This window comes from Cupressus sempervirens, chromosome 11, assembly GCF_028749045.1.
Source record: "Cupressus sempervirens isolate cs-2001-9-10 chromosome 11, ASM2874904v1, whole genome shotgun sequence".
Taxonomy (NCBI): domain Eukaryota; kingdom Viridiplantae; phylum Streptophyta; class Pinopsida; order Cupressales; family Cupressaceae; genus Cupressus; species Cupressus sempervirens.
Window position 1 is genome coordinate 308,190,024 of NC_143128.1, and position 144,179 is coordinate 308,334,202.

A 144,179-nucleotide genomic window follows, 5' to 3' on the forward strand; every position below is an offset into this window, starting at 1 on the left:
ATTATAATGTGAACAAATGCTGAAAACTCACCTTGGTTGAGCGACTTGTCCACCCTTTTGATTCCCTCCACTGTTGAAAGAACTAAAATATATCAACAAATTAAGCGTTAGTGAAACTACTTGAACAAATGAAAGGGAAAAGTTAACAAATTTTGTACAATCTAAGGGATTTATTGTGAATTAAGTAGACTTTGAGATCATTTGATTTCTAACATATGATAATAGATCACACTATTGAAACATTGATATAACAAGCATACAATATATTGAAAAATAACAACAAAAAGCATTACATATTGTAAAAACAATAATATGTACCAGAGATGCAAGGGGTGAGGACACCATCTCCTATAACCATACAAGTCCCCACAAGGGCTAGTATTAACAAGCATCTCTTGGCAAAGTTAATTTGTTCAAGAGCTTCCTTTATCCTAATGGCTCTATTGGGTTGTCTACCTACAACTTCAAGTGTATATGAGGAGAGTTTCCTGTATGAACGAGGTCTGCATGTCAAATTCAAATGAAGCCCTAAGATTCATTCAAAGCCCCCACACCAATATCAGCATGGAGGCTTCGAGTGAAGCCCCTTGGGACCTTCATTCAAAGATTTGGCTTCATTTGAAGCCCCTAAAATTTAGCTTCCCCACTTTCCATGATAGAAGCCAGTTGTTTTACAAGAGTCAAAAACAGTTTGTCCTCCATTATAGAAGCCACTTGTAATACACAGTTGTTTCATGCAAATCAAAGTCCACAGAATTTACCATCAATCTCTTTCAATAGCTTAGTCCATCTTATCCACTGCACAATAATTCAGAGGCATGTGCCAAGGCATTCCAAATCTTTGCCAATGTATAGACATGTGTCTTAAAATGGATCCACATATAAGATAAGATTCAATGTATATCTGCACGAAATGAAGCTGAATTCTGAAACCATTTAGCTTTCATTTATTTCAGTATGGCCCATTTAATTTTCTATATAAATGTCAAAATGAAAGATATATTGAATTAAGTATAATAAAGTAGAGAGGAACAACCAATGTCTTTGGTAAATGCAGTGAAATTGAAGTATGTAGCATTTGCTGCACTGCCATTATTACCAACACAAGTATCTCAGTGTGAAAGGAAGAGAAGGCAATCAAGAGGTCAGGTGAGGTATGCATTCAATGTGAGTTCAAGTAAAAGTTTGGAAGTGGAAAGAGAGGAGAGGATTGAGATTGTGGAAGAGATTCTGTCTAGAGAGTGGCCTGAAAGTCTTTCTATACTCAATTTTGAGGATTTTTTAGTTTACTATGAAGCACTTGTCTTCAAAGCTCAGGTAGATTTTGTTATAAATGTTTTTGTTATTATGTATTAAGTTTAAATAGATTCAAATCTAAGATTTCCAAGATGAAAAATTTACAATTTAATTTGATTGTCTCAAATTGCTTTTATCAATTTTTGAAATCACACCCATCATCAGAATTATATAGATCTCAGAAAGTAGAAAAAAATTATGAACTATAATTAATTTTCATGATTCTTAATTTAGATATATAAATCAAAATTGAGGTGTCTGTAAGTGTAAGGAAGCCAAAAATTATGAACAAGAGATTTTTCTATTGAATGTTTATGGCAGAAATGATCAAAGGCCCTGTATTTGACAGTCACTGGTTTTTGACAATTTGTATAAAGTTTTCCCTTTTATCTAATACAAGCTTATGAATTTTGAATAGATTTTAGTAAAAAGAATAGCAATATGGGCATCCACTTTGGCTTCTAATAGAATCCTAGGTGGATCCATTTACCACTCAAATTTATGTTTGCTCACTCCTTAGCTTTTTCCTTGGAGTTGAGATAAATTTTAAAGAAAATATTAATAGATTATATAAATAAATCTTTTAAATTCACATATGTGCTAGTTTTAACATCTGAAAAATTTAGTTAATTTTTTTTACATTTACACTAGCCTATATCTTTTTCATAAGAAATATTTTGGTATTAATTTTTTTTTGTAAAGATTTATTTTTTTCTTATAATATATTACTATAATAAAAATATATTAAAGTAAATATTAATTGACATTGTGGTGATCTATTTAGAGTTGGGTCAAAATAGATAAGTGAGGTTGTCATCAAGGTTCAAATTTTCACTGGTCCATTATACTTATAGATTTGTGTCTATGTTGGGTGGCTATATTGAGGAACTTGAATGACTAAAGTGTTTGGCAGTCTTAAATTGAAAAAACAAATGAGTAGTCTAAAGTCTTAAAATTAAAAATAAACACAATTGAATTTATAAAATTGGCATTGAAAAATGTTACCATAGTGACCTTACTTTCTATTAAGAATTTTGTTTTGTCTTGATTGGCATGCAGTAACAAATTCTGAATAGGTGGTGGAATTAAAGATTTCTCGAGATAAAATGACAAGAATTAGATGGTAGGTTTCAAGGATTAATACAGGCCGCCCACGTTGTAGCCCTATATGATTGCTTTCACAACCTGCCATCTCCGTGCATTTTTTCTATATGTATGTTAATTTGATTTAAGAAACTGTCAGGCTATGTAATTGTATGATTTGATCATGAGCAAAACTTTGTGGAATAATGAAATATGATACAAGAAACAAGGAATATGCACTATGTTTCAATGAATTTTTTAAAATGTCAAGATTGATTTTGCAAGATGAGCATCATAGAACTTTACAAAATTATGAAGACAAGGCAGATTTTGTGTTGCTGAACAAGAAAGCATATTTCTAACTGAAGTATTGACATGAAAAGTTTAGTAACTGTCCTAGAAAGTAATCTTGATGAAAGAGAGCATATTCTTAAAGTAGTGACTTGGTAGAAATCCATTAAAAGTGTCCATTAAAAAACACAATACAGCCTGAATATGTCAGTATATGGCAGAGAGTTTTACATGGCATTCCTGGGATAAATAGAATAGTAGTCAAGCCCTATTCAAGAATGAAAAAGCTTGTTATTTTCCAAGGAGAGGACTTCTATCAAGACGAATCATTAAATGTGGAGTGCACTTTGTAATAGACACAAAAGATTGCATGAAAGTTGTGAAAGGGGTGCAGAAGATGCTCACTTTTTCCTTGCAGAGTAACAAGTAGTTGGTGTTGTTGTTTCTATTAGTGTGAATTATGCAAAGTAGCCAATTGCATTTGATAAGAAACTCAGTGTCAATTCAGACGACATCCATTTCAAAGGAAGAAGACCTGATAAAGATAAGGCTCTTCAAGCCGTAAGGAGATCAAAAGTGTTCAAAATTCTAGAACCCTACACAATTGAGAGAAGACAGAGTGTACAGAGTTTCCCCTAATAGTTGAGATCATGAACATAATCCAAATAGGCAGTTCGTGGAAAGTCGCATAGTATGAGTGAAGAATCTAATGAGATGATACACTGCATATCATAAAAAGGATGCCCCAAAAAAGAGTTACAGACTACAATCCTTATTCCTAACCATGTAATCTGATCTATACCGAAAGCTAATCATGTCACTAAACATCTCTTTCACTCCCTAAAATCTCTACCCTTAGTTTCACCATTTTAAGATCTATGTATTCACCCATGTTTTATACAATTTTTTACATTTTTCTATGCAATTTTCCAATCATTCCCTCAATAGACATACCCGTAGTATACGGTAATAAGTTGAAAGATTGACCACATGATGGCCGTTTTGACTGTGATGTTAAACGATGTCTTGCATGGGCTATATAATTGAGATATTGAATAAGTTTCAGGAAGGTCCATTTTTTATTATGGTGTGTGATGTGGTCTTGTTGAATAAAAGATTTGGAAAAAGATGTGCGGTGTAAATGGCATTCAACTATGAGTGTTGTGGCCTACCACCCAACTCATTTGTTCCCCAATACTATGAGAAGCAATCTCTTCAAAGATTTATGTAATGTTGTTTGGCTTCCTATAAATGCCTATGCAACCATCTAATTCAAGTAAAATATCGAAATTCAAAGATAAAAGTTGTTTCTTTGAAAAGTCGTTGTTCTGAATGACCCGCTGACCATTTTTATCACTATCTGATATCAATGGTTAGTGATAAAAATGGTACTGTGATCGGTTGGAGTTCCTTCACAAATGAGAATACAAATCAAAACATTGAGCCAACTTTAATTTTATACAATAACCAATTAATATGAATGCAAACTATCATAAACCCATCAACTGATGTCAAAGCATAATGCAGTAGACTGTTTGAAAGCAATTTCAAATGGAAATAGAAATGAAATGCACCCAAACAGATATTCCTAATCAGAAATTAGGAATCCATTAACCGCTGCTCCAAACCACAAACATGGTAATATAAATAGAAAACCAAACTAAATGACAACACTCATTAGCCTTTTAGTTATTGAAATACAGGAAATAGTAAGATTGTAGACCAACCAAAACTCATTTCATTCAGCTAAATTCAATAATAATAAATATAATGACTTTTGTCCTTGAGTAAGTAGCATGGTAAAATGAATAGTATAAAAAAATGCACCTGATATAATATATAAGTATATGTGCGATTGAATTTAACCATTTTACGATCATGCGACGGTACCCAATACATTATTTTAAAGGCACATTGCAATGGTTTTCATAAATTAGTTAAAGATCCAACTTTCTCCTAAAACATATTAGTTCCTGCCGTAGGCAGGATACTAATGGAATCACATGGAACTCCTCAAAATTTCAAATGTGCCCTCAAAATTTCTACAATCAAATGCACCAGATCAGACGTGCCCTCGCACCAAGACGTGCCCTCGCGCCAATGTTGATGGAGACCCTCGCTCATGCCAAAGCCAAATGAACCTTGCGCAAAAGCCAAATGAAATGTTTTGCCCTTCTTCTTTTTTTATGCTTCCCTGTGTGTCACAATTTCGACAAAACTAATTGGTCGCAATTGCAACCAACACGGGCTAGTTATTAAAAAAAACAAAAATTTTCCCATTTAAAAAACTTGGTCGCAATTTTTGGTCGCAAAATGACCTCAAATGCTTAAGTGCCAGAGCCAAGTTTGTGTTGACCAACCTTTTCTATTCTCGCTTTTGTAGCCATGGATGTGTCCTACAATCTATGAACAATTTCAAACATCTTAGATTATATATTTACAAATATCAATAATTAGTGCATGATTACAATTTACTTAATACTATAATGACATACCTCTTTTTTCCCTGTGCTGCTTCATTATCTCTATCTTCACATAGCCTTTTCTCCTTTGCATCTTCTATTATTTCATTCCACTCCATTGGTGGAATCATAGGAGGACGGTCGTACCTTGGTTTATCCTTAAGACCCCTTCTATATTGATCCCTCACAGTCTTTATATGCTTTGCTGCTCTTTTCAGAAGTAGGCCAATGTCAAAAATGTTTTTCCCAAATTTCTCCTCAATGGATGCAATCAGCTGATTTTTTAATTCCCTGGCTTGTAAATTCCACCTTTTTAAAAACAAATAGATTGTTAGATCAATAACTTTAATATATTACAATAAATAGAAGAAAATAAAAATTATGTAGCAATGATATGGAACTACGTACCTTTTACGTATGGTGGGTCCAAACAGTCTCAATGTCATATGAAAAAGATGTTCAAAGAAAGCATTATTACCTACAAAAACATAAAGGATTTATCAGTCCAAAATGAGTAATGTAAAAGTAAACTAAATTTACACTTTAAAAAATATCAATTTTAAAGCACCTGGAAGCTTTCGTTCTCTTAATGGAAACATAGTTTTCTTATTCAGCAACAATGTCCCTTCATACAAACCAGTACTAATCACACGAACTGCTCCAGGAAATGGATCAGCTTCAATAGTACTGCTCTTTGTTGCTCTATCAACTGAAACATCATAACAATTAAATAAAAAATTTAGTATTGCTCTTTGTTGGTCTACCTCCCTACTTATGTCCATGTCTCTCTATGTGTGGCTATATATATGTATGTATGTATGTATGTGTGGTGTGTGTATGCATGTGTTTGTGTGTATGCAAGCTTCTGTAGACATCATTTAAGCACTAATGTGCTACTTTGTTGTTGATCAACTTGTAGAAAGACATTACAAAATATAGCAAAACAAGGTTTTACCAGTTCTACTGGGCATAAACGATGATGTTTGCATGGTCCTTGCTGTTGACAATGTAGCAAACAATAGTGGACCACCAACCGAAGGAGGAGTCCACACTTCATCATGAGTTGAAGAATAGAATATTGTTAGCAAAGACATTTGCAATGGATAAAGATCAAATCGGATACTAGCAAGAAATGTTGACAAAAAAAAAGGTAAGTGTTATAATGTTGATCAAAACAAACAAAGTGTTACTTACACAAAGGTACTGTGAAACAACCCTGACCATATTCAGCATGTGATGTCGCAACTGGCACATATGTTTATACAAGAATAGATAAAATTAGAGATCATGATCCATAAGATACTATAAAATATTAATATCTATTGAACTTCTATTACTGCTTTAGTTGAATTACTGCTTACTTTCAAAGATTGCATTCTACGGTCCAATTCTATTCTCAGTGCCTCTTTCTCCTCACTTCGGTCACCCTTGATGATAATTTGAACAAGCTCATCAGTGTATCTTTGTGTAATTTGTTGGGTGATGAATACAGGGTCAGTACTAAGGCCAATGTCATGTAGATATGACACTCGTATTTCAGATTGCATTTGATCAGCGATCATTGTAGCTTTTTCCTATCAGTTGTGACATCAAATATTTGTATACTTTCATCAAAATAACTCCAAATCCATAAAGAAAATAACATAATAATAGGAAATTTGTTTCTATATTAACATTAAAATTTACAATAATTAATTTTTACCTCTACTGAAGGTGTCTGACATGGTGCATCCATATCGCCCTGTGAAAAAAATTAGTAAGTCTTAGAAATCAATAGCGAAATTAAAGTAATAGACTTGCCAAAAAAAATATTAATAATAAAGTAGATTGTATATGTAAATCATTTGTCTTAAGTTAAAAATTTAGCGTAACTAATGTTTATATCTAAAAAAATATTTGGCATGTTCTACTTAATGTTTATATGTGTACATATGGTTTGGAAAGAAATATTTGGTCATACAAGACCCCATCATAGTTGACATTGATCGTACCTAAAGATTTCATTGATCATCATGATCGTCATCCATGTTATCATCATCATTATCATCATCATCATCACCATCATCGTACTCATCACTTTGATCATCGTCGTCACCACCACCATCTTCATCACCATCATCATCCTCTTGATCACTATCATCATCATGATCATCATCGCCATGATCATCACCATCTTTGTCACCATGATCATGATCGTCATTAGCATCATCATCATCATTATCACCATTATCGTTAGCATGACCAAAATCATCACCATCTTCTTCTTCTTCATCATTGGGTAACTGTTGTTCCTGATAATCATTTACTTCCTCTTGTGCTTCTTCAATATCTTCTTCTTCGATCACATTATACTTTACCGGCCTTCCTCTTGGGTCATGTCTAACAAAAAATGGCCAACCTGGTTTTTCTGGAACACCAAAGTAAAACACTTGCTTGCATTGATTTGGAAGAACATAGGGCTCATCTCTGACTGGCTCAAATGACCTTGTATTAATCATAGTAAATCCACTGTCATCTTTAATAACAGTCCTATCGGGATCATTTCGATTCATTCGTAACCTAAACCATTTGACGAAAAATAGAACTATTTTGAATGAATTAAAGTTGCACTCAAGTATATCATCCAAAATACCATAGTATCGATTTTCAGATTGTTGAGGATGTATGTCAGTTCTAGATGAAATATTGGTGATCGCGAAGATAGCACTTATCCCGGAATCACACATTTTCTTTGTTTCATCTAACTTTTTTGTGCAAAATTTATAGCCATGGTAGTACATATCTTTGTGTTGTTTGACCTACAATTATTCAAACATGTCAAGAATCTTCTCATTGATCTGTGAGTTGATATTAAACTTATGTCTCATGATTAGTAATCTTATGCATACCTTTGTATCTCTTAAGCCATATATTAGATCAAGTACCATTGGCGTAACATTGGGATCTCCATTACGATGAGCTTCTCTAACCAACGATGAAACACCATCCCATGTTAATGAGCAACCATTTTCTTGAGACTGTTCAATCCACACTGTCATCCAATCAAGATTGTTTGCAATATACAAGTGTAGTGCATCCCACTCACGACCAACTATAAAGAAGACAATTACACTAGTTAGAAACAACTTATATATATTGATGATGGATAAGAATTGTTAAATTACAAAAAAAAACTTATAATTACCTCTCACCCTCCTCAATCTACATCTCCCCGTCAGGTACTCCCCTTTGAATTTGTCATTACAGTTGGGATCCCAAATGCGATCTAGATGGATACCTACTGCAAACTTTGGAAGATATTCACTGATATACACCATGGTTTGGTATATCATATATCCCTCTATCATAGAACCCTCAAGACGTGCTCTTTGTCGAACCAAGCCCTTCATAAATTTCGAATGCCTCTCAACCATCCACATTGATCTAGCTTGTACAGGTCCACACAATTCAATCTCTTCGACTTGATGTATGAGGTAGTGTTCTTGAGCATTGAAAAACGTTGGAGGTAAACACTTTTGCATTTCACACATAAGCTGTGGAATTTTTCTCTTCCAATATTTTATATCTTTTTTATCAATTTCTTTAGATGATAACCACCTAAATGAGATTCAACATGCAAAAACACATAGAGGAGATTTCAAATCAAATTATACAATAGATTTCAGATAAAAAGCTACAAATCTAAGAAAAAACACTCTTCTAACCTCATGTATTTTCCAAGATCATATATAACTTGTTTAATACTATTGTCAAACTGTTGTGGAAGGGATAGAGGTAGGACGAACTGCAATCATTAAAAAATGATCATTTCAATATATTATTAAATAATGCAACTAGTACTACATTCAATCTTACAAATATACTGTAAATAGAAAACATGACTTACCTTGAGGAAGGTATGCCAATCGTGTGTCTTCAACCTTGCCCCAAAATCACCTTTTTTTGATAAAAGAGTGCTTATATTTGCAGCAAATCCTGTTGGAAATTTTGTTTTTTTTATGACTTCTTTTAATGCATCACTTTGTTGCTCCGTTAATAACCAAGGAAGGGCACTTGTATTTATGTGCTCTCCATTCCTATTTGATTTAATGAAAACTTTTATTGCATGATTAGATTCATGAATGTCAGTACAAATTTTAGCAATTTTTTCTCTATCCAGCATTTTCCATAGTGTCTCTATTACATTCTTTCCAATATGGATAGTATCAAAAAAATGCACGATTGGGAGATCCTTTTATTATAGTAACCTACTAAATTGAGTAGGATAACTTTTCATTCCTCTAGGAAGTTGGTCATTGATGCCTTGATGACCTTCACGAGCATCAGTTACAGCATTAGTAAATATAAGACAATATCAAAATACAAATTGTAAACTTTGGACGACAAATTGGACATTACCTCGATGATTTAGCCGATTGTATTCCAACTTTCATAAATGAGGTGTCATTCTTCATGGCCTTGATGATGTCTCTTCTTTCCCATTGAAAAGATATTTTTCGACAATTCGACACCTATGATTATTGTGGAGAAAGTGTCTAAACTAATCAAACACCTACTTTCCTAAACTTCTCGAATGACGGCATTTCATCTTCGGACCACAAAATGGACATGCAAATTTTTCCTTTGTCTGAAGACCTAAAAGATCATGTATAATTGGATCATGTACAATTATCATGCCCAACTTAAGCATTTGATAGTAATGTGTAAGCACTATAACAGACCAAAAATATGTGATCTTAACAATATAACATACCGCAAAAATGAGTTAGCCCAGGGGCATCATGTATTGTCCATACAAGCATTGCATGGAATTGAAATTATCGATGTCCTAGAGATGTCATACATAGTGATGTCATTCCATAATTTCAACAACTCATCAATCAGGGGCTCAATATACACGTTCATATCTTTAACTTGGTATTTACCTAGCAATTGAATGAACATAAACATTACGTAATTATTATAACCATTTTCATGCACTATTTATAAATTAATTTAGATAACTATAAAAAAAAAATACCTGGCACAAGCATTGACAACATTATGTGCTCCCTCTTTATGGACGTCCAAGGAGGAATGTTATTGTTAATAACAAAAATAGGCCATACTGAGTAAATAGATCTCATATCTCCATATGGATTGAGACCATCCGTCGCCAATGAAAGTTTCAGATTACGAAGTTCTTCTTTAAAGTGTGATCATGTTTCTTCTATCTCTTTAAATGCAGAACCATCGGCAGGCATTCGTATAATGTCATCCTGACTTCTATTGCGTACATGGTAATCCATAAATTGTGCCAAGCTAACGCACTTGAATAACCATTCCAAACGTGAAATAATGGGAATGTATCGAAGAACCTTGTGAGGCACTTTTTTTGTTATTTGATCTTACGGATATCTACTAACATGACAATCAGGACATTCTTTTGCAAATTCATGTTATTTATGATATAGAATGTGATCATTGGGACATGCATGTATTATCTGATACTTCATTCCAATCTGATCCATAATGTTAGATAATTCTCGGTACGAACGAGGCAAAATGTTTGATGGTGGTAACAAAAACTTACTAATGAACCTACAACAACAAATATGCATTGTTGATATAATGAATAGTAATTGTATGCTAACCTTGAAGATGACAAAAATGAGATACCTTAGCATACGTGACATTGCTACATTGGATATGCTATTCATAACCTTTAAGTTCACCAACAACACTATAGCCACAGTAGAGTTGTTTGGGAGCTTGGGTATAAGGACTCATGTGCCTTCTCAAGTAAAGGTATATCAAGACCATCTTCATCATTATTATCAGATTTGCTAGTACCATCATTGTGAGCCTCTTCATCACTTGCCCCAATACCATCTTCTTCAATCATGTCCTCTGGCACATTATCATCTTCTTCCATGGGAGAATTATCCTCAACTTGGATATTCACACCTCCATGTTCCTCCAGTAGGAAATCCACATTCAGCAATGGACAAAAATCGTGGCCCCCTTCAACATGACCATATTGCCTACAATGACTCTGGGCTGTTGTGATTAGAATTCTTCGATTCTTTAAACCCTTACACTTTTTGCAAGGACAATAACATTTATCAGGTTTTCTTTGGAATTGACCCCACAATGCAGCCATTGTCTCATTATTTTTTTCTAGATTCATATTGTTAGGCGTGGTCTTTCTTCATAGGAAAATATACCTACAAATAAATTGGACATGTTGTGATTAATGTTTATATCTGCACATATGGTTTTTGTTAATTAATGTTTTCAAATGTAACTAAAATGATTACAAACGTATCAAAAAGGACCTTCACAGGGTCTTATTACATCAACTGTTCTAACATGGTCATGTTGGTTATCTTGAGACCTATTAGTAACCAATATGAGCATGGTTTTAAAACTTGGAGTTTTTGTTTTTTTGAACCACTTTGAACTAAAGTTCGAAGTAGTTCAAAGTGGTTCGATAAGTCCAAATCATTCATTCTGCATGTTCAGTTCAACAAGTTCAGAATCTCATCATTTAGGTTCAGACTCTGCCAGTTCAGCAGTTTCGAGAAAGTGTAAAGGTACAGGTCAAGATGGAGAACAGTTTAGTAGTTCAGAAAGTTGAAGATAATGGTAATATGATGGAAGTTGACATTAATGATGCTGAGAGAAAAATGGAGCCACACGTTATTTCAAGATGGTTTTTGGTATTTGCAAATAAAGTTCATCATTCAAAGGCACTTCTTGAATGTGCAGAGGAGGCTTTAGATTCCATTGGAGATGTTGGTTCTATTGGTCGATTGGTTGTATCTAAATCATCTTCTGGAGATCCTGAAATCTTACTAGACCTCAAAGGTGTCATTTAAAGATGCCATTTATAAAACAACAATTATTCCATCATATACATTTTGTATTATCAATATTGGGACCTCAGAGGCAAAGATTAAGTCCATTGTGGATGGTTTCATATAGCTTGAACTGCATTCCAATATCCATGAAGCTGAGACTTGGTTGAAGAAACATTGGATGGCTTTATGTTTGATTTTTATGATGAGGGAGACAGAGTGATTGGGATGTTAAGACAACAAGGAGCCCTATGTTAGTTGTATTATTTAAAGATGAAAACCTCTTGAACCTTGTTTTGAACCAATAAACCTGAGACTATAATAGAGCATGGGGAGATTCAGATTTATGTTTGCTCATATCCTTGACTCCACCAAAACAAAGCATTCCTGCTCCGATGATCAATTCAATACCCATTGAATATAGCTCACCGATCCCATATATATGTTGATAAGGCATATTAGACATCCAACTCAAGAAATGCTTATGTCACTCATTGAGTGCCTATGAAAAAAAATGCTTGGGCATCCGTGACAATTGGCATACTATGGTTTCAACAAAGCAAGGTGCTGACTATGAAGAAGTTGATAAAGATATCATAATGGAGGATAATTCATAACACCAAACCTAACCTTCCCTTACATCCATGAAGTCTTTCACACACAATGGTAAACAAATATGTTGCATGAAAGCAAGTGAAACTGCAAGGCTTGCTCGTGTTCAATATGGAAAGTCAAGTGAAGTTTATTGAAATCCGCATGGAAAATGCCATTGTGGTGATTTATGTCTAAAAATTCTCATCCCGCGGACTCTTTAGCAAAAATAAACATTCGCACAGAGGGTATTTTGAGGCACCAAATACTTCAAGGTCAAGTATAGGTGCGGCTTCCTCCAACTCTTCCTCTAATCAACGATATATTTGACGATAACATCGCCACTAATTTAGCAACGGGAAATGGCACGAATTAGACGGAGATCGAGAGCAGATGTATGGGGAACGTTCAAGAATTTAGACAGTTGACATGTCATATAACAATTTGATTTGAAACGTATCCTGCATGCACTTGCCTGAATATATCCAAAACAGATTTCAATCAAAAAAATGCTCAAATTGAGATTGGTGTATAGTATTCGAGCTAACTCAATGCCGTCTCCTGTCGACAAGAAGGTGAAGAAGGTCATAGACCCGCACACTCTCTCTTGCAGCGGTAATTCTTCATCAGAATATCGACTAAGCTTTGAGGAAATTCTTTTCGCAATGAAGATTCCATCTTCTTAGTTTCATGGAGTTTGCCACGCATCACAGTCATTGAACTATTTGCTATTGGATTTAATCTTGATCAGCATACGTGGGCAAGAAGTGAATTTCAATCAATCTTCACTGTTAGAGCACTGACAATATGCATGGGTAATTCAATTAGATGCTGATAATTAAGATGATAAAACACTGAATTTCGCAATGAAAAATAATTAATCAACACAAAATTCGGAATCGATTATGATCTTTATCATAAATCTGAGACCCGTGGAACACAATGCATCATGTGGCAGCCTAAAGCGATCATATTGAGCGTCAGAGAAACTATTGTTTCTACAGAAGCACATAACATTGAGTATTTCACAAACTCTACAATCAATTGGATAAGACAGAATCATGATGCAGATATTGTTCAATGAAGGTGGTGGCGGAAACATTTAAAAATTGATTTTACCAGCAATTAGCAACATCACACTCCCAGACTACAGCATTACTGGGACTAAAGCATATATGAAAGATCTCCATGAAAGACCAAAGAGATGTGAGGTGTATGTCGGTAAATAATGACATGTGGAGGCTCCCTTTTAAAATAAGTGTCACTTCTTATTTCCTAACCGAATGCAAATGTGGAGACAGCTATCCACTCCATATGAAAGAAACCAATACGATGCTAAAAGGAGCTTGTAATAAAGTGTTTTATTACAAATTAAAACATGGTGCACATATAAAAGGGAAGAAAATCTTAATAGATGTTTAATGAAAATTAAACATTAGGAACTTACGTAAGAAAGGGGGAAAACAAAAAGTTGGAGAGCCTTTTCAAGATTCAATTAAAGAAACTGAAAAGGTCACCGGAAAAAGAAGAGGTTAAACAAGCCAGTAGGCAGAGCATCAGGGGTTCCACTTTTTCTTCCGGCAGCTACAGACTGTGTGCTGTTAGCAGAGGGGGTATTTTTCAGTTCTGAGGGAAAAGAATGCAGACTTTGGAGCTGTAGCAGAACAGAGCTTTACTTGCTAGACTTTGCGTTAGTGATTAAAGAGGAATCTGATTTTGAAATGTAATGTAGGAGAGATGGTTTTCATTTTCTGATGCCTGTGTAATAGGACCTGTGTAGTCTTTTACATCTTAAAGAAGGGAGGCTTGAAAGATATCTACAAAATTAGAACTTTGAGTCTACGTAGTTTTCTTTCCACTGATGGTTATGTTGCTGTAACTTTTAGTTTTCTTTAAGTGCATCAAATGTGCTATTTTCTGAACGCATTTGATATCAGGATCTTCTAGAGGCTTTGATTTGTCTTTTCTTAGGAAAATGGAAATTGTTCTTTTGATTTTTGTCCTTTATAATGCAGTGTACGGCAGATTAACTTTGTGTAGTCTATTTTATTCTATTTCCTTTCTTTTTAGTTCTTAGGTTTTGCGTCTATTCTGTGTTTACGGATAGATGCTTGTTATCCTTTTGTGCTTTCTGGTCAAAAGTACCTATAATTAATTCATTATAAATCTTGCACGGGGAGCTATACCTGATAAAATTCAGAGGAAGGTTATTAATCTAATAATAACCTATCCAACTGATGGTGCTAGCTTGTCCTTTCATTTGGGCATTCAGGGTCGGATTTCCACACATTCTCTCGAAGGACAATCTGTTCACTAACAAGACCTTAATGTCTTCTCATGCCTTCAACCTTGACCTTGATGCTCCTGCATCATTCTCCCAAGGATCAAGGAAAGTTGAATCATCATGGAATTGAGTAGGCAGACCTTCTAGGAAGTTGCAATACTTCAACCTTGTAAGTGTCATGTCAATGCAATGGTTACTAAACAAAAAATTTAAGTTGATGAGAAATGGTTGTTATGAATTCAAATTGTAAGCATCACCTCAATGCATTGGGTATTAAACAAACAATTCAAGCTAATGAGTATGGGTTTTTATGAACCACAACTCATGAAATATGCATTAAGTCCATACCTGTTGTTTACAATGAGTATGGGTTTTTTTTCTAAGAACATACCTGTTGTTTACAGTCAGTAAGTTTCTATATCCTCTAACAAATTTGAAGCAATGAGCCAAAGTCACACAGTTTAAGATGATCATTGTCCCCTCAAAGCGCCATCGTTTGATAAATTGTTGCACTGAAATATGATCTAGAAAGGGCCTTTTCACATAGTATGTTGGCACTATTTGGCAATCATCGATCATGTGGTTATTGCAAAGAGGCTAAGGACCAAACATGGAATCATGGAGATAGTGCACGGATGTACAAGGAAAATTTGTTGCTCTTTAGGTACTAATCTTGCTTTGTGATTGTCAATTAAAACATTATTTTTAAACTTGATCTTAATACTTTTTATAATCAATGGCTTTCTTTCCAATGTCTATCTCTCGACTCAACACATTTTTCCATTTTTCTTTCCTTCTTGCTTCATCATAACTACTTAGTTCACAAGCACTTATGGTGTTCTTCTTGCTAAAATTATGAAGTGGACAATGACTTTCAATCTAGATAATCAAATGTTTGGCTCAACTTTTTTGGGTAAGTGTGATGATATGTAGTGCACTATAAATTTTATCTTCAATGAAAGGATTAGCACCTCTAATTTTCAAATGGCGATCAACCAGAACTAGCTGACAATCTAACCTAAAAAATACATGTTATGCCAAATTCAAATCACAGTTAAAGACATTTAGCTATTGGAAAATGGCAAGATTATGTCTTATTTCAGATATGCAATAAAATGGGCAAGAAATGTGGAAGAACGTTAAGTTTTTATCCACCAAAACATGAGTAAAATTGTATAAACTGAATGTATTTTTAAAAATAATGTCAATTCCCTTCAAAAGAAATATTTTGCATGCAACTTGCTGAAGATATTTCAAGTTCAGCAACTCTTTAATCACAAGATCCACAATAGTTGGAAGCTTTGACCTATCTGTCAGCTGTGGCTTGGCCTGCAGCAACAAAAAATCCTTAGTATATGCATCTCAACATTTAAAAAATACATCAAGCAATTCAGGTCAGTTACAGTCTGTAAATTAACTGGCATTTGTTTCTTCTTTAACATATTCGACAATCAAGTACAATTAATAGGAATATAAGAGCAAAACATGGAACTCTACTAATGTCATCAATGTTAATCTTGGGTACTAGTACAAAGCCAGTAAGAAATCTGCAGTTGTACCAACCAAGATATTTACAAGACTTGATCACAAAAGGTTCATTTAGCACAAAACAACTTCAAAAATATTGTATATATACACTCTTTGACGTTGTCAAAGGGAACAATTATTTTAATGATGTTTTACATAAGAATTGCTAGAGGAAATGATAAGCATGAAATATATTCAACTTTTGACACTAAGGAATTGAAACATCTGCACTCAGGAATTGCCTGGAGTATTTAAAGAGTGTGTATCCCACAAATGAAATTGGTATAAATGTTACAACCACCAAATTTGGAGGGCATGGAAATTTAGTCATCACTATCCTATGTAGTACACTTAATTTCATATGTTGGAATCATTTTGTGACTTGTACACATGATAGTCCAATAGTTTTTAATGTCATCTTCATCACAATTTTTCTATGATAGTCTAATAGTTGCAGGTGGCATCTTCGTCACAATTTTTCCATGATATTTTTTTTGGTTTAAATTTTTGCATAATCGAATTCCTTTGTCCAAGGTATAGAAGAATTCAGATTGGGATCCACCTATGGTGAATATGGTTTCTAGCCAAGTCATATTTTGTAGGTCTTTGAAGCAAATTTTTGTCAAAACCCTAGGTCTTGTTTTCTTTTAAATTTTTCGAGCGTGAAACTAAAAATATGCGAAGATTCCCATCCTTTTCAAACTTTTCGCGCCCTGAGTCACATCTTTTCTTTTGTGTTTCTGATCGCCTGATCCCTAAAATATCTACGGCAATCGCTATCGCTATGAAAAGATAAAAGTATTTTACCCTTAGCGACATAGCGACCACCGCTAAGTTGAAAAGCGGTACCGTCAAGTGGAAATACGATGATCGAAGATTGTATTGTTTCAGAGATAATTCATCACGTTTACAATAGACATGTCAGAACCTGAAAAGGAATTACAACATTGAGGTACAAAAGGCGTCAACAGAAATCTTAGCTTTTCTGATTAGTCGCTTTGTTGCTATCAAAGAAATTGGGCACTTCACTGTTAGTGACATGACACCTTCACCAAAAATAATGGTCGGCAGTCACTTTTAAGTTTTTGGATGATCATAAGTTTTTTCAGGCTGCGTGGTACACGTGTTGTTTTATTATGTGTCAAATGCATTAACGAGGGTAGTTATGACTTCACTCACCTTTATCTTTCCAACCCTGAATTTTGATGAGTCACCAGAAATCGCTATGTCACTATCAGAGAATTGGTGTCTCTCGTCGTTAGCGACATAGCACCCAGACAAAAAATAGTACTGCGGCAACTTTTCAGAGTAAGTGGGTCCCAGAAAGTACTCCATCAGATATCAATTATAAAGCTTTGGAACACGTTGGCATCTAATGGGCTACACGTATATGCCGAGAAAATAAAAGACACTGAGATTCGCTATGTCGCTATTGGGAACTTGTTCTTCTCGTCGTTAGCGACATAGCGCCCGGTCAAGAAATAAACAAATATGGGCCCCAAGCAGCAGGTAATATGCCAGGATTTCATCACGTCATCAATGATTGGACCCACACCCTGTTCACAAAATATATGAAAGACTTATTGTCAGATCTATCTCAGATCCATGATCGTCGCTATCTCACTATGGCGAGTTGCACGAAGGTTATGAATAGCGACATGGCGACAAGGGGCCCACCATATTTCTTTTGAGCAATGCATCAAATGTCGTCCGCATGATCAAATCAGGATCAATGACGGGTGCTATCTCGCTATGGCAAGGTGCTCACTCTTTATGTATAGCGAGATAGCGCCTAAGTGACACATGTCCTCAGAGTTCTGTGGGTCCAGTTCAAAGGTGCCAACAATGAAGGAAAGGTACACATGGAAAATTTTCATTGGGTTGACTGCCAGCTTGTCAAGAGGAACAAGTCATCTTTGCTTGCATCCCTGGATCATAGGATTTTTCGTAAATCCACAGAGTAAATTTGAATATAGAAGGTGATGCCACCCTGTGCATTTATGAGAGATAAAAGCTTTGCGTGTGAAGAAAAATAGAGTATAACACAGAAGATTTTCTTAATTCCACCGTACTCGAACAAAGATTTAGAGCATTTCTAAGCAAAAACAGTTGTTGAGAAGACCGTGCTGGATTCGGTAGGATTGTGAAGCAGTTTGTTCGTAGAAAGATTGCAGTAACACTGAGAAGAACTAGAGCAAAATTCAAAGTAAGTACTTGCATTATAATTCTCTTGTTGTTTCAATTCCTTCGAGAGTTAATTAAAATGGCTCCAAAATAGAAAGCATTTTCTGGTCAAGAGAACTATTTGGATAGGAATGTCCACGATGATTTGCTTGAACTGCTCCCTTCTTCCACTTTTAAAACTCTAGAAGTTAAGAGGCTAACTTCATTAAACCTTAGGCTAAAAATAGCAGATGGGTTGTATGACAAAGGAAACTGGGTTAGGGATGCCACAACTTCATAGACTGGTCTTGTTTTATTCAAAAAATGGTTTTCAGAGAGGAACCTTTTTGCCCCACATGCCAACATTTGGAATTTTGGTCTAGGGAAAACGGTGGTTCCCAGTGTTTTCATGGATTATGATCTTTTGGAAGTTGTAGCTAAGAATTACGACCAAGCCCTTAGGGTAGTGAGGAGAACTGATGCAGAAATTTTGATTACAATCAGCGCAGAGGAGATTAGGGAAGTTTTCAGTTTAGGGCCTGTCACTGATTATCATGTGCCCATTGATTTGAAAGGGTTAGAAAATGAGTATATGTCTAAGAGAGATGCAATTAGGCAAGGAGCGCTAAGCGCACACATAGGTAGAATTGGAACACTGCCATCAATAACAGCATCCTCCAAGGAGCCTTTCAAAAAGGCATACTTCTATTCTAGGGTTATAGAAATATATAGGTCCTTGTGTAAATTTTTTGGGAGAGATGAAGAAGAGTTCATGCTTGTGGATTTTATGTATATGATTACTCAGATTTCCTCTTTTGGTGTGGATATAATTTTTGATGTTGCTTCTTACTTAGCTGAGGAGATTCACATTGGATTGATTGGAATTGCTAAGGGTAAGGTGGAAAAAACTTTTGGCCATTATTCTCTATTAATGCACATGTTCTTATTCAAAGGAGTAACATATTTTAGTAAAGAAATGGAATTAGACAAAGAAGAGAGTGGGGAAGCATTACTAGTTCAATTGTGGAGTGCATATATGACTTGGGATGCAGAGAATGCCAGTTTTGTCAGGTTTGATAGGTATTTTGCTTCAAAGCTGAGATGGCTCCTATTAAGGGACAATCCCAGAATCCCCAAAGCATTAATGAATCTCATTAGGCCTATGGACAACCCAAGTGGTTTGAAAGTTTCACATAATGGGGGAGATGTCATTCCATATTCTGTTTCTACTGTATTTAGAATATATGGTTTTAAAGGAAGCCCTCAGGTACTACCCTACCAAGTGCCTTTGAAGGTAGGAGTTGTTGAGATATTGTGGCAACTGGGAGGAGTGGAGGAAGCCCTTCTATTGAAAAGACAAAAGGGGTCAATTTTTCCTACTTGCACAGTGGCTCATAATTTTGTAATCACAAAAGGAGGTTGGCTTTCTCTACACAAGATTTTGAATCCTTATAAGATGGCCACTTCCCATCCTCGTTTTTGTGATTCTGAAGGATTTTATCATTTGGCACTGAGGCAGAGAATTAAGCTTCGTAAAATTGAGCATGAATTTTATTTTCTTGAAGACTTAATAAGGAATGAGTACTCCTTGTAGGAGCAAGAGACTAGGAAAGAAAAGTGGAAAGTCTTTTCTAAAATTTTGGATTTCATTCATTGTTTTGATCTAGATTATAGTCCTTTGGATGATGCAGTTACAAATATAGATAAGATGGGAAAACTTATGAATAATTTTCCTGAAATAATAGAGGCAATGAATGAAAAGAAGCAATTCTTTATTAGGTTCTACACGGATAAGGCTAGGGAAGTAATGGGAAGATTGGGTTTTACTCCCAATAGAAGGGCAGGTCAATTAACTGTCCAAAAAAGGCTGGGATATACTATTGTTCAAAATAAAAAGAATACAGTGGACAAAGGCAAACAAATAATTGAGTCCACTAGTAGGGTTTTGGAAGAGAGGCCTACTGAGCCCTCCCCTAAGAGGAGGAAAATAATAAGAGAGGAGGATTCTCGTGTTAAGGAGTATTCACCTTCACAGACCCCTTTGAGAACCGAGGAGGAGCAGCTCACTATTGAGCAAATTGAACAAATTAGATCACAAGGGGGAGTTTTTGTCACTCAAGTAGAGATCAATGAAGGGAACCCCCAGGAACCTCCTGTGCCAAGCCTCGAGCTGACTGTAGCTGATTTTAAGGGAAGGGAATTGGACCCTATTTTGGAACAAGCCAGCCAACAATTTTTGTCAGATGACAGTTTTGTAAGGTCTAGGGCTTTCCATCAATTTGCTTAGAGGGAAAACATCCACAATTTTGAGGAAAGATGTAAGAACATGAAAACAGAGCATCCAGAAATGGATGAAGCCTCCATCCAAAACCAAATAAAGGAGCAAATGATGCAAGAATTCCAGAACATTACCCCTGAGGAGGGAAGGCAAATGGTAAAAACTTCTAACATACTATTGTTGCCTAATTGGGATATTGCAGATGCATTGATTTTCAACTATTTCTAATAGACTGGAGTTACAAGACCCAAATAAAAAGGAATTTGTAGGGACTGCTTTTAGTGATGATCAAGCTGCTCTCGTTATGTGGTCATTAAGAAGAGGATCTAGGATTGTATCAGCACAGCTTGATGGTTCAGGACTGATAGGGAATATTATTGTGAGGAGAGTTGTTGATACCTCACATGTACAGGCAACCCACATGAATGTGGATTATTCTCAGTTTACCTTGGCTACTGTTAAAAGGGAGGAAAAGGAAATGTTTGAATTACAAAGTAAAAATGAGGCAGTTGTGGATGCCTACAATAAAGAGGTAAAAAGGAGAGTTGAGCTTGAGAACAAGCTACTAGGAAAATCCACCAGGCCTAAAATAACATACCCTCGCCCCCCTGTTGAACCTTTCAAATCTACCCCCCTCATTGAAATACCAGACACACCCCAAGGGCCACAATATTACACTACTGAGGATTTTGAAGAAGAAAAGAGTAAACTGTGGGCCTTACATGTAGAGCTGGAATCTAAATATGAAGATAAACTAAGAACAGCTCTTACATATCTAGGAGACAAGGTTGAATGGCCACTAATCCATGATCAATTGGCCAGGGTGATTAACATCTGGGAGGAGTTAAAAGTAGATGATGAGGCTCTAAAGCCTATTGTGAACAAATGGGTGAGAAGGGAGAAAGCAATAACCTTATTGTATCTATCTGTTATAAATATTTCTCGTGATCAAATTGATAAAACCTTTGACATTGTTTCTAATCTTGCTGATTTTGATAGCAAAAGGATACATTTACAGAAGATAATAATAGGCTACTTAGACAAATATAAGAGCCAAAAATTCAATTTATTTCCTCATGCCCTAGATAAGAAAAATAGTTTGAAAAGCAAAGAGGAATGGGTGAAGGAACTTGATGATTTATTTTGTTTAAGAATGAATCAAGTCATAAATGAAATAGGGCATGCACGGTGGGCCACCACAACAAAAGAAATGGTGAAAGCCAAAATATTCTTTGATTCTTTAAAATAAGAATTTTTTGATATTGATAATGAGGCTGATTATATAATAAAGAAACAGAAGGATATTTTGCAATTCAATTGGCCACATGACACATTATTTGACAGGTGGATGGCAGAAATGCCTTCTAGTGAATAGTTTGATGTAGATGAAACTGACAATGATGAGGTGCAGGGTGAGGAAGTCCAAATCATTGATACCATCACTACTCAAACCCAATCAAAAGAAGAAGACAAGAAAAACCTATCACTTTCAGTTGCAGAACCGAGACCACAAGATGCCAATACAATTAAAGAAAAGGAAAAGGTAGAAGTTGTCCTTACCATGCAAAATGAAGGTGGTGGAAGCCTGCAGGTGGAGGTTAATGTGCCCTCGTCAGAACAAGCTTCATCGTTGGCTAATTTAGCAGTTACATATGAAGATGAATCAGATCAATAGCCAACTCAGCAACATCAGAACATGTAACAGAAGCTGACCCACCGAAAGGAATGATTTGATTTCGATATCTTTTGTTACCCATAGTTTTGTCATTTTGTGATAGGTGTATGTAGATATTCCTTGTAAAAGACACATGTCAGTTTCTCTTAGCCTGAAGCTTGTTGCATTTCACACTATATAAGTGAAATTCCAAGGCAAGAGAAAAGGTCTGAATTCTATTTGCTAAGTGATACACTTAGTCTATTTTTGGTCCACCATTTTTGAGCAAAAATTCATGATGTATTTTCTCTGTCAGATCTTGAGAATACATGAATATAGAATGATCTGTGTTTCTTTTTGAAGGTCATTCTGAGTCTATTGTAAATTGTATACAATTTTCAAGGAAAATGAATACAAATTATGAACTGTCCCCATATCAGTTCTTTCTAAACTTTGTCTCCTTTTAATTACTTGGTTATCTTGATGTTGTATAAGTAAAGGCTTGTGCAATTGAATGCAGTTCAATTAGGATGTATATCTGTCTATCATGGCTGTTAATTCAATGGATTAAGTAAAAGCTTTGATAAATTTGATAAGGTTGCTGCAATAGTAGAAAGGATTTTGAATGACGATTTCTGATAAGAATTGCTGATAAAATTTGTTGTAAGGCAACAAATTAGATCTAGAGATTTGTAGTAGACTCTGAACCCCAATGGATTAGGCATTGATCAAATTTAATCCAGCTGAAAGAGAAATGTGTCACACATGATTGTCAAAATGCAGAATTATAATCAACTTTACTTTTATTTCTTGTAGATCTTCAAAGTTGGCCTCTACTTGTTTGCATGGAATGTTTTAGCTTTAGTTAGCCATTATTGTTGAGAACATCTGCAGACCTATAGAAGATTTTTGGCCATATCTGTTATATGGGATGTGTTTATTAAAGTATCAAGAATTGTACATGTATTGGAGAATTTGAGATGAGAATCAGAATGAAACTAAGATAATTCTCATACAGTTTTCCCAGTCTTGTATCATCCCTGGGTATACCCACCCTGGTTTTGCAGAGCCAAAAGAGTAGAAAACCACCCTTGATTTTGTAGAAGTTTGGCCCAAATGATGTGCACATACAATTGATAATAAGAATTGGCTAGTCTTTAGACTATGTGAGTATTGTCATCTTGGTATTAAGCATTTTGTTGCTTAGTAGTTTTAAAACACCAACAAGTTTGTTATTCATCCAAATGAAAACCCTTGTAGGAAGACCTAATTGCAATGCAACAATTAAATGTAATGTTGAAATATAGGAGACAGATTCTTTTGGTTGAACTAGAAGATAAATCATCTTCTAACAAAATGACAGAGACTTTCGGTGAAGGATCCAAAGTACATCAATTCAATTATAGTCTAGTAAATTTAGGTGCCATCTTCATCATAAGTTTTTGAAGATAGTCCAGTATTTGTAGGTATCATCTTCATCAAAAAATTTCCATGATAGTCTATTAGTTTGAGAAGTCATCTCCATCACAAGTTTTCTATGGCATACTTGTAGTTAGAGGTGCATTGAAGACCTTTTATCACTACATGAGCTAGTAGTAGATGGTGATTATTCATTATCATCATCATCATCTAACATAGAATCACATGAATATCATGTTTTATAGCCCACATGGCCTAGGTATTGAGGGTACAACTCCAAGCACTAAGCACGCCAGATTTCAAATTATTATCCTTATGTGTTGATCTTAAGTTGAATGTTCTAGAGTTGAAGAGAGAAACACACTCAATTTTTTTTTTCTTTTTGTTCTTTTTTTGAATATGAAACTGTTGTCTAAATGATACAATATAATTATGTATTATTAAAACAAAAATACAAGAAAAATATGAAATGTCCCTTTTCTGATTTTGTATGATATTTCCAACCTTTAATCAGATCTTTAAGATCAAACAACTGATATCACAAAGATCCACCAAATTTTTTAAGAAACCCCAAATCGGGTATGTCGAAAATAGTGCCAAAAAGCTTCACAGCTTCACCTGTTATTAATAAATCTGAAAGTAGAAATTTTTACAGAAATTTGAGCAACATAACAGCCTATAAAATGTCATTTCCAGATCTATATAGCCTTCACAAAACAGCTCACAAATGTAGGACAAAAACTATGCTCATCGGGCTCCCGAAATTAACACAAAAATGCCCGGAAACACCACAAAAACACTAATAAACTATCTCAAAAGTTTAATCAGGTCCCAATACATATATTCAGCTCTATTTTAACAGCTTAAAGTCTGAAATACAGCAACAACCAAAACTGATATGAAATGCTCAACTCAAAAACACCAAACTCATGCAAAAAACCACACCCAAAAACCCACAAATCTACACTGTTCAGCACAAAGGCAAACTCTGTATGAGCATGCACATGGAATGGCTTCAAACTCCCGTCCTTAGCCTTCCTGGAAACCTGAAAACTCCCGTTCTTGGGTCTCCCTGGAAACCTGCAAACTCTCGTTCTTGGGTCTCCTTCTCCACAGGTTTGGCAGCCTCTGAAGAATAACAAAGAATGAGCAAAAATCCAATTCTGGAATCAACCCAAAATGCCTCCAAACCCCTTAAAAGAGGGCATAACTGTAACTCACGTCCAAGAGAGGTTAATGAAACATATTTTAATAATAATTTTCATTTATTAGTCCAACAGTTTCCAAAGATTAACCCCCTTTTTCCGAAACTTCACTTTCTTGGGCCTGCCTGCCTTAGCAAAGATTATTATTTTTTAATTATTTGAAAAGGGGACATGACAAAATATGATACCAACACAACTATATTTATAAAACAAAAAATTTGTCATTATTATTTCTTCTAAGCTTTTACAACTACAGCTTATGCATATACATTTCCTTTCTTTTCTTTTATTACTATAACAAAAAGTATAATAGTTGTTACAATAGACAAACATTCCAAATGATAAATCTACATCTACACACTTTCAATAAAATGAAACAACAAGTACATTACATTCTTTTTGCAACTAGACTCTTTTTAACACTTATCATCAAAACATCATTGAGAAAAAACACTTGAGCAGAGACTATCCCATTTATATTACACAACAATGGCTGAACTTTGGCATAAAAAATAATAATGATAGTAATATTATTCACTTCCATCTTCAATATTATCATAAAAACCTACAACTAAAATACACATGTACCTATGGAAATATGCTCGAAGAGAAATCCCTCTCCTCGACCACCGGAGATGCAGGTGTGATTGGAGGTCGTGAATGGAACAGCTTTTGAAGTCGAGCACATCAGGAAGAATGAAAGAAAGACAATATCGAGAGTTTCGAACTACTATTCCGCCCCCCCTATATTGATGCAAATGCAGGGCCCCCTTTCATATTATTCCCAGGGCTAGCAGGCATCATTAATCAAGTGGGTGGAGAAAACCTGAAACGAAACTGGGCTCAGAGAAAACCATGCGAAAATGCAGAGATAACCATGCGAAAATGCTCCAAAAACGTCAAATGAAACCGGGCACGAAAAATGTAATTGGGCAAATGTTTTTTGAACTTTGCAGATGTATAAGCCCTGTGTTGGTCGAAATTTCGACCAACACGGGTCTTATATGTAAAAAAAATGAAATTTTTGCCTTTACATTTCGACCACCCTAAATTTATTTAGTTGATGGTCAAAATTTTTGGTCAAAAAATGATGTTAAATAGAGTAGTGTTTTGTTATGATAATGGTTTGTAGTGAAGAAACATAAAGGTTTGCTATTAAAAAAAAGCTCCAAATTAAATGGTTTAAACTTGTTTCAATTCTAAGACAATCTACTTATGTATTTAAAGACTGTAAGGAAACAAGGACCAAGCAATAAATTGAAACCATTGGGATATAGGTCATGCACCATCATCATGCATATTAAAGATAAAAGCATTTAGGCTCAACTTGTTCCTATTTCTAGGCAATAGCCTAACTTGTTCCTACTTCTAGCTAATAACCTATGTTTAATAAAAGATTAACTGACTAATACTTTCCAACAATCTATGATGCACTAAATGTTCCTAATTATCCCAAGTGTATTGAATTAAAAAACCAACAAATGTTTTTCTCTTGGAAGGTCAAGGCAGGGTAATTTAGGTATTTAAAGCAAGTAGTTCAAGGGAACCAAATTAAGTGGAAGTATTCTTTAGTGAATAAGCAAAGAGATGTGGAGCTCAATTCCTCGATTATAATAAAAGAGCCAAAGACCAAATCAAGTTATCCAAGAAGTTCCATAAAACCAAATCAAATAGATGTCCTATTTAGTACATAAATAAGTGATGTGAAACTCATCTCATCTTACGAAATTGTAAAGCAACAAATCGAATCAAGTCATATTTTAAAAATTTTGATAATCTATTCACTTATTGCCACTTGGGAGAACTATGATATTGTTTATGAAGATAGTAGTAAGACGCCCCAAGGTTTATAGAAGCCTTATAGAAAGAGAATATGTTTATCTTTTATACAAATGCTCATAGATACTGTTGGTATTGCTATAATACTACAAACTATCAAGTGCTTCTTGTACTATTCACCACATTCACAGTGTTTGTCTCTTTGAACTGTTTAGGCAACAATAATGATAGCTTGCAAACAACGTCACTGCTAAATTTGTAAGAAATCACTTCTTCATAGGAGGATGCTAAAAAGAACTCATTGTAGCATATTTATGTTAAATTATGTTCTTGGTGTACAAGGAAGCCTGGGTTGTCCTTGTTGAATGTAATAAATTTTGCATATTTCTTGTGATCATATTTAACTTTTCACATTCAAATCAAATTTTATAGCAATATTTATCATATTTCTATGGTGGACATTCCCTTGTAATTTCACCAGTGCCCATCTTACAAACATACAAGTAGAGTGAAAAATCATAATCTATTTTTTTATTAATTAACATAAGATCGTTATTGAATCCAACACCTGATATTATTCCATATATTTGCAGTAACATACCCAACAATGTTTACCGTGGGACTAATACATCAGTAACCAAGGATCAAGTTGTCCAAAATTTCCATCATGGGGTTATCGTTGCACCACATGCTCATGCACTTAGAGGGATTATCAATCTCTATATAGTCACTATATAGAAACCATAGTTTGGTACTAGCCTTCACCTTTTGTTTTTACAACCTTATCCTTGAAGTTAGACAAAGAAAAGTTAAACATTGGTAAAACCACACAAAGTATGATAAAAAAGCACACTAATTTGACACATTCAAAAATATTGAAGTGTTTGAGGAAACTTACATCTACATAAGATTATATAGTATACTTCAATCTTTGCCCCAAGCTTTCATTGAAGACAAGTATAACCATTAAATTTAAATCAACAAAAACTAGTGTGAATTAGTCAATGATTCCTACTTTCTGATCCTTGGATTGACGAGAACATTGGCTAGGTATTAACGATGTTTTGTAATACGAAACTTTTTTACTCTTATATTTGCTATGTTATTGTATTAAATTATCATCTAGCCAGGGATTGAAGATCTTCTGTAATATGAAACATTTTATCTCTCTTTTTTGTTATATTCTTTTTAATCAAATTTGCATCTCACTTTGAAACCTTACTACTATTCAGGTGATAGGACATTTAATGCCTCGTGTGATGGAATAACTCATTTTCTAAATGATGCTCATTATTTTATAAATCTTGTTTTTAGCATCTACAATGAGAACAAGTAAACATCAAAATATATAGCAGTTGTTGCATGTTTGTGAAACTATATGTTAAACACGTTCTACCATGACATTCCATCCCACATTTTTGTTTTGATTGTCATCACAAATAGAAAACTTTTATTCTCAGTTCATCTTGGAAGGTTGCAAATATAGTTTTTGATCATGAAAACAAGTTTTGAAGGGGCCCTTAAACTCATAAACAAAACGAGTGTAAAACTATACAATACGCAAACCAAACTAAAAGATAAAAAATACACTCATTGAACTGAAACGAGACAGAGACAAAACATAACATAACATAGATAGAGAAGGGGGTGCCAAACAAATCACAACCCCCACCAAAATTAATTGGTGGTTAAAGAGAGGATAGATACTTAATAACCAAACCACCCTACAAGAAGAGATGGAATTAAAATTTAAGATTTCCCCTTAATCCCTGCTTATAGGAATTAGGAGAAGAATGAGACGAAACTTTCATTGAATGCTTTCCTTAACAGTAATGCATGCCTCTTCAACCTTGGTTGCAACTGAGTGCCTGGCCAACAATCAATAGAACCAACACCAAAAAAGACAAGGTCAACAATAGAATCCCCAATAGCACAAAAACCACCCTTCGTAGGGCAATTTTGAGCAGAGCAAGCTACATTAGTCTTATCCACAGAAGCCAAAATACTTCCAATTTGAGCCTTAAAAAACTCAGCAACACCATGTTGATTGGGATTGTAGCATCAAACAGAATGTGATCAACATTAGCCTTAGAAAAAACATCAACTGCAACAATATTAGCACCAATTAGAGGAGGGACCTTAATAGAAACCTACCTAGGACAAAACACAATTATCGAAACATAAGAACGAACAGCATCAACATCCTGATCCAGAAGGGAAGTAGAAGTATCATGTTTGCATCAGGGAAGGCCTCCACATTAAATGTGGGACTTTTCACCACCGTTTAATGTTGCCTCAAAGCCCCCATCCACCATGAGGAGGATCTCCTAGATTTGAACTTTTCAACCTCACACTTAGTTGCAACATGCCTGATATTAAAGCATTTCCTATATCTACATGGAAGACCCTCATAATCTAAAGGCTAGATCTAGAATACAATAGGACAACAAAGTTTAACCTCCGATGGAAGGCCCTTAGAAGTATCCATACTGACAAGTATCCTCGTGTAGGTAGACTGAAATATATTAGAGGATACTAAATCTGCCATTATTAAATTGCCTAAAGCCTCAACATCTTCCTCAAGCACATAATCATGCAAAAGATGAAGAGGGAGATTTGGAAGACAAACCTAGATAGGCATTTAACAAAAAGATTCGGTGGCAAGATTAAAGTCTTTATGCCAAGGTTTAACCATCAAAGGGAAGCGATTTTCCCTAGTCAAGAAATGATCACATAGAATTGCTATCCTATCATCCACATTATCAAATCTGGCAATTAAAAAACCCCTTACCAGAGGAAATATCTTGACAAACTTTGTAAGATATGGATCCCAAAACTTAGAGATCCAAGTGTGGAGCTCCTTAAGAGACGACCAAAAGCCCCTAAAATGAAAAATAAGTGCATCCACCTCAAGGGCTTCAATCGGTTGCTTGATCTTTGATGCAGTATCTTTGTGCAGACTAACTGAAATAGGGCCACAAATAGGAAATGGTTTAGTCATTGTCAGCTTAATGCTAGGCCCCACCCACACCACCACCATAACACACAAAATGGATGCATGAGGGCCCTTTCGAACCCCCCATGACATCCTTCCACACCTCTGCCTCCAACAAGATTGTAGCATTAGCCACTAAATGAGAACCATTAATCCCCTCCCCATGTGAAGAGGGCACCCCAGACCCCAAACCACCTGAGGGACCATTCATAGAAAGAATAGGAGCCAACTTCCTCACCACAGCCTTCGGACGAGGCCCCCAACCCGATAACGCTCAATCGTGCAACAAGACAAGCCATCAAAATGGGGGTCAAAGACCCTGTAGTATAGTGTATGCATGTCCATCCACACCAACGCCATTAGATATAGCAGTCGAATCCATAGCAAAAGAACCTTATAGAAATAGGTTGCAAATATAGTTAAACTAGACCTTAACAAACAATGAAAACAAGGATTTTCTTTATCAGAAATCAGGCTTAATTCTCAAGTGCACATAAATCTATGTGACCAAATATAATAGTAAAAAAGTAATAAATGTCAACTATGTTCATTTAGAAAAGTTGACATGGGTTTTATAAAACTCTATATTTGAGATGTTGTATTATCATGGAAGCTCATATGCTATAGCATATGCTTTGTCCTAGGTCACCATGTTTATATGATGAGGCAATCTTCGTGCTATTTTGTTTTCTTGGTTATTTTCTGAGCTATATTTGTAATCTATATTCCAATATAAAATAAAATAAAAATATTTAGACTTAAATCCAACCTTAAACATGTGGAGTCAAAGGCGTTGTCTACCTGATGAGCTGGAATCTAAAATGGAGGTGGTTAGACTCTTCCAACGCATCATTGAAAGATTTGGTAAATACTAAAATTAAAGATATTATTCTTTTTGTCTGCTAAAAATGCAAACCTCCATTTTTATCGTTGGAAATGTGTACCACAAAGACAAACACAATTAAATTGAACTTTTATATCATTATTAGATTTTAATACAAATATAAACATGAAAATAAACTGCATAGGTCATCAAGTCATTAAATTTTCTTACAGCGAATATGTAGAGCAATGGTATTTTCAATACATAACATAATATCATATTTCTAGGTTGGAAAGTTTGAAGAATATGGCAACATTTTTGTTATAGGGAATCATAAACAATTATGTTGCTCTGATAATCATATTTAGTTTTATGCAAAATACTAGAAGTTTATTTTCATTATTTTAATATTTAAATAATTTTCCTTTAAATCTGTATTTAATTATTTGAATTACTTTAAGTTTATGAAAGACCTACTAGCACAAATTGAAGATCCTAAAAGCTTACATGTTTTTAAACCTTAAAATTACCATCGTACTAACCAGGGAAATGGCAAGTCAGACGATGAGAAGGGCAATAGGTTGATCTAGCCCATTGTTGAGAGGTGGCTAAGCCAAAGGAATGTGGACACAAGATAATATCTAGGAAGAAAGCAAGCTTACAACCCTGATGAATGAAACCTTGCTTGCTTTGTATCTACTTAATCAAATTGGGTGCAATTGGGTTGTTGTCATGACTCGACCCTCTTGACTCCTACTTTTCAGGACTTCGTGTGCTTTTTAGACTAGTCGTCATGTTTACCTAGTCATCAACTTTAGTCAATCATAATTTCGTACTTTTTTACTATGTGATGATGAGTTTATTTATTATTTCCATTTTCCAATGGCATTTTTATGAGATTTGCTTACTATACCATGATTATTATACCTATTCTATGATGATGTTAAGTTTTGAAATCAAATGTTTATTAGTCAAATGTTTATTGAAATAATGTATGCAAAATATTAATTTGTTAAATGTAATGGAAAATATGACATATTTGGAATTCAATTATGATTTTTCGAGTACTAACCTACTGGTGTAAACTCGAGTGGTTGAGTTGATTCACAAGTTAATGGCGAGGGTGTGGCCTAGGTAAAGGAGGCTAGTTCCTCAGTAGCTATTAGTAGGATGGGTCTGGCACACACCACATATACTATGCATTTCATGTTAGATTTAGAAGTTTTGCTTCTCCTCTAATCTTGTGCAATTAAAAATGTTTGATATGATTTTTATTTTTTTTTTAATGATAATATGAATTAGATTGTGTATTTTGTATTTTGATAAGATTTCATGATTGAAAAGTAGTAATTAAAGTCACAGTATTTGATAAAAATAAAAAGGAGCAATGTATTGTAGCACTATTTTTGTGTAATTATATGTGTATTAAAATAACATAGTAGTTATGTTAAAAATGAAAAGAAGAGAAAAGATGAATTTCAAAAATTTGCAAATATACATCACATTCATATGAAAATAAGGATAAAGCATACCATGTAGACATCATAGAGCCTTAACATACAAGTTAACAACATTTCATTCTTTCGAAACTCAATATGCATCCATAATTCGGAAATTAGAAATCATTGTCAATATCATGTATGCATGTGATAACAAAAAATATGTAAATAAGTTTAACAAACAAAACCAAAATGCCCAAAGGCTAAGTGTGGTCATATAGTTTCATGATCAATATAAAAAATGAAAGTACATAAAAACAAAGAGTAGTATTGCTCCTATTCCGATTTAGCCAACCCTGCATAATAATTTGAGTCATCTAAATCGTCACTGTCACAGTCCCTAAATGTACCCCCACCAACCCTCCCCCAACCCTAAACAAAGATTGTTGTATGCACATAGATGTCCCCTACCCTTTTCTAATGCTACTTCCTAATCACCAATGAGGTTTTAACTAGTTAAATTCTACTAGGTGTATCTTTCACTTTAGTGGATACTTTTTTGGCCGGAGAAGGTACTCAATATATCAACTAACTTACAAATATTTTCTATCACAAACTATATTCTTCCTCAAGCTATATTGGATAGTGCCATGGCATCCTCACTATGAAGAAACTCAAAAGTTGATCAGCTTTAGGAGCTTTGATGGCTTGAAGTGGTTGGGAAATGAAGGAAAATAATTGCAACTCATTGAGAAAAATTCAATAAATGTGGTGACTAAATTCAGAATTGTGCTAATCATTTTGCAGAAGATAGACTGTTAATTAATGTAAACACTATTGATAAAAAGATCTGAAATGGTGTAATGCCCCACCTGGCAATCCTTGGAAAAACAAGGATTAAACAAGTCCAACATATTTATTTTTGTTAAAGTAAAGTACGATAACATCAATATGCGACAACATAATCCACCAAATACATAACAAGGTACATAACACATAAAGCATCCCATAGCAATATCTAAATATTGAACTATAAGGTAAATGTCATCCACATATGAAATAATAACATAATGGTGATCACTAGAGTATCTCAAGTATCTCCCAGACCAAAATGGAACACTACAGCAAAATGACATGAGAGGCACTACATCCTCCCCCCTAGCCTAGGCTTACTCATAGAAGCCTACAAAAAGGTAATGGTAGGATTCTCTCAATAGGATTGCATCCTCCCAAGTAGCTGATGTCTCATCATTCAAGTCCCACTGGATCCTTACCTGATCTATCTCACAACCCCTGAGGCTCAATCGCTGCTGTTGTAGAATGTAGACTGGCTCCAAAGTAGGTTGTCTATCCTCAATCTGTAAATCACACCAATCAAGTACATGGGTAACATCAAATATACAAAGTCGTAAGATAGAAACATGGAAAACATCATGTACGCATGAAAGAATTAGTGGCAAGGCCAAACGATAAGCAATACGACCGATCCGCTCCAAGATCTCAAATGGTCCGACAAAATGCGATGCCATCTTAGAGACTTTTCCATAACAGATTGGGCTTTTTCACAGACGAACATGCAAGAAGACTCTATCTCCAACTAAAAACTGCCTATCCACCCTATGTACATCAGCATACTTCTTCTGCCTATCCTATGCAGTAAGAATATTCTCTCAAATTTGAACAACCTATTGCTCCATATCCTGAAGCATCTCTAGACCCAAGGTAATGCAGTCCTCAAGTCGATCACAACTAAGTGGTGTATGACACGGCCTACCGTATAGTGCCTGGAAAGGTGACATACCCAAAGGACTATGATAGTTGTCCTTGTATGCGAACTCAACCAAATACAAGTATTCCTCCCACTTCATCAGTCTATCCATGACATACATCTTAAGCATATCCTAAAGAACCTAGTTGACTCTCTCTGTCTGGCCATCTATCTCAGGATGGTATGTTGAGCTGAATTTCAAAGTAGCGCCCAAAGCATACTGTAGAGATGTCCAAAGTGCAGATGTAAACATCGGATCTCTATCTAAAATGATCCTCCATGGAATCTCATGAAGTCTCGCAATATCTTGCATGTACACCTGTGCTACCGAAGCAGTTGTGTAAGAACCACTCATCGGAGAAAAATGAACTACCTTGGATAACTTGTCTATTGTCACCATAATAGTATCCTGATGCCGAGAAGACATTGGTAAGCCAGTGATGAAATCTAGTGAAATTGTATCCCATTTCCACTCTGGAATACTGTGAGGCTGTAACAAACCTGCTAGATGTTGGTGCTTTGCCTTCACCCTCTAGGACTCAAGGCATCTAGAAACAAAATCAGCAATGTCTCTCTTCATCCCGGCCGAAAAGTACAGTTTTTGAAGATTAGCATGCATCTTCTTAACCCATGGATGAGCGGAATATGGTGCACAATGTGTCTCTATCATAACTATTTAACAAAGATTATGTGCCTCAACAGTCCATCAAACTCCAAGGCATAACCTATGAAACGTCCCACTAGGGCATGTCCAGACTCAATCTCCACTTGTACCTCCTGATACCATGTGTCATTGGGTAAGGCCTCCATGATACAGCCTCGCAAATCTACACCAAGTGCCAACAGTGATATCTTGTGCCTTCACCTACTCAAGGCATTTGTGACTACATTCTCTTTCCCTTTGATGTAATGTACATCAAAGTTGTACTCGCACAAGAACTCCATCCAACGATGTTGTTGTGCATTCAAGTTTGGCTACGAAAAGATATATTGCAAACTCTAATGGTTTGTATGAAGACCAAACCAGTGACCCAATAAGAATTGTCTCTAGCACAAAAGTGCATGCACAACCGCCACAAGTTCCAAATCATGAGTCGAGTAGTTCAACTCATGATCTTTGAGCTTTCATGACTCATAAGGAATCACTCGGCTATCTTGCATTAGAATGGCACCAATACACTCCACTAAAGCATCCTTGCAGACCACAAAATCTCTTGCAGGATTAGGCACTGCTCAGATTGGTGCAATTGTCAAAGGCTCCTTAAGAGCTAGGAACATTGCCTCACGCTGCTCAGACTAAATAATCTTCTTCCCTTTCCGCTGAAGAGAAGTGATAGGATGAGCTATCCTAGAAAAACCTTCCACGAACTGATGGTAGTAACCTGCCAAGCTCATGAAACTATAAACCTCAGAGACATTCGTAGGTGTCAGCCAGACCCAAATTGCTTGAATCTTTGAGAGATCCACAATGATACTATCACCATAAATGATATGTCCCAAGTATTTCGCTTCTGACTGAAAGAAGTCACACTTGCCCAAGTTTCCATAGAGCTGATGCTCACCGCAAGTGAACCTCATGCTCTTCCAGTGTCCTTGAATATATCAAACTATCATCAAGGAAGACAAGTACAAATTGATCAAGTGTGAAATACACCATTCATAAGGCTCATGTATACTGATGGCGCATTGGTTAACCCAAAGGGTACAACCATGAATTCATAATGCCCATAACGTGTACGAAAAGTTGTCTTATGAATGTCAGCCTCCTGAATTCGTAACTGGTGGTACCCCGACTTCAGATCTATCTTTGAAAACACTTATGCACCTTTCATTTGATCAAAAAGATCATCTATCCTTAGCAAAGGATAACGTTTCTTCAACGTCACCTTGTTCAACTACCGATAATCTATGCATAAGCGCAAAGATCCATCCTTCTTCTTCACGAAGATGACTGGTGCACCCCAAGGGGATACACTCGGAAGAATATGGCCTTTAGCCAACAATTCCTCCAATTGCAAATGAAGCTTACTCAACTCCTGAGTAGTCACACAATATGGTGCTCGTGAAATTGGTTCAGCACCAAGTATGAGATTAATATGGAAGTCTATGTCGCACTTCGATGAAATACCCAAAATCTCCTTACGAAACACATCCACATACTCACGAAGGAGTGGGTAATCATCTAGTGACAGCATTGTACTATCTATGTCCTCCAAATTGTTGACTAAGATAGCAAACATCTAACATCCATGTCGCAAGCTTCCCTTCATGTTCTTTGCTGAAATAATCTGCAAAGATACAACTCTCGAAACTCCTACAAGTTCAACCTGCCTACCTGTGTCATCAACACAAGCTACCAGCTTATGTCGGCAATCTATACTATCCTGATGAGAGGCTAACCAATCCATTCCCAAGACTATACCCTAAAAACCCAATGGCAAAAAAGGAAGATCAACAGTGGTGGTGAAGTCTCCTAAGTCCAACACGTGACCACGAACTAAGTTATCCACAAAAACCTTGGACCCCATAGCCAACTTGACCTGCCATCTATCATCCTGACGTAATGCCATTAAGCTACTTCGTTGAACTAAAGAAGGCAATATGAACAAATCAGAAGCACCAGAGTCAAATAAGACTAAAGTAGTAAGTTCATGCAAAATACTTGTAGTCTTGATTATGGTTCCTTGAAAATCATCTTGGTAGTTGTCCACCGCCGCGAACACTCTGTTTGATCCACTTGCATCACCAATAATATGTTTAGACCTGGTTGGAGCTCTATCATAGCCTACAGAAACCTTCCTTGGATAGTAAGGAGATTTGTGGCCCTGCTGCCCACAGTTATAGCAAACACTAGTAAAAGGTTTAGGTGTCTGTGATTGACTACCCTACTGTGTGCCTGACTAGAAAGATCTGCCTCCACTAGACCCCTGTTGTCCACTCTGAGAAGGACAGTTCTACTGATTCAAAGAGTATCTACCACTATTTCATCCCTTGCCAACTGAGGCAATAGAATTCTGATTGTCCTACTGACCCTTTTGAAACCAAGGTTTCCCAAAGCGGTCATTCTTCTTTCAAGAAAAACCAAACTGATTATGTGAAGGTCCTGAAGATGGTGCAAGTGGTAAAGGAGTGCTACTTCCAAAAGGTTGTGAGTTGTGATACTAACCACTTGCCTTCCCACTATACCCCTTAGTCGTGTTAGCCTCCATGATCTTAACCTCTACTGAGGCTTTAGCAAGTATCTGAAGTGACATCAACCGTACAAGACCAACCAAAGATTCATGAAGTCCTCTTACAAAATGTTGGGTAAGAAGGATCTCATCCATGTGATAACCCACATATCTTCACTGACTCACAGTCATAGTGCCATGTTTCAATCCATGAAACTCCACAACCTAAGATTATCTAAACTGTGCTAACAGATATCTCTCGCAGAATCTCTCCTCAAAGAGTTCCCAAGTAAAATTGTCCACCAAGATATTGAGTTTTTCCTGCTCCATATCCCACCATGTCGACGCATGGTTCTACAGCTTTGAAATTGCACTTCAAGCCTTCTCATTGCCAAGTATGGGTGCCTAACAAACCTTCTCTTCATATCTATGAGCCATGTATCTGCTTTCTGTCTAGGCCCATCTCCATCGAAGTATGGAAGTCATCCTTTGAAGGTCTTTGATCATGTCACTTGCACTAAGGCTTTCAAACCTTCTTCTAGGGGGGTGAACGAGATCTCTCCCATTCTTGCTCCTGATGATGTCCACAAATATCATTATGTCCATGGTCCTGATCCTAATTCTCCTCTCCATGTCTTTCCAACATGTCAGAATCTTGTTCATGATCATCTTCCCTATGTTCCCTATTCTGATGATTATCACTGAAGTGTGCATCCATGTTTGCAATCATCCCTTGTAATAGAGGTACTATCAAACCCAATGCAGCTTGATTCTGGTTTTGGGTTCCATTCTAGTCTCCACCATCCCTTTGTTGTTCATCATTTTGATTCTCTTGATTTTCCTCTCCTCTACCGACACCGTGCCAAGTATAAACTTTAGGAGGCATCCTTTAGAAGCAACAACAGAGGATTAGAAACTCATTAAGAAAGAGGAGTTAGAAACCAAAAGACCAAACTTGAAATCTGAAGCATAACAACTAAAAACAACAAAGTGTGGCAAAATAATACTGAGATCCCAATGTTTGAAAATGGGGTCTGATACTAGATGTAATGCCCCACCCGACAATCCTTGGAAAAACAAGGATTAAACAAGTCCAGCATACTTTTTTGTTAAAGTACAATAACATCAATATGGAATAACATAATCCACCAGATACATAACATGAAATAAGGTACATAACACATAAACCATCCTATAACAATATCCAAATATTGAACTATAAGGTAAATGTCATCCACATATGAAATAATAACATAATGGTCATCACTAGAGTGTCTCAAGTATTTCCAAGAACAAAATGGAACATTGTAGCAGAATGACAACATGAGAGGCACTACAAATGGATTGAACTGATATGGATATACTGGCTACTAATTATTAGCAATTATTTGTTGTACGAAAAATATTACACGCCATGTCCATCAATTGATAACAAAGACGATCTCATTAAACTCAAAATTTGAACAAGAACCATATACTAATGATATGACCAAGCCAAAACGAACAGCCTTTTTTTGTTCATAAACTTTGGGAATGGATGGATGTCCCTGGGATGGTCAGGGAGCGGCTGCAACATCCCCAGCCATCCCTGGGACTACCACCCATCCCCAAATTTTTGGGTGATGGTCTCAAGTTTCTAGGATATTCCCACCTGATTTTTGAGCACATGAGACGAGTATGCCCTTGCCATCCCTGAAATGTCCCTAGTAGTAGGACGGGGGAAATTAGGATAGGGATGCGTCCCTGTGTAACACTAAGATAGTATGAATTGAATTTATTGTATTTCTTTGGACAAGTTCAAAGCTAACATCATGATATCATAAGCTTGAAAATTTCTTTACAATGGACTCTTTTAACCAAAGGCTGAATGAGTTCAATTTTTTAGACCAACTATCTATGGAAATCAAAAAGAGTATTTCTTATGCACCTACAAAACCTCATCTAGGGAGAATAGTTTTCGTTAAATTGTGTAAAAGTAAGTTCTAGAAAAGACAAACCTGTAAAGCACCTTATATTTCTCCAAACTTTAGTACCAAATCCTAATGCATAGTTTGCAAGAGGTGGTTATAAGACTTTCAGAAATAAGCAAAATCTTAAGGATTTCTTTAAGAGCTAGACAAATGATAAATCACTTTCAAATCATTCTAAGAGAATCACTTTCTACTAAGGAGCATGTTGACTCCTCAATTTCTCTCTCGCCTCTTTGTAGGGACAGTTCTGTTAGTGTTCTAGTGTTGGGAACAAGTGCACTCCTACAACACAACCTCTAGGATTTTAGAATTTTTCTCTTCATGGTTGGTGTCTGGAGAAAAAGGGGGGAAAGGACCACCTTCAATCAAACCACCTAAACTAAGGGGAGGTGAATTGCCAATTCAAATATTTGTTGGATGGGCTTGGAATTTGCTGAGTGGCATCTACAAGGCTTTGCCTTTTCCAGTAAGAAGTTAGTGTCATCATCCACCTCTGAGAAGATGCACCATGTTCCCTTCATTGTTGGCAAGAGGACGAGAAGCCAAAGTCCTAGACATAGGGCTCAAACACTCATATCTTGTCGTAGAGGCATCTACAAAGGTCTAGATTAAGTGGCATTCTTCCTAAAGTAAGCACAAGTCTCTACAGCCAAGGAACTTGTATTTGACACTATTCTGAGGTTGACAAAAATATTTTGAATAAGGATCATAAGAAAATACCTCACTTCCTAAGACTTATATCCCAAGAGGACAGGTTGTAGGTAATACAATTCATCCTTCATTCTAATCTAAGATAACATCGAATAAATGCACCCACACCAACTGGAACACGCCTATGAGAGTTCAACATGACATTTTCACCAAATAAAAGGAAGATGCACCAAGTACAAAGTCCCCATTAGTTATTAAGAACAAACATGTCAAGGAGAGAGAGAATGCCTCATAAAGAAAATGCTCTCAAAAATGTACAACTCCGCAAATAGTAGAGTATATTTTTTCCCCTACTAGATAGAAGTCCAATATTTCCAACCCCTTTCAAAATACCAATCTTTGGGGCTTTATAGAAAACCCCTCAATCAAGATGGCCTAAGAATGATTACAATTAGTTGCAATCGATCAATGTGCCGACAAATCTGACGTGGATCACTCGATTTCTTGTGTTGCGGGAAAATTCTTGAATCTTAAAGGTCATTGCAACATGACTATCAGTTGGGTTCCAACTATAAAGGCATGACAGCCTAATTATAGTTGCCATGATTACACAAGCAAATCCAAGTGCTTAAAGTGAACACCTATCTAAAAAAGTTGTTGGTCATTAGGCTTTGTGTGGAAGAGAATATCCCTAGAATCCATCGGTGGGCCCTATTAGAACAAGGGTGTATAAACGGACAATTGGAAAATTATTGGAGTTTGAGGGAAGTGCATCCTCCATGGGGTGTTAAAGAACTCTGACAAGTTGACACATGTCAACCAAGGTCGACATTGTTTTAAAGGCGTGATTGCTCCTACACAGACAAGACCATAGGTGGAACTATGGACCATTCTAAAGTGGTGCAGAGGGATCTACAAAACAAATAAGGAAACTTTTATAATTCCTTTTGACCTAGGATGTCCAGTTTGTCCTAACTAGATGTCGGACCAGCCATGGTTTCAAATGATTTGTTAGCCCGAATAGGGCCTATGCCACATAGACCTAGTTTGAACCAAACTATGAGTTGGTCAGACCTGAGCGAAGCACCTCCAAATCTTACGTACTGACATGGAACTTGTTAGAACTAGGGCCTACGGTTGCTGACCAAGTTGTTTTCTTCTTTTGCAAATTTAACAATTTTTTGACATCTACAACCCTAAAAAGTAGATTTGAAAGGTTTGTGTTGACTTCTAACTCTCATTTGTAGTGTGCAAATAAGTTGTTTTATCTTGAGCTAGAGCAAATAGCTGGTTGACCAAGAGTTTGGTAGTGCAAGAAATTGGAAAATTGATTTGTGGATCTTCTTCCTGTTTGTCGTGCCTCATTTTTGCAAGCTTACAATGATGGAAAAAGTAAGTTCTAGTTCCATTTGCTTTGTTTTTGTTTTGAGTTTTTTTTCATTTCTCTTTCATTATCCATAAACTCTACCTTTTTTTTTTGAATTTTTCATTCACTTTCTTTATTATTGAATATGTATACAATTTCCTGTCATTGGAAAAGGAACCACAATGGCATCTACTTCTTCCTCAATAGGCACTAGCAAGCAAAGAATAAAACCCCATTCTAATTCTCCTTTGTGGAAGTATGATTGTATTGTAAGACCCTTTCTAGGAGGTGCATTTTGTAGAATTGGCAAGGTTGTGATGTAGAAAGGAATAGTTCATATTATCGTGTGGTAGGCCATTTGTATGGATCCCTTGAAGAGGAGTCACGAAATGCCTTGGCCAAAAAATGTACCTATACCAAATGCAACAACATTAAATATATTGAACATGAGGCAACAAAAGAGAGGGAACATAGGCAAAATACAACCATTGACAATAAAAGTTTAAAAAATAACACAATAATGCCACAACCCTATAGATATGCGAAAGAAAACCACCCCTTCTATACTACCATAACTGGCCTTGATATTGAAAGTGAAACACCCCTCAGACACAAAAGAAAGGGACCATTGGAAACTACGACTCAAAATGACCATCGAGAAATTGTCAACATTGATGTGGCAAGATGCATATTTGCAAATGGGTTGCCCTCTAGTGTTGTTTTATGTCCATACTAGAAGAAGATGTTGAAAGCGTCAATCAAGCTCCAAGAGGGTATAAGGGCTTCAGTCATGAGAGAGTACGGACCACCCTATTGGATAAAGAAGCCAAAGGAATTAATGATCAATTGAAATTCATAAGGAATTCATGGATTGAGACAGGGGCATCAATTGTTTTAAATCAATGGAAAGTTACAAGGAATCATCCCTCTATCAATGTCATGGCAATATCCCCTAAAAGGGCTTAAAATATGTGGATTGTGAAAAGAAATTAAATGGGCCATGAAGAATGTAACAACCACTTTTCCCAGGTCTTAACTAGTTTGCATCATATCAAAGACATACAATTATTACTTCATATTCATAGGAAGACAGTTATATCAGTTATGTTCATGTGAATGAGATTAACAGTTACAATTACTTAAACAGAGAACTCATAACTAACAATTGAAGATACCATCAATTAATTTACCCAAGAATTTAAAATCTACATACCATGGAATTCGAAACCGAAATCAAGCTAGGGATGCTTCTGCAAAACCCAGGTTAGTCCACAACCACTAAGGGTCAAATGGCGTTTATCATCAATTACCACAATCAATTAGGGCACAAATTACCATTGGACTATTTAGGGCATCACATATTACTATATCAATTAGGGCATCAATTACCATTGGATCATCTAGGGCTTCAAATACCATTGTATCATTTAAGGCATCAAATACTACAACATCATTTAGGGCATCAAATGTCATTGTATCATTTAAGGCTTCAGACACCAATGTATCATTTGGGGCTTCAAATACCACTGTATCATTTAGGGCATCAGATACCATTGTATCATTTAGGGCATCAAATACCATTGTATCTTTCATTTTCTTTCTATTGCTAGCTGTGGCAATAACATAAGATTAGAAGATCGGCTATAATAAATATTTTTATAAATGAAAGATTTAAAAAACAATCGATCAGATAAACCTATCTCTTGCAGATAAATATATTCCAAGTTTAGTTGGAAGACCAACCGCTCTAACTGGTTACCAATTACATTGACGATAAGAGTTGCTTTCATTTAAAGAAATAACTGTAACAATGATACAACTCAATTCATCTTATCTTCTAATTGAATAGACATCGTAAAAGTAAAATACATGTTACCAATAAAGGTTTGAATGCTTAACTTATCTTTGTCTAATGCACATTCTGAGATTTTGTAGAGAGGGGAAACACTGTCAGGGGCTTAACCACCCAACCACAGACCTTATCCCTACACTTTCTCTGACTAGAAAGGCCCTCCCTACCTGGAATTTAGACATGGAACACCTTGCCAACCATTGAACATTCAACTATTTAATCACACCACTCAACTTGAGAATAGAGAATGAGTTGGACATATACTAGCTATTAAATGTTCCTTTTAAAATAATTAATTATTGTTATGCCAAAATTGATTTTGTTTCATGTTATTGCAGATTTCTATCTCACACCTCTTCACCCTTTTCCTTGCCCATACAATTGGGTGAGTCGCAAGTGTTTATAATCTTAGAGTATCCAACTCTTTTGCTAAGCCCCAGCAGAGGTTGGATCATTGCAATTTTCCAGTATATCAAATAATAGAGAATGATTCTAACAACCTTGCAAGGTTATACATTATGTTATACTACAGCAAAATGATGATGTATCAGAGTGTTGGGTTCAACACTAAACCCTGGACCCAACACTGTTTTAGAGAAACTAAGAATGTAATGTTGAAAAAAAATTATTTTATGTAACTGAATGTTTTACAATCAAACTGGAAAAAAAAATCACATCAGGGAATCATCTAGAATAGCTGAGAAGGGCTAAGATGATGATGTGGTCCATATGAAATGGACAAATGTATAAACTGCAAAATCATAAAGATGAATTAGAACTAAAGAAAATGACATGATTGGCAAGTCGAGCATGTTAAAGTAAAGCGTTAATTTAATTTCATTTATTAAATTTTCTTTATTCCCTTAAGATTTTACTTTATACACATTTTTGCATCTCTATTTAATAATTAATTAGTAATTATTATATAGCTTTTCCTTTTTAGGTTACCCTTTCGAGTTTTGATCTCCTTTTATAAGGATTGGTCTTTTGTAATTGTTTTTTATCTATTCCATTTCTGAGAATACATTTGCATAATTTTTAGAGCAAAACCCTTGCCTCCTCTCATCTTTTTCTTCTATTACAGGTTTTTTCCATGCAGGTATTCGAAGGCTTTGTGGATTTGTTTTGATCAAATCCTTCATGAAAGTAGAGCCAGATCTGTTGCAGCTTGTTCATTATTTGGAGAAAAAGGAGAACGAGGGTTTGACAAAACAGATCTGGAGTTTTTCAGGTATTTCCTGAGAAAATTGGGGGGTCACTAATTTTCAGAGCAAGTTGAGGCCAAACAAACGTCACAAATTGATCCAAAAGGCGTCAAAACCCTTGTTTCCATATAAAGTTTGTCCATTTTGGACAATGTTGATCCAAGACGCAAAAACTTTTCGCCCAGAAGGCTGTGCGGCCTTTGCACACATTACGAGATGATTTTTTTTAAAAATCAAAAATAAGAAACACGCAAAAAATAATCTAGCCCGGAGGCCCTTACTAGCACCAAAAAAGTCTTTTTCAGCACTGTCCTAGCCCCAACCTAGCTTCGGCGGTTGCCTTTTCAAAGCCAATGATCGCTTTTACAACTCAGCGTCAGCTTTTTTGTCTATGGTTGTCGCACCACCAAAGCTCCGCCTCCATGCCACCACGTCTCAGCTCTTCCCCGCTCTGCTCCGCCTCGATGCCGCCCCAGCTGAGCTCGGCCCCTCCGCCACCAAAGCGCTGCTAGCCGGCAGTGTTTTGTTTTAATTTTTTTTTAAATAATCTCTTACTTCCAGGGGCCCTGTTGCTTTTTTTGCAATAACTTGAGCATACAGGGGTCTTTTTCTGATCCAAAAGAAGCATCGAAAGTTGGTTCCGACACGGAGATGATGGAGAAGAAATTTTTGGAATTTTCTTCCAAATTGATATATGTTTTGGCGCCCGAAGTATGTTGATGGCTTATATCTTTCGAGGGGCATAAATTTTTTGTTATAGCTCCATTTTCCATTCTGAAAAAAGCATCGGAAAGCTCTTCTCAAGAACTTTCCAGATTCTTAGTCTTTTCAATAATACTTGGTACCAGGTATTTTTTATTCATATCTGAAACTTTTTTGCTCTTCTCTCATTTACGCAGTCAATTTGTAAGTTGGGGTTTGGTTTATTGCATTGTGGGGGGCGTTTTTATCTTTATTTTATGTTATTATATCAGTTTCTCAAAAAACATAACAAACCCTTTCTAAAACAATGGCCAAGACCACTTCTTCTCTAGAACTTTTGACCCCTCACAATTATCACACCTGGAAGACCTCGATGACTTGGCTTCTCCGGTCAAAAGGGTTGTGGTCATCTTTAGATGTCATGCAACCTGTCTTTTAGAGGCCTTTTGAGATCATGCAACATCAAAACAAAATGGATGAGGCAATTAGATTGATTGCATTGTAGGTATCAAATAGTTTACAGTTTCATTTGGACAAGTGTAATACTCCTCTAGACATGTGGACCAAGCTTCATGGCTTGTTTGGTACAGTGAATGAGATCAGAGCACTTTAGATAGAAACAGACCTTACATCACTTGTGTCAAATTCCTTTCTGACTATTGATGACTTCTTGATGAAGTTTACTCAGGAAAGATCCTTGTTGCAGGGTTGTGGAAAGACGACAACTGATACTGAGTGAATCTATTTGATTCACTCTAAGCTTCGAGGGAATTTTTAGATATTTGCTTCCACATTCTATTCCACCAAAGGTGCTTTGGGGAATCGATTTGTTATGCCTTATTTCGAGGTCTTTTGTGATCGCTTGACTAGAGAGCAGTCAAAGCTCACACAATTGGATACTATGAATGGTTCTAAGACAAAGGCATTGGTAGCTCATACATCTACAGGAAATCTAAAGCAGAAACCGAAACATAAGACAGATTCAGCAGGCAGTGAGAGTTCCTCCAAGCCTCCTCCCAAATCGGATGCTCAGAAACCCTCTTAGAAGGGTAATACTTCTAAGTCTGGTGCGTCTTCCTCCAAGAGTAAGAAGTATACAAGTGAACCTTGCAGTTTTTGTGGCAAGGAAGGACATCCAGTTTCCAAGTGTTGGAAATGTCTTGAGGCATTAGAGGATGCCATGCAACATTCTAGTATTGCTTCTCTGAAGCCTCCACCTCCACCTATCGAGAAAGGACATGCTCTTTCTGCATGAGCATTGTCTTCTCCAACTCCTTGGATTCTTGATTCCGAAGCTTCCCATCGTATGACACACTCATTTGATTTGGTTACCTCACTTGCTCAGACTGTTACTACACAAAATGTAGTTGTTGATTCTTCTCATCTTTCAGTCATAGGTTCAGGAACTATCTCTTTAGAAGGTGGTTCACTCCAGGATGCTCTCTTGGTTATAGCCATTTCTATGAACCTCATGTCTGTCTTTCAGATTTTCCATTCAAGCTCCGGAAAGACAGTTGGGTTCTCTTATTCAAGACCTCCATAATCCTGATTTGCTTATTACTACAAGGAGTGTTGATCTTCAATCTCACTTATATCAATTTGATGGCTTTGAGAGCTCTGATTCTACAAGTGCTTCTCTCATTTCTCATGCAGACACAATGAGCAAGCTTTGGCATGAGCGTTTTGGCCATGTCAAGTACAGATAGTTACAGCAAGTGAATACACAGGACCTAGTGATTGGATTACCTCAGATCTCTTGTACTAACGGTGTGTGTCAAGGTTGTGCACTTGGCAAACATCACAGAGATCCTTTTTCGGCAAGTAGATCCACACGTGCTAAAGCACTATTAGAGTTGATACACAATGATCTTATGTCATTTCCCACTCCATCTTTTTCAGGTGCTCGATATGTGCTCACCTTCATTGATGACTTCTCCAAACGCACATGGGTGTACTTTTTGAAGTACAAGTTTGATGTCTTTGATTCATTTCGAATCTTTAAGACTTTTGTAGCGAAACAGTTTGGTCTTTCAATCAGGTGTATATGCACTAACAATGAGGGGGAATATGTGAATCATTCTTTCAGAGATTTTTGCACTGAGCATGGTTTACAGCATCAGTTCTTTGTTCCCCATACACCTCAGCAGAATGGGGTTGCAAAGAGAAAGAATAGGACATTATGGGAGATGTCCAATTGTATGATACAGTCTCATGCTATGAGTTCTTCATTTTGGGCTGAAGCTATCAATTATGCCAACTATATTCAGAATTGGATGCCTCACAAGGCATTGCGACACTTGACTCTTAAGGAGGCTTGGACTCATGTCAAGCCCGATGTTTCTACTTTCCATTTTTTTGGTAGTGAAGCTTGGGCATTTATTCCAGATGCTCAGCAGAAAGCCATGGAGAAGAAGAGTTGACCACTCATTTTTGTTGGCTACTGTGAGAATATGAAGGCATACATGTTGTTTGATCCTGATTCTAGAGATGTCTTGTTTCGGCAAGATGTTCAGTTTGATGAGTGTTATCCTTCGATGGATCCTCCATCTTCAGTGTCTTCTTCACTACCCTGTAGTTCCTCTACTCCTCTACAGGATTATGCATCCTCTAAGGAAGATCTTGATATTGATCCCCCTTCACCAACTCTACCAGATGTTCCGCGAGTGCCCAAGTGGGCTCATGATACTGTTGATGCAATTGGATCTTTAGCGGGTGATCCTGCAAATGCTCGTCGTACTTGTTCTCGAACTACAAGTAGTGGCCTTGAGTCATGTCATTTTAGATGATCCTCAAAAAATTTCACAAGCGACAAGACATTCGAAGTGGGATAGGGCTATGGATGAGGAGTATTCTTTGTTGATGAAGAATCACACATGGGATCTTTGTCCTCTTCCGAAAGAAAGAAAGTTGGTTCGGTGTCGTTGGGTGTATTGTACCAAGTATGTTGAAAATGGTTCTATTGATAAGTACAAGGCACGTCTTTTTGCAAAGGGTTTTTCACAAGTTGAGGGTATTGATTACTCTAAGACCTTTGCCCTTGTTGCCAAGATGAATTCTATTCACCTTGTACTCTCTCTAGCAGCTTCACAGGGATGGACATTTTTTCAGATGGACATGAAGAGTGCTTTTTTGCATAGAGACCTTCATAGGAGATCTATATGGAGCAACCTCATGGTTTTGTGCAGGACTCTTCATTGGTATGTTGGCTTCGAAAGTCTTTATATGGTCTCAAACAGGCCCCTAGGGATTGGCATGAGAAGATGGATTCCTTTTTTCTTGCTTCACAATTCACTCAATGTCATTTCGACCCTACAGTTTACATTCAGCGTAATGGAGGTAACTTATTGATACTTGTGATTTATGTTGATGACCTCATCATCACAGGAAGCTTAGTCTCCATGATATAGGGTGTTTAGCAAGCATTGAGAGAGCAGTTTGAGATGACAGATCTTGGTCTTCTGCACTATTTTTTGGGCCTACAGGTTGTTCAGTCTTCAAATGGGATTCTCTATCAAAAGTATGCCCTTTATATGCTTCAGAGATTCGACATGCTTGATTGCAAGCTTGCTCCCACACCTTTTCAGTCAGGTGTTGTTTTATCTACCACTTGCTATACTCCTACAATGGATTCCACTCTATACAGACAGCTTGTGGGTAGTTTGTTGTACTTGACACACACCCATCTTGATATTTCCTTTACGGTTGGACTTGTCTCTCGATTCTCCCATGATCCTAATGAGAGTCATTGGCAAGCATCCAAATGTATCTTAAGGTATATTAGAGGTACAACATGTTATGGCATTCACTACACATCAGGAGATCCTCACATTGTTGGTTTCATAGATTCAGATTGGGCTAGTGATATTGATGATCGCAAGTCTACTTCTGGTTTTGTACTTTGACTTGGTTTTGGTCCTATCACATGGTCTTGCAAGAAGCAACATGCTCACACATTATCATCTACAGAAGCAGAATAAAAGGTAGTTGTATTGGCTAGTCAAGAGGTTTTGTGGCTTCGACAGTTGATGACAGAGTTTGGATTTCCTCCTAATAGTCCCACCTTTCTGTGGTGTGACAATCAGAGTGCTATACACATTTCATGCAACCCAGTTGAGCATTAGCAGACTTTTGGTTTTGGTCCTATCACATGGTCTTGCAAGAATCAGCATGCTCACACATTATCATCTACAAAAGCAGAATACAAGGTAGTTGTATTGGCTACTCAAGATGTTTTGTGGCTTCGACAGTTGATGACAGAGTTTGGATTTCTTCCTGATAGTCCCACCTTTCTGTGGTGTGACAATCAGAGTGTTATACACATTTCACACAACCCAGTTGAGCATCAACAGACCAAGCACATTAAGCTTCACATGCACTTCATTCAGGATGGCGCCTTGAGCTTGGAGTACATTCCTATTGTTGAGCAAGTTGCAAACATCTTCACTAAACTTTTACATCCCCACAGTATCTTCAGCTATGTTCTATGCTTGGGGTGAAGGAAGTTGTCCTTGGGGGGTCTCAGTAATGAGTCTTTCCTTCCTTCTTTTTACTGCTATCTCTTTTTGGAGTAGAGTTTTTCCCCTTGGGTTTTCTCTATTTCTTTGTTTCATAGAGATTTAGTTGTGATCGGGTACCTCATCAGGCCTTGTTACCGGGACCCAAGTTTGCTTTCAGCATTGCATTGTAGTTTCCTTGCTCTTTCTGCATTGTTTGTAGCTGCATTATTGCTCATCTTAAGGGGGGGTTGTTAGAGTAAAGCATTAATTAAATTTCATTTATTAAATTCGCTTTATTTCCTTCTTAAGATTTTACTTTATGCACCTTTTTGCATCCCTATTTAATAATTAATTAGTAATTATTAAATAGCTTTTCCTTTTTAGGTTATCCTTTTGGGTTTTGATCTCCTTTTATAAAGATTGATCTTTTGTTATTGTTTTTTATCTCTTCCATTTCTGAGAATACATTTGCATAATTTTTAGAGCAAAACCCTTGCCTTCTCTCATCTTTTTCTAATGTGATAAGTTTTTTGCATGCAAGTATTCGAAGGCTTTGTGGATTTATTTTGATCAAATCCTTTAGAGTAGTGGTGATCGAGTTGGTCATTTGCCCCATCTAAATCCTTGGCCAAGGTTGTTTAAAGGCATGCCTGCCTAATTTGATCACAAGATATCAGTAGTGCCAGTTAATCAAGCATGCCCGCCTATTACTGAGCGGACATTCTAAACACCATTATGCTCAGGTGGTAGGACCAAAATGGTACATGTGCCTTATCCCATGAGGGAGGGTCATTCTCAATAGAGAATGAGAAGATTAATCTAGGTCCAAATGCCAAGGCTTGCACAATACAAATCAGTTGCTATAACTTTGATGCGATGTTATCTAAACCCTGACGATGGCTAGATATTTCTTTGCAGTTTTATGTTTCCAACAATATACTTTATGCAATTATATTCATGCTCATGATAAATGGTAGTAATATTTTGTTATCTATTTTGTACTCGAACTGAAGGAAAAATAAAAATAAAAATAAAAAAATTGCGAACCATAAATTTGAGAATTCTTTTAATTTAAGAATGATAATCCTTTCTGATGTTTTTGATAAGATAAACAAGTTTTACAGGGATCCTGAAACCCAAAAGTTAAAACATATCCAAGGCTAATAATAAGCAGATAAAGCCCAGCCAAAAATTAAAACAAGTCACAAGGCTGATAATAGCAAGTTGAGCCCAACCGAATATTAAAACAAGTCACAAGGCTGATAATAAGCAAGTTAAGCCCAGCCATAAAGCAAAGGCAAACCAAAGGGCCAGTTCAACTAACAGCCAAAAAGCTAGAACCAAAAAAAGCCAACTTAACAAAAAATAGCAGTAAACTAATAGCAAAAGACAGGAATATAAAAACCAAGATTACTCGTCTGTCTTTCGCTCAAGCTCTTGCATCTTCTATGCTACTTCATAGACTTTGTGAATCTCCTCAGCCATCTACTCCTATATCTTCTAACCTTCCTAATCCAAGCTGCTAAAAGTTATTTCTGTCATTACGTCCTCTTCCATCTTGGCTCTTTCTCTATCCTTGTCCTCACTCCCATCCAGTAGACCTCTGGCTTTCAACATTCCAGTAAGGGATAAAATGTTATCATTGATAGAGTTGAGAATGGAAATCATCTGATTTGCCAAATTATGATTATAGTTTTCCAAATTCCAGATTCTCTTCTCAGCCAAACTGAGTCAATCCCCATGTTCCTTCTGATTTCCTCGATCTGGCTCCTTTTGTTTTTCAGTTGGCCAATTTTTTCTGTGAACTTTTCCAATTTGTCATAAAGCCATTTGATTGACCTGAAATTGATGATCATACTATTTCTCACATTATTCAACAAATTCATGCCAGTTTCCCTAGCGTTATCCGTTATTGCCACCATTGTTGGAGCAATGAGATCCTTGAACTGGAGCTGACCCTGTTTTTCTTCCAAAATTTGGGGGTTCATTGTCTCTTTGATAATACCCATTTTGGTTGTTCTAACATTGAAATTTATCCAGGCCTTTCTCCTATCCTTCATAACCACCTCTCCTCCCTCACCATCAATTTTCTCCTTCTCATGTTCCTGAGGATGAATAGTGGAAAGAGGAATGGCAGAGATCTTCGGCCCCGAACCCAAAATCCTCTCAGCATCCTTCTCTTTTGACCTCCTCCATTTTCTAGCCACTGGTTCCTCTCTCTTAATTTTTGTCTCCTCCTCATCCTCTTCATTAGATTTCATGTCCTCCCCTTCCTCATTGTATTCTTCATCACCCTAGCCTAAAGTTTTAGATCCATGTCTTCTAGGGCTCTTCTTGCTTGGGGTTTTAATAGACGACGATGATTTATTCTCCGACTCTTTGGCCTTCTTTCCAGAGGAAATGTTTTCCTCACCCTCTGAACCGATACTTTGGACATCCTCTATATCAAATGAAAAGTTAGAGCTACCTGAATCCTCATAAGCTTTCGTAACTTGCAAAGGAGTTTTGTTAATGGTCTAAGCTTTAAAATGCTCATAAATTAGAAGCAATAATCCCTCATGCAAGACAGGATTTGCTGAGAGTTTATTCTTGAACCCAGAGATAGCCTTATTCATGGAAGTAAATAAATAAAAGGGGAAAGAAATCTTGATGTCATGGCAGAAATGATTGAGAAAAACAAAGTGGTGAGTTCTCACTCCGTCAAATCTAGTATCCAAAGAAATGTACTCTATAATAGCCTGTAAAGCATACCTCCATAGTTTTTTGATAGAATCCATTTCATAGTATGTTTCACATTTTATCAGTTCGTTCCTCTCCTCTGAATTCTTTGCAAAATCCTTGACAGCATTCGCCGACAACTTCTTGTCTCTATAAAATTTGAACCCCTCTACCAGAATTTCAGAAACAAGAGCAATGACATCCTCTGTAATCTGAAACAAAACCCCATCCACTTTAACCCTCCCGTCCTTCCAAGAATTTACCATATTGTTAGTGACCGTTGGGTCGAAACCATGGAGTTTAGCAATATAATTTGCTATACCTCCCTTCTCCAATTTCTCCCAAACTTTTGCCCGTTGTTTCCATTTTTCCGCTTCACCAACAGGTTCCTTCCTACTTCGCTCCCCCATCATTTCAGAGCTCTCCACACCAACAATTCTCATAAACACCGACCTCTAAAAACCCTTCTCAAGCCTTTGAACACCCTAGTTTCTGCTACTCTGATAACCACCAATTTATTTTTCAATACCCCAGAAAAGATAGCGGAGGATGAAAAAATCGACCCACAAAACATGTCAATATGACACAGATAACTTCACCTAACTGCATTGTCTGTAAATGCCATAATTGCAAAAAATCACCCAAACTACCATTTACGATTATTATTACAATAAGATTTCCATCGTACCTCCCTGCAATTTTTCCAACTTAATAAGACTGTTCACTTCTTCCAAAATATTCCCACTCGAATTCCAAATCATCACCTTTTCTTGCCTCACTGCTTCGTTTGCAAACCAGTCTGCCACGAGGTTAGCCTCCTTATAAATATGGGTGACGTGGACACATTCAAAATTTCAAGGAAAGTGTGGGTCTCTTCAATGAGATTAGCTATAGACCATGAAGGTTGAGTGATTCCTTTAGTACATCTAATAATGTTATTAGAATCCCCCTCAAACCATGATTTTTTAATCCCCGTGTCCAGGGCCAATTTCATTATGTGGCGTGCAGCACTAGCTTCTGCAAAATGGTGTGTCTGGAAACCCAAAGGATGAGAAAAAGCCACCACCCCTCCACCATAATTATTTCTACACAACCCGAAGGTCCAAGGTTTCCTTTTGCTGCACCATCAAAATTTGCTTTATGCCATCCCTCAGGAGGGAGCAGCCATTTCACCTCCTATCTTTTTTTCCTCTTGTCCTTATCTTTCTCCTTCTTTTTACCACCATTTTCAATATCTCCCCCCTTCCTAACTTGGTAATTTTCCTTTATGTTTCTATAAATCTTCTCCCCTAGAACATAAGCAGGTTCCTCTCTATCTCTGAAAAATCTATTGTTTCTTTCCTTCCAGACTTCCCAACAGATATCAGGCAAAGGCCAAGTGCTCAACTCCTGCATATTTGAGCCTTTGAGCATACTTTTCTAGTGAAAAAAGAAATCCAGAAGATTACCTGGTTTGCACCATCTTACCCCAAGATTCTTAGTTAAGTTGTCCCAAACCTCCCTTGAGTAAGGACAGTGGATAAACATATGATTGACCGATTCCATTTGGTTTTTACATAGGATACATCTATTGGGCATTAGATGTCCTCTTTTTATTAAATTATCCTAGTAAGAATTTTGTCTTGCAAGGCCAGCTAGTAAAAAATATTAATCTCTGAGGTAAGACCAGGTAACCAGGCTTTTGCCCAAGGTGGGTTTCTCATTCAAGCTCCAAAGGGAGTTATAACCCGAAGCCACCGAGTAACAACCATTAGGGTTGTCTCCCCATATTAATTCATCCCTCTTATTGTTAATAAACATAGAGTTCAGCATTTTCATAATCGGCTTGAGATCCTCAGAGATGAAAGACAAGTCTCTCCATCCTTGGTCTGTTCTATAATCACTAACCTTCAAACCAAATTGCCTAATACAATCATTAGCCCAGATTTAAATATTGGATTATTTATAAGGGGTCCTTGAATCAACCAATTGTCATGCCAGAAGAGGATTTCCTCCCTATTACCCACTTTCCAAATAACCTTAGCCTTGGTCAGGTCTCTTGCCTTAAGAATACCATTCCAAATAATAGACTCGTTCGGGATGTCCTCATTATTAAGCAAGAATTGAATAGTAGGTCTTCTGATATTTTTATTAACAAAGATATCTCTCCATTCCCCTATACTATTAAAGATGCGCCATATCTGTTTTGCTAGGAAAGCCATATTGAGATGTTTTAATTTCCTAATTCCCAGGCCCCCATAGCACTTAGGAAGATAGACATTATCCCAAGCCACAAGGGGATATCTTTTCCGACCTTCAAGACCCGACCACAGAAAATCTCTCTGAATCTTTTCCATTTTCTTTGCAAATTTTATCGGTATCCCAAAAAGGCTCAAGGCATACATTGGGAGGTTTTGAAGAATAGATTTAACCAAAAGGCATTTGTCTGCTTGACTAAGAGAAGCCCCTTTCCACCCCACCAACTTCTTACTAAACCTGTAAATGATCCCATTCCAGAAGGAATCAAGAGGCTTAGTACCCAAAGGGAGACCAAGATAACTAGAAGGGAACTTTCTCACTCCACACCCAAGGATCCTCGCAATTTTCCTCTACTTGTCCTATGGAGTATTAATGAAGAAAACCAAGCTTTTATCCCAATTAATAAGTTGTCCTGAATAATCCTTTCTAATGTTGATTAAATGATAAGAAGGCCATTTTGTGCTCTAGTATGGAGTAAACACACTTGCATAACTGAATTTATCAATGCCTATTTATAGATGTAACTTTTGTTTGGCTTAAGTTTTTCCTTGAAACATTACAATGACAAGATGGGCACGAAAGCCTAAGTCACACTAATGGAAAAGATAAACTTCCAAATATTTACAGGTGAATGATAAGCATGCTCAGATGAGCTACTTGATATGAACCCTATGTAAATTTGTTTCAGATGCTTATGATCAATCCATGACCCAAGAATGGGTTGAGCTAAGAAAATTCAGCATGATAGGTAGAGTTCCATGGAAATGTAAGTGTCTTTGTGGACTCAGAGTCTAAGCGACAATCAGAATATGGTAGACAAAACATTCAAGCATTAAGCTACACCTCATCTCAGGAATTGTGTGTGGGCATGAGTCCAAGTGCTAAGAGATTGGGATACATATAGTGTAGTACCTTGTTAAACATAAATTGTATGATTTTGATTGATGATCTTTCATAATATATCATGTTTCTACCTTTTGACATACTGTTATACATGTATAATACACATGCGATGTTGATTTTACGATGAGGGAATAAGACACACTGAGATGTTGTATATTGTTTTGGAGATTAAGTGTATATTCTATCATGAGATGATTACTCTAATGAAATGTTATTGTGATAAGATGGGCATGAAGGCTGAGGTTACATAAATGGAAAAAAACATGGATTCGCTAGCCTTTTTCAGGTGATATGTGAAGAATGATTTACTCATTAATGAGTACCATATGCCAGACAGTATGTATGAGTGATTTAAATTATATGATCTAGAACGTGTTAGTTGAAGAATTACAAATTTTGAATACTTATCTTACTCTTAATTATTGAACACTGAAAATTATCTTATATGAAGATATCATTATGAGAATTGAATTAACGAAATGGTGAGTGTCTACATGAGTAAGACAGGAATATGAAACAGAATATCCTAAAACATGATCAACTCAAGTGATGTTGATATGACCACAAGTACGGTACAATAGACTTAGGTGAGAGTGTGTTTCATTTTTTATTTTATGATATCATGGAGACATTTTTCTCGAAGCATTGAGGTAAAAGAATAATAGACCCTGAATTTTGATCATGACTTAGATTTTAAAAAGAAATATCATGATGCTATATATACATTTTGTATTTGGAATATTCTTTTACTGTCTAAAAATTGCAAAGATCATCAAGGACGATGAAACACAAGGGTAATGGTATGTCACATTCCAATTTTTGGCCCAATTTTAAATGTTCATTATAATGTTTGTTAGAATTTCAAGTTCATTGAGGACAATGAAACCCAAGGGGAATGGTATTTTTTTTTATTAAGGAAAACAAGTTTTGAAGTGTGCCTAAAATCCTTTACAGTTATTCTAATATTCAATGAAGCTCAAACTTAGAAACAACAACCCTTAGATGAAACAGGTCGCCTAACAAAATAAGGTGACCAAGGTGGCCTCACAAATAACACAGTGCATTACTACCACCTAAACAGGTTTTAAACAAGATCTAAAACCCCATGGTTACAAAAGAATACATTTAAACCTGAACCATGTCAAGCTACAAAACAACAAACCAAAGAGACCAGGATAACCAAAACAAAAAGGGACAGCCTCTAAAAAGACCAAGCGAGCAACTAGCTAAGAAATCTGACCTCAAGATTTAGTTTTAGATCTCGTCTTTTGAGAACATAGAGACATATCAAATGATGTAGAAGAGGGCTTGACCTATTTTCCCTTTACTTTTGTCCATCCATCCTCCACCATCCCAACAGTCTTCTGCCAAGCAAAGTCATCCAAACCACAAGAATCCCCCAAATCCCTTCCAGCCAAGGTAGAAGAACCACCACCACATGAAAGAGGGGCTGCAGCTCCCCTGGAGCCAGGGCCACATGAGGAGCATCAGCCAAATCAGAAATAGCAGCATTCAAAGGAGGGACAACAGAATTGGCCACCACCATAGGGGAAACACCATAAGAATCCCCCAAATCCTTACCAGCCAAGGCAGAAGAACCACCACCACATGAAAAAGGGGCAACAGCTCCCCCCGGAGCTAAGGCCACATGAAGAGCATCAGTCAAATCAAAAATAGTAGCATTCGAAGGATGGATAACGATATTAGCCACCACCATAGGGGAGACATTTAAATCATGTGAAACAGCAATAGAATCCACCTCCAAAGAATCCTGAGAAGAATCACCCAACCCATCCCCAACAAAGGGAGCTTTCTTAACAATATAGTGATCATCCAAAACCCCTTTCCACCAAGAAGGTGACTTTTTCGATCTAACCTTTCAAACGGAGCATCTCGCTGCGAGGTGGCCGGTCTTTTGGCATTTCTGACATCTGAATGGAGCTCTCATAATCAAGAAGTTGATTCCAAGAGCCTATGGAAGAGACTAATTTAATCATTTCTAAAAGCCCCTTAGAGACATCTATCTCCACAAGGATGCGTGCATACGTCATCCAAAACACATTGGAAGACGCAGAGTCAACCAATAAAGAATCTACTAGGGCCTCCCCTACAGCCTCTAGAACTAAATCCAGCCATAAATGAAGGGGAAGGTTAGGCAACCTTACCACAGAGGAATCTTGTTAAAGGATTCAATAGACGGTTCAAAATCCACATACCAAGGTTTAGCCATCAAGGGGAACCTCTCCTCCCAAGAGAAACCACGCCTTAGGATGGCATTTTGATCCTCCTTAAAAGCAAAATTCACAATGAAAAAGCCCCTTGCCAGAGGGAAAATCTGGACAATATCTGAAACTATAGGCTCCCAAAATTTGGAAATATAGGCATGCAAATCCGACAAAGAGGGTCAGAAACCCCTAAAACGAAAGATGGTAGTAGTAGAGGAGAAGTCCTACACTTGAGTAGAAATCTCATCGACAATATTAGAGTCAAGAATGAGCAAAGGGTTACTATAACAGGCACAACAACACGGGTCCCTAGACACAGACCCTAACCACCAAGCCCATGGGCACATCAGCATAAGAAATGGCCGAACCACCCACAGCTCCTGGGGAAAGAATATCCCCACCAGGATTAGGAGAAGTCCTAGCCCAAAAAGCAGCAGAAGCCATAGCAAAAACTACAACAGGACCGAAAGCCAGAACTACTGCCATAAAGCCAGACATAGGAGCCGAAGCTGGACGCAGAAGTCAGACATGGGAACTAAAGCCGAACCAAGGGGAATGGTATGTTACATCCCAATTTTAGACTCAATTTAAAATGTTCATACAGCCGTTGAGGTTCGCATGAAGTAAGTTGACAGTTAAATTTGTTATAATCCTGCAAAATGGTAAGATGGGTAGTTGTTATAATTTCATATGAAGATAACATGCTAGTTGATTATTTATCATGAATTCATTGAATTAAAAAGGCGATTAGTCATTATGATTATTTATGATGAATAACTTATTATGATAATATGATTTAACTGTAGAGAATTTCCTTGTAGGAAGCACGTCTAAGGGGTGGAAGCATTGTCAAAAAGAGAATTGGGTATAGGATCATCATCATCATTGGGCAAATGGGTATGAATCTTGAATCACCATGGTTGAGGACCTAGCAACTGCATAACAGGATACACACATTAGACACGCATGAGCTATTAGATAAACATTTTTTTAAAATATTAATGATCTTAACTTAATTAAAGTGCATACCTTTATTGGATTATGGTTGACATTTTCATCACTTCATTATAATAAATATTTATGTACGTGCACATAAATATAAAAATAAAGGTGATGCCATAGTATTATTTTTGTACAAGATTTTATCTATTTAATACGTACATGTAAATGCATGTACAAGAAGATAAAATCTTCCAGATGAAACATGTATTTAGATATATATATATTTAAAAGGTACGACCTTGGGTAAACATTTAATATTGTGTCATCTCAATAAATATATTTACGTAAAAGTAAAATAAAATATACTTATAAATTATCCTTGTTTTATAACCTTAAGGATATTTTTCATATTTATTCATTTTTATTAGAAACTGAAATGTACACTTGGCATATAATATCGATGTTCAAGAAGACAAATCTTTTAATTCTTTATGAGTTACAACTTCTTGGAAGCCATTGAGATATCGAATGCCGCTATGGTGAATATTGTTCTCCACACAATTTACCTCTGCATATTTTCCATGTTATTGGTTCACGTTTCGCCCCGTTGTTGAAGGTCACGGATTGCTTACTTGAGGGAACCGGTAGTTAAACATCAAGCCAAGGCTCACGTTTCCATTAAGTCAGACCAGGTTAAGTGGTCATTTCCTTTTCGAGTGATACATCTTCATTCTTTAATTCCTTCTTTCGAAATTATAGCAGAAGAAAGTACATCCATGAGAATTTCGTATTGTATTATCAATGAGTCTAATCTTTCTATATTGAGTCAAGACCAATTATACATGAGCGCTCTAATACATCATTGTTTTGTTATAGTATAATAGAATGTATAACCTTGCAAGCTTGTTAAGATCATTCTCTGTTATTTGATATACTAAAAAATTGCAATGTTCGAACCCCCTGTTGGGGCTTAGCAAAAGAGTTGGATACTCTAAGATTATAAACACCTGGGACTCACTCGATTGTATAGCCAAGGAAAAGGGTAAAGATGTGAGAGATAGAAATCTGCAATAGCATGAAACAAAATCAGTTGTGACAACAATTATTTATTATTTTAAAAGGAACATTTAATAGCTCATGCATGTCCAATTCATTCTCTGTTCTCAAGTCGAGTGGTGTGATTCAATACCAGAATGCTCAGTGGCTAGCAAGGTATTCCATGTTTATTCTGGGTAGGGAGGTTCTTTCTAGTTTAAAAAAGTGTGGGGATAAGAATAAGGTTTGTGGTTGGAGGGTTAAGTCCCTAACAGTGTTTCCCCTCTCCACAAAACGCCAGAATGTGCATCAAACAAAGATAAGTTAAGCATTCAAACCTTTATTGGTAACAGGTATTTTACTTTTATAATGTCTATTTGATTAGAAGATAAGATGAATTGAGTTGTATCATCGTTACAATTATTTCTTTTATTGAAAGCAACTCTTATTGTCAATGTAATTGGCAACGTAATTGGCAACCAGTTAAATCAATTGATCTTCCAACTAAAATTGGAATATATTTATTTGCAAGAGATAGGTTTATCTAATGGATTGTTATTTTAGTCTTTCATTTATAAGAATATTGATTATAGCATATCTTCTAATCTTATGTTATTGCCACAGCTAGCAATAGAAAGAAAAGGAAAGATACAATGGTATTTGACGCCTTAAATGATACAGTGGTATATGATGCCCTAAATGATACAGTGGTATCTGAAGCCCTAAATGATACAATAGTATTTGATGCCCTAAATGATACGGTGGTATTTGAAGCCCTAGATGATCCAATGGTAATTGATGCCCTAATTGATACAGTGTTATTGCAAAAGCATCCCTAGATTGAATTTGTTTTCTAATTCCACAGTTTGTAAATTTTAAATTCTTCGATAAATTCATTGATGGTATCTTCAATTGTTAGTTATGAGTTTTCCATTTAAGTAATTGCAACTGCTAATCTCATTCACATGAACATAATTAATATAACAGTCTTCATATGAATATGAAGTAATAATTGTATGTCTTTGATATGATACAAGCTAGTTAAGACTCAGGAAAAGTGGTTGTTACAAAGAGCGATATAAATGTATCTTTTGGACACATTGTGTAGTCCATTCACTCAATCTTATGCTACAAAAGATTAGGAACAAAATTGAATGGATCAAAGAGATGTATAAAGAGGTTGAAGACATCCAAATGTTTGTCACAAACCACCACATAACTCGGAATATTTTGAAAAATTCTCATGTTTGGAACTATTGAAGGTAACTTGAACTTGAACTCAAGTTAGTAATTTAATCCTTTTTGTTAAATTTATAGTATCTTACAATTTCTGATTTCATATTTTGATTGTGTAATGTGTATTCTTTTTTAAAGTATGTCACTAATAGGTGTATTTTTTCTTGCTCTAATTTATGTTACAAGTTGTTGAGACCTGTTTTGCATCAAATTTAATCATCTTGAGACAACTTGTGCAGGTGAAAGACGCACTTTGCAATATGGTAATCAACAACAATTGGTTTATATGGAGGCAAAGCAACAACGAGGGAGCAACCAAAATAAAGTAAAAGATATCGGATGACTTATGGTGGGAATGTGAGGAATATCTCATTAAATTCACTAGACCCCTTCTAAGCATGTTTTTTGTACACTAATGTGGATAGGCCTTGCCTTGGAGAGATCTATGATGGCATAGACTCAATGCTTGAGAAGATCAAGTAAAATTGTAAATGAAAATGAGCAAGATCCCCAAGAGACCTTCAAAGAATTGCAAAAAATAGTTGTAGAATGATGAAACAAAATGACCGCTCCTCTACATTTGTTTGTCTATGCATCGACACCTAAATACTATAGCACCCAACATACATATCTACTAGGAAATCTGGCAATATATAGAGAATTAAAAGTGTTGATGGTACAAGGCAACATTTGAAAGACTCTTTCTTGATGATAATATGTGAGATTTGATTACGGATGAGTGCATAGAGTTTGTGGATGCAAGAGGTCCAAGTAACGATGCTCTTGGTCATCAATTTAGGAAGGATGCTCATAGTTGGTGGTACCACCATGGCCACATATTCCAAACACTACAGCCCCTTGCAAGCAAAATTATTTCACAAGTACGTTTTAGTTAAAACAATTGGTTTACTTTATCTTCATGAATTGCTAGTAATTTCTATTTTATAAGATTAATAATTTTATTTTAATTGATTACTTTGTCTTGTCTTCATAGATTGTTAATTAAATCGCATCAAAAAGAAATTGGAATGCTAATTCTTTCATCCACTTAGTGAAGCGCAATAGATTGCAATCAAAAGAGCAAAGAACTTGGTATTTATCCATTACAACTAGTGTCTCACCTCAGACAAGAAAAAATAATAGAAAGGAAGGGAGATGAAGGAATGGGATACATAAGTAGAGCTTACAGACAAGGATGTTTCCACTCCTCAGCTTGCACTCGATAAATATGAAGATTTTAACACCAATAATATTAGCACTGCAATTGATCCCATTGGCCTTAGCTTTGTTTGTGAGTCAACTAATGCCAATGAAGAAGAAGAATAAGATGAAGAAGAAGATGATTGAGAAGAAGAATCTTAATAAATTTTGATTCCATTAGCTAGAACTTGAAACAATGATACTTGAACTTGATGTTATGATTGTTCACTTGACAATTGACATTTCAATGTTTTGAATCTTTGATGTTGAACTTGAAGTATATGACGCTATGATGGTATGATCATGATTCATGATGTTTTGATTACAAAATTAAGGTGTTTTAGGTTTTTATATATATATATATATATATATCATGATTCATGATGTTATGATTACAAAATTATGGTGTTTTAGGTATATATATATATATATATGTGTGTGTGTGTGTGTGTGGAATTTTTACATGTTTTTGTACTAACAAACCCAAACCCTTTTTCAATTTTTTTCCATACCAAACAACTGGTCCTTCATACCCAAGCTTAAACCCAAACCTAAACCGGCATCCTAGCTTTGGACCATATATAATCCTAAATGGTTATTGCTGAATTAAATACTGTATGTTTGGAAATCTGAAATATTGGTGCAGCATAATGTATTTATTGCATATCACCAACAAGCATTTGATACATCATACAATTTAATTGGCAGCTCGAATGACGGAAAGCTAATCCTAACCGCATATGAAGTCCAAACTTGAACAAGGGTGCAAGTTTTTCTAGGCAATGGAAATGTACGACAGGCACTGTGTTTTAGCTTGGTTTTATTTTGAAGAAGGGGCATTACAGGACTAAATGGTGTAAGACAAGCTCCACCCTCAATATCTTAAGACATCAGATCAATTGCAAACCAAGAGACTGTGTCTTTCCCTGCTACAAAGTGCTTGACAATATCCCACATGCTTCATAAAGAACTTAGACAACAAAACTTGCAAGATCAATACAGCAGTAAATAAACAACAGACCAAGAGATAAATCATAAAAATTCATTCCAGTCATGTCTAATAAGAAAACAATAGAGTTTGTTACCCATTAATGAGCTCACAATCCATTTAATTGCCAATGACATCCCCTGAAATTTAAGGTATTTTGAGTCCACAAACTTCCATGTTTCTAATTTTGCAACAAACGTTAGATCAGAAGAAACTAACATGCCTTTTTATATTTCCTTTATCGTCAAGATACAAATACAGGTCTTTGATGGCATTATACTATGAATATTATTGCATCTATGAAGTCCTTTTGAAAAAGGATGCAAGTTAACAATAAAAAATTATACCTCATTTCAAGCACACATGCAAAAGATTATGGCTCCTGAAAGATTGGAGAACAGCCTGTCAAAAGATTTGGCTTCACAAATGTCCGGCAGTTTTAAAAGCAGTGGCAGTTTTGAAAGTAGTGGGAGGTTTTAAAACTGCTAAACTACCTCTTGTGGAAAGTGGCAGATTTGCTCGTGCTTAGAAATATGGCTCATGACATTACAGTTTTGTTGTCTCTTCATTTCCATCAGTCTTTTCAGCTTCTTATTTCTTTGTAGGCCATAATAAGCCCATTGTAACAAAATTTCTTCCTGCTGAAGCATTTTGAGAGCATGTAGACTAGCAAATTGTAAATTTTTCAAATTCCTAGCTGACTATTGCAAGTTCATTGATAAGGCAGTGGGTTGTGAGAGATCTTAGGGGTTACGGGAGTTGAAACTAGAGTTGGTTCATGTTTGTATATGGAGCCCAAGAGGCTTTGACTATTGTTATTGCCCATTTGGATTATTTGTAAGTGAGATTGTGGCCACATATGCTAGAATATTTAACAACTACTGGGTTTCTCCTGGGTTTATTGGTGTTTTCCGGTGTGGTGATCTTGATCTCTTCTTTCTGTCCACCTTCACTTCTAGTTACATTTCTTGTTTGGCCCAAATTGGTCAATTGTGTTCTACTGCCATGCCGTGAAGCTGCCATGCCCTAGCCATCTGCTGCCATGGTCGGGATATTTTCTGTTACTCTCTGTTGTTTGTTTGACTGCTTTGGATCCAGGCCATGTGTTGTGAATAAGTCGTGAGTAGACTTCCTATGAGGTTGGGCTATGTGCAGGAACTTGAGCCGTAAGTAGAGCCCCACATCTACAGTCCTTGATTTGGGCAAAGCCGTGGTGAGCAGAGCCTAAGCAGAGTCTCTGCCGTGTGTAGTGGTCTCTGAGTGCCAGGTCCGGGAGCTGTGCACTCGATCTTCTGCCCCTTTTCTACGAGTCCCTGCTTACTCCCAACTCGAAGCAGTGTTACTTGTCAATTGTTTGACTAAATATCATGATGCAGTGTCGTTGCAGCCCTGGTGTGAATCGTGAATGATGGTTATAACATTCATTGTTATACTGATTCCGTGGTCTGTTCTCGTTGCCCTAGCCATAGCCACCATTGCAGAGCCTTCTCTTTGCAATGTTCTATGGTGTTCGGATCTTCTTCGTTGGTGTCTCTTATTGTTAATGTAAATCTCCCTAGCTGTCCGCAGTTGGTCTCTAACTCGGAGGGGTAAAGAACCATTGGTGTGCTGGTGTCTACGAGTTGTTTGCAGTTTGTTTGCAAATTGTTTGATAGATTACCAGCTCAAAGTTGTGTAACAACATCATCCAGCGGAGGGCACATTTCCTAGACGAGTGCAAGCTTATCCATCTGCTATGGATCCCCAATCCGACCCAATTACATTCCAACAAATAGTCGCTCGCTTGACAAAAATGGAGACTGATCACAAGGCCCTGCAAGACACAGCTCTTTCATCATCCTTGCTCTCTCTTAGTCTCTGTGATAGGTTGATTAAGGTTGAAGCTGAGAATCAATCTCTCTGTTATATTGTGCAGTCCCTACGTGAGACACTTCCGGAAACACTAACTGATTTGAAGAGTCGACTTGACTGCCATATGCAAAAGAACCTAGATGTACCTACAACGCTAAGTACAGCTAATATGGATATTGCTCAACTCAAACTTCAAATGATCAAATTTGCAATTGTCTGATATTGACCGAGGAAGAAACAATCTGAACTCGACAACAAACAATCCTCCTTGAAAACCGAAACAGAACAACAGTTGAAATCATGGGCATCTATTTGCTACAACCCCATCTCCACTTCCACTTCTCTCCCTGGAGTGGAGAAGTTGGTCCAAACTAAGATAGCAGATGAAAGGGTCAAGCGTGCCCTTGAGCTCAACTTGCGAGTCCGCGGTCTCCCTCTTCCTTCTTCTTCTTTTTCAGAGCCTCTTGCGGTGGGTTACTCTTTCCTCAAGGACCAATTGGATATCACTGACATCACATTAGACTATGCCTGGGTTGGACATGATAGCACCCTCTTTATCCGGTCCCTCTCACTTGTTGACCACCTTTAGGTTCTTAGGGCAAAGAGGAAGCTTTTCCCTCTCTCTGCCAAGATTTATCTTGATGAGGATCTTACTAGATCACAAGTGACAGAACTTAAGCAGGCTCAGATTCTTGTTATGGCTGCCCAGCAGGAGGGTAAATGGGCAGTGATCAAAAACCTCAAGGCAGTGATTCGAGACACTTTTCCTGCAGGTTGGGAGTCAAGGTCGGCCTCTAAGGCTAATTGATGTGCACAGTCTATACAGCTTTGCCACACACACATATCCTCGCTCTCTCTCTCTTCTTCGTCTGTTGCTTGATTTTGTTCTTGTTCTTTCACGAATATTGTTTGGCGTTCTTTTATCAACACCGTTTGGTGTTCCGTCTAGTGCTATCTTATCAGTTGTAAGCTTCCAGTCCCATAGACCCGAGTTGTGGTCTCTCGTCGAACATTAATATATTTATCTTATCTTATCTACACAACCAATAAGAGTTATAATATAAGCCATAAGGAAATAACTTAATGACAGTCCTTAAATTGCCCTTTCAAGGAAAGTAAATGTTGTTGCCATCAAGTGACTTCTTGTTAGTTTTCTCAAAGATTGAAATACCAAATTTTTAGAGGAAACCTTTAATGAAAAAGGAATACTAGCAATATGTAAGTTTTCTAAGCTCATAGGTGATTGTTGCAAGTTCAGTAACCAGTTGTCAGATAGCTTTGGGGTTGCAAGAGGTGAAACCAGATTGGTTCTGGCCTGCATCTAGCCCAAGAAGCCTAGACTATTGTAATTGCCATTTGGGTTATTTGTAAGTGGGAGTGTGCTCACTTTTGCTGGAATTTTCACCCAAAAGTGGATTTCTATAGGATATGCTAGTATTTTCCACAATATGAGGGCATGACTGAACAATTTTTTAAAATGCAAAATAACTCTTTTCCTCATCTTCCACATCTACGTGGATCACCAACTGGTCCTATTTTTAGCAGTGCTCTTGGATAGCAGTGCTGATTCTGCCCCAATTCATAGCTTCTTTTTCTTAGATTATGAATTAATTCTTCAAAGCTTTTTTTAAAGGTTTTATAAATGTATGTCTTGAGTGATTCTTAAAAATCTTGCCAAGACAACCAATGGGTATATAGGCTCACACCTACCGTTGATTTGTAGACGATACTATTCAATTATAGTTCCAAGTTCCAACTACAAATCCTCTTAGACTGCTGTATCAGAATCACCTAACAAATTTGTCTTAAGTCTCACAAAGACCAAGTCTCTCAAATTCATTCAAAACATCAATACAGCCACCAAAAACCTCTCTCAAAGACAGTCAAACTTAGCAAGATGTCGAATTTAATCCCGTACTTCCCTAAACATATAATTAATTTTTTTCCTCTGAATTGCTGTTTCCACTTGATGAGACAAATCTCACATCGAAACTCTCAAAGTGGCTAATATTTACAAAATAACAACTGGAAAATTTCCATTTCCACCCAATTCACACACAAAACAAGCAACATCTGCAAGACAATGAGGGGCTATTCTAATTATTGCAAAATGAAAAATTCATCATCATATATTATTAATTTCTTCATTCAAAAAATAAAAATAAAAACAATTCAAAAATAGCACAACTTTGACAATATGTTAGGATTATCAATAGGAAATTAAACTCTCCCTTGGCTTTGTGATCGTCATCTACTTTTAGAAGGAGATCTGTGTGTGAGATTTCTCTGACTGTAGCAGTTAATAATAAATTCTTGTACTGCTTATAGAAGGGTTGGACCGTGGTTCAAAGTGATAGTTGATATGGCACAAAGCTGTAGTCATCCCTAGTTTTATGCCTCGGATATCAAAATTCTTTCCATATTCGCACCACTCTCAATCGCATCAGGAGAAAAACAGAGCAATCTGCCACATGACAAAATTAAAACTGTGCAATATTCTTGCGTGTATTTTTCCTGAGCATGCATGGTGTTTTGCTCTAAACCTCTTGCCACATTTGCAATATAAATAGCTGTCTTTGTGAATAGATGAGGATAAAATAAAACAAATTAATCTGCCACATTTGCCGCATGCATAGCCCTAATTGTGAGTAGATATTAACACCAAAAAACACTACAAATCTGTTTGGATGTGTTGATGTGAGTTTTGTTCCACTACAATATGCAGAATCAAATACTTAATGTTTCAAGAAGAAACACCAAACACTCAATCCTCTCTTGATATAAGGTCATCTCTCATGCTAAGCTTGCAAAGTAAGATCATGAAATGACTTCAAGGTTCCTTTTTAATCATGGACTTCACTCAGTTTTATGATGTCATATGTTGGTTATCACAAAGGGATTTACGCTATTCATTCCATGGATATCAACATGCAATGAAATTATAGCTCAACCGTTCCACTTCAAATCCAACTTAATCTTCTAACCTTTATTCTACTTCTACTTCTAATATGAATGCAAGGAATCATGGATGAACTTAGACTCTACTAGATGTAATCTCACCATCGGCTCCACCCACCTAGTGCAAGCTTCTAAGGAATACACAAATGATCTCAAGGTTGGGAACCACTTTAACATCCTTTGCGTGGTTTAGAGGTAATGTCATTGTGGCAGTGAGAATAACTTCACTAAAGAGTTGAGTGTAAGGAGTTACTACCCTGAACCTATGCTACAAATTCCTAGGAGCCAAGGGACTCTAAACCTATGCTATGTTTTCTGGAGACATGGGAGAAGTTACTACTGGCTTCGGTACTTCATAACATTCTAGATCGTATAGTTTCAAATCAATATCCTCTCTCCAATCCCATCATCTGGATGCAAACCAAATATTTAACATCAATTGAAGTTGAGTGTTTTCATCGACTTACAACACCAGGAAGAACCCACAATGAATTATCCATTACATTGAAAGCATCATAGCAACAATTTCATCAAGTTTCCCCCTTAGCTATCCTACTCTACTTTAGCTCTCTAATCTTTCCTCCTAGCTCTAATCTAATCTCTCCTTAATCTCTAAAACTAATCCCTTACATACGAGAAAGCCTTGGCCTTTTATAGTAGCTCCATCACAACAAAGGGCCAAGACCAATTCAAGATCAAGGGTCGAGATTTCTTCCCACAAACCCTAATTAGGGTTGCCAAATTTATAACCAATTACATGAAGGCACCAATTTATGGGCCAATAAGAAAATTACAATGATTTTGATGGCCAATGAGAAAATGGGACACTTGGCATGTTGTTATTAGTTGTCCTTGAAACTGAAATTTTTTGATTGGAGAAGACAAACAACTGTCACCTTTTCATCCTTATTGTGTGCTTGGAATCTTTGCTTGTAGAGTATCTCCCAACATTTGTGATCTTCTCCATCCTTTGAAATTCCCTCATGGAATCAACTTGAACCACGCATCTCTGTGAACCTGTGAACTTGATCTCTCATGATTTCCCTAGGATATGTCCTCATGTAGCTGGATCCTCCATGCTTTCCTGAATTTCCTCTTGATTTTGACTTGAGTTTGTGGCTTGATAGCTTGACCATTAATCCTTCCTTCTCACTTGAGTCCCCGTGATTGATTCATCTTCTTGTAGTATCCGCTCGAAGTTTTGAGGTCTTGATTATCACTTTGCCCTCTATCTTCTCCTTCTTGAATTCACCTTGCCAATTTCTGTTGGCATGACGATGGAGAGTATGTGCGCCGCAATGCTCTAATTTTCTAAGATTTTCAAAGAATGAATTTCATTTCAGCTCTTTTTTTTAATTCACCTTGCAAAACAAAGGAAAAAAGCATTAAATTTGTGGAGAAAAATCTGAAAATAAAATCACATAAAAAATAAACAAAATTCATCCCAATTTAAGACCAACCATTTTAAAAAGTTGAGGCAAACTTTAATCACATCACAATCCAAAACCATTTTTTATTTCGCCAAGACATGGTGTTCTTAAACTTTCCTCATTTGAAAGTTCCTGTTGGACTAACCGCCAACGTTCCCCTTCGAGATTCGTGACATGGCTTAACCACCTCCTGAGTTCTATAAGTCTTGTGGTTGTATCGAGCATTAATAGGTCAATCTTTTGGTGCAATGCCAACTCTAGCTTGTAACAAGTGGTATCAGAACTTGGTCAAAGGTTCGAATCTCCTCAGGTAACACTAAGGGGGGGATTGTTGGACTAACTACCAACGTTCCCCTTCGAGAATCGTGACATGGCTTAACCACCTCTTGTGTTCTATAAGTCTAGTGGTTGTTTCGAGCATTAACAAGTCAATCTTTTGGTGCAACGGAAACTCTAGCTTGTAACAGTTCCTTGGTGATTCCTTGCTCTAATCTTGTTTATGGTGTTGCCCTCATGCCATAAATTGATCTTCTAATGACTTAGAGGGTGGCAAAACTTGGGAGACTCAATGAGGGAAAATTTCAAGAGAAGGAATTTCCCCAAGAGTTGGTTCATTCACAAACTTCGCCTCCCTTCTCAAACCTAGAAACCCATCTCTCTGGGACTAAAATTTCATTCTCCACTTGGACTTAGACCAAGAGCAAAAATTCCTCCAAGTGGCACCAAGGTGCTTGCACAAACCCCAAGCAATAATCACTTCCCAGTGAGCCAAAACTGCTCAAACTCCCCTGGACTTGGAGACTTGAAAAAAAATTGCCAATCAAAACTGCCTAAGACAACAATTCCCACTAGCTAAAGCAAAAAAGAGGGGGTCCCCATTTGCAATGGGGCAGTGGTGTGAAAACCACATGACAAGATGTTTATTGCGCTACCACAAAGAGGTTTTCCAGTTCCTTTTAAAGGTATCTTGCATATTAAATTGTGGTCTTAACATGTGAGACAGGCTTTTTGGTAAAATGTAGAGGGGCAAGCCAACAATATAAACCCTATCGGTTGATTGCTAATTTTCTTTAAAATTCCTTCATATAAGTTATTCATTCTTATATGAAAAGAGGGGGAAAGTCTGTTATAGAGAGGTAGTGGGTATTAAAAGAGGAACCAATTCTTGTTTTAAAAGATTGATTTTTCAAAGAAAGAAATGGAAAAACAAACTGGGAGAACAGAAAGATCTGGAAAGAGAATTTGGAAATTGAAAGAGATCTCTCAATATCATCAAAACAGGTTTTCCTTATTTTTATAATATTGTTTTCAATTATCACTACTTCTGAAATTTTGAAACATTGTTTTGCTCAAAAGAATCTCTCTTTGTTTCCTTACAAATACAATAACTAAAGTTTTGGTGTGTAAATTTTCTCAGCTTCATGAACTTAAATTCCTTGTTTGACCGTGCCTCTGTTGAAACATGCATCCTTAAGTTTTTCTTTCTGTAGTTGCATGCCTCCTTTGCATCCTAAACGCTACCCAAGATATAAAAAATATAGCTTGGGTGCGTAATTTTTTTTATAAATCTTAGATGCGAATTGTATAGCATAAGCACAATACAATGGTCACATTCTTTTAATTCTTTTTGAGAACTGAAGTTGTGGTTACCTTTCTGTTTAAATGAGTTTCTTTCTTGTCATTGAACGGAAGAAGGAACTCTTAGGCCCTTTTTAATTCCTGGAAACTTGTTGTCAATAGCTTTAATGTATAAGCTTGAGGTTAAAAAATCTTGAAAATATTTTAGATCACATACCCAACAACAGTGAAACCTACTATACTCACATATTCTATTGGATAAAGAGTTCTATTCTATACATAATAGCATCAAACTACCTGGTTGTTATAAATTACATACAACTGCTCTTTACAAAAAAAATTGGGACTGTGTCTTCGCTTTTGAAACATATCCCTAACACCTTGTATCTTGTATAAGACAAGAATAGTGGTGCTAAATCAGTTTCCTTTTCTTCAAGTAACATGGTATACAAATGAAGTATCAAACACCATTTTCCTTTTCCCCAGTTCATGATCACGACAAGTTGTATGAAATGTTTGTAGACATGGAAATCTGAAGCTTAATGGCTTCTGTCAGTCTAAAACCATATGCATATCCACTACAATATTAGTGACATTCCTGACCATTTTACAGCCTAGAGATCCAAATTGTACTGTGACTTTTAACTCTTAGGGTGCCGCTCTCTCTCATTTCGTGTTTACCAGCTTTCTGTTTGGGATTCATTATTGGTATTTGTTTTCCTTCTTTTTAATTTTTAGATGGCATTGACTTGTGTGAATCATGGCTCTTGTTTGGCATGACATCCGCTAGAATCCATAATGTTCTCTTTAACCAAATCTTTGCAATAACTACATTATTTACTCTAAGGTTGTTCTTGAAGCCCCATTTGATCACTTGACAGCAAAACCATTAACAAGCGAGTGAAATTCAAGTCACAGCATGTGGACTGTTGACTCCTGAAGTTGCCCACAGGAGCGTGGCGGTCTCTAAAAAAAGCTCGGCAATTGGGGGGGGCACTTATTATGCCTTATCAAGAAAACTTGGGGTTTTAGAAGCCGGCTCTTCGTGGAGTAAAAAGGGAGAAAAGGGTACATAGAGGTTACGACGAAAACAAATAGGGCAATATGCTGAACTTCTGACCGAGTGCACGGGCTACCTTAGTACAAGGTATCAAGGCACGGAACAGATCCCTTCGCTCAGGAACAATTACTCACCTCTAAAGGATAGAACTCTTAAACATAGAACACGACATACGAGAATAACTAATAGTAGAAAAGCAGAGGGTGTAGTTTAATCAACAGCCATCCATATGAGCACATTAAAGTTTGAGTTTGCACAAAAGACATTCATAAAGACAATGCAATTTTACAACAAAGACCAAAGGGCCTTAAGCACAATTGATTATATTGACAAATCACAAAACTTGATTACAATCTTAAAGTTTTACAAAGAGGAATCCCCTCAATTACAATAATTGTTCCCAGTGCGGACCTTTTACAGTTTACAAAGCATTCCCCTCCCATTTTAAAGGCCTGGATGTAGCTTGTCCATGGTGATCATAAGTGGCACAAAATTCGTTGGCCACTCATTCTTGTGTCCATCAAGTCACAATCATTCCTTGCTTATCCTTTGAACAATGGACATCTATCGAAGAGCTCTTTGCTTGAGCTGCTAGTACATCACACAGGTCATAATTTCCTTGTTGTTTGCCATGTCCCCTTTTCAGTGACATGTTATTTTTCAGTGAATTTTCCTATTGTGGACTCTCGTAGGCAGATGGTTTTGGTAAGAGAGTCATTTTGATGATTATTTGGGGATTGGATGGTCTTATTTGCTCTTGGAGAGATTGGGTTTATTATATTTTTATTTTATGTGTTATGTGGGGCCAAAATATTATAATTTTGAGTTGAGTTGCACTCTTTATTTTATAAAGTTACTTTTTATAAAAGTGCATTTTAAAGGGATTTCATAAGAATATTTTATGGATACTTCTAGAAGTTCTTAGAGGCTTCTTAAAAAAGTGAATAAATAGGGTGTTTGGCCTCTCGTTTGGACATCCCTAGTTTTGAGTTTACACTACTTTTCTCTTTGAGCATTTGTGGCACCATCTTGGTCTGCAAATTGTCATTTATCTTTGGGAATGGAGTCTCTTAAAGATTTGCATAACTGAGGAGGTGAAATATCTTTTGAAGGGTTGCACTTTGGAAGTGGTATTCAGCTACTTCAAGTTGGGCTTATTTGGACATTTCTAGCAAGGTTCGATTTTCAGCCTGGACATACATTTTTACTCATATCTCGCTGTTGGCTGGGAGTTTGATTTTTATTCTCTAAGAGAATTTTCCTTGGAGCCTGGCCCGATTATTTCAATACCAATTTCGGCATCCTTCATCCCAGCATTTATTTTTGCTGGCCGTCATACCAATCCGTACATGTATGGTTGTACCTGCAAGCCGTACGGTTAGCAAATTGGAGGGCAATTTGAATGCATTTTCATCATCTCGTTTTCAGCATTCAGCCTCCAGCATTTGCTCAATCCAGGTTTTTTTTATTTTAATTTGTATTGCAAGAAATTCTCAGTTGTATCCAGCCAGTAAGGGTTTGTTTGTAATGTGCCATGTTGTAATGCCTTGAGTTGAAAATCGCATAACATATGTAAAAGCATTTGGTTATCATTGAATGAATATATTGGCACTATTTTACATCAGTTATTTGAGTAAATTTGTTGCACAACAATTTCCTTTATTCAGCATTTTATTTTCAGCAATGTATTTGGTTTGCATGCCAAGTGTTTGACGAAATTTTACTGTTCAGTATTAGTGGGTTTTAGTGGCCTATTGGTAAGGGACATTACATTGTTCCTCTGCAAAAGGTGGTGGCCATTTTGAATCTAGAGGTGCATGAAGACCGATGGAGCAAACGTCCCCATCTGTGGTCGTCGCCGTTTGTAAAGATGCATCTCAAGGCTGGATCCGTGCTAAGACATTTGTCGATGCTTCGTGTGGAACAAGTCAAGGCCTACAATGTTGAGAGAGAGGTGGACGATGTGGACACGTGGCACGTCTACAAGTTTCACATAGAACTATGGGAGGAATGACCCTGCGTGAGCATGTCGTTGTGATAAGTGGCATTTTTTATTGCTGCCCCTTCAACCACCATTGTTTGCAAATGAAACCTGGTCGCCATGAACTTTGTTTCACAAAATTTTGAAGTTTTACTTCACAATTTGGGCAACTCTTGGGGACACCATCCTTGTTTTATGGGTAGGAAAAACCATGCACTCTGTAGATAACCCTGAAAAAATGTGCGGAAATGCACTTAGAGAAACTAACTAATACTGCATTTTCTTAAGGGACATGTGGTCATGCACGCAGGCACTGATGGAGCCCAAAAATTCAAAATTTTAGGCATCCATTTGAGCATATTTTATGAGTATCAGCGTCTGTGATTAAAAATATGAAGATATATATTCTTATTCCCTACTGATGTTAAAGACTTAAGAGAGAAGTCAAAATATTACGAGCCGAGAATGAGCATGTGAATGCAGTCTATTTCAGCAATGCATTTGAAGATGATGATGATCATGTTTATATGCTGATGGAGTTATGAAAAGATGGAGAGGTCCTTGGTCAAATACTGAAGTCAAAAGGATATAGTCGCTAAAAAGCATCAGATTAATGTTACAAGATTATATTTCCATGCGAGAAACAAAAATTCTATTACTTCTGAGGCCTTATTGATATCAGACAGTATTACAAAGATCAGATCAAGACAGTTCGTGGAAGTAGAACTGATGGTCTTGAAAAGCAGAGGGTGCCTGAAAAAGTCATTTTGATGGATGTCTCACTGTATATACCTGAATGAAAATATGATACCGTCTGCTTCAGTTTTCTGCAAATCATCAACAGTATTGAGGAATATGTTTTGTCACATACACTTTGCTTATCCTGAAGGAGCTTGAGGAGAATGAAGAATGTGTTGGAAGGGATGATGAGTTTGACATGAAGCCGAATGCAGAGAGGATATCAAACTAAGTGAGTTGCCTTTGGCCACTCATGTAAATCCCCATACAAATGATGGCATCAGACTCTCAGGGAATTACAATAGTAGAAAATTGTTATCAAATGTGAATAATTGAGGAAGCAACAGCACTGGAATGCAGTGATTATGTCAAACAGAATTCCACCATTGATCATTGTTCCTTGTTTGTGTTTGATGAAGTTATTCAAATGGCATCGATACCCATCAGAGCATGCTTGAATGCATATTCTCATCATATATCTCTCGCAGAATCACTATACCAGACATCCATTTACCATGATAAACAAGGGAATTGAAGATTTGAAATGGTGAAGTGGAGATAGATGAGTCTTTAAAACCAATAAACAATGATAACATATATTGAAGACCTTGGCAATATGAAGGCAGAGGAATTATGATGAAGGAGCATGAATACTACCGGAAGCGGCAACCATTGAAGATTGGGTCAAAACCAGCGTTCAACGAAGAAGGATGTTTGTGTTTGACGGCAATCTTCCCAGGTCCCTTAAACTAATTTAAGAATCACCATAACATTCAATTAAAAACCAGATGAGATTAGCAGTGATGTAGAGATAAAGTGCAATGTCTACAGCAATCCGATGGCTATAAAAGGATGCAATACCGATAGTGATGTTTCCGGAAGTCTTCATTGATAAAGATGGCATATAGAAGTCATAATATATGCAATCCTTTGAATCGAATTTGTTCTTCTCAGCATCAACGGCTTCCACAGGACCTTTTCGTAAGTCTTTCCCATAAAATTATTACTTATATACTTACTTATAGTGCTCTGTGTTATTGCAGGTGAGCGTGTGTACATTCAAGTTGGAGATTAAAAGTATGCTTGTGCACCAGAAATCTTTGTCGTATCCTTTTAGTGATGAGAAGCGATGAAGAGAGGGAGCAATTGCACCCAATTCGATCACGGGTAGGCACGTAGAAGAAAAGCTTATGCAAATCGCTCAAAACATAGAATAGAATTTCTAATACAAACACGGAGAAGAAAATGTAGAAGTCGTGGGATGTTTGACATTCAGACACCCGACAGATGGAGGAATCGTCAGAAATTGGAAGAACGCCGCAAATCTGGGCGGATAAATGACAAGCAACGAGAATAATCTAGTCTGAACCACTCCATAGTGTCAGATTGGTTATGGATATAAGGGTGACATATAATGCATCGATGATTATTAATCAAATAATAGTTGTGTGTTGTTACAAGGTGCTCGAAGAAAACTATTTAAGCCCGCATTATTTTGTTTGGCTATCGTATATTATATTAACCGTTGGTCACATAATACCAAAATTATGTTAACACCTTATGTAAAAGATGAACAGTTACGAGTTAGGAAGAGGTGCAATGTTTGGAAATGCAACCGATGCCTCTTGTTACTCTATAAATATATGATGCGAAATCAGACAAGACTCGCAATTACAATTTCTTATATTTTCAAAAAAAAAAAAAAAAACTTTCTGAAGCTTATATGATTTTGAAATTCCTTCTTTAAAAGATTGAAGTTTGAACCAAGCTATTGGATATTGAAACTATTGGGCATACATTTCGATATTGTGTAATATGAAATTGTGTTGAGTGGAGCATCAACATCTAAGTGTCTTCAATATGAATTTCTCCAGAGTATAATCAGTAAGATTTTTATTTGCTTTAGAGTTAAATTGTTGTATGGTTCGTCCTTTGCGATCATCTTAATTGTCTATCAATAATCTATTATTAGAATAAGTGGATCAAATTATTCGCTACTATTTAAACCCGATAAATACAAATATTGTGAAATATTATTATTGTTTTCTTTATTTGTATCTAGTTTGTCCATATAAGGGTTAAAACATCATAGACTGGTTTAGATACACATAAAACAAAATAATTTGACACATCCTAATAACTGAATTGTTTATAGATTTAATATACATAATATCATAAAGTTGTATGTGAAAACATATAGTTTTGATTCTATCACCCTTTTAAATTTGAGCATTGATCATTAATTCACTCATATTTCTCAATCTATATGCTGGCAATATTCTAATCTTTTTCTTTTAAGGGTTTAATATCTATTTGTTTTAGTAATTCACTTTTAATCTTATTTCAGCATTTCGCAAGTTTATTAAAGTAATCATATTTCGAAGATTAATACTCATTATTAGCAATCCAAAGTGAGTATTAGCAATCCAAAAGTTTCCTTAAAAAATTTCCATTTAGGGAAATTGTCTTTGCATTGAATCTATCTGCTATAAACGTCTTGGACCTAAGTTTGTTGTCCAAGATCAGGTGTACAAGCCTTGGTTTTGCAAAGCCAAAAGAGCAGAGGATCTAAATCGAATTGATTGATCCTGTCAAGTTGGCCACAACCAATTAGATATCCCAGCATCGAATGGGCAAGGCTCATAGGATTCTAATCTACGGTCTTGGTAACCAACAGACACTTCTTCGAAAGAAGGAAACTTATTCGACTATGTACAAAGTATTATATTGAAAAGATACTAAACAAAGCCATTTCTGTGCTTGCTAAAGCAGCTTCCCATTCTAACTAGCCTTATACATTTTACATGCTTTTGGACTGTTAAATTGTAGTTCAGTCAGATTGATATTCATAAGTTTCATTAAATGGTAAATCATCGTTAGATAAATATTATTTATATATATATATATATATATGGTTAGTTATATTAACATATACTAACCAGTGATGATTAGCTATAGAGTCTTCATGAGACATGTCTGCTCCTTCTCATCAATTACAATGGCAATGAAAATTACATTTGCAGAATCCAATCCATGTTTACTTAACATGGTATCAGAGCAAGACCTGTAAATGTATCACAGCAAGATGAATCTCTGTGGATATAATCTCTTTGAAGTATTTAAAAACAACAGGCTGATCAAGGAGAGAGTGAACATTTTCTTGAATCATTGTATAAAATGATCTGCCAAATAACAAAGATGTGTAATGCCCAAACTCGTGCCTATTACATTTCATTATCCCAATCCTTTTTGTGGAAGCTATAATGGAATAAGTTCAGGAAGTCAATACAGTGTCTGAAGATGTTTGTGAAGGGAGTGAAGCCTTAATTCTATCGACATTGTGATTCATATTTCAAAAGCAATGACTATTGTACCCAGAAGAACATTATAGAACTAGATTCTTCTCATTTACATATTTTGTCGAACGGAGGGTATCGATCACTAAATAACAATTGTGCAGGACCAATCAAAATTATTTCCAAGGAATAATACTCTGTGAACCTTTCATAGCGGCACTTATATTGAACTTATTCGGGACAGTTGATTACATTTGTTTCATTGCAACTATACTGTCACGGCTGGAGAATTTTTTATCAGGGGACATAAAAATATTATCGCTGGGCAACTAATGTTTTTGGAATAATAATATTTGCTCAGTAAATACAGGCCTTAAAGATTCATTCTTCCTGCAACATACTGAATGTTGCGATTCCATAGAGTTGGAATATTGAGCATAGAATGCACCTGGCATTATTCATTAAGTGCTTAACACTCGGAAAATGATTTACAGGGAGTGAGAAGATATATTTATACCGCCAAAAGACATCTGGTTACTTATTGAAGGTTTTATGAGTTTACAGTCACACTGTAATAGGCATTAATAGGGTTATTGATTGTTCTTTGAAAATGAGTCTGAGCAAACATGGCATTCATTTAAATGAAGCCAGTTCCATAATACCAGTAATGAAAGTCATGACATTTTTCTCATGTTCACTTCTAAGAAGATTTAATGTCTGAAGATCTGAGATTTCCCAGATCTCTGAGCTTAGGATTTAACCTGTTTGCTAGTTAGTAGGGCTAGGGATGAATGTTGTAGTCATTAGATGCAGTAACTGCAGTATGTGATTTGACCGCTACAAACAAAGAATGCAAAATTTGCAGAGATACTGTAGTCTTAATATGGAATCAATGATCACCAGTGAGCAGATTTTATTCCTTGTTCTATTACCATAAGGATTTTACCACAATGATTATAAATATATAAGGAAAAGTTTCAACATTGGACAAAGATTCTTTAAACATTCATTAATGTTGCAACTCACCACTGGGAAGAAGAACATTAGTTTGAAGTCATGCTGGAAGGGAAAATTGGATGAAGCCTGCAAAGTTCTCTATGTGGAATTACATAGGAAGGAGCTCAGGATGCTGAAAGTATTTATCAATTTGTTACATATCTTTGAGGATCATTGCCTGACAATGGCAAGATGAGGATACTAGACCAAGTACGACTCCTACAGTTGTATGTGCATGGAAAAACAGAGGCATTTAAATCAATTGACCAACAAAGATAATAAACATAAACCAAACAATAAGCATGGAGTAGATCGTCCATGTATGGTTAAGAAAGTGTTTATCTGCTGTCATCAATATCTTCAGCTTCAATAATGAACAAGTCTTCTGTAACATATAGTAATAAACTTTTGGTGAGCACAGGTGATCATTCACAATAGTCAACCTGAAGTTAAATAACAAGATTAATAAACCATTGAAAGATCCATTATGATGTGCCGTGAATATTGAGAGCAATACAAACAAACCATTTATTGCTTCATGGACATTATAGAGGATTGATGCAGACAAGATTAATTGAACACAATTTTTACTACCATAGTCTCCAATTAATAACAAATACCAAGTGATCACATACTAATAGAAATATATATGATGGCTCACATCATCGATTAATAGAAAGAAGATTAGTTATGATCACTTATGATAACAACAACTATTATGAAGATAGTAATAACTGATAAAAGAATAAAATGAAGAATCATTAAAACAAGATGTGCTTAGGAAGAGACCTTAGACTTGTCTCTTGAAGGCATCCTATGTAAGTGTGAGGAAGCAATAATTGGAGTAGTGCCCCTGTTTACTGCAGAATGTATACTTCAAGGCTACAATTTAGAAGACTCGTCTTTGTACAAACAAATACCACTTGCCAGATTGCTTCAGCAAGGAAATTAATGGTCAAGATTTCATTTTCTCTCTGATATATATTTCTAGAAGATAGAAACCTTGTTGTGAAGTTATTTAGAACAAAACTCTGAGATGATAAATGTTCTAAGAATGGAAAATGGCTACATGATATTAAGCCTTTAAGGTTAATGTAGCATTTCTTAGTAAGCATTATTGCAAGTAAAAACATGTCAGATGGTTACAAATTACATGAGGCTAGATGCTATCAAGAATGATACATGGGATGACAATAATGGATAATCATGAGTGATAAAGAACTCTAAGCCCTATGGACAGGTCATCTTCGAAGGGATTTCTACTGGTGATTTTCCACCTTGTTAGAGATGAGAGCTTGATTCAACTTGGTTGTGGAGAGTGGAAACATTTAATATTTTTCTATTTTTGTAATAAAGGTTGATGACAAGGAACACTAACATAAGCTAGGAGTTAAATCCATTGGGCAATTGGCAACAACAGAATAGGCTGACTTATTTGTCATTGGAGTAATTCGATACAATTCCAAGCAAGATATTTTCCATGATAGGACAATTTAATGTATTAAACAGAAATAAGTTGCCTTAATTGATGCGATGCAAAGTTATTCAATGAGTAAGTCAGAATTTTACATTGTGGGGGCAATTATAACTAATGTTTCATTCCTACTATTTGAAAAAATGCTTATGTGGAGATGATATTCCAATTTGTTGCATATGGAACTTCATTGGAGAAACTTGTATCAAGAACATTATTGTGCAGATAAGTATTTATTATTATATTTATTTTCTTATTGTAGTCTCTCTCTTATTTGTAATTCTATTTTCCTTTATGTTTGAGGATATTCTTACAAGAGAAGAAGGTTGGTACTTTACATATGCTACCAAATATTGTGCAGACTAAATATAATGATAGTAGTTCCAAAGATCCTGATGATTAAAATGGATAAAGTGAGGCTCTTGAAGAAAATATCCTTGATGATTAAGATTATGAGATTCTTCTATATTAAGAGGGAGTATGACACTTCTTCAAAGCCAATGCAGGAATTTAGAAAATTGATGTCAGATTTAGAGGGAGTTTGACAAGCATCCTTGGAGGAAGAAATTCTTGTGGGAGTAACTAGACGACCTAACCTCCCAAGATCGATATTCAAAGGGAGAAATTCTGAAATGCAATCCTTCATGGATGATATCCTCTCTATGAGAAGAAGTTCTAGGTAATGCACTCTTGTTTATTGTTGCTTCAGTCTTGGGTCAAGCTATGATATCTTGGTTTAATAGAAAACCACCAATTGTTGCTTTGAGTTCTACTAAAGCTGAGTATGTAGTTGCCTCCATTGGAGCATGTGAAGCATATCCAAACTCCTTATCACTATATAAGAGATATAGTTGGCACAGATGTTATCAAATTATGTTATATCAGTACAAATGAGCAAAATGCTGATATTTTTACCAAGCCTCTTGCGAAGTTGAAAATTGTGTACTTCAGAGGTAAACTTGGTATGACATTTTTGTAAATGCATTTATTAACTAATATATTCATGAATATAAAATTGTGCTTGCAAGCTTGTGTTGTGAAAAGTGACGACTTTTCTTGTGAAAGGTGACTACCTTTCTTGTGTTCTGATCCTATTTAAAGTGATGACTTTATTATAGTTGATCTGTCTTCAAACAAAAATGTTTGAAGTTAGGGTTATCCTTGTTCTTTAGGCCAGATTTTGCTGGACACATTGATGATCTTCATGGTTCTTCGGGCTGGATTTTTCCAGATACCATGAAAATAAATTATGGTTCTTCAGGCCGGATCTTGTTGGACACCATAATTTAAAATTATCATAAGCCACACTTAAGGTGGTGGTTATTCTTGTATTATAGTTGCTTCAATTCCTTTTATAAAAAGGGAGGGCTGATAAATTTAACCTCATAGTGAGTTGTAGAAAATTCCATATGTTAAATATGTTAATTTAAACATATGTGTTGATCAATTCACATTGATATGCCATTCTAGGGATATCATAGTGAGATGATATCTCCTTATACTCAAGAACATAGTATGTTCTATATCAATCCTTCCTAACTAAGAGGGAGTGTTAAATTGTAGTTCAGTTATATTGATATTCATAAGTTTTCATTAAATGGTAAATCATCATTAGATAAATATTCTTTATAAATATTACATATTATTATATAATATATATATATATATATATAAACATATACTAACCAGTGATGATTAGCTATAGAGACATGTCTCTTCATGAGACATGTCTCTTCATGAGACATGACTGCTCCTCATATTTATATGAGATCCAAATCTGCATTTAAAAAATCATCAATTACAATGACAATGAAAATTACATTTGCAGAATTTGATCCATGTTACTTAACATGGACGACCAACCAGAAGCAAATTTGTAGAAAGTATCCCCACCAATGGGATGCCTTCTTGAAGCAGAGAAAGAAAAAGCTCACACATGCCTAAATATCTTCTTTCAAAAATGTGTGCATGAGCTCCCCATCTTCCATTTTGGGCTTGCCTTCATGCTCTGTGGTGAGCATAATGAGGGGCAATCTATGATCCAGGATTAGATGCCTAACAACACATCCTTTGATGAGGCCCATGGACCCTTTCACAGAAAGATAACTGCCAAAAATAGATTCCAATGGCTTCTTTATTGCAGAGGAGATTCCTTTCCTTTGCAAACACTCAAGTTCTTTGGGCTTCATTTCTTCGAGGTAGAGTATGATTGATGCACAAATGGCATTGAAGGCTTCAAAGAAGCCATTCTCCATCCCATCATTCTCCGGGACTCCTTCCAAAACCTGGGATGCCTTGGAAATGAAAACCGGGTGACCTTCCCCCTTGGCAAGTTCCCTTGCTAGACTGCATACGTTAGGCTCCATCTCCTATTTTCTAAACCAATAGGGCTCTTCGGGAGTGTGCATCCTTATGTCCTCTCTTCGCCTCCTCCACATAGATGCCTCCATGTTTATCAGTCCCTCTGAAACCATCGCTATTTTCCCGCGAACCATAGACAGTCTGTGTGCCCATAGACACAATTCTAGGTTTTCAACTGGTCACTTGGTCCTTTCATCTCTAGCAGCCACCAATGAAGCAAGGAGTTGCTCATGCTTGTAACCCAAAAACTCGGCTTGTTGAATCATCCAAAGAACTCTGGAGTTGAGTTCTTCCTGCCAGTATGTGTGCTCATCCTCAATGGCCTGCAACTCCTGAAAATTTTGCAAAATTTCTCTACAGCTAATCTCCTCTTGGTGTTGGGTGGGAGGGAGAGATGTGTTCCAGCTCTACCCATAGCCGAATGTTATATAGGCGCTCGAGATAAGGCTGGAATCTTGATACCGCTAATAGGGAGAAAAAGCCTCCAAATTTCCTTGAGGGATAGGCAAAAGGAGTTTGCCCATAAGATCTCTCCATTAGAGAGACCTTGGATAAGAGGGTGTGATCTGTCAAAAGACACAAGAGCCTTTTGGATCAGAGAGTTGTTATGCATCAAAACTAATCAATCGCTCGGTACTTTAAGAGAAACGCATCAAATCAAGCAAAATTTGAAGATTGTACCAGATCTTCAGTCATTAAGATTAGTGTCCCACCGGATGTGCCAAAAAAGAAATTGTCGACTCCCGAAGTTCAATCTCTATGGGAAGCTTGGTGAGAGGGGGGGCACTTATTGTGCCTCGCCAAGTGAGCTCTAGAATTTTAGAAGTTGGCTCTTCGTGGAGTAAAGGGGAAGAAAAGGGTGCAGAGAGGTTAGGACAAAAAAAACCAAGGTGATGCACCGAGCTTTTGACCGAGTGCACAGGGTACCTCAGTATGAGGTATCAGGATACAGAACAGATTCCTCCGGTCGGGAATAAAAACTCACCTCTAAAGGACAGAACTCTTAAACATAGAACACGACATACGAGAATAATTGCTAGTAGATAAGCATAGTGCATAGTCTAATCAACAGCCATCCATATGAGTGCATTAAAGTCGGAGTTTGTACTGAAGACATTCATAAAGACAATGTGATTTTACAACAAAGACCAAAGGGCCTTGGGCACAATTGATTATATTACCAATCACAAAACTTGATTACAATCTTAAGGCTTTATAGAGAGGAAGGAATCCCCTCATTTACAATAAAAATTCCCAATCCAGACTTTCTTGGACTACCTTTACAATGTGTTCCCCTCCCCATTTTAAAGGCCTGGATGTAGCCTGTCCTTAGTGAGTGATCGTAAGTGGTGCAAAATTTATTGGTCACTCCTTTTGGCACCCATCAAGTCACAATCACCCCCTGCTTATTCTTTGAATACTGGACATTTGTTGAAGGGCTCTCTACTCGAGGTGGTAGTGTATTATGTGGGTCATAATTTCCTCATCGTTCGTCTACAAAAGGTCATAAGGATTTGGAATTTTGGAGGCACATGAAGACCTGTGGAGCAAACATCCCCATCTATGGCTTTTCCCATGTGTGAAGATGCATCTCAGGGTTGGGTCCATGCTAATGATGCTTCGTGTGGAACGAGTCAAGGCCCACACTACTGCGAAGAGGTGGACAATGTGGACATGTGGCACATCTACGCATTTCCCACAGAACTGTGGGAGGAGTGACCCTGCAAGAGCACGCCATTGCGACAAGTGGTGTTATTTGTTGCTGCCCCTTCTACCACCATTATTCGCAGATGAAGCTTGGTCACCATGAACTTTGTTTTCCAGCACTGTACTTCACATGGTCAATGATAGTAAATGATATTGCTTGGTGATTTGTGGCTCTTGGTTGGCATGACATCCTCCAAAACTCATAATCTTCTTTGTAACGTAAGTCTATGCAATAAGTGCGTTATTTAGTCTAAGGCTGTTCTTGAAGCCCCATTTGATCACTTGACAGAAAAAACATTAACAAGCGAACGTGAAATTCAAGCCACAGCATGTGGTAAATACAGTAAATGATATTGCCTGGTGATCTGGAAAACTTGTATTTATTGTTGTCGTCAAACCTTTAAAGAAAATTAGGTGGAAACGAGTAAGTTAACCCTGCATAGTCATTTTTATAGTGAGTCTGTATAAAACTCTTCTTTCAGGCATTAAACACTGGTATATTTGCAAGAGTAGACTCCCTCTATGGGATTCGATTATGCTCTGAACAACATTGTATTGCAACTTTTTAAAAATACTGTGTTTTCCCCAAACAGACTGCTGCACTTAGTGCGGTATCCAATGTTCCACTTAGCCTGCCATTAAACTCTTTTTTCACTGTTATGACTGTAAGAATGGAACTGAGGACATTCAAGTTTCTCTGCAATCATTTCATTTCATGAAGTAAACTTTTCATTGAGGCATTCTGTCAAACATTCTAGACACCTTTAGATTACAATTTATTGCAGAGTTGATATGACTCTATGATATTGCTGCCTATGCTACTATATACAATTTGACTCTCTCTTGAAATAAGGTGGTAGCATTTTTTTGCTGGAATATTTAAAATACATTCAAGTTACTAATGATATTTTAGAGAAACGTGAATCTCCATTGCATGACTATAATATCGTGAAATTGGCTTGTAAGGTGATCATGGATGATTAAATGGTAGAAATGTTTTAACAAAAACTTTAAAACAAATCATGGAGTTAGTGTATAAAACAAATCATGGAGTTAGTGTATTTTTCTTAATCAAAGGATGTCGAATGTGGATTTTATCAGGGAAGTGTAGGAATGAGAATTATCTTTGATTTATGCCTACCTACTAGTAGAATCTGGTTATAATGCTTTGGTCAAAGCTTGTTTGCACAGTTTACTATATATACTGGTTATTGATTCATCTCCCTGCCACATCAGTATTAAGCATGGTTACCGGGAGACCCGTCTCCCCCCTAAAAGTCACGTCTCGGAGACCGAGACACGTCTCGGAGACTTTTCGCGTCTCCGGAAACCTCAAAAAAGGTTGGAGACTTCATGACAAAGTCTCTTGAAGTCTCCCCGTCTCCTAATCCAAAAAGTGAAGTCTCCCCGAAGTCTCCTGATAAAATATAAATGTAAAATATAATATTAAATAATTTTATATATTTTAGCCCTCATTTAAATGTTTTTAATGCAAAAATTAAAACCGCCGATAATTTAAATGATTAAATCATTTTAAATATTTTATTTAATAAATTAATAACTTTAAAAACATTAGAAACACTTTTAAAAAATTATTTTTATTCTAAATTCCAAATGAACCAACAATAATTAGAAATATTTGAGAAATAATTAAAACCACTAAGAACAAGCAAAAATATTTAAATTTTTAAATTAAAAATGTAGATATTTATGTTGTGATATTTCTATAGATATTTATGTTTACAAATATCCGATTGAACTTCCAAGATATTTATATTATAATTTATTATATCTCCTACTATTTTGGATTCTATCACGAGGTGATACTCCTAAGTTGCAATCATTTGCAATAAGATTGTTGTCACAAGTGGCTAGTTCTTCAGCTTCTGAGAGGAATTGGAGCACTTATGGTTTTATTCATTCATTGAAGAGGAACTGATTGGGATCAAAGAAAGCAGAGAACTTGGTGTACATTCATAGCACACTCCGCCTTCTCTCTCGTGTTGATCCTACATATATGGAAGGTCCCTCAGCGAAATGGGATCAAATTGCACATGATCGAGATGTTGCAGCCATGGTGGAAGAAGCGGTTGACCCAAATGGCCTTAATGATTTGCCCCCAGTTGTACTACCATTAGAGGAACCTGAGTTGTAGAGTGATGATCTTTTGGTGAGCATGATAGCTGAAGACCTTGAGATGGATGATCACAACCTTGTGGAGTAGATGATAGTACCATTGACATACTAATACTAGATATATTTCTGTTTTTTGTTTATTGTATAAAGTGTTCATTTTTGTTTGCATATCGGCAATTCAGCATCAAACTATACTTTTTTGAATTTAAAATTTGAATATGTATATAATCTCAGCAATTATCAATCTGATATTATGGTGATCATATGCAATATTCAAAAAACAAATGTCTATGAGATACAATATTGTGATCATGTGAGTTTTGAAATCTTTGACTCTATGAATCTATTTTAATTTTTAATGTGACAACACTATTATTATTTACTTTAGTCTTTTACTCTTATAGTACTACTATTTTCAAGTTTTGTATTTACTTTTAGTATTAGACTCTTTAAGTTTAAACTATGAAAAATTTAATTTTTTTTAAAAAAAAAAATTGCCGTCTCCAAGTACCCCCGTCTCCTATTTGAAAAATTGCCGTACCAGTACCGGAGACCTTGAAGTCTCCCCGTCTCCTGGTGACCTTGGTATTAAGTTACTGCATAGTCATAAGTGATATGTAGTATAGTTACATTGTTGCACCAGATCCATCTGTACTACTAGTTCCAAGTTGCTAGGCTTACTGGACACTGTCAGCATGCTCAACATGACAGGTTGAGCACCGGGGGAGCTAACCACTCCATGGTTTGGTGGTAATAGCACTTATACCACACTCTTGTCTCAAGCACCGAAAATGGTGGAAAGAAGTCCAATGGCTGGCGAAGATAGGGAGTTACACAGTATTTTTTTCTCATTTCTGTATTCATGATTCGACCTGATGATCTATTCTATCACATGTTGTAAAATACACTTAGACTTGATATATTTAAACTATTGTACAATCAATCTATTCAATGAGAAGGTCAACATCTCCTTTCATATATTTATGTCTTCATTAGACAAGTTGGTCCAATTTTGTAATCAATTATGTTGTTTCTTTGCTTTATGAGTAATGTAATGTTAGAAAAAAATTCAATGCAAACATTTGCCCTTTTGACTTGTGAATGTTCTGCTAATTATGGTATTTAGCTTATGTGGCAGGTTTGTTGAAATGATAGTCTTTACAATTCTCTCGAAGAATATGCTGCCCTTGAAAGCAGAGAATTACAACAAGGTGGCACTGACATGAAAGTACCCTGTGGATGTTCCATAGACCGAAAGTCATAAATGGAAAAGAACCACGAACTGCTCTCTAGTAAAAAATGCACATCTGCAAGGTTTCGTCAATTCCAATATGCCCGATGCTTTGTACAAATGAAGATCAACCACTGTTTATGTCTTTACATTTATCGGGGCAGCCATCAGTTGGATTTTCAGATTGTAACAAGTGGTTAGACTCTCCAATATGAAATCGAATATATTGCTCTCACTGAAGATGCTAAGGAAATAATATGGCTGCAGCGGTTATTGGTGAATTGGAATGCAAATAGCACGTTTTCACTCACTTTTGTGATAGCAAAACCACTACTCATCTGGCTAGGAATGCTGCATTTCATAGTTGAACAAAGCACATTGAGTTATCACTTCATCTGAAGCATTCTTGATGAGGGCAAATTGAAAGTTGAGAAGGTACGTACAAAGGTGACTCCAGCTAATGCATTGACAAAGATAGTCTCAAGGGAGAAGCCAAGTTTGTCCGGTTTCTCTTGGCATTGTCAACATGTGAAAAGTAAGCCTGACGGGAATATCTCTGAACCACTTGCAGTAGTGGTTGGACTTCAAATGGGAGATTGTTGAATGATTAAGTCCAACAGTTACCTCTTCATCTCCTTATTGTTTTTCCCTCCAAGATTGCCTTTTTAACTTCTTTGGAGATTTCAATATTAATGGATGATGCAATCGTTTATTATCATTGTATTGCTGAAGCATATTAGTTGCTGTAACTAAAACTAGAACAGAGATAATAATAAAAAGACGTCCCCCTGCCTTGTGTGGATGTAACTAAATTGGGGAACTACGTAAGTCCGATGTTTGAATTTACTGTATGTTTTAAACTTGTATCTCTTTAATTCTGAATTTGTGAAATGATTGTTTATATCTCACTTTGAATCAACAAAAGACATGAGAAATTTTCTTTCTGCGCCTTTCTAATCTATACCAGATATATATTTATACATGTTCAATTCACAAATTGATGCTTACTAGAATTTAACAAATATTTACCAACGCTATAACGTTAGGACCAGAAACAAGAGGTCCCGGGTTCGAGTGAGGGCAACAAAACTTACCACTTCCAATTCCGAAAATATGCACCGTTTAATCTCAGCAATCAGCTAGACTGGGGCAAATCTGAGTCAAGAAACCTGTAAATATACAAATCTATAGTTCTTCCCTTGGCTGTACGATATTTCCTGAGCAGCCCTTCCTTGACAAACCCGGCCTTCTCTAAAACCCTCTGAGAAGCCAAATTGTGGGGTTCCGTCAGGCCATCAATGCGCTCCAAACCGGGCATGTCAACAAAGGCCGTGGAGAGAGCCAAGCGAACGGCCTGAGAAGCAATGCCTTTTCCCCACCACCTGCGAGCCAGCACATATCGAATTTCTGCCCTACATGAAGCAGTTTCACCGAATCGATCGATGCAAATGGCTCCAACGGCCCTCTCGCCGATGCAGATAGCCTTATACCACGGATGCTCCATGGCTGTTTTCTGTATGTACTCTTCCCCTTCTTCTCTCGATCTATATGTCTCCCACATGCACAATCGGGTCACTTCATCATCGGTCGCCCACACCATGAAATCGTCAACATCTCTCAGCTCGAAATTTCGGACCTTCACTGAAAGTGTCTCTCCGCTCTCCTCCATCTTGATTTGAAGGCAGTGAGATTATTTAGTGTGACACGATGAATTTCTGTCTCAAGCCAAAAGCGAGTATGATGAAATTGAAGTTAACAGTTTGTTTGATCATTTCTGGTTTGATTTGTTTTTTGGATAATGCTACATCCGTCATCAGAAAACAAGGAAGAAAGATCATACAGATTGCAGATACAAGTAATATAAAACTAATTCTAAAGTCAAAGCTAAAAAATACACCGCTAAGGCTGGGTCCCATGGGCACCTGCTTAGAGCGGATGTTAAAAAGGGGAGTGGTACTATATGTGAATCCACTTTAAAAATTAGCTCTTAAATTCAAGGAAGATGATTGTCTCATGAATTTTAAAGATAAAAATATATATTTTTTCATAAATTTGTTTAGTGAGATTATTTCATTTTGGTGGGAAAATAAAGAGTAGGTTTGACAAATGGCAAAATCTTCCTTAAGTTGGTGGGGCTAAATCCAGCCCCACCCCATTTTCACCCTCTCAAAGAATGCAGAGGCAAGGGTAGCAGCAGTTTGATAGTCCATTGCATTCCTTCCAATTTTATGGCTCGTTTCAGGAACCACAAGTAGTGGATCCACCAGCAGAGACAGATCAAGATGCATATCCATATTAGTGAGGCTATAGTGGGGCCGTTGTTGATCTTTCTTGTTGTTTCCTTTTATGTCAAAAAAATCAGCTTTCATGCCATCACTTTGCACAACCAGCATTCCCGCTAGTAGCATATCCTGTTCCAGATTCGTCAATTGTGGATTCATAGCAAGCAGACTAACTAGCATCAAAGCCATAAATAGAGTAAGTAGCTTCATATTGCTCCCTTAGACCCCTCGTCATGAGAAAGAAAGCGAGTGGACTACCTCCTATATCCCACCAATTTGCTAGGCAAAAATGCATCCCGACTCGAGCTTGTGCATCGAAACCACACCCATAGTAAGTCAACCAACCCCAATTAAGCATCATCCCAAAGGCAGAAGTGCTCGCCTTCCTTTCGTCAATCCTCACCTTCTGATGTCAGGTGAGCCATTCTTCCTCTCCCTCATTTTTCAAGTGAGCCATCCAAAACTCCACAAAAACAGGATTAATGGAGCTTTGGAATAGTAGGCCCTACTCCATCGTATCTGAATTAACGGTCCTGAATTGTTCAACTTTCTTTGAGGGAAAACCTACTCCCTTTAGAATAGTAGGGCGCAAATGCTTTCAGTTACTAGAGAGAGAAGAACTTGATGCACACGAAGCTAATGTAGGGTGGGCACACACAAACATCAAGTTAGGGTGATTCACAACACGTACTTCGTACCTCGCCCTCCTACCTCAAGCGAGCACAACACGTACCCCACCCCTTTGGTCGAGGGAGAATGCATCTAAAGTTCCTTATTGGGTGAGGAGGAACCTGGCCTTATGACTTGATACACTAGCACGACCTCTACTCAGTGTCCTTGCAAAAAAGTGAAAGGAACAATTGAAGAGTTCAAAGGTGTTCTCTCCTTATCAGTTGAGCCTGCTTGCACATCGTATCGAGCCAAAGCCCCAGGCTAGGTTATTAAATGTCGATATTCCAGACATTATCCATTCAATTCTCACCAACAAGGTCAATTCTTGCCCTACTATTCTAAAGGGGATTATGTAGTTCCATCATTGCAGGGGAAAGTTTTATTCGGTGAAGGTATCCAATCAATCGCCTATAGAAGAGTAGGGGCCCCAAGAAATCTAGTTAGAATAGTTATTAGTTATTAGTTTGCATAACTGCTACATACACTATTGCACCGAGCGAAGTAAATAATAACTTGCCAGCTCACTCAATGCTTTAGGTTGACATGCAAAGGACCTGTCCGCCCTAATAGAGAAGTCGAGAAGTCCCACGTTATCCCATAGTCTCTCTAACCCTATGTTGTTGGCCCCGATGAAATAGTAGGCCCAATACGGCCTATCTGTAGGGTTCTCCCATAGCCCTTATGCAGGACGGTCCAGCGACAACAAATCCCTACAGGCAATGCAGCATGAGTTTATTTGGGTTGGGTGGGCCCTTTCTTTTCTCTTTGTTACTTCTTGTTATTAGTGAGGTTCGTCAATCGTGACGTGCTACCTTGCTTCTCTTAGTGATGTACAACAATAAGTGATGTCCATCGATAAGCATTATTAGTTAACGGTTGATTCAATAGACCTAGCAGGCCATCTAGATTCATCCGCTACCTGGTAGGCTGCCATAGAATTGATAGGGTCCGTTGCCCGTGAAGGCGAATAGTAGGGGCCACTGCTTGTGGGCTACCATAGAATTGATAGGGTTCATTGTTCCCAAGCTAAGCTACTACTATTCATTGGCGGGGTGCAGAGGTAGGGATATTCTATATGTAACATGCTTTCCCACAATAATCTGTTTGGGGACCCCACCCCACTATTCTAAAGGTAAATGTGAACTATCTATAATAATTGGGGAGGGGGTAACTATTGCTGGTGCAGGGGCCAGAGGTTTCAACCTGAAACAAACCCCCCCCCCCCCCCCCCCCCCTCAACTATAATTCCAACTCCACACACGCCCACCCCCAATACAATATCTCTCGAGCCCCTACTATTCTATCTATGGGGTTTTTGCAAAATCTAGTGCACCAGAAGGGTTTGTTTCAATAGACATACCTTCCCTCCTTTCTCCATATACATACCTTGTGCATGCAAATGCAGGGTTCAATGTCCCCTTTGCATTCACATGCATACCCCCTACAACTATATTTAAGGGGGGTAACTGAACCTCCCTATAGTGGGACAATAATTTGTTTGGGGCAACTGAACCTCTGCATTCATATCTAGTGGCACAATAATCTATTTGGGGCAACGGAACTGGGGGGCAGGTGGTGTGTAGGGCGAGATGCCTGCTAGATTCAAACCCTCAGTAGGACCTCTCTAGGCCCCTAAGGGCCTACCTACCCTACAATTCTATGGGCTATGTATGGGCCCTACAATTCTATGGGCAGGCCCCTATGGCATCGGGTGGGAACTATCAAAACCAACTACCCCTACCCCATTATTTCTATAGGCCCACCCCTACTCTTTATGCCACCCCTATATTATTGATAGGCCCAACCCCATGAATGCACATCGCATCATTGATCAGTCATTCCCTTGGGCTTATAAATTGCAGTGGTTTTACATACAGATCTAGTGCATTTAGTAGTAAGTCCTTCCTAGCACACCAGCCCATAAGTATGGTTTAGGCGCAATAGCCGAGATACAATTGATGTTGGAAATGGTGGAGGAGGTAGCCCTCAAATTATATGGGGATGCAGGTTCCCCTAGCAATTATGCTTGCAATTATGATCGGCCCAAACCCAGTCATTCTTATTCTTCACCCCAACACATCCTTTATTTTCTCTTGTTGGGCTTGCCTTTCTTTCTCTCTGAGTGCTACCTAGAAAATAATGGGCCCCCTTCTTTCTTTGTCTTTGATGTTGCCATCGCGGGATGGTAACACAAAGCAAGGTTTAGTTGGAGATCTATTTGTTAGGATACGAGCCACCCTAACTACATTCCTCTACCTCTGCTACCAATGGTCACACCCTGCGAAGCAAGGTTTATTTAGAGATCTATTTGTTAGGATATGAGCCACCCTGTGTACTCTCATAACTGCATTCATCTACCCCTATTATCAATGGTCACACCCTGCCCACCCCCACTAGTTATGAATGTAGGTGAGGGTAGGTCAATGAATGTAGGTAAAGGTAGGGTCATGCCTCACCCCACTAAGTTGATGCCATTCCATCGGTTTGCATCTACTGTAAGGAGTATGCACCACGGTGAATGGAAGTGGTGCACATTACGCATTGATATAGTGATGCCATCCAAGTGTACCTACCCATAATTCTAGTCGTAAGCATAACACCTGAGATACAATATGTGCTGGAAGAAAATGTAGGATGCAGGAATGGTTCCTTGAGCCCCTATAGATAGTAGGGTGCTTGGCAATTTTGATTGATCCAACCCATGCATTCCTTTCTTTTTGTATTCACTCAAACCCATCCAGAGAGGCAATAAACCTAGAGAAAGAACCATAATGGTGTACGAGCCCAGTTGCCACCCCCCAGTGACCATTTATTCTAGTTCTCACCCGAGCCAACCATTCTATAGGGATCAGGGGGGAGAAGGCAAACTTTGCCAAGATCGGGTGGGATGGAAGTGAGTCATGGGGGAACTCGCCCTAGATTTTTCATTGCCAACTGATTGTTTAGAATTGATAGCGGCATAGAAGAGTGCCTTTGACCATATTTCCATAAGGCAGTAGAGGTTGCCCCCCATAATGAATTGAGATGACGAGTCTACATGCATCCTGGGGGGCCTAACAACATAAGTTGCTAAGAATGTTTGCTGCTATCGATTGACCTCACTCAATATAAGGCTAAGATGGGTCCTTTTCCTTCCAAAGTTCCCGTACAATTCTATAGGCCATCGGTTCACATCTCATCGACGAGTGGGAGGCAATAGTAAGATCTTGGGTGGGAAGCCCAACCAAATAGTAGGGGGTTGAGGTGAGCCCTACCCCCACCTCCACTATTATAAGGTAAGGAGTATGGGCACCGGTAGATGGTTATTATATGGGTGGGCATCTCAAGTGAACCTGAGGATGGTGCAAGATGAGGCCCCTATGTATATAAGAAGGGATGAGTATTATCTTGAGAGGCATGTAGAAGCGCCCTACCCCCACCCCCACTATTATAAGATAAGGGGCATGGGCATCCGTAGATGGTTGGGAGGGTGAGGGGATGCCCATATACCATAGCAAGATATAAAGGTGAGGGGAGACGTCCTTTGTGTGTTGTTTGATCCCTACCCTCAAGCACACCCTCTAACTACACTAACCCCAGTATGGACAGCTCGAGCCGACCAGATGAACAATGAACGACTAAACAATAAACACCTGTACCTGTAGTTGGTTCAATGCTCGACCGCCCAGCCCTTTATGTCAATTCATATCAATGGGGTGCCATGTATAAATACTGGTAGGCCTATCTAATTCGAATACGGTTGGGTCAGCCTATAGAATGGTAGAGCTCTTGACTAATACTATAGACATATAGCCACCCTGCATCTGCATGCATCCTTACTGGCTTGCCAAGCCTCTCTATATATGGGCCACCTTTGCACCCCCACTCCCCAGATGGAGAGAACCATTCCACTCCTATCTATTAGCGGTGCCTTAGAATAGTAAGGTGTTGTGGGGTGGGGCAATCGCCCAATATAGTAAAGGGCCATGGTTCATGTAGATGCCTATATAAATGGTTGGGACTCGATAGTTCCAGGTGGGTGGCAATAGAAACCCCCACCCATGGGTATGTAGGGCCCTACCCCTGTAGGCCCCCTACCCCCTACATTTATCAGGATCAGGGAAGGGTCCCTGCCCCCTACCCCATTATTTATATAGCCCTCCCATTAATTGTATTATGTAAGGGGGGGAGGGGGGGGGGGGGGGGGGGGGGGGGGGTTGGGGGGCATCGGGCCCATTATTTTGTAGGGTTGGCCATGTACATGTTACGTATAGAATCACCCCTACCATGCCTACCTAGAATTATAGCCCCCCTGCCCACCATTCATTATATGGGGTGGGGGCATTATTTGTTTAGGGGAGGGCCCAGCTAAATTGTTGCATGCTTGCAGATGCAGGCTTGAATAATAGTTCCCAACAAGGCCAACCTACTATTTTAAAGGGAATTGTTGGTCAAGAATTCATGGCAGCCTGCCGATGAACCCAAATGCCACTCTATCGGTTGGGCAACCATTATGCACAATCATCTACGTAACATGGCATTCGGGTGGGACCTCGGTCACAATAGGCCCTACCCCTACACCTACTATTGGAAGGGAAGGGAAGGTCGAGCATCAGAAGGAAGCCCACCCATTTCTTATTGCAGGTCTGGTCAATCATCAATCAAGTCGATGGTTGGTCTTTCCTGACTAACATTTGTGTGTGTCTCAACACCATTGGCATCCGCCCTTTATTTGTATTATTAGGTAGGTGAGAAACACCCATCCTTGTTTACTTGTATGAGAAACCTGGAGTGGTGGTTCTAAAGAAGGCTTCCTATCTCCGAAGCATCCATCCTTTGTTTATTTCTTGTCGCCATGCATCTTAGTTCAATCAGAGGTTCAATTAGCATTGTTTGGCCTCCATGCCTTCTCGGTTGGGCGTTCATTTCATCATAGCAGACCCCAGTAAGAGGAATTATAATAGACCCTAGTAAGAGGAATCATAGCAAGAGGGCTCATTATCCTCCCATCCTAACTGGGTTGTTCACTCATCAACCCTACTATTCTATAGGCAATTCAGGTAAGCTATTTGATCTCTTGTCCTCCCACCTTATAGTTTTTCGTGTTCAATTTAGGCTAAGTGAAAGATTCCATGTGGATAACAAGAGAGGGGGGTGACAACTATTCACTCATCTAGATTAGATAGGGGTGAAGGGAGGATCCCTACAATTCTATGGGGCAGTTGGAACCCAAGGAGAGCTAAGGTTGCGACATCTTCATCCAGGATAGGCCCCTACCCCTACCCCTGTTGTCCCACCCCTACTACCCCACCCCACCCCTATTGCCCCACTATTTTAAGTGTAAGGGACCCTAAAAGAGATTATTGTAAGGGTAAGGGCCCCTAAAAGAGATTATTGTAAGGGTAAGGTTAAGTAGGGGCCTATAGAATGGTAGGGGTTGAATTGCCATGAACTAAGATTCATTGGGGCCCTTATAAATAGTAGGGAGCTGAGGATAAATGGCTAGAACCCCAGGGCCCCGTTGGCCCCCTACAATTCTATGGCCCAACCCCTACTATTCTATGGCCCCCTACTATTCTAAAGGGGGCCTTTTCCCCTACCCTAAAATTTTATGGGCTATAGGGCCACATCATCACACGCCACCAACATTAGCCTCCCACATGAACACCCCCTTATGGGCCGAGGCCTTAGAATTGTAGGGGCTCGTGCAGCTTAGGGGAGTTTCTTGGCCCCGTAGGGCTATAGTAGGACTAATAAAGTGTCAAGGCAACAAAATTCTAGTTGCCTACTATTCTAAAGGGCAGAGGGATTCTCCATTCCAGACGTAACATGCTCCCTAAAAATCCATCCCACCCCATGATTGCCCTTTATACCATCTAGGGTCAGGTGGTGCGTCTACATGAACCTATAGGGGGAATGTTTTGGGGGGTGCCCTATCATTCTATAGACGAGATTGGGTAGTCCCTACTATTCTAAGGGTGTCATTGGTGGGGAGTTATGTTGTGGAACCCCCCCACCCCATTAGAAGAGTAGGGTAACCCCGTAGGGGCCCCTGAGAATAGTAGGGGCCAGAAGCATTACGCATCACTCAGGAGGAGTGGGAGAGGTAGAGTCGAGGTTGGCCTATACCCCCCACAACTCCCATAGAATTGTAGGGGTGGCCCCTATGGCTTCTATGACCCCCTACTATGGCAAGGGTCGGCGAAAAGTTCCAGGTTGGCTAGTTCCTATTATAGGTTGGCTTGTTTTTGCTCAGAGGGCTACTTTGTGTATAATGATGGAATTCTATACATGACATGATGGCAGTGGTAAAAGATTCCAATTAAAGCTTTAGCCCCCTCTAAAATATTACCATGGAGCCACCTGCTCCACAAAAATAGAGCCCAAGCCCTTCCCATGGGACCCCTACCCAAGATCAAACCAAGAATAAAATAATTAAATATGATGATGAGAAAGGAGATGAATCAAACTAAACAATTAATAATTTAAATAAAATTACAAAAATAAAAACACAAGAGAACATCTTAATTATTAATTTTTGGGTTTTAATTCTCCCCTTAGTTTTTTTTTTTTTGTGCATCTCTTTATTTAGTTTTAGTTTTTAATTCTTATTATTACATTTAATTCTTTTGTTTTTGGTTTGGTCTTCATAATATATTTTTGAGTTGTGACTTTATGATTAGTTTTTAATTTCTTTAAGGTCTTGTCAACCTTAGTTAGCATGTTGCCTCCCCTTCTCTCTATTGTCCTTATGTGCTCTCTTGCATCCTAATGATGGATCATGTGCGTTGATGATAAAAAAATACCATACAACAAAATCTAGAAATGATCTAATAAACTCAAATGGATTTGTGAAAACTTGATAGCTTCAAAATTGTGGTGTTTATGAGCTTGCTTGGCCATACAACACAAGGTCTAGACAATAGAGAGATTGGTTTATCTTTTGTAAGAAGCCAGGTATTTGAAATCTTAGTTGCATATGGGTCTTATAGGCCATTTTAGTGATACTAAAATTAAATACATCATTCTACACAGTGGATTATAATGATGGATATGTTAGATAACTGAGAGGGGGGTGAATTAGTTATCCTTAGTTGCCCTGTAGGCCCTTGAAATTTTTTACCAACTTAAAACATCTTCAACTAAACAATTAATCAATTTGGTGATAATAGTAAATTTAATTGATCATAAGCAGTAAACATATTTTCTTCCCATATCGAGTATCGGGTTCATTAATCAAATTACAATAGTGAATAACAATTTCAACTTATAAAAGAAAACAATGTCAAAAGCATTCATGAACACATTAACACCGTGATTTTTTATGTGAAAACATTGTTAAGGGAAAAAATCACCTAGGATTAGTAACCCAATTTTTTTACTCCTTTGAAGTGAGCTTAATTGGGAGCCAACCATGTTAAAGGTTACAAGCACACTACTAGGTGTGACGTTTTTAGGGGATTTTCACCAAGGATCATCTAGACCTTGTCACCCTTCAATTAGTGGCCTATCTAAAGGACTTATAAACATTCAATGGAATGACATCATACAATTGGATTTACAAATTAAGACTGTTAAGTCCAGTTGATTAAGAGATTTTTTGTTATAATGGTTAGAGAGTAATAGTGAAATGATCTGGAGTTCTTTTTTAGCATGAGAAGGAAGAGGAGCAGGCATGGAAATTTGAATCTTGTGAAGGAGGAAGGGGAAAACATTGATGACAATGATGGTTTGGGAGACCAAAGGCAATTTGAGGTTGTTTGGCTTTGATATCTGTTTGATAATGGTATTGGAATATTTGGATAGTGGTTTCTTGCCCCTTGGTCTTTATTTATTTATTGCCCTCCTAGTTTTGGGAAGTTTGCCCCTCCCTTGAATGTCACTTGTTGTATCTCTGGTTGCATGCTCTTTAAGGAGATACATTCATTCGTGCATTTTTGGGGGGTTTTTCCCATATTTGAGGTCGTTCATTCCAATTACAAGGATGGAGGTGAGTTTTTTCTTGCCTTGGTGTTGGCTAAGTTATTTTTCTCTTAGATCCCTACAAATCCTAGGCTGACTATGGAAGATGACAATTACCCACTTCTTGTTTGGGTAGATTTGACTGCTAATGGCTCTTTGTTTGTTATCAAAGCTTTTTCTCTAGTGCAGGATTATGGGTTTAAATGAGGGTTGTTGTTGCTTATAGAGGAGGGACCATTTCTTTGTATCTTCCATCCTCATTGTTGGTTTTTCTGGGTCTATGTAGTGTCCTATTTTTTATTACTCTGGGGATTTTCCAAATTTAGCTTATTTGTTGCCTTTTCTCTAGATGGTTTCTAGAGAACTTATAGTACATAAATGCTTGGAGGAGCTTTTGCCCCTTTCCTAGTTTGGATAGTTCTTTTATTCTTGATTGGTGTGTTGGGCTGGAAACTTACTCAAATGGCTAGATGGGTGGATTCTTCCCTCAACTTGGTATCTCATTGTTGTTGTATGTTGTTACAGTGGCATGGAAAGACTTTTGGAGATGACCTTGGTTTTTGCTGTTTGGTTTGGTTTTGACCCTACTTGGTACAAGGGTGGGTTCCAACTATTGGGTGATGCTACCTCTTCCTTGGGTTGTCCCCACTCCTCGTATGAGGTTAGCATAGTGAGTTATGGTATGATGTCAAGGCTATTTCCTCTTGGTTCCTTTGTTTGGTTCATCAAGACCCAAATAGGGATGAGTAGGGAATGGTCACAGTAAGTTTGGTACATTTGAATGGCTTCCTCTTTCATAGTTCCTATGGAGGTGGATGAGTCCCCTATTGAGGTGGCAACTTCTTATGTGGAGCTAGATGCTATCATCTCTCCTATTGAGGTGGAGTTTTTTGGTGCAAACCCTCTTGGGCTTTAGTTGTTAGAGATTTTCTGGGCTCTCTACTATGAGATGGTTGATGGTTGGTGGTTTCATGGCCTCTCTATGGTGTTGTTTGGTTAGTTTGTTGCTCTTATTAAGGTGGACCCCTTTTCTATTGAGATGAGAAGGGAGCCTATAGTTCGCGCTTAGAAAAAACAACCAAGTTATTGTTGTGCACAAGAATATATTTGTCAGGTGTACCCTCTCCAAAGGTTTTTTTGAGCTTTCTTTTGTGGGCAGTTGCTACTATGTTGTCAGTTTCCTCGCTTTTAACTATAATGATAGTATATTTTAGTTTATTTCCTCTCTGTGACTAACTGATTGCTAAAATCTTTAAAGGGCTTACTTTGGTCCCTCATTTGTTGTTTTGGTTAAAGCTTGCAACTTTTGAGGGGGCTTGTCCCATGATGATCTTTGAGAATGTTGACAATGTTTGATGGCTTGGTTGCTTCCAGACATTTATTTTTGACACAAGTAGATCTGAGTATTGTTTCATGTAGTCTTATGGTACTAGTCATTGTTAACGTGCTAATTAATGTGTCATTAATGTGTTGTTAATGTGTTATTTAACTGTGTCTAGTATCAACCCTCTGGGCCTACTCTCTTATTGTTCCATGACCTAGCACCCTCTTGTTGTTGCTTTAATAAAAAACAATGAAATGATCTATTAGAAATAACAACTCACTTTGCTTAATCGAATCTCCATTATTCCAATATCATCTCCTCACTAACTAGTCATCACTCAACATGTCACTTCAACTCAACTTTGTGCTATGATTTGCTCAGTAAGATCTCCTTTAGTTCTTCACATTAACTTAGCTATCAAATGGACCAGCAATGAATTCCTTCTTGCTTATCTCTTATATAGACAAGTTTTTTGTCACTTCAACTCCTTCACAAATTTTACCACTTAATCATGATCATTGACTAATCTTTTCCAACTCAAATACAATGAATCTAGGTATGTTTTTGCCTCAAACTATGTCTTTCACCTTGGATTACTAAAAACACTTTGAATTTCCATCATCAGATCATTTCTTAATTATTCTAGTTGTTGATCTTACTAATAAACGTTCTCCTTATCTTAGATTATTCTTGAACGATCTAGATCTTCACATTATGTTGGCCTTAAATTTGATCTTCACAAATTGTTCTTCTTTTACCTTGCTCAACCAATACTATAATTTCTCGGTGAATATTATGTTGGGTCAATACTGACCTTGATCAGTGACCTATTTGCTTGCTTGGTGAATACTATCTTCCTTGCTTAATCTTCTAACTTCTTCTTTTACAAACCTCCAATTTTAACTCAGTGTAAATTATTGATTCCTTAGCTTTTCATTCCTCTACCTCATTCCTTGCTTACCACTCAAAATAGCTTGCATGCACAATATCTCAACACTTCATGAAATCATGTAAAACAATCAAACCAACATTATACTATCATAGACTAATTCATTAGTCTCCCAATTTAATTTCCAACCTTAAAATCATTTCTACATCTCATCTTCTTGCTTTTTCCTTACACTTTTTTGTCGAACATCACATCCTTTAGAACATTGCAACTTACATGAAACATTGTAGCTAATCAAGTCAACATAAATGAAAATATAACAACTGATCTAACTCTTCTACATACATTCTATAGCTCGGTTTTGATCTTGATCTTTATCAACGTCATTCAATCAATCTCTCCCTCAATTCTAACAATCTCTTCTATCTTGCATCATTACCAATTGAAAGATCATGAAGTGGGATGTGGACAGTTTGTGGGATAAATGAATAATCTTCAAATGGTGATATTGTTATTGGGATTCATTTCTTATGAGAATAAATCATCAACATTTCTCTTGGGGTCATCCATTAGGTTGTGTTTTGTTTATTATAAGTATAAAAGTGAGGGTTACATAATTAAAAAGAATCATTTTATCAGGACAATTACAAAAAATAGTCTATGATATTAAAGTTCTGATCAATAAAATTGAAGATAATTATATTTTATAATATATTATGTTATTAAAAAAATTATATCTAATATGACAATAATACATTCTAGGATCATGTACAAAGTAAAGGATGCAAACAACATCAATATTCTTCAAGAATACAAGATAGACCATGCTACAAGCCTAAATTAGATGTTGCAAAAAGATATCAATCTCATTTTGATGAACTTAGTCAAGTTGTACATGATACGAATTGACCTAATTGGTTTAGGATATACAACACATGTGATTTAAAGTATCATGGTTATGGCAATCTTAAGATTTCAGGGGTTTGCTAGAACATTGATTTCTCTTACTTTATTTAGTGTTGTTAAATATATATGTTTCCAGACTAGACTTATATGGCTTCCATGCATGCAAGCTTTCCATATTCCTTATGCACTTTCTTTTAATATACATTTATATGCATAGGCATTCACTTTTTGTTAAAAATAACAATATCACATGAAAATTTCTTATTAGAATGATTGAAATAGTAAAAAATTATAAGATGTTAAATGCAGTTCAATGTATGTAGTTTTAGTAGTTATAGGCAGAAACTAATAATATGTAGTATTGAGATTATGGTGAGATAATTACAAATAGTATGTAGTTTTGAGACTATAATGAGAGAACTACAAATACTTTATGGTATTGAAAATGCCACATTTACAAAGTTGCATTGGAAAGAATTTATCATCTTTAAATGCAAAAGTGATGATGAGATAGATGTACTGTCTTAAATTGGATGCACTTCAATTTAATAATGGTTTAGCACCAATTTAGTGTGGTTTTTTCATTCATTTGTATTTCTCTCATTTCTTCTCATTTCTCATAGATGAAGTTAGGGTAGGACCTAATAGATCCTCCTTACTATTCTTATTTCATGGTACAAAGAAAGAGATAGGATCTATCCACTTGGGTACTCCCTTGCCTTCCTCCATTAATCATTTAAGATCTATTTTCTACACCAAATTTGTCTTTTCTCAAAAATTGCACCTAATTTCCCAAAATTAGGGCCTATTATGAGACATAAGGGGATTCCCAAAGATTATGGGACCTAGTTAACAAGGGGTTCAATGCAACCTTGCATCATCAATCAGGGATGTGTTGTGTCCCTACTTGGGACCCATTTTTGGTTCCCTTCTTGGACATTTTTCAGTGGTTAGTCTAAGGTGTTAATTTTGAGGTCTAGTCAGTTGATGAGAGAAAGTTTATTTTGAGCCCTTTATAAGCCCATCCATTTGCCTCATTTTTTTATTTCAAATGTAGAAGATTGTATCATGCATTCACAATATCATTACATGCACTAGAACTCAAGCACCCATGTCTTCAAGTCTTCAAGCATCCAAGCTATCTTCAAGTACATTTAAGGAGATCCTTTTTCTAGCCATTCAAGAGGAGATCTCTTGCATTCAAGGTACTTTCAAGGAAATTTAAGGAGTTCATTTAGGACCTTCATCATATCTACCATGTTCACTCTACAACCTTTCAATATCTATCTTCCTTTATTAATGATATTGGAGGTTGTCATTGAGAGAGGGCTTTTACTAGCATTCATCCATCTTCCATATTTGCATTCCTCTTGATATGATTCAATTGGTAAAGTGAGCTCATTATATTTGATTTGAGAGATCCTACTGTTGTAAGGTGGATTCATATATTTACTTTACATTTCTAGCATTTCAATTATTTCAATCTCAAGGTTAATTTCTAAACTAGGGTTTGATCAAGGCAAGTTTTCCATATAAAAAAAACCATTTTTATTGAAAATTTAGAAACTCAAAAGGAAAATTAGGTTGCAGATTTAGATACCCTGTTTGCCAAACTTTGTAGATTCAGAAACTATTTCACAATCAGGCAATACTAAGAAGGGATAGACTGCATGTTGGTCTCAAATTGGTTTTGACAATTGAGTGTCAACACACTTAACCAATTTTCAAGTTGAAGTCGAGTACACTATACATGTCAAGCCATAGTGTGTGTCGAGAAAGAAATCCAACAAATATCGAGTGACTTCAGGTGTCGAGTCACAATTGATGCTGAGCAAGACAAAATTACTATGTATGTTGAGCAAGCCAGAAATCCTATATGTGTTGAGCATTAACAATTAGTATGTGTCGAGTAACACAAAATCAACATATGAGTTTGTGCCTTCACAAACTTAGATGTAAGCCATTTTTAGGATGAATCACAAAGGATTTTAGAGATAAGGTCGAATCTTTTACTTTACCTATGTAATCTGCATGCAACCAATAAGAAAAAAAGGAGAATGCATGCAACCTATAGGAAAAGTGCAAGGATTTGAGCGAGAAAATAAGTTTGTGGATTCAAACCTAACCCCTAAGTCTTGGAAGCCTTTATAAGAAGGTAAGGACCCCACGATTGAATGTTGTTGAGCACTTAAATTGTTGAAGAAAGTGAATTGCAGCAGGGGTGTCAAGACTTAGATAATTGATTAGCATTACAGAATACAGTTGGTCAGAATAGAGCAGAAGGGTTACACAAAGACATCATATCACAGAGGATTAGAATAGAGTGAGTAGATCAAGAGCCTAAAATCAGTAATAAAGGATTGTAAGCTATCAGGTCAATTCAATCTAATACTTATTAGGAAGGAAAATCCTATATTGATAGGTTAGCTTAACAGCTATGTTGTAGAACCTTTAACAAGGTGATAAATCCTTTGACAGGGTAACACTTCGAGTAAGTGTTTGCAAATTCTTTGAATAGGTCACTTTTCACAGAGTGTAAAGCCTTTAATAGGACAAGCCTCTTACATGGTGGACCATTGGAAGTGGTCAAACTATATTGTTGCAATGATAATTTGTGGGTATCATCACCACCCCAGTTTTACCTTCTCATTTTGGAGGGTTTATGGGTGACCAAAATTTGGTGTTGTGTGTCTTGATGCATGTCTTTACTTTATGTTTATTTGACATGTTTAGATGTATGCAATTTATTTCAGTTAAAGGTTTTTATGGGTAAAGTGTGTTACTTCTGATTCACCCCCCACCCCCCCCCACCCCCCCCCTCTTAGAAGTAATCTTCCCATTTGTATATTCTAACAATTGGCATCAGCGCCAAGTTCTCACAAGGAGAAGCCTTACAACTTAGAGAAAATATCTAAAGATGGAAGTCTACAAACTTGGGAAGGCCATAGAGAACCAAGTGATTGACATACACCTCACTCTACACAACTTGGAGGAAGCCAGAGAAGAATTGAGAAAATAGTTAAAGAGAAGAAGAGATATTGCCATAGCTGAAAATGACACACAATACAAGGAGATTGACACCACAAAAGGGTTTATCAATGGAGATACCCAAGAGTTTGAAGCAGCAATAGCAAACTTGATGAAGAAGAATAGAGTTCAAGTAGAAGAGATTAGGTCTCTCAAAATTGAGCAAGAGTCACAAACCATGATGTTTTGTGAGATAAATGAACATAAGAAAAGAGCAATTGAAGATAGGGCTATGATTAAGGATGATAAGAGAAACCTTGCCAATAGATTGGAGGAGAAGTCAACAGAGCTTGCAAGAGTTTCCAACATGTAGCTAGACACCCTTAGCCAAATGATGAATGCTCATCATGAGCTAAATGTCAAGGACATTGATATCTCCTCACTAAAAATACAAAATGAACAATTGCAGAATGATTTGAGAAGAGAAAAGGAGATAGCAAAGAGCTTCAACAAATCAAGTGAAGCCATCAAGTACTTTGAACAACTGCTAAAATCACCAATATCCAGCAATGACACTTCAAGATTAGATTTCACTGGCACTGAAGAAGGAAAATCATCAAAGAGTGTATAGGAAAGAAGTGACAAAGGTAAGAACACTAAACCCACTTGTCATTTCTGTGGTAAAAAGGGACATACTTCTAATGAATGCAGGAGTAAGAAGGCCAATCAGTAGGACAAACCCAAGAATAAGGGTCACTGTCACAAATGCAATAAGCAAGGACACCAGACACAGGATTGCAAGACCAAAACTATAAGGACACCAAGATTTGAAGGTCACTGCTACAATTGCAAGAAGTACAATCATAGAGCTTTTGAATGCAGATCAAAGCCTATGTGGATACCAAACCAACCAGCAAAGAATAAAATCCATGGACACCACTACATTTGGGACTACAACACTAGGTAGAGTTGTCACTATTGTCATGAGTATGGGCACATTCTTGAGAATTGCATAAGAACACATTTCAGTGGCAACTATAATAGATGGTTGAGTCAAACCACATGCTTTAGTTGTCTAAAGACAGGACATGTCAACAAGTTTTGTCCAACCAAGTCCAAGGCACCAAGTTCTGAGTTCAACAAAGGAAAAGCAAAGGTTGACGTTGAACACACCAGAAAAGAGATGAACAGAACATGGAAAAGAAGAGATGGAGGTAGCACATCCAATGGAGGGATCACTTCACCCAAGAGGTCAAGTGGTCACACCTCATCCAACTAAGCAAGAGAAGGTGTATGGGACTAATTTACAAAGCTATATCATGCATCAATTCCAAGACAAGCAAGTACTACAAAGGATAAACTAGCATAAGTAAAGATGCAAAGTTAAAACTTAAAGTTTTTGCAAGTGTTGCCGAGTTGCCCTCAGATGCTAAGTAAAATCCTAGTGCATGCCAAGTAGTCAATTGCAACCAAGTTGATAGTGGATGCCAAGCTAATGAAACTTTAGTTGATGCCAAGTAGTTGAAAATCAGTGGATGCTGAGTAATGTTGAAATGCTTAAGGAGCTGAGTGAACAATTGTAATCGCATTAAGCATTAAATGCAGCTAAAATAGGGTATATGATCGTATTTTCATTCATTTTTCTTCATTGTGATCAAAGAGCAAAGATGAAACAGAGAGCAGAGCAATTTTTGAGTAGACAAACCAACATTTGAGTAGATTTCAACTGTGATTCAGCACAATTACATCGATTTAAAGGTATTTATTCAAGTGTTGAGTTACGCAATCTCTATTTTTCTTCAAATTTAAACCCTAGAAAGATAAAATGGCATCTAGTTCAAGGAAAACTTAGGACAAAGAGTTGTTTGAGGTTCAACTAGTATCCAACTAGGTTAAGAAACCAAATTTTTTCCCTATCCCAGAGGTTTCATACAAAAGTGGCCTAGTCGGTGCCCTATCTATCATACCCCCTAAGGTAGTTATGGTGCAAGATGTTAGGAGATGTTACAATTGCAAGATTGGAGCCATAGGAGATATGGAAATTAGGGAAGTGTATGATAAGCTATGTGTAGATGGAGCCCTAAAGGATGAGTTCAAAATTGTTGAAACCAAGGGTTTGACCCGTTGTCTCAAATTTCCTACAGTTTTCAAGACTAAATGGATTAGGCTAGTGCTTAGTAGGATTCATGATGGGAGCATATGGTTAGAAGATGGCCCAGTGAAAATTACCAAAAGAATTGTGCATAGAGTCATAGGGTACCCAACCCTAGATCGGCCAAAGACCCTTAGGAGTGACTCCAAAGAAGTTATTGAAAAGAACACTAGAGCAAAATGGAACAAATGTGGGATGAACACTAATACCATCTAGGATCCCCTCATCAACTTTAATGTTAGAGTCATCTCACATAAATTATATTAGTCCAGCAGACTAAAAAGTGTTCCATGCATTGTAGTGGATGTGGGATATAAACTTGTTAAGAAAGATCACACCTATGGTCTTGCAAAACTGCAACTACAACAAATTAATGAGAGTTTAGGAGCAATAAGAAGAAGCAAGGGTGCATAGTGTAAATTTGGTGCAATTTTGGTTTTTATTTTCTTTCTATGTACAGAATGAGTTTCCTTCTTTTGGTAAAGTAGTGTTGAAAGAAAATAGGTCAATAATAGCTCAAGTTAATGAATACATTGAGCAGATGGGAGTCAATTTTGAAACCCTTATGACTAGTTTTTTTGAAGACTTCAAGAAAACCATGTAGCAGAGGCTAAGGATTTCTGTCTCATTAGTTGAGCAACATGTGAATGTTTGTTTCCTTGTTGACATAGGCTACACATATATACAAGCAACTATTCCAAGGATTAGATGGTTGAGGCCTCTAGGCTATGAAATCAACATAGATGAGGCATCAACAGCTATAACTGCACTACTAGTAGAAGAAATAGATAAAAGTGCTCCTCATTTTGGAACCTATGATGTGATAAGGTCCAAAATTGATATGGAATTGAAAACAACTTCCACCATCAAAAGAAAAGATAAATTGGTGAAGAAGTTGAAGGCAAAATTTGGAGAAGGGATTGCAGGAACCGAGGAAGAAGAAGATGATGAAGGTGATGAAGATGAAGATGAACAGGGGCAAGGCCCATTACAATTAACACAAGGCTTGGGGGAGGATGTAGAAAAAGAGGAAGGTGCCAAGCAAGAAGCACCCAAGGCTGAGCCAAAGAAGAGAAAGGCACAAAAATAGCCAGCTGCACAACCCATGGGAAAGAAGAAAGCAACAAAGTTGAGCCCAACCAAGCCAAATACAAGGATAGACACCAGGGCTACTAAACATGCAGTAAAAGAATAGGGAAAACATAAGGCAATAGAGCAAGGAGGGCCTACAAAACCAAAGAAAAGAAGAAAATATGTTGCACCTCCTGAGTCAAACAAAGAAAAGAAAGAGTCTGATGAAGATCAATACAGATTGGTAAGATGTTCTACCAAATCTAAATTAGAAAATGTTTGCACTAACATTAGAGACAATGTAGATTTATCTGGTTTAAAGACCATTGATTTCAATAAACTATCAAGGGAAGAACAAAACATAGTGGAAGAGTCTTTCTATACTATGATGGCTAAGTTCAAGACCACCCCACTTGAACTAGACAATTCAATGCCTAAGGAGTTAAGCTCCATTGTAGAAAACAAATGGCATTATTGCCTTAAAATGGAAAAGGAGATTAGGGAGTCTACACTAGCTCGTGTTATGCCAGAATTGACAAAAATTCAAATCACAAAGGCTAACAAGAAGTATGGAGCTAGATTTTCTCCTAAACATTTAAAATTTTGCAAAATCAAATTGAAGATGTTGTGCAACAATCCACTCTTATGTGGAAAGTTATTTATGGATTGAAAATAGTAAAGGAAGGAGAAGAAGATCCTTTTGAAGGAAAGGATGATGAAGAGGAGGAGGAAAAGGAAGTGAAGGAAGAGAAACAAGAAGAAGAAGAGGAGAAAGAAAAAAGAGAGGAAGAGGACAAAGAAAAAGAAGAAGAAGAGGTGAAAGAAAAAGAGGAAGAATGTGAGAAAGAAAAAGAAGAGGAAACAGTGGAGAAGACAGAATAAGGTGAAGAGGCAACAACTGAAGAGCAGCAAGAAGTACAGAGTGTCCAAGACACCCAAATGCCACCACCAAGTCCTCCACATACAACATCTATAGTAACAGTAATTGTGAAGGATGTTCCTAATATTTCAGGTTAGAATGTCAACCCTTTGACTATAGAGGATCTCAAAAAGATCCTTCACCAGACAACCATGCAATCACAATTATGCTTGAACCCTATCATGGTGAGTGTAGAGGAGCTGTAAAAAGCTATAGTTGAAATCACAAAGGAGAAGGTGAACACACAACAATCACCTTCACAACCTCCCACAACTACAACAGATCAACCAAAAGAGCAAGAAGCATAGGACACAATTGCTATGGTTGATTCATCAATAATAGTCACCACAATTACTAAGGAGCCAACAAAAGAACAAATAGGACAAGATGTCACTACTACACAAAGTCAAGGTACACCTCCTCAGATCACCATCACTGATCAAGGTAGCAAAGAAGAGGACAAGGAAGAGGAGAAATGCCCAAAAGAGAAGGAACAAGAGGAAATTTAGATATTGGTCAATCTACCTACAATAAGGACTCCCACAAAATAAATGAGCACTGCTATGGTACCTTTGAAAATATCAGCACCAGGGTCAAGCTCCACTGAGGTGATAAAGGTACTTCATTATGGAGACCCTAAACTGGATGAAGAGATAGTCATACCTAGCTATGACTCAAAAATAATGAATCTGGAATAGATCTATGAAGTGCAAGAGGCACTAGGGAAGAGGAAGAAACCAAGCCAATTATGAAGAAATTGTCCAACATAGTGGACCATGTACAGAATGAAGACCTAGATAAAAATGTTAAACTATTAGAATGGTTTGAAAGGAAATTCTAGATGAAAGTCAATGAGAAGATATCAAGTGAGATTGCACTTATCCAAGTGGAACTAGCAAAGAAGATTGAAAACGTCAAGATAGTACTTGAGAACATTTTCTCACTATACTCCAAATTGTGTGACTCATCACATTTCACACCAGAAATAAGCCAAAAAATACTAAATTTGGAAGGAAATTTGAAGATTTCAAGCTCACAACTACCAAACAATCCAGCTTAGAGTGAGAAGCATTTCACAACATTGCTTCACACACAGAAGGAACTAGTTGTATTAACAATAGAAGAGGCAAACATAAAGGCCAAACTTGTACAAATTTAGTCTGCCATCACTCCCCACATGGAAGTACTTCACAAGGAACAAACCTATGCAGAGAATGTTTTCTAAAAAGATCCAAATATTTCAACTTTAGACGCCCTTGTTCACCTTGCAGCAGAGACAACTATCTAGCTCAAAGCCCTACAAATTACATTAGACAATTGGGATGCTGCTCTAAAAATCATTTTGGAGGTAAATAAATCATTTTTGGCTAAGTATTCAATTCATCCCTAAGAGCATTTGACATAAGTGTCAAAAAGGGGGAGATTAATAACTAAGCGAGAGAATAAAGGAAGATTAACTAAGAGGGAGATATATTGTTACATTCTTTCATTCTTTTGGAGAATAAATAAAAAGGGGGAGACATGATGAAAGGGGAGGTTGAATAAAATTACAAGTACAAAGCAAGTGAAAATAGAGCAGACAAAATAGGTCAGCTAAGGCATAGCAAGAGGTAGTGATTTATCAGCATGAGATAGATTCAACATAAAAGTGTATCAGATTTTTGGGTAAAGAAGTGGCACATCAGCTCAAGGGGAGTTACAAGATTTTGAGGTATACTGTCTTATACAAAATTTTGAACAAGTTTTTGAAGTTTTGTACATATGTCGAACAAGATATATGTTGTACTCATAAGATCATATATATAATGCTTAGTCAAGTGTTTTTGACACTCATGTCAAAGGGGGAGATTGTTGGTCTCAGATTGGTTTTAACAATTGAGTGTCAACACACTTAACCAATTTTCATGTTGAAGTCGAGTACACTATACATGCTGAGCTACAGTATGTGCCAGGCCAAAAATCTAGTAGGTGCTAAGTGAACTTCAGGTGCCAAGCATGATACATGTATCGAGTGACTTTAGGTGCCGAGTGATCTATATGTGTCAAGTCACAATTGATGCTGAGCAAGACAGAATTACTATGTGTGTCGAGCAAGCCATAAAATCCCATATATGTCGACCATCAACAAACAGTATGTGTCGAGTAACACAGAATCAACATATGAGTTTGTGCCTTCACAAACTTAGATGTAAACCATTTTAGGATGAATCATGAAGGATTTTAGAGATAAGGTCAAATATTTCACTTTACTTATGTAATCTGCATGTAGCCAATAAGAAAAATGGAGAATGCATGTAACCTATAGGAAAAGTACAAGGATTTGAGAAGGCAAATAAGTTCGTGGATTCAAACCTAATCCTAAGTCTTCAAAGCCTTTATATGAAGGTAAAGACCCCATGATTTGAAGTTGTTGAGTTGATGAAAAGTTGAAGAGAGAAAATTACAGAATAGAGCAATAGCAGGGGTGTCAAGACTTAGAGATTTGATCAGCATTGTAGAACACAGTTGATCAGAATAGAGCAGAAGGGTTACACACAGACATCAGATCATAGAGGATCATATCAAAGTGAGCAGATCAAGAGCCTAAAATCAACAATAAAAGATTATAAGCTATCAAGTTTATTCAATCTAATACTCTCTAGCAATTGTATTAGGAAGAAAAATCCTATATTGACAGGTTAGCTTAACAAGTATGTTGTAGAACCATTAACAAGCTGATAAATCCTTTTACAGGGTAACACTTCAAGTAAGTGTTTGTAAATCCTTTGAATAGATCACTTTTAACAGAGTGTAAAGCCTTTAATAGGGCATGCCTCTCACAGGGTAGACCATTGGAAGTGGTCAAACAATATTTCTGCAATGATAATTTGTGGGTATCATCCCCACCCCAATTTTACCTTCTCATTTATGGAGGGTTTCTAGGTGACCAAAATCTAGTATTATGTGTCTTGATGCATGCCTTTACTTTATGTTTATTTGATATGTTTATATGCATGCAATTTATTTTCAGTTAAAAGTTTTTATGGATAAAGTGTGTCACTTTTAATTCACCCTCCCCCCCCAGAAGTAATCTTCTATTTGTATATTCCAATAGTAATAAGATTAAAGTTTGATCCCATGAAATACATTAGATATAACCTATAATTGGGTCTAAGATTTAGGCATGTCCCCATAATAGAGGATCACTGGGTAAATTGTGCAGATGAATTTGAGAGTAGAGAAAGATTTTTATTGTGGATTAATTGTACATTAGATTAAATTATATAATATGAATATGGATGTAGAGGGCATTGAAGGTAATGGTTCATATATACAACCATCTACATATTTGAGAAAAATCAAAGGTACTCTCATTGACTCACCCCACCTATCAGGCCCACAGTGGATAATTTGGATGAGCTAATGGTCAACATTCTAAAGCAGAAATACAAGTAGGTAGAATGGGCTAGAGAAAGATAAAAAAGGACTAGGGGTTCACTAGTTGCCACCAATCCACTACAAGCCTCCTCCACTATTGATACTAGTTTTTTAACCACATCATGACCTTCTCATAGCATTAGTGGAGGAGATCAACCTCCATAGAAGAATATCCCAATCCAACCTACCTACAGATGATGTCCTACCTTAAATATAGGATAAAGGATAAAGGAAAAGAGAAAGATATGGGAGTTAAAAAAGAGTAGAGCACAAGAGTAGATGTGATCAGCCTAGACATGCTTGATGGTAACCTACCCTATGATGGTCTTAATGAATGCCCACAATCACAAGAGACATCATACGACCAAGGAGATCAAGGTAATTTTTCCACTACTAATTATCTTTCCCTTTTCCTCTAAGAAAAAATTCCCCCCCCCCACCCATGTGATGAGGAAACTCTTTGATGCAGACTCTCTTGAGTGCTCCCTCAATATTCTTACCACTAAATCATGGTTAGAGAACACCTGGAAAAGAAGAGAAAAAGGCTAGAAGAGAGTACTCCTCCCAAGGACCTACTCACGTAGGACATGAAGTCAGAACCACCATCTAAGGAGGAAAAACAATCTCCTACCCTGGCTACCTTAGGGAGAAATACCATCACAAGAAATATGGTAATGGAAATTTCTCAAGCCTAAGGTGAGGAAGCATCACAAAGTTCTCATCAATAGATTTCAATCTATAGAGATATGAAATGGGACCCCCAAGGCATGACACCACTATGGAAATGTGCGAATTCACAAACTTTAGGTGGAAGAAGAGCTAAAAGAGATAAATGTGTCGAAGGCCCATCTAAAAGAATCCAACCTAGAGTTGTTTGAATATATTAGACATCTATTGACACCACTTGTCATTCTACTAGGGGAGTCCTCTACCTTCAAGCCTTTTAATCTATTAGAAGAAGATAATAAGGTTTTTCTCACTAGATTATAAGACAAAAGACATTTTGGGAAAATTGGTTGGGGATGGGTTGAAGATATGAAAGTCATGGCTTTGCCTATAATTGAGAAACTCAACAATCTTTGTAAGAAAAATTTGAAGTTGAGAGAGGCTATGTTTTCTCACCTCAAAGCATTGAAGAAAGATATCAATAAACATAGGGAAGCCATTAGGTTTATATAAGATATTATGGATTTAAAGGTTGAGAACTCTATTACTTTGGGAATATTGAAGGATGGAGATGAGCGCCTAACACACTAGCTAAATTCACTTGAGTTTAAGAGGAAAAGGATAATCAAAGATGAAAAAAAATTGAGGAAAGTATATGAGTTGGTGAAGGAAGAGGAAGAAAATATCTTCAAGTAACTCAAGGACTAGCACACAAAGTCACATGTGAGAAAAATTGGAAATGCTATTAACATTGAGTATATAAAGAACTCTTTTTTGGACTTCATTTAAAGGTCAATGCATCCTTCAAAATTCAAAATTTTAGAATTTCACAATCTCACTACTTTGGATGGGATGTTGTCAAAGGGTTCAAAGAGGATGTTGTCAAAGGATTCAAAGAAGATGGCATATTCATGGTTTGATAAGGTCAGGAAGTTAGTAGATGGTCAAAAGTACTGCATGATTCTAATTGAAAACGTGTAGATTTTTAGAAAGGATGACCTTTTGGTTATCTTGGAGGCCATGAAAAATCATAAATTAAATCAAGTAAAGGGAAAAAAAGATTAATGATAGGAATGATGATGCTTCAAATTATTAATTCCCTATGTAATTCCTACTTTACTATAAAGTGACAAGTGTCACTCTTCTCTCTATATGCTCTATTTTATCAGAACTTCAATTTTTGTAACAACTAGGAGATAAATGGCCTATATGTACTATTTTGAAAGTTAATAGAAGGGATCTACAAATTTTGGTGTTCATTCTTTCCATGTTCTTGAGACAATAGAGTGAGTCTCGAGAATCTTCTCAACATTTTTTGTTCATTTTTTATTGTTATTTCCTCTTATGTGATGAATGCGATGTTAATGGAACTAGATGGTTGTTGGATTTTAGCAAAGTAGGATCTTTCTAAAGTTTTATGATTAATGAATAGTTTGAGAATTATTGTAGTTATATTATATTTTCTTTCATCATTTGTTCACATTCTAGAAGTTAGATAAATGATTGTATGTGAGTTATTCATATAGGAGTTTTGATAGTTGTATGTAGGAGTAAGAAAGAAGGAAACTAAAACTTATCATATTCATGGTTGTGAGTAGGGTAATATTAGTAGTGAATAAATTACATGCCCATGTCATTCATGGATATGGGAGACTTGGTAACTTCCTCTTTTGCACTTGTTTTAGCATACTCTTGTTAATTAGGAAATATTGCACATATTTCCTTTACAAGGGGTATGTACCTTTAAAATATAGAGTGGATTTCCAATAGTATACACAACTTCCCAACTATTGGGAATATTTCATTTTCACTATTTGGGCATAAAGAGTAAAGATAAGAAAATTTATAAGGGGAACAAGCTATTGACCAACACAAATCAAGATGATGTAGTAAAAATGTGTAATAAAATGGGCTCACCAAAATGTTTGGTGAAGGTGAACCAAGCATACAAAATGATGATACAGAGAAATATGCCACAAAGAAGATCTAAATTTTTAACCAAAAGCTGTAAAGCATGTCCACATTGGGTTTGCCAAAATAAAATGTAAAAGATTTGGTATAATAAGGGGATTGGGGGTGTTATTTAACCTTTTGTGTGAAGTAGGGAAAGAGGAAGAGGGACCTTCAAAAATAACCTTCAAGAGAACCCAAATTAGATTAGCACAACCTGAAATGGATGTAGGGGTGCCAATGCTAAACATAAGTCCTTTCAAATGGGCATACTAAGGGATATATTTCAATGGCTTTTATTTTCCCTTAATGCTATGGATTGATTAATTATGTTTTATTAATACAAGTTGATTGACTAAGTTTGATGCAAGTAGAGTAGAATCATATATGACAATCAAGTACATTAAGAGGTCTAATATAATATGCCAAAATAAATGTTATGAAATGAAAACAAGGAAATAAAACTTAACTTGAGGGCTAGTAAAGGAAAAAAATGATTAGATATTGAAACAAATTGTCAACCTATAACACAAAAAAAAATCAAGACAAATCTAGAATTTGCAAATTGGAATTGACAAACTACAAATTTTTTAAATCCCAAGGAATAGGTTGACTTTCAGGGTATAGGTTGACCTAGGTACAGATCAAGGTTGACTTGTACCTATACTATAGAAACTTATGAGAATTAAAAGTTCTAACAAGGACTAAAACCCTAGATCAAAATTCTTAATTTTGTAACCTATCAGGGTAAAAGCACAAACTTGTGTCACCTTTTATAAAGGAGAAGTGATATCATAATTTAAAGTCTTCAACTTTAACGACATAAAAGCTTCATTTGTGCTTAGAATTTGAAGATGATGTAAACTAATGAAATGTGTAAAATTAGATGAAGTTTATGTCTATAATTTATTTTTTAAATCGAGTGAAAATTTTATCTATTTTTTAATTTTTAAAGTCTATTTTTAAATTTTTTTTAAATGCTGAAAATATAGAGTCTTTTTCCCATCAAACAAATATACACAAATATTCATATTTTGGTTTGATTTTCGAATATGTTAGAGTCAACATGTATACCTAGTGCACCAAAAAAGGAAAATTGAAATTCGGCTAATATTTTTCAAGTTATAACTGGTCAAACTCAAAGTTATAAAAAATTGACAATTTTTTTCTCCCGTCAAACTTTTTTTTACCAAATCTACATGTTTTTAAAAATAAATTACATATTCTTGAAGAAGAATCTCTCCTCTAGTGCAACATTAAAAAATAATAATTTTTGGACATGATTTACTATTTTTTTCTTATTTATGAGTAGAGAACTTCCTAAATCTTAAAATACCTACTTGTAATATTTTCAAATTATAACATACTATCCATAATCAAAATAATAAAAAAATTATATGATTGTAATCTTGACTCCGAGACCTACAAAACTATATTTTTAGTTTTTTTAAAAATTTCAATTTAGTAGGTCAAATTGGCCTTCAAAGTGAGAAGTTTGCAGAAGTTTTTGTTTTATGCTTGTGTGGCTGCCACCTAGGATGCCACATAGGTAGTTCCGACTGAAACCTTTTCGATCGGAACTCTTCCGGCCAAAAGTGTTTTAGCTGGAACCCCTGTTGGCCCAACTAATCGCAAGTGGTTAGTTTGACAGTTTCAAGTATAAAATAACTTAGTTTCAAATTGTTTCATGTAACAAACAACATTTGTGTTTTCTTTATTTTAATAAATATAGAAAACAACGAAAAATAGAAAAGCATTTTCAGAAGACGATGATTTTTGAAGTCATTTTTAGCAATTATTTCGCAAAAATCCTTAGAATTGCAAAGGATCGAATATTTGTAAGTTTTTTTTTCTTGTCTACTTATTTTTATTTTTATGTATTCTAAATTGAAGCATTAGCTGGTATTTAGTATTCAAAATCTAATTTTATTTTCTATAGATAAAAGTATTCAATGAGCAGTAAAAGGAAAAGATCAAGGAAATATGATAAGAAAAGAGATGACAAAATGAAAGGTCATACTAAACATAACCAAAACCAACCTACTGAAATTCTTGAAAAGGATGAGATTCATGAAGAGAATGAAAGTAATGAAGAGGAAGAAATTGGTAGTTCTACTGATAGAAACAAATTAGAAGTCATAACAAATTTGATGGATTTGGATGAGGAACTACTTTTTAGCCAAATTCCATCTAAAGATCTAATAAATGATAACACTATTAGAAAGCATTGTCAGAACATGTGGGATGAATATTTCAAAGATAAAAGTATATTTGGATAGGCACAATTATTTGTCAAGTTATTTAGGAGAAAAGATATGAGACCTGTTTTAGAGTTGTTGAGTGTTGATAACAAGAAAACCCATTCGCATAATATTAATAAAACAATAGTTGAAAACTTGCAAAATGCTTATAACAAAATTGACAACATAACTCGAGGAGATGATTTGAGTAATGCACATAGAGCATTGATGACTACTATATCTAGTAGAAAATTGTCACATAGAAAATAGGTACGTGCAATTTTTGATGTACTACATATATCTAGAACTATTCAAAGATACATCAAGAGGAGAAATATGCTAGATGATAACATTGAGAATAACTTGGTGAATATTTGTAGAGTTCTTCGAAAAGACAAAATTTTTGAAGATGTGAAAAGACAAGTTATTGAATTTTGGACCACACATTCTCGTGTTTCTTCCAACAGGTGTGATACTATACAAATTAAAGATCAAGAGACATGGGCCAAAATTGAACATCCAAAACATTTCATAGATATAACTCAAAGTGAATTATTTCAAACATTCAAGCAAGAATTTTGAAATGTCAAAATATGTCAGAGAATGTTTGAGAGTTTGTGTCCTTCCTTTGTACGCATAAATAAGATGCATGAAACTTGTTGTTGTCAAAATCATGTTGAATTTGGTCTACACTTGTAATCATATAAAAAAGTTATGGCAGTACTTGATCCTAATTTGGTCATCCCTAGTAGTACAACACAATTTGTGAAGTCCATATTATGTGATAAATTAGAAGATTTAGATGAGTTCAAAGTGCAATGCATCAAAAATCAGTGTGAAGATTGTGGAGATTTGCGCAAATTTTTTGAAATGCAAATTGAGAATATTAATGAATCCACACCAGTCTCATGGATGAGATATGAATATGAGACATACCAAAATAAGACAAGAGATGAATCCAAAAAATGTATTGAAGGAGAGTGAATTGCGTTATGATGAGTTTATGACCAAGTTTTGTCCATTGATATATCCACATATCCAACATTGTCATGGTGCACAATGGCAAGCTAAATAGTTTCGTGATTCCAAAAATTGTTTTCCACCTGGTTGTATCCTTTTAGTTGTAGATTTTTCTAAGAATTATACATTTGCACCTCAAACAGATGTTCAAGGGCAATATTATCATTATGAACAAGTTGTAATATTTGTGCAAGTGACCTATAGACATGCACAATTCGAGGTGGATTAGATAGAAAGGTTGGATGAAAATGAATGCATCATCATCAAAGAGGTACATCTCTATATTAGTGATGATAGAGTTCATGATAGGAGTTATGTGGCTCATTGTTTTGCAATGTTCTCTGAAGATCTCAGAAATCATGGAATAAATGTTTTAGGGCACTGGATTTGGTCTGATGGATGTGCAGGTTAGTATACATGAACTTACACATTTATTTAACTTTATTTTAACTTATATTTATTTGTACACATGTGCCTATTTTGTTTTGATACATGTACATAGATAATTGTACATACTTATCATGTTTCATGTTCACATGACAATTCAAATCTGCAAAAGCATTTAATTGGTTAGCAATGCAACATGCTAGAACCAATGTTAAGTTTTTATGGAATTTCTTTGAAAGTGGACATGAAAAAGGGGATCATGATGGATTAGGAGCATGTATAAAGCGTGTGCTTCGACAACATGAACTTACAGGTAAATATATTCATTTAATGTGCATGTTTAATACTAGTAGCATATATATATATATATATATATATATTGTATGTGCATACAACAAATAAGATAGAGAGTGTAAATCAATTTTTTGAATGGTGCAAAGTTCATTTTGCAACTCGAGATACTAAATACAATAAGCATTTTGGGAAGTGAAAGGTGAGTTCTAAGTTATATTTATTTTTAAATGTATTTTTCAAATTATTCGATTTTATATTAGATATAAATATTTTGAAATATGACAATTATTTTTAATGTATTTGTAATAGATATAGATTAATCTAATCCTTACAATTGTCAAACAATCCCTAGTATTAGAAGTTTGCATCAAGTGATGACTACAGGAAACCATAAACCTCCAGTAATTAAAGTAAGAGAGAAAACATATTTTTGTGATGACTGCATTAAGGACAATCCAGTGAGTGCATGTGAAAATATTGTGAATGGATATGTTTCACATTGGGATTTGAAGGAGATAGTTAGAAAGCCTCCTTTTGAAGATGCTGACATTGACATTGGCATTCATGATACTGTATATTCAGCTGATTATGAGCGCATTTCTGATTTAGTTATGCTAGGTTTGTGCACACATATATTATAGTACATATATATAAATTAATATACATGCATATTCATTTTAAAATTAATTTATATTTATCTATATTTTTATATACATGTAGGAGATATTTTTGCAGTTCAAGCCTTACCAGATAATGCGAAAAATGTGGACTATTATCTTTTAAGATGCACAAAAGTAAAACACAAGTTGCTAGAAGGAACTATAGATGTTGATGGACAATCATATCCAATTGGATCAGTTGTTACTAAAGGAACATATTATCAACAAACAAGGGTAACTGATATTGGCATTGAATTTATTGAATACAAACTTGGAGAAAAAGTTTTACATTGGAGTAACCATGTTATACCAACAAAGTTACAATTTGAAGCAATACAAAGAATAGGACATTGTGGAAATCAAACGTGGAAACTGTCTATTGAAGAACATGAAAAACTTCTAGAGATAATTAAAAATTGAGAGGATCCTAACAATACATTGTTTGTGGAGCTTTAGTTCAGCTATGTCTATATAGCTAGATTATACTTTCACATTTAACATTGACAGAATATTTGTTTTATAAATTTGTATATACTGGATCATTTATCTTGGATATGTGAAATTAGACACATGTTTTGTTATTTTTATTTAAATTAGACATGGATATCTCATTTAATACAACCTAGATTAGGACCTCCCCTTAAGACAACCTATTAGGACCCCCTTAAGACCACCTATTAGGACATCCCCTTAGTACCACCTTTTAGGACCTCTCCTTAAGACAACCCCTTTAGTATTTGTATGTATTTATATACATTGTTTATGTTTTCTTACATATGATTGTTAATAAATGTATTTATGTTATATTCTATGTTATACTCTAGATTTATATTCTTTATACGTTCTTACATGTATATGTTGCCCTTAGGACATGTCATTATTTAATATAGTTAATTATACTTAGATTAAGGCATTAAAAACAATAACATATGCATATTTACATAAATATTGAAAACATATATGTTTACATTTAACACATGAATATAGTTACATACATCTATGGAATAAAATATACATAAATATATTGCATTTATGTATTACATTTATTTCAAAATATATATTGAATTTATGTATCAAATTTATTTCAAAATATATATTGAATTTATGTATTAAATTTATTGAAATTATATATATTGAATTTATGTATTAAATTTATTGAAATATATATATCAAGAATAACACATATACATAAACGTGAATAACACATGCATAAACATAAAATATTAAGACATTAAAAGATCAATTTAACATGTGTACATACATAAGACATTAAGTTCTAATACTCTTGAGTTATATTTACATTAAGACATTAAAAGATGAATTTAACATGTGTACATACATAAGACATTAAGTTCTAATACTCTTGAGTTATATGTTGCCCTTAGGACATGTCATTATTTAATATAGTTAATTATACTTAGATTAAGGCATTAAAAACAATAACATATACATATCTACATAGATATTGAAAACATATATGTCTACATTTAACAAATGAATATAGTTACATACATCTATGGAATAAAATATACATAAATTTATTGAATTTATGTCTTACATTTATTTCAAAATATATATTGAATTTATGTATCAAATTTATTTCAAAATATATATTGAATTTATGTATTAAATTTATTGAAATTATATATATTGAATTTATTTATTAAATTTATTGAAATATATATATCAAGAATAACACATATACATAAACATGAATAACACTTACATAAACATAAAACATTAAGACATTAAAATATCAATTTAACATGTGTACATACATAAGACATTAAGTTATAATACTCTTGAGTTATATTCTTAAATACATGCATTAAATTTATTGATTAAATATTGAAAACATATGTATACATTCAACATGAACATAATATGTACATCTATACATAAAATAACACATCTATGAAATAATGTATACATACATGGGTAAAATGTATCCAAAATACCATATAAAATCTCTCTAAAATACCACATGCATGCATCAAATGTATCTAAAATAACATGTACATCCATATAAAAGTATCTGAAATAAAACATGTATCTGAAATAACATACATATATCCATATAAAAGTATCTATAAAATAACACATGTATCTGAGATAACATACATCTCTGGATATAAAATTATCTGAAATGACATGTACATGTATATATATAAAATATCCTGGCAACATCAATGAAATAGACATGTATGTGTAAACTAACATCAATCACATCCCCCTCCTGATCCTTGACCCCAAAAGGCTCTATGATCTGGATCTGCGCCCTGCACGTCAAATGAAAGAAATATATAATAAAAAATACATAACATATAAGGTCCATATATAATTAAAAAAAACATATATATAACATATATAATAAAACATATAATAAAAAATACATAACATACCTATGACTCATGTCGTGGAGGATTTGTCAGGGTTTGAAGATCTCCAAAAGGTAACAGACTATTACTAAGACCCTATAGAATGCACAGATACATGTACACACAAGTTAAATTGAATCACTCAAGAATATGTATGTGTAAATTTTATAGTAATAAATAAATATAAACATATATAAATTTACAATATTTACTGAAGCATCATGTAATGCTTTGCCAATCTGATTGATATCTAAGTCATGTAGTGATAGAGTGATCTTTGAATCATGGAATCTAGGTGCTCTAAGGCCAGGTTGTGCAGGAGCAGGAGCAGGTGCTACAGGATCCCAAGTAGGTGTGGGGACTATTGTGGGGACAAGAGTTGTATGACCCTCTATAGGAGTAGGTGTTGTAGAATGTGTAGGGATATCCTCCTATCCCTGTGAGGGTTGTGGTCCTACAGTGCATGACAAAATATGGCTGATGTGTCCACCAATGTCACGAAGAGGAATCCCTATGACCGTTGACAATGCCTGATATGCTCCAAGAAGATCAAATACTAAATAAGATGACATACGATGCAATGCATCCATATCTGATATGGTTGAAATCTCTAGTGGTGATGGTAGATCTGCCATTTCATATAGATCATCAACTCCTTTGCTAGAGGATGCACCTATCGAAACAGGACCATGAGATCGTAACATGTATCTACCACATCTATCTGAAGATATCTCTAGTAACTATGTGACAACTGTGGCAGTGCTAGAATATATCTGAGTCCTGATTGTATTATTAGGAACACTCAAACCCACAACAATCATTTGTGGACCTCTTGGCATGACCAAAAGGTTTGGACCCACCATTGCCTTTTTATTAACGGGTGCAGGGGTGTTTGCAGGTCTAAATCTCTCCGATAGTTGGCCTCAGCCTAGTCCAACATGACTTGGAAAATCTGTATAGTCGACATCTTGATGTAAATGAAAATTTGCAAATAATTATTTGTAGAAATAAAAGGGAAACTCATCCTTCTATGGTCACCTATGATGCGTGGCTAACCATTGAGGATACATAAATGGAGTGACAAGCGGATTTGTACACTTCATCGCTAAATAACCTCTAACCCTAGGCCTATCTATATAAAAGGGAAACATGGTCTTCACCATAGTGGTGGAGACCTGACTATCAATATGTAAATACTTCACAATGCCAGTGACACTATGAGAAAGGGAAGAGTAAAATGTCTCAATACTAATATCATCAAATGGGTTGTACCTAGAGATCATGTCGATCATCTGGCACAACCCATTTCTAATAGAAACAACCTTCTCCCTATTAGGGAGAGTGGTAGAAGCTAACAATGTAGAATCAAGATACTCGAGAGCACAAGATAATCTAGCAACAGTATCTGTAAATAAACACTATCTCTCCTCGGTAGATGATGTCTGTCTACGTGTTGTGCCCGACTCAGCACTAGGACCCCCTCCATGAACACTAGCCTCCCCTGAGAATGTAGGTGCTCCACCAATACTAGATGCCATAATGATATATATGCAAAGATCTAGATATCTATAAATGTAGAGTTAAGATATACATACATAAGTACATATAGAACTGAAAGTTAAATTTAATTTAAAACATGTATATAAATATGTACAAAGTTGAATGTAACTAAAAATATGCATATGTTATTTAGTACATCTAGCTCATGTATGTGAACATCTAGCTCAAATATGCACATCTAGCTCATGTATGTGAATAAAAAATATGCATGTATGTTATTTAGTACATCTAGGTTTACTATGTTAATATTTTCTAAAATGTTACTAATAGGTTTGTAAAATGTAATGTTATTTAAAGGAAATATTGGTTTACTATGTTAATATTTTGTAAAATGTAAATAATAGATTTGTTGAACTAATGTTTACTATGTTAATGTTTTGTAAAATGTAATCAATAGGTTTGTTGTTAATCTGTACTATGTTAATGTTTTCTAAAATGTAACTAATAGGTTTGTTGAACATTAATGTTTACTATGTTAATGTTTTGTATTTATATGTAACTAATACTTGTTTGTTAAACATTAACGTTTACTATGTTAATGTTTTCTAAAATGTAACTAATAGGTTTGTTGAACATTAATGTTTACTATGTTAATGTTTTGTAAAATGTAACTAATAGATTTGTTGTTAATGTTTTGTAAAATGTAACTAATGTTTTATTATCAACTATTACACTCTATGCTAATATTTTGTAAAATGTTTACTATGTTAATGTTTTGTAAAACGTAACTAATGCTTTCTTATCAACTACTAATTTTTTTTAAAAAATATAATTAATTTAATTACTAAAACATTTAAAAACAATCCATTTAATTAATATTATCATCTAATAACTAAAAAAAAATTTTAAAAATAAAAAATAAAAAATTCACCTACCTGTTATGGCCGAAACACTCTGATTGTGCTGGTGACCACTACGGTGAAATCAACAGTGAAAATGACTCCCCGGGAGAGATTTTGGGATATTTATAAAATCACATAAGTTCCGGCCGAAACACTTTCGGTCAAAAGTGTTTCGGCCGGAACCCTGGCTGCCACGTTGGCATAGGAAAGCGCCACATTTGTCTGGCCAAAACTATTCTGACCGGAACCCCTATGGATATCACAAAGGGTGACATAGGTTTGTGCTTCCACCTGTCAAGCACCCCTTTACGAGTTAAACTTGAAATGAGAGAATATGTAAAACCAAAATAAGTATAAATATTTATCTTTCTTGTGAAAAAATCCATGGATGAATTCAAATTCTCTATCCAAAAATATTTATAAATTTTGGTATGTAGATGATGAAGGGTTCTCCCCTTGGTATGGTAAATGCATGATAAAAATAGAGAAACAACAACAATTTGCAAGAATAGAAAAATAAGCTTCTTATTATCTCCAAAAGTATAGAATTACAACTTTTATAAATACAACATGGGAAGCTACATGGGTATTTTCCTTATAGTATTCTGTAACACAGAGCCACAAACAAGCACCCATAACTACCCTAAACATCCCTATGGGCCTTCCTTATATAGGCAATTTTCCACCATCTGAGAAGATTCTAGAAATTTATCTCTAACCCTTGAGATTGAACAACCCAAATTTTATTACTTTTCACCTATTATTACATTAGAGTTCACTCAAAAATAATTACAATTTATAATTTCAAGTAGCCCAACTTATTTCTTAAGAGTTGTTGATGAAAGGTACTCCCTTTAATACCCCAAAAACATAACAAAAATAGAGAAACAACAATAATTTGCAAGAATGGAAAATGGGATTCTTATTATCTCCAAAAATATGGAATTATATATTTTAGAAATACAAAATGTGAAGCCAAATGGGTGTTTTACTTACAATATTGTGTAAGATAGAGCCATGAAAAACTACTCAGAACTACCTTAAACGACCCTACGAGCCTTCCTTAAATAGGTAATGTTTCACCGCCTAGGAAGGTTCTAGAAATTTAGCCCTAGCCCTTGAGGCTAATCAATGAAAATTATATTAATTTTCACATTTTATTACATTAGAGTCAACTCAAAAAAATTACAAATAATAATTTTAGGTAGCCTAATTCTGGAGGCCAAACTTTTTACTATAGACTCGATTGGCTATTAAAACCACTTTTAAAAAATGACAACTTCTAATCTATAGTGTCTGACCATGCAAGCATCTATCAATTAGGGCTTAAACACATTTTAGAGCCTCAATATTTTTATACCAAAACTTTATACCTAAAATCCTTAATAACTTCACTAATACATATGATCTGGTAATAAAACTCATCCAGCGGGCTAATATATATATGAGATGAACCTCCACCTGTGAAATCAAAACATTATGAGAGATCAACTTACTAAAAATAGTAAGTTTTGACAAATAGAAACTCTGCATTGAAGCAACCCTTATTGAAAAGACAAAAACATAAATATTTTTTGGGAGATTTCCCTTACACCCAAGATGCTCTTGCATCAGACACCCAAGGTAAGTTGAGAAGTGACCTATCACATCTCATCTATTCAAAGGAAAACCAAGATGGTTAACCTCCTCCCTTCTTATCCATGATGAATCTTCTAAAGGTTATCCTTTCCATTTGACCAGATATTCTTCATATGACATGTTCCTTGTGCTTCTGCCAACATGATTCTTTCCTCAATCTCCTTTATAGTTGAAGTAGTTACCAAAATAGTCCACTGTGCTTTTGTGGCCTCATCTTCAACACCTCCTTTATGATACTCTATCAAATCTAAAATTTTAAATACTAGTGAGATATTTAGTTTAGTAGGCAACTCTACTTCATAGGCATTTCCCAAATCATGCTTCTTTAGTACCTTACATGGTCCAAACTTCTTCATATTCAACTTGTTATATGTACTATTAGAAACCACTCCTTCGTCAAGTGAACCATGACTTCATCCCTAACCTAGAGTTCCTCATGCCTCCCTTTCTCATCTTCTTTAGCCTTGTACTATAAATTCATCTCTATGATGTATTTGGGACTACTTCCATATACAATTTAGAATGGTGATTTACTAGTGCTCCTATTGAAAAAATTATTGTAATAAAATTATGCTTGTGTAAAATCCAATCCCATTGTATTAGCCTATCTTCAACCAAACATCTCAATGATGTCCCCAAACTTCTATTCATTGTCTATGCCTATCAATTAGTTTGTGGATGATATGATGAGTTAAACTTCAAATCTATCTTTAAATTATTCTACAATGTGTACCAAAAGTACCCAATAATCTTGTTGTCTTGATCTAAAACTATGCTCTTTGGTAGACCATGTAGTCTCACCACTTCTCTAAAAAATAATTATGATACATGAACACCATCATTAGTTTTCTTGCAAGGAATGAAATATTTTGTCTTTGAAAACATGTGAACCACCACAAAAATTGAGGAATGCCCTTATTGAGTCCTTGGTAAACCAAGAAAAAAGTACATACTAATATCCTCCTATAGCTTCTCTGGTATAGGTAATGGTTGATCTAACTCTGTATTTTTATTTTCTCCTTTTTTCATTTGACATACTTTACAACTCTCTACACTTTTTTTGACATTTTTCTACAATTGTGGCTAGTAATAATTCTCACTAACCAGAGCAATGGTTTTATTTTGATCAAAATGTCGAATCAACCCTCCATTATGCTTCTCCTTGATGAGATTCTCTCTTTTAGAACTCCTTGTAATGCATAATTGACTTCTTCTGAATGGCATACCATCCTAGATGATGAAATCCAACCACTTAGTTATATCTAGAGTAAAAGATTTTGTACAAACTTTCCAAGCTTCGCCAAAATTAGGGTCCTCTAGATATGACCTCTCGAGTTCCTTGAACCCACCAACATCAATCTGCACCTTTGTCAGCAACAACTATCTCCTTTTAAGAGCATTTACAACCCTGTTAAACTTCCCACTCCTATGTTTCAAAACAAATGTGTAAATATTCAAAAAATTAACCCATTTCAAATGCCTATGATGTAAATTTCCTTGACTATTCAAATATTGAAAAGCTTGATGATCAATATATAAAACAAACTCCTTAGGAAGAATATATTGTCTCCACTTCTTCAATTCCTAGATTATGGGTAAGCGCACCAAGTTGTGGTGCCAAAAAGATGACACCACCTTTTCTTCCTAGTTTTATAAAGTGTGTATGTGCCATAGCATGCATGTGCTATGGCTTGGGTTGCCCAAGCCATAGCATGTATGTGCTATAGTGTGTATGTGCTATAGCATGTACATGCTTTTTAAAGCAAAAAATTTATAAATGGGTTGCAAATGTGCAACCCATTTAATTTTAACTCCATTTTGCAAGTTTTTCTCCTCATAGCATGGATGCAAGTTGAAGGAATTGAAGATTTTCACCACTTGCCTCCTCAAAATGCCTTCTCATCATGGAAGTTCAAGATCAAGATCATGTTGTATGGTGTCTACCCTTGTTTTTGCATTGTTTTATCTGTTTTTGTATTTTTTTCAATTTTTCTTTAAATTTGTTTATTTATTTAGATTGTAATTAGTTTCTTATCAGAAAATGTGAATAATGAACCAAAAAATCCTCAACAAAATCAAAACCAGAACCCTCCCAAGATCCAAATGAAAACCCTCCACAAAATGGGAATCAAAACCCTCCACAACAAGAACAAGAAATTCTGCAACCTGCACTGATTGGAAGACCTCCTCCTGGGACTCAAGAAAACATAATAAATGAAATAGAAAGAGGCAAAAATTAATTTGAAGCACTCATTGGTAGGTTGAAAGCTTGTGGACAAACCAATCCAATGAGAGCACAATTGGCATCCTCCCTCAAGTCCATTATGACCCATGTAGCTTCTGTTAGTGGTCAGTTGGATATTTGGTGGGTTAAGAGGGATGAACAAAAAAGATATTATGCAAACAAATTATCATATCAAGATGTAAAAATAAATAAAAAATACCAAAAGGTAGAATTTGTGCATTGTTTAGAAAGCCTAGTGAACAAAACACTGTTAGAGAGACAACTAAACAGTTCCTCATCCATTGGTGCATACACAATGGTATTAGAAATAATTTTTGGGATAGATGGTGGATGGTCTTTGATGCCCCTCTCTAAAATTATCACAAGGTCCCAATGTATTTCTTAAGGAAATTGTATTATGAGTTTGTCCTTAGGGAGATCCCCAATTATTTTGATATATTAGAATCTTAGGGTAGGGATGGGGGGTCATCATTTGAGAGGCTAGGGACACATCATGACCCTAATGTAGTTAGGGCACTTCTTGTCAAGCCACAGGGTGAGCATGTGACTATTCCTTCAGTTGTTAAGGAACATGTAGAGACCAACACTCTAGGGACTAGTAATGCTTTGACACAGACCCTTATTCATTACACGAGTCCATTAGTTGAGGAGGAGCCTTCTGTGCATCGTGATCACATGTGCACATCATGTGTATCTTTATGCACATTTGGGAATCATGCTAGAGATAGTATGGATGATGGGCTAGTCACTGATCAGTTCTTGAGTTAGACATTTAGCATTGACACACAGGTAAATTACAATTATAATAAACTAATTTGATCACATTTTGTATGTATAGTGAATGACTAATTAATTAGCATGTATTGACATTGTTCAAAATTTAGGGTAAGAGTGTTGGCAGCCCTGGTAGAGATCCCCTGGCCCCATTTTTTCTCTCATTGACAAGTTTAGAGGTATGTACCAATTTAATCATTTAACTTAATACATATATTTACTAAGTAATCATATGAAGGATTGACAAAAAAAATATGCATGTACATCAGTTCTCTACAGGATCGTCGACATTCACTAGGAACTATCTTAGAGGTACATTTGTTTCATGTTTCATGTTACATGGAACTTGTATTGTATGACATGCATCTCTTGACATCTGAGACTCCTCATCTTTGATAGTCCATTGATCATGGAGTTGCTCCAGTGATGGCTAGTTCAAAGCCATTGACTGAGGTATGAAAGAATTTTCTTGGTTTTAGTTGTTGTTTATAATAGTTAGTATCAAAATTTCTAATGTTATTTATAAGTGATTATATTGATTGAATTGTTGTAGGGCCTTGTTACACCCAATCATCTATGAGCCTTTGAGGTGGATGTACATAGTGACTATTTGATGGCTGTAAGAAAATAATTAATTTTGTGTGTTCATATATTTGATTTCAATGTATAATAATTATTGATTCATATCTACTTTTTTTGTATTAGTTCGAGTTAGAGAAGAGCCTAAATAACAGGATGAGCGAATGTGTGAGGAAGACCCCATCATCCCCATCATCTCCCTCCACATGACGATCGAAGACCTCTAGGGATTTGTTTCCTTCCCCTCGTGGCAAGGAGAAAATATAGTTGATAGACACACATGTATAGGCATTAGTGGACATATATGTTGGATTTTATGTTAGTGGACATATTTGATATACATTTGATGTATATATGACATTTTATATTTGATGTATGACATATATTTGATGCATGATATTATTAGACTTATGGCATTATTGGTTAATATATGATATGTTATTTCATGTACAACATTATTGGGTATCATAATATATTATGTGTTTGTTAATGTATGACATTATTGGTTATCATTTTCTATTATATGTTTGTTCATGTATGACATTATTGGTTATCATAATATATTATATGTTCGTTCATGTATGAAATTATTAGTTATCATAATATATTATATGTTCATTCATGTATGATTTCATTGGTTATCATAATATATTATATGTTCGTTCGTGTATGACGTTATTGGTTATCATAATATATTATGAGGTTGCATGGGTACTTGTACCCACACCCCTAGTACTCATACCCTCATACCCACATACCCAAGTACCAGGTACTCAGTGGAGAACATCATAGCTAAGGACCTTGATTGGGATTTCAAATTTATTTTTTCATTTTTTTGTTTGTGTATCAGCTCATTGTTTATCAAGCTTAATTCAATAACTAATCAGTTTGAAACTTTGATAGAATATTGATTAACAATAAACTTTATCACTATTCAAGCATAAGTTTATCATTTCCAATATGTAATCATCATATGATTTATGATCTTGTTCATGTTTAAAGTTTTCCTTCTTTGTTATTTTTTTATCAAGCTTAATTCAATACCTAATCTATTTGAAATTTTGATACAATATTGATCAACAATCAATTTTATCAGTGTTAACGCCAGAAATTTATCATTTGCAATATGTCATTGTCATATGATTTATGATCTTCTTGTTCATGTTTAAAGTCGGCCTTCTATGTTATGCATCTAAACATTTATCATTAATTATTATTACAAACATATAACAAATCTGAAACTAAAAACAATACATTACATTTGCAAACTTTATCACTGTTCTAGATTTGAAAAATCATTGTTATGACTCATAAATTCAAGTTTTCTATAAATATAAAAGTATAATTAAAAATAAAGTTTGACATACCCAAGTACCCCCATCCCCTATTATAAAAAATAGCTATACCCGTACCTGTACCCGTACCCTAAGTACCCCAAGTACCCCTGTCCTCGTGAAACCTTGTATATTATATGTTTGTTCATGTATAACATTGTTGGTTATCATATGTTAGTGAATAGATTATTGGTGCAGGAGCACTCTCACATGGAATGATGAAATAAGGGTGTTTGGGTCATTCATGACCTTGTTCAAAGTTCATTTTATATGTTTTCAATAAGACATTTATCCTATACTCTTAGGTTCACCTTTAACCCTTTTGTGTGGCTCAATAGCAATTTGGGTATATTATGAACTCGTTGCTCAATGAGGTCACAAGTGCACAAATTATGTAATTTGAATGCATATACTTATAATCTAATGTCTAGTAGTTGTGCTGGGTCAATCTAGACTCATTTGAATGGTTAAAATGCCTTTTAGGCTCTAAAATGTAACAAATGCATTAAAAGTGCAAAAGTTGCTATGCAACTTTGCAACTTTTTGCATAGTTAAGCAAAAATGCTTCTAATATTTCCTCCAATTGTAACAAACTTTCAAATATGGTTGAATAAGTTTTGGAATACCTTCATATAGCCCTTTCATGTGGGTGGAAGGTACAATGTACATTTTTGGCATTGAAATCAATAAAAAGAACCTTATTTTTTTGCATTTGAGGCTATTTTTCTACATGGTATGGACATGTATAGATGCTTAGGATCTATTCTTAGTATGATTTGATAGATATTTGAATCACATTTCTAATGCAATTGGTTTGAGGTCTTGAAATACCGTAGAACTTAAGTTATTCCTATTTTAGTGCCGACAGCGCGAAATTCAAGGGTTTTGATTAAAATCGAGATATAATGTGAGATTCCAGCATAGAAAAATTATGGCCCTTGGTGGAATCCTTGTATTTTTAATGCACTTTAAAATGCTTTTAGTTTCAGGTGATAAGATGTAGGGAGAAGGAAGAAACATGATGCCCTAGATGAATATACCTTGTATGCATCAATATGCAAACCTGTTGTCCTAGCATTTTAAGGCCTCAAAACTTCATATTATGGTTTGTAACTTGGTAATAAACATATTTGGATCATTTCTCAACATATCTAATTGGTCTCATGTTTTTAAAATGTGTTTAAATTGTACCTCCTTTGTAAATGTGGCCTAATTAGCCCTTCTGTCTAAATGATGTCCCCACAAGTTTTGACAATTTGCTTGTTGATGAGATCTCCCCACTTTGGAATCTGATAGTACATTAGAAATAAGAGGTAGTATTGGTGTTAGTCTTTTCTTTTCATGCTAAGTGTTCATGTAGACCTAAGTCTCATTCCTTGGGCTACTAGGAACCTAAGAGGTTAATGAAGGCACTATGTCCTTTTCTCAGTTTGGGGTCTTCAATTCTAGTCAATATGCCTATGCTAATGTAAGAACATCATTTCTTGAGTCTGAGTTCTTGGTTCCATGTTTGGTGTAGGTTTCTTGTATTAAGCAATATTTGTTGTCAAGGTGTAAGTGCGGGGTCTTGAGCCTTGTTTGGGTAGTCAGACCTTGTAAGGTTGTGCTCTCCCAATCTACCTTGTTATTACCCTGCCACTTGCATCAATTATCCTCCAAAGAAATAAATACAAATTAACTCTAAATGCCCAAATAGGAAGATTGAGTTAGCACTAACATCATTAATGGAGAGTGTGCACTATTGGTATTTGAAAAAAGAGTCATCATAATAAGTTTGATCTAATGATCTTTTTCTCCACTCGGGTCACTAGCTTTTTTTTAAACCCACGGTCAGACTGGTGTAGAGCAAGGAGGGATGATTCTATGGTGAGATTTTTGAATTCTCCCTGGCAAAGTTTGCCTCTTCACAGTAGAAGATGAGCATCAATCTTCTTTCTTTTATTGAAATATGAGACTCCTCCTTGTTGAGGCTTCATGTTAAGTCCAACTTCTCAACTCAGGATGCGCCAACTGAATGGTGAATATGAATTTTCAATTCTTCATACTCATTTTTCTACTTGTGAGTGTTTTGAACATGGAGATGATGGCATTGAATCTCACCTTTTAATGTCAAATTATAAACTATGATTTTAATTTGGGTGTTTAAAACTACCAAACCAATTTGTGCCTCTTAGAGGGGATTGGGGGTCCTAATTATTCATTGTAGAATGGCTTTTCTTTCTATTATATCTTCCCATACTTGGTGGGGCAACTAACCTACATCTTTCATGTGAATGGCTTGGTGGAGAGTAGGATGCTAATCACCCTAGAGTGATTCCATCCATGAGATAATGTACTCGAGTCTCTTTATTCATTTTATTGAATCTCAACCAATACAAACAAACAAATTATAATGAAGAAAGAGCATATCTGCATTGTTGTATCTGGCCATTGGAATAAAAAATGGTGAATAATCAATGCGTCCCAGAATAATGAGTGTCTCTTTTTGCAGCCTGACATCATTATCCTTGCATTTTAGATTCATCTACTTTGTATTTAAAATTGCACTGCTTGTTGAGTGAATGTATAAATACTTTTGGTGCCTCTCATGATATTAATGGTAACCAATTCACTTCATTCTCATATTCCAAACTGTGATAGTTCTGCATATTCTTTAAGTCCATTTTCCTAGCATACCTCATGAATTTGGTCTTCATAATTGGTACCATGAATCTTAAGGAAAGATCTTGAGTTTCTACTTTTAGTCTCTATAAGTTATCAATGTTTGATTATCTCATGATAGACAACTATAATTGCCATTGCTTTGTATATAAAGATTCAATGTCTTTCTTCTTCTTAACACTTAGCTTGAATCTCCCTCAATGACATCACACATGGAATTGAGAAAAATTGTGTATTTGATCTTTTGAACATTGACTCTTGAGCCTTTTGAATTAAGATTGAAACTAAAGGCTAAACTTCAATCTTGACAACCATTGAATTTTGGTGTTAAATCAAATGTGGATTCTAAACTTTGCTTGAACTAAACTTGCAAGATGCCTCTTTGAACCACTTCGAACTGCTTTGAACCTTAGTTTGAAGCAGTTCGAAACCACCATTTTTTTAATAAAAAAATTGTGTCTATATTGGGTACCAACATCATAACATATATTTTGTTTTTATTGTTTATGTTTTAAGTACCTAAATCTAACAAAACAAATAGTTCGATCCCATGATGAAAGGTGAGAGAGATTTGGTAGCTGACAACTTTGTATTGGCCAACACTACAAGTTTTAGCATCACCCGAGATGGCATCACAAAATCAAAACAGAGTAAGATCACCAAAAAGTGAGAGAGGTTATTGTAGATCTCTGCAACACAGTCTTATAGCACCTAGAATCACATTCATACCTCGCATGAACTTTGAGATATGCTCCATCAAATATCGCTGCCCTATGGCATTCAGTGACCCTTAGGGACATTTTGGTTCAGTGTGCCCAAGAATGTTTGAGCACTCAACATGATGGGATGAGCTTGGGGCTAGGGTTTACCTGACTACCTAGAGCTAACAGAATAGGCAGTTTGATCCCACGACAAATGGTGAGGGAGATTTGGTAGTTGGCAACTTTGTATTTGCTAACATTACAAATTTCAACATCACCCAAGATGGTGTCACAAAATCAAAATAGAGTAAGATCTCAAAAGAGAGAGAGAGAGGATATTGTAGGTCTCTACAAAATAGTCCTATAGTACCTAGAATCACATCCATACCTTGCACGAGCTCTGAGATATGCCCCATCAAAGATTGTTGCCCTATGGCATTTAGTGACCCTTACAAACATTTGGATTTGGTGTGCCTGAGAATGTTCAAGCACTCAACAGGATGAGACAAGCTTGGGGCTAGGGTTTATTCTGCCACTTAGAGCTAATAGAATAGACAGTTCAATCCCACAATGAACTATGAGGGAGATTTGGTAGTTGGCAACTTTGTACTAGCCAACACTACAAGTTTTAGCATCACCGAAGATGGCATCACAAAATCAAAATGGAGAAAGATATCCAAACAAAAAGAGAGATTATTTTAGGTCTCTACAACATGGTCCTATAACACCTAGAATCGCATCCATACCTTGCATGAGCTCTGAGATATTCCCTATCAAAGATCGCTACCCTATGGCATTTATTGACCCTTAGGGATGTTTTGGTTCGGTGTGCTTGAGAATGTTCGAGCACTCAACAAGATGAGACAAGCTTGGGGCTAGTGTTTACCTGACCACCTAGAGCTAATGAGATAGATAGTTTGATCCCACAACAAATTGTGAGAGAGATTTGGCAGTTGGAAACTTTGTACTGGCCAACACTAAGAGTTTCAGCATCACCCAAGATGGCGTCACAAAATTAAAATGGAGTAAGATATTGAAAAAGTAAGAGAGGTTATTGTAGGTCTCTACAACATGGTCCTATAGCACCTAGAATGGCATCCATACCTCACATGAGCTTTGAGATATGCCCCATCAAAGATTGCTGCCCTATGGCATTTAGTGACCCTTAGAGACATTTCAATTCGATATGCTTGATAATGTTTGAGCACTCAACTGGATAGGATGAGCTCAGGGCTAGGTTTTACTTGACCACCCAGAGCTAACAAAATAGACAATTTGATCCCACAACAAACGGTGAGGGAAATTTGGCAGTTGGCAACTTTGTACTGGCCAACACTACGAGTTTCAGCATCACCCGAGATGGCATTACAAAATCAAAATGGAGTAAGATCTCAAAAAAGTGAGAGAGGTTATTGTAGGTCTCCACAACATAGTCCTATAGCACCTAGAATCACATCCATACCTTGCACAAGCTCTAAGATATGTCCTGTCAAAGATCATTGCCCTATGGCATTTAGTGACCCTTAGGGATGTTTCGATTCGGCATGCCTGATAATGTTTGAGCACTCAATGAGATGGGATGAGCTTGGGACTAGGGTTTACCTAGCCACTAGGAGCTAATGGAATAGATAATTTGATCCCACGATGAACGGTGAGGGAGATTTGGCAGTTGGCAACTTTGTACTGACCAACACTGCAAGTTTCAACATCTCCTGAGATGGCATCGCAAAATCAAAATAGAGTAAGATCTTGAAAAAGTGAGAGAGGTTATTGTAGCTCTCTAAAACATGGTCCTATAGTACCTAGAATCACATCCATACCTCACATGAGCTCTGAGATATGCCCCGTCAAAGATCGTTGCCCTATGGCATTTGATGACCCTTAGGGATGTTTCAATTCAGCTTTCTCGAGAATGTTCAAGTGCTCAATGGGATAGGATAGGATGAGCTCTATTTTTCTAAGGTCTTTCCTCTTCTCTAGGGCTCTTAGCAAACTTGGGTCAATTATAGGTTTTAGGGACACTAGCCCTCAACTAGGCCAAATAAGGCAAAATGTGAAATCTGGTTTCCAAACTCCAAACTTAGGCTACAATCAACATCACTAGGCTCATACCACAGAGATTCATGCATTTTTAGGGTTCTAACACCCCCAAAAGACCAAATTCAGAAAATTAGGCCTAGAAATCCTAGTAGGTCAATTTTTAGTTTTCTATGGCTAACTTCCAAACTTTCCAAATGAGGTATCAAACAAATTACCTTTTCAAATACCCTTTACTAGGTTCTTGAAGACTCCAAAATATCTTGGGCTGAACCTACTCCAGCATGTCCTAACTCCCACTTGGTTCATAGACCTAATAGGCCTAATTAGGATGGCTTTCCAAAGAAAGTGTTAGGAAATGGGTTCATAGAACTAGCACAACTACATGGAACTCTTTCTCGCCATGCCACATCTCCATTTCACCCTTTTCCTAGGTGAGATCAGTTGATTTGGAAGTCTAATCACCACTTCTACTAAAAATATGGGCTGAACACATAGGGATGTTTGGCCTAGGGTTGTATGGTAAAAATATGAAACCTTCTCCTCCAGGCTTGAAACTCTACCATATCAAATTACACTCCCCTAACTTGCATCCCTCCAAGTGGCATCAAATTCCAACTATGGGATTGCAAGTTAGAGGCACATGTTTGCCAAAACCCTCGAATTCAGCCCCAAACAAGAAAATTGAACAAAAAATGAAATAACTTGAATAAATGGAAAGATAAATGAAGCCTAATTCATTAGGCTGTCCAATCATGTTAACTGATCCCTTCTCCCAATCCGTACAGTTCAGTACAACACAAAAAATAGTGAAAATGGCAGAAAATCATAATTTTATTCATGCAAATGTTCACCAGTCTGTACCATCATGTTTTCCTCTCCATGTACAAAATATTTAAACATTTCCTTTGTGTCTTCAATGGTAATAACCATATTTCAAATGGTTATGCCAACGTACAACCATTTTTGCAACCATATTGCAAAGTTGTTAACATTTTTGCAATTTTACTTGACAATTTTTGCAATTTTTGATAATTTTTGACAACTAAATTCCTATACACCTAGGACTTGATAAAATGACCCTAAGGACCATTAAAGCCTTCTAAGGATCAATTAACAGGTAATGAAAGTGATTTCTTGGTCAGATTTGAAGAGACCCTAGTTTTTGGCTTTGTTTGGTGAGGGTTTCATAAAAAGCACATATAGATAGTTGATGGGTTCAATCCAATTGAAGAATCCTCACTTTAGGATCATATTAAGATACTTTAACAAGTTTTATGGTTGGGGGATAGTTATTTCATATAGTTCCTTTGTAAATGGAGGGGTTTTTATGCCTAAAAAGCGGCCCATAGTGTAATAGCAGAGACTTGGTCCAAAACAACGATACCTCATCTTTTGATATGTTATAGAGAATAAAAATGGATATCCTAATATTCAATTTATTTTCTTGATGTTATGGGAAAATGTGGAGAAAAATGCAAGAGGACAACATTTGAGGGCTAATTGGGGCTTGTAGGCCTAGTAGGTTGTAGCAGTATAATGCTATACAAAATAATGACTTCCAACCCTTGGTTCAGATTCTTCCAACCTTAAATAGGCTATCCCATGGTTTATGGGTTGATTTAGGGAATTTTTAGCCACTTAAACAAGTTAACTTGCTTTCTAACAAAAGTTGCTAAGCACTTTTACACAAGTGACCAACAACTTAGCAATTTTTTTTCTTTTTTTGCTCTTTTTGCAATTCCTTGACCAATACCATTGTTGGGTCTTCCCAAGGCATTCTAGGGCTTCAAAATTCCCCCAATACACCATTTTAGCATTTTAGGAACACCCTATGCACCTAAGAAGCAAAAAATCACAACATGACAATACATTGCCAATCACTTAGACCAATTAGTGACTCTTCCAAATATATTGTGACTTCCTACACCCTAGCTATCAGACCTAGGTATAATGAACCTTATTGATGCAGAGTACATAGCCTACTTTTGCCACTTGGTTCTTAAACATCTAAGGGTACCTAAACCTAATTCAAGATGATGTCTTGGTTACCAGCCTTTGCCAAATGATGACATTTACTTATCTAAGTGGACTCTACTCTCCTAAGGCCCTTCCCTTTTCCTAGGGCTCTTGGCAAACTTGGATCAAAATATGACTTTAGGGACACTTGCCCTCAACTAGGCCAATTAAGGAAAAATAAGTTAAAAAGTTTCAAGACTTTAAACTTAGACTTGATTTAGCATTTCTAGGACTAAACCACTAGGATTCATGTACCCCACCTAATGCACCCCACCTAACATTTCTAAGACCTCGAAATATTTTCCCAAAAACCCCAAGGCATTTAAATCTATCTAAATACCTACAAACTTCTTATTGCATACAAAATAACTCAAATTTCTCAAATTTGACCTTTGTCTCAATTTGGTATCCTGGCTTATAATGACACCAAGGATCCAACTGACCACTCTTGCTCTGTGTCCTTCTCTCCCTATCAATCTAATGAACCAACTAGATCTACTCTACATTTTAATTTCTCAAGTATTGCCTCATGGTTTGACTCGCAAAATTTCCAAAGAGTCTTACTATGTGGTTTTCCACCATATTTTATCAAGTGGACATTTGATACGACAACAAGGTTCAAATAATGAAGAATCTTCCTCTTTGTTTGCTAATCCTCGAATAACCACAAGTTAGGGTTCTTCATAGAATATCATCTAAGCCATGTGCTAGTTACAACCACTGCACCGATATGGTACTCAAAACCTTCACCATCTATAACTGAGTGATCCAATTTTTGTTTGGCTTGGACACAATGACACAAATAAAAATCAATCCCTTCTTCATTGTCTTTAGGTGCAATAATAACAAAAACATGGCCTACAATGATAAATGTACAAAATGTGATCATTAATTTAGAAAATACTTAGGTAAAAGTTATAAAGTTACATATTGAAATTACAAAGATATATAAATATAAATATTACCAGGTCGCACTAGATCAGACAAGTAGTCAAAGTCAATAGATGAATCCATCTCTACCATTTCCAGTGCTTGTGGCAGACGATAGGTGTCAATTGGGTCCAAAAGTCATATATCCCATTTGTCCACCCATTCAGTCGACTCACAGTCATCCCAATTTTCCTCTGCACATGATGGACAATAGCATGCCATTTTTCATGTGTGGATACTCCATGAACCTACATCAGAGCTTCTAAAAGAGTGCAACTCACTTGATTCTATTAGTGTGCAACAATCCTCATATGGTGCAATGTTAGTATTATCTATCAACCAAAAAAATCTATGAACCATAGACTCACCTTCCTTACCTAAACCCATTGTAGCATTACACCACTGGACGATGGATTTTGCATTAGTCAATATTGCTCCATCTTTGCATTTTAGTTCTTCATGAGATAAGGCTCTTTTGATGCATGCGCCTACACCATCATGCTCTCCCTTTCCATGACTAACCTCTATGAAATTTCACATATATTGAATTCTACATAACCTGTGCATCATGCTCAACCAATAGAACATCCATGCATTCTTCAATTTAGATGCGCAATTGCCTAACCAAATAATATGCTGGCAATATGGTATGCCCCTGTTAGCCAAATCTCCATAAATTAGTTGAAAACAACCATGTAAAAACTCTATAGAATGTGATTAATCATCGCTGATGTAAAAATGGTACTCCCTCAAAATCTTCTTGTCATCCTATGTACTTGTAGGTGAATGCATGAATGTTAAGTGAACAAATATGGAAACTTATTGAGAAGTATAATACTTTGCTTGCACCTCATTTTGTGGTTGTAGTGTATAGTTCTCTGTAAAGTCTACAACAAAAATAATGGTATCCAGTGGAAATGTATCCTTGCACAACTTGAATTGCAAATCCAGCCATCGAGCTCTATGTGTATGCCTTGCATACTTGTAAATAATCTTTTCACGAAAAATCTTCATGAACTCATACACTAAAATCTTTTCAATCACTAAATCACATCTTTTACCTCATTTCCCATCTTTTAGAGCATATGTCACTATCTTAAATTTTTCGTAATCTACTATTTCATTTTCAATTGCATGTGTACTCTCCATATGTTCACAAGTTGATAAAAGTTGCAAAGAACCACAAAATAAGCATGTACCATCCAAGCATGATGTCTTGTAAATTTTTTGGTCATCTCCTATTTCACATAAAATGTTGGATATGAATTCCCTTGAAGATCTTGGGGGCTCATTCATATCACAATCCAACAAAACAAATTTAGAATGCAAAAACACACATATATGCCTAAAAACATCAAAGTGGTTAGAAAATTCAATATGTATCTTACCACAACAAGTTGTGCATGTGTGATTTATCTTTACATAAAAAGGGGTACCCATCTCAAAAAATCTTTGACTTATTCAAATTTGAGGATACATACGAATAAATTTTGCAAAAAATTGTCTAAGTTGAGTCCAAAAAATGTTTCGCATGTGGGTCACAATTTTGGCTACCAATCCTCCTTCTTACAACATCTCTTTGATTAGGGGAAACACGTGTGTTATTTCTCCAAAATCTTCAATCAATGATTTCAAAGCTTCACTAATTTTTATATCCTTTCATGGTAGTCTACCGCTAAATGTCCATAACTCATTTATTGTTGGATATTCCGATCTCTCAAGCCTTAGCATGGCTCTCCTTAGAGTACCTCTACCAATTTTCAATATTTTGCTTGCCTTTCTCATGATTCAAGCTTTCTTCATTTGGGTACTTACTATTGTCAATGCAAGTACTTGTCTTGTGATACTACTATCTTTGGTATGTGATATTACTATCTTTGTCATAGGCACTCATTAGATTCTTTACAATGTTTTTTTCATTTGAATCATCCATCATTCTTAGCCCAAGAATCTTCATGATAGGCCTAAATTTTAAATTCCTCATCATTTTGAAAAATAATTGGCATTGACCTATAATATTTAATTCTTCAAAGAATAATCTCCACATATGATTAAATTTTCTTTGACAAGTAGGCTTGCTAATCTTGTTAGGCATTGATTTTAAAATGTTAGATCAATATCAATCAAATATTTTGGTCTTCTAAAATGAATTCTAGAAGGTGTTATAATCTCTTCCATTTCCTCAACATTTTGAACATCAACATAAGGTTGAGTGTTTTGTGTACCTTGAACCGAAGATGATGTGCCTTGGCAATAAGATGCAAAAGATGGAATATCACCTACTTGATATGTTGATATTGTGCCTTCAACATGACATGATGGAGTGTGTACATCATTGGATCTACAAATTAGCATCTCTTCAACATGAGAGGATCATATGACTCCAACATTGGAAGATGGTGTAACTTCACAATTTAATTGTCTTCTTAAGTGTAATAGTCTTATTCGTTCTCTTTGTCTTTCCAATTCTTCCTCTTTGTTTTTTTGTATCAGTGGTTCTTTTTCCTCTTTGAAAGTCAATTCTTTATTATTACTTTGCAATTGTCTTTGTACATGTAGTAGTTTCATTTTATCTCTTTTAATTGCCAAAGTTGTCTCCCTCTCTTCCTTTGTTTAAGTTTTTGGTTTCTTCCTTGGCATGATGATGATTTCTATATGTCAAATTATTCAAATATTTGAATTACTTACAATTTTTAAATTACAAATTATTCAAATAAATATAAAAAATTATAATTATTTCAATGAATACACAATATAAATTAAACAACTTGCCAAATTTCCAACCATTTCCAAATAACAATTCATTCAAACATACAAATTTTAATGAATTCACTATATAGTAAACAACATGTCAAATTATAATCAAATTTGTCTCTATATATCAACAAACAATATTTAAAAAGGACTGCACTAACATTTTCTATAGAAAGAATATTCAAAAAGCCTTCGAATAGTGTATCCAATGATTGAATTTGGTGTTTAATAGCTTTAAAAAGTCTTCAAATAGTGTTTTCTAACTTCCAACAACTTGAAACCTATGTTTTCTATTAAAACAATAGAATGCACAACAGATAAAAAACAAAATATGGATGAAAAGGAACCCAAACTTGCTTTATGACCATTTTTTGGCAATTTCACATAGTGTGTACGCACTATGTGAAAATAAATCTATCCCTTTCTATCCCACCTTCCCCCATCCCTTACTCTCTCTCACTCTCTCTCCTCTCCCATCCTCTACTCTCTCTCACTCTCCCTCTCCTACTCTCTCTCCCATCACCTACTCTCTCTCTTCCATCCCCTACTCTCTCACTCTCTATCCTCTCCCATCCCCTACTCTGTCTCGCTCTCTCCCCTCTCCCATCCCCTACTTGCTCTTTCTCTCTCTCCTCTCCCATCCCCTACTCTCTCTTGTTCTCCCTCTCCCATTTCCTACTCTCTCTCACCCTCTCTCCTCTCCCATCCCCTATCTCTCTCACACTCTGATCCCCCCTCTCTCTCCCCTTTCCCATCCCCTACTCTCTCTCCCCTCTCCCATCCCCTACTCTCTCTCACCCTCTCTCCTCTCCCATCCCCTACAATCTCTCTCTCTCTCACTCACATCCCCCCCTCTCTCTCCCTCTCCCACCTCCTACTCTCTCTCTATCCTCCCTTACTCTCTCTTGCTCTCCCTCTTCTACTCCCTCTCACACCACCATCTCTCTCTCTCTCACTCTCTCTCTCCCATCCCCTACTCTCTCTCACTCTCTCTCAGGTCTCCCATCCTCTACTCTCTCTCACTCTCCCTCTCCTCTCCCATCCCCTTCTCTCTATCTCACTCTCTCTCTTCTCCCATCCCCTACTCTCTCTCTTGCTCTCCCTCTCCTACTCCCTCTCCCACTACCTTCTCTCTCTCCCATCCCCTACTCTCTCTCTCTCTCTCGATACTCTCTCTCCCCCCTCTCCCATCCCCTACTCTCTCTCTCACTCACACACTCTCATCCTCCTCTCTCTCTTTCTCTCCCTCTCCCACTACTTACTCTCTCTCTCCCCCATCCCCTACTCTCACTTTCTCTCCCATCCCATTCTCTCTCTACCACCCCCTACTCTCTCTCACACTCTCTCCCATCCCCTACTCTCTCTTACACACACTCCCACCCCCCTCTCTACCTCTCCCACTCCCTCTCCCACCACCTACTCTCCCTCTCCCATCTGCTACTCTCTCTCTCTCTTAGGCTACTCTCTCCCCTCTCCCATCCCCTACTCTCTCTTTCATAGACACACACTCCCATCCCCCTCTCTCTCTTCTCCCATTACACCTCTTTATATTTCTCATACACACTCACATCCCCCCTCTATCCCTCTCTCACTACCTACTATCTCTCTCTCACCCTCTCTCTCCCTCTCTACTCTCTCTCTCTCTCTCCCATCCCCTACTCTCTCTCTCTCTCTTTCCCATCCCCTACTCTCTCACTGTCTCTCAAGTCTCCCATCCCCTACTCTCTCTCACTCTCTCTCTCCTCTCCCATCCCATACTCTCTCTCTCTCTCTATGTCCTCTTCCATCCCCTACTCTCTCTCACTCTCCCTCTCCTACTCCCTCTCCCACTGCCTACTCTCTCTCCTATCCCCTACTCTCTCTCCCTCTCAGGCTTCTCTCTCTCCCCTCTCCCATCCCCTACTCTCTCTCACTCACACACTCTCATCCTCCTCTCTCCCTCCCTCTCCCTCTCCCACTTCCTACTCTCTCTCTCTCCCATCCCCTACTCTCACTCTCTCTCATCCTATTCTCTCTCTGCCACTCGTACTCTCTCTCACACTCTTTGCCATCCCCTACTCTCTCTCTCTCTTAAATACACTCCCATCTCCCTCTCTCAATCTCTCCCTCTCCCACCACCTACTCTCTCTCATCTGGTACTCTCTCTCTCCCCTCTCCCATCCCCTACTCTCTCTCTTTCATAGACACACTCTTATTCCCCCCCTCTCTCCTCTCTCATCCCATACTCTCTAGATCTCTCACACACACTCCCATACCCCCTCTCTCTCTCCCTCTCCCACTCTCTCTCCCACCACCTACTATCTCTCTCTCGCTATCTATCCCTCTCTACTCTCTCTCTCTCTCTTATCCCCTACTCTCTCTCTCACTCTCTCCCATCCCCT

At 36.4% G+C, this 144,179-nt stretch overlaps 1 protein-coding gene across 4 annotated transcripts; it reads right to left on the reverse strand.

The window, feature by feature from the left end:
- Positions 1–33,118: 33,118 nt before the first annotated feature.
- On the reverse strand, positions 33,119–89,451 carry LOC149529363 (uncharacterized). Of its 4 annotated transcripts, none has more exons than XM_089809987.1 (2): positions 88,685–89,451; positions 33,119–33,486 (listed from the first exon to the last, which is right to left on the reverse strand). In XM_089809987.1, exon 1 carries the CDS (start codon positions 89,257–89,259, stop codon positions 88,726–88,728), a length of 534 nt encoding a protein of 177 aa, XP_089666113.1. In that variant the 5' UTR covers positions 89,260–89,451; the 3' UTR covers positions 33,119–33,486; positions 88,685–88,725. The 4 variants fall into 4 exon arrangements, with proteins under 4 accessions (XP_089666113.1, XP_089666115.1, XP_089666111.1 ...); XM_089809989.1 differs by lacking the exon at positions 33,119–33,486 and adding an exon at positions 68,081–68,963; XM_089809985.1 differs by lacking the exon at positions 33,119–33,486 and adding an exon at positions 78,669–79,066.
- Between the last annotated feature and the right edge of the window lie 54,728 nt (positions 89,452–144,179).

Excerpts from the sequence above, each read along its gene's own strand:
- LOC149529363 (XM_089809987.1), bottom strand. The coding sequence starts at position 89,259 with ATGGAGGAGAGCGGAGAGACACTTTCAGTGAAGGTCCGAAATTTCGAG.